The sequence below is a fragment of the Leucopleurus acutus genome (assembly GCF_964270905.1).
Source record: "Leucopleurus acutus genome assembly, chromosome: 1".
NCBI classification, from domain to species: domain Eukaryota; kingdom Metazoa; phylum Chordata; class Mammalia; order Artiodactyla; family Delphinidae; genus Leucopleurus; species Leucopleurus acutus.
In genome coordinates, this window is record NC_139142.1 from 39,876,200 (window position 1) to 40,001,073 (window position 124,874).

General features: G+C 37.9%; 2 protein-coding genes across 2 annotated transcripts; one reads left to right on the forward strand and one right to left on the reverse strand.

Moving 5' to 3' along the window:
* Window positions 1-33,934: 33,934 nt before the first annotated feature.
* SLC38A6 (solute carrier family 38 member 6) lies at window positions 33,935-107,319 on the reverse strand. Its single transcript, XM_082855153.1, is given in 17 exon segments — window positions 33,935-34,852; window positions 34,854-34,928; window positions 35,117-35,211; window positions 35,318-35,462; window positions 36,398-36,522; window positions 41,923-42,023; window positions 42,371-42,450; window positions 44,433-44,486; window positions 44,741-44,806; window positions 52,638-52,696; window positions 53,168-53,250; window positions 66,471-66,549; window positions 77,435-77,474; window positions 80,858-80,910; window positions 104,062-104,135; window positions 105,944-106,074; window positions 107,185-107,319. Coding segments are annotated over 17 exon segments (1,530 nt in total). The 5' UTR covers window positions 107,290-107,319; the 3' UTR covers window positions 33,935-34,687.
* Window positions 107,320-107,421: 102 nt separating this feature from the next.
* Window positions 107,422-121,511, forward strand: TRMT5 (tRNA methyltransferase 5). The gene is made up of 5 exons (XM_082847483.1): window positions 107,422-107,535; window positions 108,751-109,406; window positions 117,213-117,337; window positions 120,307-120,961; window positions 121,333-121,511. Exons 1-5 carry the CDS (start codon window positions 107,531-107,533, stop codon window positions 121,383-121,385), a joined length of 1,494 nt encoding a protein of 497 aa, XP_082703609.1. The 5' UTR covers window positions 107,422-107,530; the 3' UTR covers window positions 121,386-121,511.
* The last annotated feature ends 3,363 nt before the right edge of the window (window positions 121,512-124,874 follow it).

A 124,874-nucleotide genomic window follows, 5' to 3' on the forward strand; every position in this document is an offset into this window, starting at 1 on the left:
TACCAATGGAGCCAGCAAAAGGCCACGGTGCTCACAAAAAAGGGATTTATGCATCCAACTGCTTTAGCTGTCCCTGAGCTCATTCAAGTCCTATTTGCTTTGTGCTAACCTGGCTTCCAGAGCCATCAAACCAACACTTGCTACGTGCACTGGGTGGGGGACATACAGAGCAGCCCAGGTTGGAGCACATGCCTGCAAGGATCCTTTCAATCTACCCGAAAGACACATATGCGTGTAAAGCACCACTAAGAGCACAGGTGTTGCGGGTGAAGGCCAGGTGAAGGCGGGTGAGGGCCCTGGACTTTGGAGAGCAAGAAGCAGCTGCTTGTTTGCTCACTTCCTCAAGCCACCCTCAAGTGACCCCTGTCCTTGCCCATCTGTGATGCAGAGGAGAAAACATTCCGAAGCCAGCACAATGAAACAGATCATACTCTCCCAGCACTCCCCGACCCCCAACCCCTGTCCCAGGGGTCCAGGAAATGCCAAAGGAGCTTTCTTTCCCACCCTAAAAAATTCTTGATAATAATGACCAGAACTATTTATTGAGGACTTGGTATGTGTCTCGTACTGTACAGTGATTCTTTTCAATCTTCACAGTGATTCTGCTACACAAATGGTACCTCCCCATTTTATAGATGCAAAAATAACAGACGATGAGATGTTGAAGTCTCTGCCAAAGGCCCACAGCTGAAGGCAGGATTTAGTACAGGAGAGTCCAACGACAAAGGTTTCCTCCCGTCCTGCCTTGAAATTGCTCAGTGTTTCCATAATCAGTGATTACAACTAATTCAATTTCAAGAATACTAAATTTGGAGTGCGTCTGAAAGGGAGTTGAGCAGCTATAAATAAATACTCATGCCTATTTCTCTTGAGCAATCTCCAGTAAATTATAAGGAGCACAGTTCTACCTGGAATGCATTTTTCATTCAGGACACAAGGCAGCAGTGGGCGGATCTTTCTCCGGGCTTCACAATGCAAGAGGAGTCAGGCTGTCAGCACTGCTTCCTTGAATCCTGCTGTGCAGTGGTAATTTATTCTAGGAACAACACTGCAGTGTGACCAAAAATAGAAAGGCAGGTTTTGCATATTTCCCTTCTCTGATGCTAGCATTTTGACCCTATCCATAGTGGGCTGGGATGGCTGCTGGATGAATCGAACTTTATTGACACCTGATGTGTCCTAAGTTGGCTAGAAATGCCAGGTGCCTCAAAGGTGACAGGTACCTTCAGAGAAGCGCTTACGCCCAAGTCATAGTTTAAGCATGTTAACCTCACTTGATGCAGTCAAAGTTTCTAACCTCAGTAGACATTTAGGACTAATGTGTTCTTCAAGGCTTGGGCCATGGTCAAGCACGGGTTTTGACTCAAGGTTTTTAAACAGTAAGGATGAATGACTAAGGAGATTTGAAATGGCCTTAACCACCAACAGGTCCATTTAGGTCAATTCCTGACCCTGATGGTCTGGGCAGTCGATCCCAAAGACCAAGGCTCAGTTCCTACAATAGTCAGAAGCCGGAGGCAGATAAAGCTGAGCTCTCGAGCGTGGTGAAAGGCAGAGCAAACCATGAGATGCAGTCTGTTCCCACTCAGCCCCTGCAGGTAGCTGACCTCCCATCATTAGGTATTCATCCCTTCTAGTCAACGCAGCACTTCCCAAGTGACCGTCACAGGCTAGCAGCGAAATAAAGCTAGTGCACTTTCCTAAACCAGTTCTATTCCTTGTAAAAGACTGTCCTATAATCTGAATTTCTACCCTTTCCACTATTTGTTGCTGTTAAAATATGCTTTCTTTTAAGAAATATTGGTGATATTCTTGGGTGGGAATTTGTTTTCTTTTTAATGTTCCCACTTAGCAAAATAAAAAGTTAGCACTTTGTTGGGGATTGCCAAAAGTTTTGAAAATTTTAGTGGTCTAGGAACCTCTGCATTAAGACATTATTCTCAGAAAGCTTGTCTTTAGGATGCAGACAGTGCATAGTAAGCCCAGAAGAGGCCCTGAGAATGAGCTTGTGGGTTCCTTTTTCTTGTTCAGTGAACATCAGGCAGAGCTGAGTGGGGAAAAGACTTCAAACTGGGAATGGGGGTCAGGCAAAGGCACATAATGTTTCCTTTATAATTCTGCCAAGGCTCTTCCTAGCTGCCTCTCTACCAAACAAAGAGGGAGAAAAGATGAAAATGAATCCCCCAAGGAAAAAGGAGGAGAAGCGAGCAGATTACAGTCTGGAAGGGAAGTTATATTATGGATGACTTACCATCCTTCATTTATTATGGATGACTTGCCATCCTTCAAAAAAGACGGGCTATTATCGGGGCATCTCTTATCAGTGTTCTCTATCCAAAGTCCTCAGCAAGAGGAAATTGCCTCCAAATGAAGCAAGAATGGGTCTAGTTAGTACTTGTTCCCCCAGCCTGGAAAGCTCTTCCCCCACCTTCTCTCTTTTGAGGCCCCAATTCAACTTCTTCCTGATACCCGTTCCCGCTCCCCCAGGCAGGCCCTATCCTTCCTTTCTCCAGGCTCCCGTGGTACTCTGTTCCTACTTCTAGTACCGCATTTCTCATTAGGTAGTTTTAAACAGACCATTACCTTCCGATTACAAAATCATAAAAGTTATAATGTTCAAACTCACAAGTAACAAGAATAATAGCGAATTTAGGCAAAGCTCACTATGTGCCTGGCCCTCTTCTAAGGAGTTCAGAGATATCAACGCCCTTAATCCTCTCAACAGCCCAATGGCTCAGGAGCCCAAGTGCGGCCCTACTTTCACAGCCAGAACAAAGTCCCATCCATCTTCCTGCCTCTGGCGCCTAACAGTGCTGTTGGTCACAGTCAATGCCTAATAAAAGAACTTTGAGTTTACAAGAAAGACAACAGTTGGATTTGCCTGTTTTAACTGTCGCCTAATCTATGGATACGGGGCCGGTCTAGATGATGTTTGGGAGCTTTTCCCAGCTGTTTAATTATGGGAACCTATAATTTTTTTTTTAATTTATTAATTTAATTTTATTTATTTTTGGCTGTGGTGGGTCTTTGTTGCTGCGCACAGGCTTTCTCTAGTTGTGACAAGCGGGGGCTACTCTTTGTTGCGGTGCGCAGACTTCTCACTGCAGTGGCTTCTCTTGTTGTGGAGCACGGGCTTCAGTAGTTGTGGCTCACGGGCTCAGTAGCTGTGGCTCGTGGGCTCTAGAGCACAGGCTCAGTAGTTGTGGGGCACAGGCTTACTTGCTCCACAGCATGTGGGATCCTCCCGGACCGGGGCAAACCTGTGTCCCCTGCATTGGCAGGTGGATTCCCAACCACTGTGCCACCAGGGAAGCCCCGGAACCTATAATTAATTTGCACACTCTACAGTCATACTGAGTGTAAAAATGTATCAATATACTCATAATTTACCATTTTATTGATCACTACCTGGCAGCTCTGGGTAAGTATGTAATTCTATCACTACCTTGGATGTTCTAAAGTTAGATGGGTGTATACAAAATTAGTTATATGTGTGTGTGTCCCAAAAGGATTAGCAAATTAGTACAGTGTGCCTGTGTCAACACTTCTATTTTTAAACTAAACTATTTACTTACTTAACTAACTTTTGGCTTTACTGACGGTTGTCAGTACAGCAGACTGGTATTTAATGAAGCAGGAAAAATAATAAACCATGTCGATGTTATTCCTCCAAATAACTGCTTTTAAAAAACATCTCTTTGCTGGGAAGGCAAAGTGAAGCTGGAGAAGGTCCAGAGAAATGCAATAATATGGTCAAGAAAATGGAATGGTTCCTATACAGGCCAAAAAAAAAAAAAAGCGCAGGTCTCTTTTTCCTGGAAAGATGAGGGATGAAAGAAAATGTGGTTAAAAAGCTATAAAAATTGTGAAAGGAACAAAGAAGATAAACATAGAGAGTTAGCTCCATATCCCAAAATAACAGAATTACGTTTTCTTTTTACCTTGGAGATCAAGGTAAATTTAGGCATGTAAAAGGAAATATTGTCTATGCATTGGGTAGGAGCATAAAAAGAGTCCTACTTTTTACACAGTGACAACTTGGAGCTGATAAGTGGTTTAGAGGTGTATGAATTAAGGAATCTTAACAAATTATTAATAAAGATGTAGGAGGAGAGAGGGATTTCCTAAGCTGATGAAGCTGACACTACAGCTGATAACCATGCCCTCTACCAGTCATGCCTCAAACCAGATAATATGCTGAGTGGATCATGAATCAATGCCTAAACATTTGTTTGAACTTATATTTCTATATTTCCTATTGTGTTTGTGTATCAGTTAGATGATGAATTTGATTTTTCACTAGCATGGGTAACTGACCAGTTTCATAGCATCACTATTATATAAAAACCATTATCTTCTAATAAAAGGCCTTATTTTCCCGACAAATGATAGTTCTTCCTAACAGAACTACCAGCAGGACACTAATTAACACATAGGCTGTCTGGCTGGTCTCATGAACATTAGCCCAAGTTCTGCCCTCAGCCATAACACATCTGTCTCTCCTTCCAGCGATTCCAAATCGTGGAATTGCCATGTGTTCCAGATACAACAGCCATGTAAATGATCCTTCTGTTTGCAAACTCGCCTTGGCCTTGGGAAGCTGAGTCCTGGCACCCACACCATGGGGGTGCCCACAGGGACATGTTCTAACACACAAGAGGGGATGATGGAAAAGGGTTGGGACCCCTTCCAGGGTTTTGGTTCGGCATGCCATTGCCACTCCTCTGGCTTCTCCTGACAGAGCCTTCACTTAGCAGATAATCACATTTCACCCTTTAGAACATGTGATTTCTATTAACATTGCAGCGTTGCCTTGCAGGGCGGCCAGCTTTCCTGTGGCTGCTGGATGCGTGTGGTGTGTCCACAGAGCAGGGGCAGTGCCAGCCTGTTCGGTTCCAAGTAAAATCTTGGAGATCTTTGCCTTAAATAGTAATTATTTTGGCAAAGGTCCTTTATACCTTGCCCTAAATGTTATCCCTCCAAAAGCAGAAAATGACTTTTGTGGGAAGTCTTTCCCATTTTAAAAAGTTTTAGTAAAGGCACAGCAGCGTCAGAAATGGAATATGTATGTTTTTATAGGCCATTATGAAATGAACTTGCAGTAACTAACAATTATTTCACACACCCATTCGCCTTTTCCAGAGACTTTCCAGGATTCAAGATCCCAAACCAAATACAGCCTTGGGTATTCCCAAACTATTTTTTCCAAGTGCTAAAGAGAAATTCCCATGAAACCTCATTCTTCCAGGATGCAGCACCCTATCCATTCCAAAGAGAAAATACTCTTAAAACTGTTTCTCAATATCAGGGTACCTTATGGATATTAGTCCAAATCCCCTTGGTCATATAAAACATGTCACACAATCATAGTTTTGGTCAGAGAGGAGTGTTACAAAATAAATATTTCCCCATTAGAGCACACTGGGAAATGTTTGCTGACACCTACACTCAAACCCAGCAGGTTCCCTTGGAAGAGTTTGGCAAAGAACAGGCCACTCCTTAATGAGGTGCTAGAGTTGGTTGAAAATTAAATATTAATTTACAAAAAATTTTTGCATCTTAAAAATCAAAACTGAGGTCTGCCTGGGGGTGTCTGTGCCTTCTGCATTCCTCTGGCTTTTGTTCTGTGAAATGTCCTGGCTCAGCCAAGGATCATCAGCCTCTATTTATTTATTTATTTTAATAGATCTTTATTGGAGTATAATTGCTTCACAATACTGTAGTAGTTTCTGTTGTACAACAAAGTGAATCAGCTATACATATATCCCCATATCTCCTCCCTGTTGAGCCTCCCTCCCACCCTCCCTATCCCACCCCTCTAGGTCATCGCAAACCACCCAGCTGATCTCCCTGAAAGTAGAACTACCATATGACCTAGCAATCCCACTACTGGGCATATACCCTGAGAAAACCACAATTCAACAAAAGACATGTACCACAATGTTTATCGCAGCTCTATTTACAATAGCCAGGACATGGAACCAACCTAAATGTCCATCAACAGACGAATGGATAAAGAAGATGTGGCACATATATACAATGGAATATTACTCAGCCATAAAAAGAAATGAAACTGAGTTATTTGTAGTGAGGGGGATGGACCTAGAGTCTGTCATACAGAATGAAGTAAGTCAGAAAGAGAAAAACAAAAACCGTATGATAACATATATATATGGAATCTAAAAAAAAAAAAAAAAAAAGGACTGATGAACCTAGTTGCAGGGCAGGAATAAAGAGACAGACATAGAGAATGGATTTGAGGACATGGGGGTGGGAGGGGGAAGCTGGAGCAAAGTGAGAGTAGCATTGATATATATACCCTACCGAATGTAAAATAGTTGGCTGGTGGGAAGCAGCAGCATAGCATAAACTTTTATTGAACTGCATCATTCTTTCTCTTTCTAAAGCAGTCTGTGGAAAACATCAAGAAGGTGTGGGGGTTTTTTTCCCCAGAATTTTTTTTTCTCTATTTCCCATACTAGAAAATTCTTTCTGAAACTCTTGATGGTTTGTTTCATTTGATTCCAAGAGAGTCATGGTTGTGAGGGCCATGGGAGTACAAAGCAATAGATGTGACAATTACTGGTTCCTCTTGGAGAACTTTTTCCTCCACCACACATTCTAGAGAGTCCTTGCTACCCAGTCATGCCCAGTTGCTCTAAGGAGTCTTGTCTGCCCTTGCTCTGTCTTCCTCTGGCTGCCAGATTGAAGGGTGATGACCACCGAGGTGGCCATGGGTCTTTCACTGCCCCCAGCCACCAGGGGTTTAGTGTCCTCATTTTCAAGTACTCTGGAGCTTTCAATTCCAGATCCAGGAATTTCCCCTCTGACTCCCATGTTCTTAACAGAATCCCTCTCCTTCTTTACACATATTCACACACTCACTCACTCAATTCACACAAAACTTTGTGTAATTATGTGGCCTTAATTTGTAAGTGGAGTGATGGTTACAAATTAGTTATTATACTGGTCCTTCCAAGGCAAAGTACATACAGTTTAATCCCCTAAGGTTCTGGAAATATTTCTCTTACCTCTAACACTGGAATTTCAAGGCACCAGAGCAGATGCGTGGGATTTAGAGGCAGGCTGGCCTTTGAGGATTCTTCTAATCACAATACCTGCTCTGGCTGCTACATTCAGATCTTAGGGATGAGAGTTTCAACATTATCAGGGACCCAAATCAGTCTACGTATTTTAACACCATTTCCATCTGTAAAGAATTGTTTTTTGGGGGAGAGGATGGGAGATGAAGAGCTTGACAATATGATTCTAAAGTGTATTTAAGAGAATAAATACATGAGAATAGCCACGAAAGTTTTTGAAATGAAGAATAAGGAGAGGGTACATGTTTGATTAGATATGAAAACATATGAGTTTAATTCCTACCTAGTAGGTAGTAAGGTGAAAAAAGTGTCTCTCCCATCCTCACAACAACAGAACCATCAATTTTCTTGAATCCATCAGAAAACTAAGGCTATACAGAATCAAACAGCTTGAAATCTGTGGACAGACAGCCCCTCCAAAAAGAGATGAGGCTAAGCAAGGGTTTACTTGTGTCTGAGTATAGGAAGAAGAGGCGTCGGGTGCCATACAAAAGTAAAATAAAATAAAAAGAATTCAGCTAAAAATTGTAACAATTCGTGAAAGGACAAAAGAGGACTACCATGAGAGTACAGCACCCCTGGGAGTTGCAAATACAAGAGGAATTCACACCCACTTGCAGGCTCTTCTCTGGAGACCTCCACCCATTTCTCAAAAAAGGATTGAAATCAGGCAGGAGACAGAAGAAGCCTTCCTCCGTGGTGAAGCCTGGGGAAGGGGAGCAACATTGCTGAGGGAAAGGCACAAAGTTACAACAAGACTCTTCTTCCCCCTAAGCCACTGGGCAGTAAACTCTGTTCACTCAGGGCACAAGTGTAGACCCACTGTAGCTGGGGGAAGGGTAAAAGACAAAAAGAAAAAAAACCTCTCTATCCCTGGGGAATGAGCAGGAAACAGTCCTGGGCCCAGGATCCCATAAGAGGTCTCCTATCAGAGGGAGACAGGCAGGACATCCTCTTTTGCACAAGACAGAAGACAGAGTTCAACTTCTAGAGAGACGAGGGACAGCATTTCTGAGAAGCGTCACTTCTGAAACCCAAATGCACAGTGCCTGCCTAAGCCTGAGACTGTACTAGTAGAAAAGACACTTTGCACTCCCCAGAACCAAGTAACAAGCAACAGCAGTATACCCCACAGGTTGGAAGCAAGAACCTTCTGAGACACAGATACAAAGTACAGGTTGAAATCTACAAGTAAAGAAAGAACACTGAGAAAAACCCTCTGACATGCCAGGCATAACCGTAAGTATAAGGTAATGCTAAAGGAATTTGAATCTGGTAGTATAATGAATATAACCATAGCAACAACAAAACCCAAACCCAACTCAAATTCTGTTATATTCACTCAACTTAGAAGAAGATGAATGCCCATTTCCAGCACAAATACTATTTACCCCAGTCTTCTCTGTTCTGTACATAATGTCTGACATTCAATCAAAAACTAGGAGAAACACAAAAAAGCAAAGAAAAAAAACAACCACTGTTAAGAGACAAAGCAGGGCTCCCCTGGTGGCGCAGTGGTTGAGAGTCCACCTGCCCATGAAGGGGACGCGGGTTCGTGCCCCGGTCCGAGAAGATCCCACATGCTGCGGAGCGGCTGGGCCTGTGAGCCATGGCCGCTGAGCCTGCGCGTCCGGAGCCTGTGCTCCACAATGGGAGAGGCCACAGCAGTGAGAGGCCCGCGTACCACAAAAAAAAAAAAAAAAAAAGAGACAAAGCAATCAAAAGACCCAGACTCAGAGATGATACAGATAGCAGAACTATCAAATAGGGAATTTAAAATAACTATGATTAGTGGATTAAAGACTTAGTGGAAAAGATGGACAATATGTATGAACAGATCAAGAATTTTATCAGAGAAATGAAAACCATAAGAAAGAATCAAATGGAAGGGTTAGAAATAAAAACAATAGTAGCAAAGATGAAGAATGCCTTTGATGAGTTTATCAATAGATTTGACACAGCTGAGGAAAGAATCAGTAAACTTGAAGATAGGTCAATAGAAATAAACTGAAACACAAAGAGAAACAAACAAACAAAAAAAACCACAGAGAATTCAAGAGCTGTGGGACAGTATCACACACTCTAATTGGAATGCTAGAAGGAGAAAAGAGGATGAGACAGAAGAAATATTTGAAGAGATCGCTGTCAAATTTTTCCAAAAATAATGAAATACATCGTGCCACAGACCCAAGAATCTCAGAGAAACCCAGGCAGGATAAATACAAAATAGATGAATAAAAAAGCAGCATACCAAAATACGTTCAGACTGCTGAAATTGAACTATACTTACAAACATCTGAAAAATTCAACAATAAAGAAACAATGTAAAAACAAGACCCACATGATTTCATTGGAAAATTCTATCAAACATTTAAAGAAACATTGCCAATTATACACTATATATTCTAGAAAATAGAAGAGAGGGTAACACATCTTGATTGATTTTATGAGGCCAAGGTTACCCTAATATCAAAATCAGACAAAGATAGTTTAAAAAAACTATCTTTTTTAGATATGCAGAAATCCCTTAAATATTAGAAATATATAAAAAAATAATATGGGTATACACACCAAGTAAATGATAAATGGATAATTAATGTTGCTTATGTTGATATTAAAAAATTGTCAGTTTGGGGGGAAAAGAATATACATCATGAACAATGGGGTTTATCCTGGGAAAGCAAGTTTGGTTCAATTTTTTAAATCAATCAGCGTCTTCCACCATATTAACAGCCTAAAGAAGGAAAACCACATGATCATAGCAATTGATGCAGAAAAAGCATTTGTCACATGTCAACATCCATTCATGACAAAAACTCTCAGTGGAATAGGAGAAGGAAATTCCTCAAATTGATTAAGGACATCTACAAAATACCTACAGCTAACATCACTCCTAATGGTGAAAGAAGAATGTTTTCTCCTGATATTCTCTCACCACTCCTATTCAACATCTTACTGGAAGTCCTGGCCAGTGCAATAAGGCAATAAAAAGAAATAAAGAGCATAGAGTTTGCAAATGAAATGAAGCCAAAACTGCAAAATTTGTGGGCATGGGTTGAGCACTTAAAAGCTGTTAGAGTGTCTCACCACCTAACTCTAAGACTCCTGTGCTGGGATAAGTTGGTCATGGAACAGGTTAGGTCAACATTAGGTCACCCACCTACCCCAAGAAAATTTTCATGCAACAAGGTACACTGTAAGACACCACAAAATCTCCGACCCAGTGGCACATCCCTCTTAGGTATTAATTTGTTTCCATGAGACCCAAGGTTTAGCTAAAGCAATGGGATTCTCGAGTTTCATAGAACTGGGCATGCCCTCTTCCAGCACACCTATTTATTTTATAAAAGTCAAAGAACTGTGGTCCTGGAAGCTGTAGATCTCTACAAAAAATGGCAAAATCTTACAAAGACAACCTAGAATTACAATCACTATCTTGGTATGGTGAATGTTCCAGCCAGGCAAGATCATTCATTTAAGGAGTGCACTTGAGTGAAGGGCCCCCAAATCAAACAAATAGAATGGGATATCTATTTTAACTGGAAATATGCAGAAGCCTCCAAGTCTTCAAGATTCCAAAATAGCTTCATTGAAAGATCATTGCAAAATGTTAATGAAAAATTAAAGGCACAAGAGGTACCTAAAACAAAAGACCATAATACTAATGTGACTCCCCCCAATCCCCTCTATCCTCCTTTACCTGAGGACTCAGTCTACGAATCCTCTATCTGAATTGCCTTTCCACTCTGAAGGGACTACAAGACCATAAACAGAAGTCTGCCACGTTAGTGACCTAACAGCTGCAACAGCTCCAAGGCCAGAAAACTTAAATACCACCTAGGCCTCCCCCATTGCACCCAACATCAAAACACTGGCCCAGAAATCAGTGTCTCATTTGCAATCAACCAGGGCACTGGAAAAAATTATCCTTGAAGGTTTTGTCAAATCCTTTCATCCAACTTGAATGCCCTCATTTCTACCCTGGAAGGAGGGCCCTGCCCTTCCAGGGTTGATGACACTGTGAGGGATTCTCCAATAAACTGCTATCAGTTATTCCCTTAAGCAGCCAATAAGTGTTCTAGAAATTGTATGAAATTCCTAGAAATCTGATATGTCCTGGTGTAATGTTGTTATTGCCTTAACGTGTTGTATGTCACAGAAATAACCAAATTTCCTTGTCAATTCCATTATAATGCACTCTCATCAAATCTTTAACCATGAGAATTAGAGATTTTTTTTTTTTTTATCGTTTACAGACACTTATTGTTTTACTCTGATGCTTTTGCAAAACTGAGATTCAAGAAAAAGATCCTACCAGGTACCCTGATCCCTGACACCACTGCCAAATTACAAGGTGTTGAACCTTGGGTGCATATTTCACAACTGAAGAAGGCTCCACCTGACATCTGGTTGTGTGCAAATGCTGGAGACCTCAAGACCTCAAATTGATTCAGAAGAGAAATAGCTGACCTCAAGGTAGACTGCTTCCTCCCAAGACGTCAGATCTACAATGTTTCTTTCTAGTCCACCTTCCTTCTCTATCTTTTTCCCAATTCTTACTCCATGAAGGTCTTTATGATGCTTTTGTCTACCTTTTCTCTTGCTCTGGCCTGGCAAGGTAATGCATAGGTCAGAACATGTCAAAGGAGGGAGTAATCCAACCTCCAAACGACAGCTGGATTTGCCACGGTGTCAGTGATGCTGTTGTTCTGCCTGTAACAAACTTCTCCCTAATTTCCAATGCCTGTTTTTCTGGAACAAACACAGCCCTCTTTCTATCATGCCAGGCTCTGTAACCATGGGGACCCATTAACCTGCCTCTGGCTTACAACCTAAACCCAGGAATCCTGCATCCAGGCTCTGTAAGAAGAAAGGGACACAAGGCAAGGCTAACCAGAATAAAACCTCCTGGGCATCTGCAGACATTTCAATTTTACTGGTCTCCATGACTGTCACCTTTCCAGCCCCGAGCCACAGCTTCAAATGGGAATTACCAGGAGCAATTTATGAGTCAAAAGTCTCTTCCTTTGGCAGATCCCTACTCCCCTGGCTAGGAGTAATTCCAAATGAAGTTATGATCAGAAACCTCTCCTTAATTCTCAAAGATATTTCAGAATCTGCTGCTAAAGCAAGAGCTGCCCAACAAAAATCTCTAGACTCTCTGGCCAAAGTTGTTCTTAATAATAGGATAGCCCTTGATTATCTCTTAGCTGACCAAGGAAGTGTTTGTGCTGCACTTGAACTGACGCTTCTAGGGAAGTTGTTACTCAACTACATAAGATCACTGAACAAGACTTTGGCTTAAGAAAGTGACTCCTTCAACGGGGTCTTTCTTTGACTTATTTGATTCCAATTGGTTTGGGTCTTGGGGACCATAGCTCCAAAGTGTCCTCCAGACACTGGGAATTATCCTACTTGTAATAATCATAGCAGTCTCCGTGGTGCACTGTAGTCTCTCGGAAGCTTTAAATGCATGTTCACAGCTGCTAACCACCAACCAAATGATCTCCTTAGGTACAGAACATCAGAAAAGGAACAAAGAGAATGACCAACTTAAAGACTGTGAACATGACATCATGACCTGTAAATACCACACAGAGATTCATCAAAACTATAAGAATTCCAGAGTAGTTGCTGGGAGGAGTACTAATGCCTTAAAATTGTCATCATAGCTCTCAGACTAAAAGTCTAATCAATAGAATTGTTAAAAACCAGACAACAGGCCCCAAATGGAGTCACACTAAGCCCCATGTCACCAAGCCGACACTTGATTACATTTTGGCCTCTCCCAGAAATGGAATCTTAAACCAGTCAATCAGAAATCACCTGATCAGCAGGCTACCCTGGCGGCGCAGTGGTTGAGAGTCCGCCTGCCGATGCAGGGGACACGGGTTCGTGCCCCGGTCCAGGAAGATCCCACATGCCACGGAGCGGCTGGGCGCGTGAGCCATGGCCGCCGAGCCTGCGCGGCTGGAGCCTGTGCTCCGCGGCGGGAGACGCCACGGCAGTGAGAGGCCCGCGTTACCACCACCACCCCCCCCCACCCAAAGAAAAGGAATCACCTGATCATCACTAGTCAGGACATCTGCCTGATAGACCCGTGCCATCCTCTAAAGGAAAGTCACCTTCCAGTAGTCAACCAGCTTTCTTGCCTGATACAACTTCCTTGTTCCTGCTCCCTTCTGCCTACAGCTCCTGGGAGCTCCTTTTTATCTACTGGACTGGTTGTTGCCCAATTCATGAATCACTGGATAAAGTCAATAGGACCTTTAAAGTTCACTCGGTTGAATTTTGGATTTTTAACATGTGTACCATAAGGACCTTACAGCAGGATATTGCCAATCTCCTCCCGCCCAACATGTGTACTCTTATTATACATTTTACATTTTGTACACTCATAATACATTGCTGCTATTTTTTTCTCTTGACAATCATGTATCTTTTAGAGCAATTTAAAATTTTACGTGTATTTTACCTGCTTTGATTCAAATTCCAGCGCGTTTCCATCTTGCATCGCATTCCTCCCACCTGAAGAATTTCAACGTTTCTTGTAGAGCCCATCTGCCAGCAATAAAGTCTGAGTTTTCCTTTTCTGAATTCTTACCCCTTCGTTAGGGTGGAGGGGTTTTGTTTTTGTTTTCTTGTTTCCTTCCCCCAGGCTTGCCAGCGCTCTAAGGGAAACAGTGTTTTGCCCTTTCTCCAGCAGATTAGGCTTTTTTGCTCCAGAAGGGAGACAGCGGAGGGGTTCGGTGGGGCTTCGCGCCCCTCTGCAGGGGCTGTTTTTCCCTCCTCCAGACCTGCACTACTGAGGGAGTCTTTCTCAGGACTTTGGCCAGTCTTTTGGGTGAGTGCCCAATGGGCTCCACGGAGAAAAGTCTTGGAGAAGACGCAAACCCCCGCTATACCTGTAGTCCCCGGCGGCTTCATACTCCCTCTCTAGCCCACGCTGATTCTCCACCAATTCTTTATAGACTCCAGGTGAATTCAGTTGGCTGCATCTGCTCCCCGGGTTAGCACGGGCTTGTGTTCCATGCTTCCCCACAGACCCACATCGATCCTTAGATTTCAGGCGAGGTGATCACCCTGGGACCTCAGCTTTCTGATGGATCCCGAAAAAGTAGTAAACTTGCATTTTGTCTGAAGTTTATAAATAACAGTGGGGGTGACACTCCTAGATCTCTGCGTCTTGAGCTTTTTATTCTCTTTTCACCTGGCTAACCCACAGGACCATGTCATACCTCAGTATGTTTTTCTTACCCACAAGAATGCCTTAGTGAAGCCACAGCTGATGAGAATTGAACGGCCATAGTAATACACTAACAAGAAGGTGCTCCTATCACCCTGGAGTCGGCTCTACTTCGTGGTGAGCCAGAGGTCCAACTGAGGAGGAAGCCTGAGTCCTGTCCCACGCTGGGAAAGGCCAGTAGAGGGTCCAGCTTGCAGAGGAGGCAACAAGGATGTGAGAAGCTACCTGGACCCCTTCGCTTTCCAGGCCCCGACTCAGTATCCAGAGCCTGTCCGTCCCCTCACAGTTGCAATCTGGGAGGCTGGGACCAGACCCATTCTAGCAGCATCCCCGTGTGTGATGTCAGGATCTCCCTCTTCGCAGCTGCGGGGGGCAGTGAAGACCGTTTCAGCTTTTGCAGGTGAAGATAACATGGTCGAGAGCCTCATTAACTAGAAATAGCAAGCAGGGCCCTGGAGGCGCTCTGTTCCTGCGCTACACTGTGTACCTTTCTAGGTGTCTGAGCTGCTCTGGCCTCCAGCTGGTTCATTTGACTTCACTCCCCAACAAAAGGCAGGGGCATGGGGCTTCCCTGGTGGCGCAGTGGTTGAGAGTCCGCCTGCCGATGCAGGGGACGTGGGTTCGTGTCCTGGTCCGGGAAGATCCCACGTGCCGCGGAGCGGCTGGGCCTGTGAGCCATGGCTGCTGAGCCTGCGCGTTTGGAGCCTGTGCTCCGCCACGGGAGAGGCCACAACAGTGAGAGGCCCGCGTACCGCAAAAAAAAAAAGAGCAGGGGCAAGATGAAGAGATGCACACATCCACCTGTGTACATATGAGGTTTGTATCCATGTGGAATAAAAGTTGATTTCTTTCTTTGTAATGAAGGGCCAGTAGGGAGCTGCTGAGCAAATAGCAGTGCCTCCCCGTAGACTATGCTCAGGGCCGTCTTAGCAGAAATCATCATTCTCTTGCCTTCAAAGATGGCAATGTTTTGTGCACATTCATCAGTGAAAGTGCTTACAGATATATTACAGAAGGGCACTTTGGTTCTTTGTAGGGTTCTCTCAGTTAGTTCACATTTTCACCCAACACTCATCTTTAAATACCCCCCGAGTGGTAGCTTTTGTCATCTCTTGCTTTACACATAGTATAAATGAAGCTCATAGGGAAGGACTAACCCCAAATCATTTTGCCCCGAAGCAGAGGAAATATCTTGGAGTAGCACTAGAGTACCCAGGTGGGCTCACATGATGGGGGGAGTGGGGGACACCTTTAAGTGGGAGCTGTCTTCAATGGGGTACCTCCTTGCTTTTGACACTAAGTCTTCCTGTTGGAGTCAAGCTTGTATGTCACTCGGAGTCCCAGAAAGAAACAGATGACATGCTCAAAAGGAAAGTTTAGTAAAGGGACTTGTACTATATAATAAGCAAAGTTTAAGGAAATCACCAAGGGATAGTGAAGTACCCTCAGGGCTAGTGTATTAGTTTGCTAGGGCGGCGGTAACAAAAACACCACAGACTGGGTGGCTTAAACAACAGAAATTTATTTGCTCATGGTTCTGGAGGCTAGAAGGCCAAGATCAAGGTGTTGTAGGTTTGATTTCTTCTGAGGCCTCTCTCCTTGGCTTGCAGGCTATCTTCTCACTATGGCCTCACATGGTCTTTCCTCTGTACGTGTGCATGCCTGGTGTCTCTTTGTGTGTCCAAATTTTCTCTTCTTATAAGGACACCAGTCAGATTGTATTAGGGCCCAGTCCAATGGCCCCGTTTTAACTTAATCACCCTTTAAAGAGTCTACCTCCAAATACAGTTACATTCTGAGGTACTGGGGGTTAGGGCTTCAACACATGAATCTGAGGGGACACAAGTTAGCTCATAACAGCTAGTAACAATGGAGGGGTCAGCTATTACCACACTACGACTGAAGAGGCAAGAGGAGGGGGAGGTTACCAGAACCCAGACGTTGGCAAAAATGGCTATGTGGAGAGGGCCCCCTGACAGGAGTTGTGCGTTTGGTAGAGAGGTGCAGCCAACAGTAGCCTAGTAGGGAGGGAGTGGGGGGGAATATAGACCCTGAAATCACTGTTCTCTCCTCTCTGAGCGCCCACTGGTGCCTTTCTCTGGCTGAATCCAACGGGAAGCCAGAGGCAAAGGAACCTATTGACACAGTCCCGTGGGGTCAGCCTCCAAAGCTGAGAGCTGCGTGGGAAGGGGTAGAGGAACAAGTACAAGATACTCAGTATGGCTTGCAAACTGAGCACTAAATCCTGCTCTGAAGCCATGATGGCTTATGACAGGGGCATTCAATTGCCTGATTTTTAAATTAATCTGGGTATGTTCAAGAACCCTGAAGAAAACCACTGTGTCTGTAGGGTCATTCTGAGGAGACATTTCCTAAGAAAACACTCTTCAGAGACATCTTCTCTAGGGTTGAGGTCAGGAGTGTCATCCACATTGCTCAAGTGTCAGCAGAGAAGGGTCAGGTGGGACCTGGGTTTCCACCCTCTCCTCAGAGCCCTTTCCAGTCAGAGTCTAGCTGTGCTCGTGGGTACATGCCATCATGCCTCTAGGCCTTTGTCCACGCTGCCCCCTCTGCCTGGAGTGCCCTCCACTCTCCTTTTCACTGTCTGACCCTTACTCTCCCTTCAAGAGCAGGTCTAAAGGACATTCTCTGAACTTCCTATAAGGTAAGGAGACTCTTACTGGAGACGTAATAAGCAGACCAGTTTTCTGTTGGAGGACAGTAACAAGTGATAGGGGTGATTATACAAAGATCTCAACATTTTAATATGTTTTAGGTAGGAAAGTATCTTAGGTGAGGGTGGAGGAGGGCTGGTATCCCTCCACCCATCTGAGTATATCCCGGGAAGCACTGTGCTAGGAGGTTAGGGGATATGGAAAAGCAGAAGTGATGGTCCCTGCTCGGCAGGCAACAGAGACAACACACACACATGTGAGGCATTAGACAACACTACTGTGCACTCCTCTAGCATTTCCCTGAGGCACAGACTGTCTCTCCCGTGTTAGTGCACTAAGTACTACAGGCAGTGTAACACCACTACATAGAATGTAACCTACTCCAGTGGTTCAGAACCTGGGCTCTGGAATCAGTCTTCCATCCGGACTCTTACCAGCACTGACACGGGACACATTATTTAATCTTGCTGAAGCTATTTCATCATCTGAACAATGGAAATAGCAGTGCCTTCTGCATAAGATTGATGTGAGGGTGAAATGAGCTAGTAGCACAAATTAAGTACTCAGTAATTGTTAGTTGTCTCATTTTATTGACGAAAGTACTTGGGCATTCAGGTGAGAAATCACTGTGGGCTGGGGGGCCAGGAAAGGCTTCACGGGACATGAATTAAGCCTGGGAAGGTGGGCCTGGAATTTATATGGATGGTGAGCAAAAGGATGGGTAATATAACAACCCCAAATACTGGCCAAACAAGAGTAATTCCTACTGCCTCTGGGCTTAGGCCTTGTCTAACTTAGTTTAGCTTCTATTCTTCAATCAAGCCTAGCACCTCAGGCAAACACCCCCTCCCCAGCCCCTGCTCAAAACCTCCATGATTTGCTACATGCCCTGTGGCCCTTTTATTCCATCCCAAGGCTCCAGAGTTGCAGCTCTGCGGACCAGCATGATTAGCCACCACTGTTAGCTTCCCATTCAGCATATAAATCTAGTGCCTGGGATTACCTCATGCCAGAAAACCGAAATCCAAGTCAGATGGTTAAGGCATTAATAGCAGTGAGTGTTGTAAAGACTCAACAGTGTGAACCTTCCCAAAATGAACCATCCTGACCTCCCTTGCGCTGACAATGCGTGTGTGACATCATGTGTAAATGAGCCTTAAATTTGAACCAGGTGCCGAGAGCTGTCTGGCGTCTCCTGGCTGCTGTATTAACCACTAACATGCACTGGGGGATTCTGAGGCAGTAAAATGGAGCGAAACCGATGGCAGTGACCAGCGCCGGGCGCAGCAGCTGCGGCAGTGAACATTCAAATCACGCCCACCCTGTTGAGCCCAGGCCCCCGGGCCCTGTAAGTCTGATTTCCGGAGGGCTGGGAAGCCTGGGGAATTTGGCTGGCTCCACTCAGCGACAAGAGCTCCTCCGTGCAAATCAAACTACTCTGACTTGCTTCCCAGACTTGATTCTGAGCTCTTTTCTGATTTGCATCCATGAGGTGGGACTCTGAAGCTCGGTCTGAAGCGGCAGTTGGTGACAGTCAAAGCCGAGGCATGCAGGGACAAGCAGTAGAAGACATATTTTTGGAGGGCGCAACTGCCAAGGAAGAGAGCCAGCCCCAAATCCCTAAGCGCTATGGTTTCTACCAGGCTGGCATCTGGAGATAAAAATATACCTCTGTCCATCGGGCATCACAAATTCCCTCATCTGGGCCTCTCCCCACAGCAGGTCAGATGACAAACAGGCTCTAGAGAACACTAAATAAAATGTGGAGGGATGGAATTAGGTGTGTATGTGGGGCGGGGTGTCCCTACCATTGTTAGTCATAGGTATGAGAGAACAGGTGGAGGGTAACACGAGTCAGGAAGAAATTAAGCCTAGATAAAAAGGAGGTGGTTTTTTTTTTGATACGCGGGCCTCTCACTGCTGCAGTCTCTCCCGTTGCGGAGCACAGGCTCCGGACACACAGGCTCAGCGGCCACGGCTCACGGGCCCAGCCGCTCCGCGGCACGCGGGACCCTCCCGGACGGGTGCACGAACCCGCGTCCCCTGCATCGGCAGGTGGACTCTCAACCACTGCGCCACCAGGGAAGCCCAAAAAGGAGGGTTTTTTTTTTTTTTTTTTTAATGCTTACGGTTCATGATGCCCAGTCCCAGGTTATCAACAGCATGGCCGTGTTAATAGCCTATATTCTGATCATCACTAGCAGGCCCACAGAGACCGGAGACAGTGAGGATAGGAAGGAGGCACGGGAAAGGATTCTTGGTGGGAAATGTCCTAGAAGCTTTACACATGCTGGTGAAAGGAAGCTGGAGCCAAAGAGAGGTGAAAACCCACAGTCCATGGATTCCATGGGACTTCAGCTCCAAAGAAATCCTTTGTTGTTCAGGGCAAGCTCTTACACCACCAGCGCTCACCAAGGGCATTGCACCTCCTGTGAAGCTGGGTGCGGTGGGGTAGGCAGGGGCGGCAGGTCCTGGGTGGAAGGTGGAAAGGGGCTAGTAGGTGTCGTATCTTTCATAAAGTCTGTTACTGTGTGCTTAGACATAAATATACAAGAATTTGTGTATTTTGTAATTTAAAGAAATTAAATGTAGCACGAAGATGTTGGGAATGGATTTCCTGAATAATGGAGCAAACGGGGTTACAGTCTCAGAAGTCCTTCCAGAGGAGGTGAAGGTTCAGTAGGTTTTTGTTTTTATGTTTCCTTTTTTTAAATAAACCTTTACTGGAGTATAATTGCTTTACAATACCGTGTTAGCTTCTGTTGTACACCAAGGTGAATCAGCCGTTTGCATACACATGTCCCCATATCCCCTCCCTCTTGAGCCTCCCTCCCACCCTCCCTAACGCACCCCTCTAGGTCATCGCAAAGCACCGAGCTGATCCCCCTGTGCTATGCTGCTGCTGCCCACTAGCTATCTATTTCATAGTGTATACATGTTGATGCTACTCTCACTTCACCCCAGCTTCCCCCCTCCCACCCCATGTCCTCAAGTCCATTCTCTATGTCTACATCTTTATTCCTGCCCTGCAACTAGGTTCATCAGTACAATTCCCCGCCCCCTCTCCTTTGAGGAAGAGGAGGAGCTTTGGAGAAGAAAAAGAATACAGCATGAATGTCTTGTGCAAAAATGTGGAGGCAGGAACTCATGGCGAGTCCCTTAAAACGCCAGAGGTCTTAACAGGATCTGAGGGCAGGAAGGATTTCCCCAAACTCCATTCCTCAAGCACCCTGGAGCCAAGACTTTGGAACAAATTAAGCACAGGTTTTTTTTGTTTTTGTTTTTTTTTGCGGGCCTCTCACTGTTGCGGCCTCTCCCGTTGCGGAGCACAGGCTCCGGACGCGCAGGCTCAGCGGCCATGGCTCACGTGCCCAGCCGCTCTGCGGCATGTGGGATCTCCCCGGACCGGGGCACGAACCCGTGTCCCCTGCATCGGCAGGCGGACTCTCAACCACTGTGCCACCGGGGAAGCCCAAGCACAGGTTTTTAGATGACTAGCCCTTAAAGGCTGAAAGTACTTCTTTTCATAAAGCTTTTGGAAGATGATGTTGACAGTCAATGCAGAGGCAATTAATGTTTTTCTATCACCATTTTGGATCATGCCTTGCTCAAAAACGCCTTCATCCAAGACCCTACCTTTTCTTTGATGGAAAGTCCAAAATCGGCCTAGCTTTTGGCATTCTCTACAACCAGGATCCTACCCTTCAGCTTTATTTCTCAAACTGCCATTACATCTTTGCTCCTGGCAAAATTTTAACCTGTCATTTTCAAAATATTTTTACCTTTCATTTTCTTGTATGTTTGTTAGTATTTTCTAGCAGGAATGCCTTCTTCCCATTCTCATTGGTGATCCTGCGATTTTACTCAGCTGTTACTTCCTCCACACAATCTTCCCCACTCACCCAGAGGGCAGTGAGCGCCCATTCCTATGAAGTTGTCCAGCAGAGCTTTTCTTGTTCATATTACTCACCAAGCTATGTCACTCTTTCAACAAGCACCCGCTGATGCTCTAGTGTGCACATGGCAGGCACTATGGCCAAATCCTGTCCTTCAGGATATTATAATCCTGCTAAACTCCAGCAGTGGTTTATCAATTAAAGAACAAATATTATACATACTGAACAATGTCATATAGCTATGCAATAGGCAAAATCTTCCACTCACAAATCAGGTTGCAAATGGAATTCAAGAAATTTCTCTCACCAGAATGAAGTTCTAAATAACTGGAGTATGGCTCTCTGAGTTACTGAAAGCAAGTTTCTTTTTTGTTTTACTATATACAAGTGACAACATTGTGAAATGTTTAAGTAACTGAACCTGGGAGTGATTAGACATCTTTTGGAGGATTTGACTGAATAGAAAAAAATCTGGGAAAACCCTTTTTACATTGACATTAAAATGCATGAATGCAACTTTATTTAGTCTGCTTAGCTAATAAGTTGAGAACTATTCTGGGTGAGTGAAAACAAAGAATCTATTTGAATGCAAATGAATGACAAATCTTTAGACAGAGACATGAGGCGTCCCCAAGTATTTTGCTTCCCTGTGAAATGTAAATATTATCATGGTATAATCATTACTGATTGACTTTCGATATGATATACAAACCTATGAAGTCTTACAGTAGAAATGCTGTTTTTTCCCTAAATCCTGAAATCTTGGCAAAATTTGTAAGCCAGGAATCAGTTATCCAGATATTTTTCCCTTCCAAAGTTTAGGATCAGCAATTTTGGAAGAGAAAGCCAAGTAAGTCATTAATTTATTTTTGTAACCAAGATCGCTTTTTATATATATTTCCTTCCGAATATGAGATAACTGAAGTTGGTGAGCATTAGAGGTGCAGAAATCTCTACTGAATTTTTGAATATAGACTTCGGTTATTTAGACCAGTAGTTTTCAAATGTTGATCCATGAGAAAGTTTTCATGGTCCTTGATGAGAAAAATAAGGAATATATGGCAATCTTTTAACAAATCTAGATCTACTGAATTTAAAGGATTGTATTTTATTATAACATGACGTTCTTTTTTATGTTAAAGGATGGTGATGAATGGCGGCAAGGTTTTTTTAATGTCCTTCACCGATTTGCAAAATAAAAAGTTGGCAAGCTGATGAATGTCCCCAAGTTTATTTTGAAGTTCTAAGGATTCAGAAGAAATCCAGTTTTAGCAACAATGAATTAGAGTGCTGATGGTCCAAGCTATATTTGGATTTTTAAAAATTGTATTTGTAGAGTCATAGAACACAGAAATGGATTTCTGACTGTTTTTCAAGGGATCCAAGATTTCTCAAAGTCTGACTGACGAATATTGGAACACGGAACTTTCCTTTGCCTAGAATTTCCTCCGAAATACTTCGCAACAATGCTTCGGCAACAGACCATGACTCAGAGGACACACAGTGGGCCCAAATGCTGTCTGGCTGGTGTGCAAAACAGACTTAGACTTACATGCAACATTTTAAATGAATCAAAGCAGCCTTCAACACAGTCAGTATTGACTATATATCTACTAGGAGCAGAACCTTTTTGTGGGAAAAACTCCAGCAGTTGTTTATACTTAACTATTAGCATGATAGTTAAGCACACAGGTTTTACAGGAAAATTTAAGTGTATATTCTGGACGTGTGACCTTGGACAAGTCACTTAACTTCATAACCTCGCTAAACTTTAATGTCTAACATATTAAATGGGGGAATATAACTGTACCTACCTCAGATCACATGAGGTAACATGCTTGGCATGGTGCCTGGTCCATACATATAAGGGCTTGCTCATCATTACCATTTTACTTTATGGGACTGACAACCTTCCATTCATTTAACACACCAAACTCTCTCTCAGATTTGAACAGAGAACTGAGTAGGAGAACTAGGGAACTCTAAAAAATGGTCTTCACTCTTTCCCCACAGGAATGCCCTTCCCTAGGGGCCCTACTTCCTTTGATTCCTACTATCACCATCCAGTTAGAAGTGAAGTTAAGGGGTTCTAATTCCAAACACAGAACACCTTAGGTTTATGTAAGGCAAGTGCTGGGAGCCCAGTCTCTGAACCACCAAGCTTGGTTCTAGAGAACCTGGGAGGATGACTCCAGGGGCAAGTGTTAGGAAGTGTAGAGCTGTCACAACCCCTGAGATCCACATCTTTAAAGGTCTGGTCGTTTGTCTTTTAAAAAGAGGCATTTCACTACAAGTACGATGGATGACTAATCAAGAATGAACCTGTAAGTCAATGAAATGACACTTTATTGCCACTGAGATGTCAACTAAAGTTGCCTGCGCTTTGAGAGGCAGGCTAAGTTGGTTCAACCACATTCTCATATGAGGACAGTCTCACAGACCTTCTGATGTCCCCAAGGACTCTGGAAGGAAGCAGTGACTTGTATGTTTTCTGCTCATCTCTGGCTCTGAAGTGTACTTTTTTGGAGGTTTCTGGATCACGTGGCTGGCACATGTGCTACTCCTGTTCTGCCCCGTGTGGCTCCAGAGAAGGGTTAACACACACACTAGCCTGCTCACACAAGGCATGTTTGTGTATCACTGACTTTTATTGGTTTCAGGAGATGGAGGCAGGCAAATTAAAACTGAATATTAGACGTTTATGCTCGGAAAATTCTTCTTAGCCGCTTTTCCTCACAGTCTCTAGACTCCCACCATGGGCTCAACACCCACTGCCCTTTTCCCTCTGCTTCTCAACTCCTAAGTCCACATTCTTTTTATGCAGAGTATGTTAGCTATTACTTTCACTTCTCCTCCTGCCAATCCATTCTCCTAGGGGCTCACTTTTTTCTTTTTTTTTAAATTGAAGTGAAATTCACATAATATAAAACTAACCATTTTAAAGTATGAAATTCACAGGGCTTTAGTACCCTCACATTGTTGTGAAACTGTACAGGGTCTCACCTTTCATCCTCAAATGACCTATCAAGATACTTTCCTAAACAAAGACATTAAAGATATTTCCCTTACTAAGAGAAATTCTGGTGTCAGCTCCCCACTTCCCTTAAACTTTCTTCTTCCATGGATACAAGTCTTTTGGCATTTGAGGAAAAGATGCCAGATGCCATCAAACAGCCTCTTATCCTTTTGGAGAAAGGGATATAATTTGTAAAAAAAAAAAAAAAAAAAAGTTGTGAAACATTTAAAATAGACCTGTTCAGAAATTGTGCCATTTGCAGAGACATGGATGGGCTTAGAGACTGTCATATAGAGTGAAGTAAGTCAGAAAGAGAAAAACAAATACTGCATATTAATGCATATATGTGGAATCTAGAAAAATGATACAGATGAACTTATTTGCAAAGCAGAAATAGAGACACAGACGTAGAGAACAAATGTATGGATACCAAGGGGGGGAGGGGAAGGTGGGAGGAATTGGGAGATTGGGTTTGACATATATACACTACTATGTATAAAATAGGTAACTAATGAGAACCTGCTGTATAGCACAGGGAACTCTACTCTGTGCTCTGTGGTGACCTAAATGGGAAGGAAATCCAAAAAAGAGGGGATATATGTATGTGTATAGCTGATTCACTTTGCTGTACAACAAAAACTGACATAACATTGTAAAACAACTATACTCCAATAAAAATTATTAAAAAATAAAATAAAATAGATTTGTTCATAAAAGGTGATACTTATAAAACTAATTTTCAGCTTTATTTACTACTCAATGGAATATCAGCAACTTACTTGCAAACCATTCAGCAAATATATATATATAATACAAACAAAATGAACAAATGTTAAATTTTAGTGGTTTGTACATGGACATATTATTCCAACTTATACATATGTTTGACATTTTTCATAATAAAAAGTTGGTTGGGTAAAACTCATGGAGTAGAGCTTTTTTGTTTAGATATTTTATAGTATATGGAATAAAACTTTGTTATCTACTAAGTTTTAGGACATGTTTGGTGTCAGCTACAGTCCTTATGCTGAACTATTCAAATTAACCAAAACCTGTTAGCAGATCTAAGGACTGGTTGATCTTTCTGAGACAATGATAACAGAGAATCCTGGAAGAGCAACAGCAATGGACAGCACCTCTCCTAAGAATGTGACCTCTCCTAAGAATGTCCTCTCCTAGGAATAGTACACACGTAAAGTGGACAACTCTCACGTGGCATTCATCAGAGCCATAAGAAAACTTCCTCAACACACAATGAAGTAAGATTTAACAAATATTTGCTGAGCAGCAATAAGTGAACCTATGGTGTTAAATGTTGTATACGTGCTAAAATTTCCAGGACGTGGTTCCTGCCATTGGGTTAATTATGACTGGACCAGAGAAAGAAGGTGTTTAAATGTGAAAAGCTAAATAACACCCCAAATTTAAAGAGCAATTACTACATTGTTGGTGGGAATATAAATTAGTAAAACCTTCGATGGAGGGCAATTTAGTAATATCCATCAAAATTAGAAATGGACACACATACCCTTAGACTCAGAATTCCAGTTAAATGCGTAGAAATTTATCCTACAGACATACTCATATATGTGTTAAATTATGTATGTATAAAGATAATAATTGAAGCATTATATAAAACAGCAAAATTAAAAAAAAATTTTAAATCCTAAATATGCATTGATAGGAAACTGGTTAATTAACTTATGGTACATGCATTAACTTATGGTACTCACTTCTGGGTATTTATCCAAAAGAAATGAAAGAGATATTTGCATTACCATATTCACTACAGCATTAACCACAAGAGCCAACAGGTGGAAACAATTTAAATATCCACTGACAGGTGAATGGATAAAAATCGTGGTACTTACACATGATGGAGTATTATTCAGCCTTTAAAAAGGAAATCTTGCCATATGTTACAACATGGATGAAACTTGAAGATATTATGCTAATTTTAACAAGCCAATCACAAAAGGACAAATATGTTTCCATTGTATGAGGCAGCTGAAGTGGTCAAGCTCATTGAAGCAGAAAGTAAAATGGTGGTTGTTAGGCTGGGAGGGGGGAAAATGGGAGTTTTTGTTCCATGGGCATAGAGTTTTAGTCATGCAAGATACAAAGTTCTAGAGATCTGCTGTATAGCAATGTACATACAATTAACCATAGTACTGTATAATTAAAAGTTTGTTAAGAGGGGAGGTTTCCTATTAGGTTTTTTTTAAAAACTACAATTTAAATAAATAAATGCATATATATATATATATATGTTTATATATCTCTAAGTGAAAAAAAGTCAAGGTGCAGAGAACTGCAGGTAGTATGCCAACATTTGTGTGTGTGCTTGTATGCATGTGTGTATTCTATATAAACGAATGGTTAAATAGGTTTGGAATATATTTGAAAGGATACAAAAACTTATAAGAGTGGTTGCTTTCAGGAAGGAAAACTGGAAGCTGGGCAGAAGTAGGAGGGAAGCAATTTTGTAAGTTTTGAATTTGTACCATGTGCATATTACCTATGAAAACAGAAAATATATTACAAGATACTAATGATCTATACCAAAAGAATCATATAAATAATAAGGGGTGGGTTGGGTGGAGAATGAAGTATTTAAAAGGTGGGATTTGAGCTGGGTCTTGAAGAACGGAAAGGATCTGGACTGACAGAGGAGAGCAATAAGGACATTCTGGGTATATATGTGGAAGTCAGAGTGGGGAGGACAGTGGAGGTAAAAGTGTGGAAGTAGGGTAATGAAAGGCAACTCAAGTGCCAGACAGCGAAACATTCGGTGTATAGTAGAAGGTAAGTAAGAAAAAGATGAAATACAGTTGAGTAGATGCGGGAGGGGAATGTGGAATTAACGTGTTGGGTAGCAGGGAACCACTATAGGCTCTCGAGCAGGGAAATCATATTGCAAAACCAGAATTCCAAGGAGATAAGTAGACAGCAACAGATGAAATGGACTGGAAGACACACATCTGTTAGCAGGCTGATGTGGCATTTCAGTGGTTGCCCATTACAATCATCTGAGAAGCTTTTTTTTTATTTTTAAAATAGATATTAATGCCCAGGTCCATTTAATTGGTTTGGGGTGGAGCCTGGACACTGTCATTTTTTAAAGCTCCCCAAGTGATTCTAAAGAGCTACCTGGGTTGAGAATCACTGCAACAATCCATGCACAAAGAGATGAAGGCTCAGATTCAGGTGCTGGCAGGACGTTGGGGATAGGATGAAAGCAAATCTAGGAGACATTTCAAAGGAAGAACTGATATGGTGACAGACTGGAGATGAGTGAAAAGATATATAGTCTGTTAGATTCCTTTATGTATTCATTCAACACATATTTATTAAGCCAATCCCAAGTGCTAGGTACCATTCTAGGGTCTAAGGGTTTGGTGATGAACAAGACAGATGACTCCCAGTTCTTAAGAAACTTGCAGTCTAGTGGACACAGACAACAAACAAATATGCAGGTCTAACAGGGTAAAGTTAAAGCATGACTGTATGTTGGGGGCAGCTTGTTTATATTAGACTGTCAGGGAAGACCTGTCTGAGCGGGTGATATTTGAGCTGAGCCTTGATGAAGAGGAGCCAGGCTTGCAAAGGTCTTTGAAGAGAATGGTCTAACTAGGGAAAACGCTTAGCACATGGGAACAAGCTTGGCGTGTTCAAGGGACAGACAGGCCTGTGTGCTGGAGAAGAGTGAAAGACAGATACGAGGTGAGGCCAGAGAAATGAGTAGGTACAGATGAAAGAGAACCTCGTAGGCCATGGCACAGAGAGATGGGAAGCCATGGGAGGAAATTAAGCAGGGCAGTGACATGATCTGATTTACATTTTTAAACAACTACTTTGGCTGCACTGTGGAAAGAGATTGCAGGTGGCAGGGATGAAAGCAAAAAAACCAGCTGGGAGGTTAGATTGAAACAGTGGGGCCACTGACAGACATGGGAAAACTGTGGAGGGGGACAGATTTGAACATGTTGAGTTTGAGGTTACTGTGTAGCATCCAAGCAGAAATGTCCAAGAGCAACTAGAAATATGAAGAATAGGTGAGAATTTAGGTTATACCTACTAACTTGGGAGATTCTTCCAGGGGCTCTGAAGAAAAGCAGGTTGGATTACACTACAGGAATAGAACAACTTCACCGAGAGAGATTAATAATGACTCGGAAGAAAGGTTTCTAGTGGTGGGTCGGAGGGCTCTGTAGTTAGTCTTGTGTCACTGAACTTTTTCCTCTGTGAATGGGATGAAGAAATGGCAGGACAATGAAGAATGCCAAAAAGCAGGGAACAATACCTGATGTACTAGAAACAAGATTCAAAAAAGATCTCACCTGCTGGAAGGACGAGCTGAAGCTAACAAGATGATATTTTACAGATATATAGATGGATAACAGGTGTGTGTGTGTGTGTGTGTGTGTGTGTGTGTGTGTGTGTTGTGTGTACATGAATATTTGTATGTACATGTGTCTGTTTGACCTGGAGCTTATGTTGACCACATACTTTATAAGCCTAAAGTGTAATGACGTGAAAAAGCTGATGTAAAATCAGAGTACGTTGATAATATTTATTACAAAACTTCAAAGATTATTTTCTGGGACAGAATACATCAGTAGTGAAAACAAACCACACTAATCAGGATTATTTCTAGAACACTATTTTCTGATCAGGCTGCTGACTAGGTGGCGAAAGCAGAGAAGGGAGAAGGGATACATGGTTTGGACAGTATGTGATCTGAGGAACAATCATGTAATGAAAACTGTAGGTATATTCAATTCAGGGTTTAACAGAGAATTTGAGCTTTTCCCAAACATCATATAATCTAACTTAAAGACACAAAGTATATTTCCTCTGGTTAAGAGAAAACTCAGTCTTCAAACATTGAAGGTCTTCAGAGAATTAAAGTAGCTTGTCCAAAATTAGACAGAAAGCGGTAGAGTTGGGATTTGAACACAAGTAAGTTTGACTCCAATATCTTTAATATACATATGTGTATATGTGTATATATATCTGTGTATATAGAGATACATATAAATGAAATATGTATAATTTTTCCTTTGAGTTAATCAGTTTCACTTATCAAGTCTATCTGAAAAGGTTCAGTCAGAAAAATCCAAGTTGTAGCTAAGCTTTTTTTCAGGCGAGAAGTGTGCCTTATTTACCTTCACACCTTTAGGACCAGCAAGACTGTTTAGCTGTTTGCTCGGTGAATTAGCCAGCCCCCTTGCTGGTGCTGTGTATCAGTGCACTGATCAACACAAGATAAAACACATACACATTCAAACAAGTGGGAAGCATTTCTCTGCATGTCTTTTTTCTTTATAGCATTTCAAATTACAACGCCTTTTAATCCATCTGTCTTTTTTTCCCCTGGCAACTCAATTTCCCTCGCCACCATTTACTTTGTCCCATAGGCAAATAAACCTCTCACTCCTACCTGTCCACCTGGCCATCAGCCAAGATGAGCCTTCCTGCTCCTCGTGCTCATCCTGATTGACAGCCTGGCAAACTAGGACAGTGGATCATGATAGCAAAAATGTACATCAGATTGTTTAGAAGGGGTGAGAAACAAAGAATTCTGATTGCAATGAGGAAACCACGTCCACAATAACTTATCCTTCATCAAAATTATCTTTTCCCATTTTTCCTACTTCATTATGGAAAGACTATATATAGGAGGGTTATGGTAAAAAGATGAATAAAGTATGTGTTTAAATTAGAAAAGCTAATTTCTAATTCTATAGAAGGTTCTGAGAAGTTCTTAGACCAAAAATTACGATACCTAAAATTCAGGCAGAGTAATTTGCAGGAAACAAAGTATGTTTCCAATAGGGTTAATTCTAACACAGCCACAGAGTACTGTCAATATGCCAAGAAGGAAAACAGGTTAAAATTAATGGTTTGAGTCCCTCTGTTTCCAGCATCTATTTCCCATCTCTATTTACCATACTGGCAGTGTCACCAGTGGAGACAGCCCCAATGGAAACACTCTCCACACCCAGCTCCCCACAGATTTTCTAGTAACCTGATCCTGCAAATACACAGGGCAGAGGATGCACAAGACAAAAATCTGTTTACCTTAAAAAGAGATCTTCCACTTTCATTAACATCTCATACAGTGCTCACCATTTTATTTGTGCCAACATAACCTTATTCCTAGGCTCTAAAATGAATCATTTCAGGGTCAAATGGTTATAGCCCTTCCACCAATGGCAGGGAAATTCATATTTCATATACAAATGGTACTGATACAAAGGATACCCTAAGAAAGAAGTGAATCTTTCCCAACTGATCTCTGCTCACTTCACCTACCACCGCTTACCCCCAAAAAATGGGGAAGAGAAAAATTCTTAAAGGTGGATGCTTTATATGTAGGCGAATATAGAACATGAGATTCTGCAAAGATGAAAATGTTTTTAGCAAGGCCAATGATTAGCTCATAACCCATCTAAAGGCATGTGTAAGGTTTACCTGAAAATGGATGGTTTATTTCTGCTTTTCCATTGGTGAATATACCAGGGTACTAAGCTTAAATTTAAAAGGTGCCGGATAAGCTGGGACAAAGTGAGAGAGTGGCATGGACATATATACACTACCAAATGTAAAATAGATAGCTAGTGGGACGCAGCCGCATAGCACAGGGAGATCAGCTCGGTGCTTTGTGACCACCTAGAGGGGTGGGATAGGGAGGGTGGGAGGGAGATGCAAGACGGAGGGGATATGGGGATATATACATACATATAGCTGATTCACTTTGTTATATAGCAGAAACTAACACAACATTGTAAAGCAATTATACTCCAATAAAGATGTTAAAAAAAAAAAGGATAGGTAGATTGAAAAAGCCTAGGTGGTAAAGCAGTTTTAAGAGGCTTAAAAATATCTAATTTATCTTAAAATTTTTTGTAATATCGATTCTAACAGATTCTCTCTTTAAGAAATTATTCCTCATAGAATATAAGTTTTGCACTATAGTCAATAATTTCTGTTCTTACTATAAAACATTCACATATGAGTAGTACAGCTGTACACTTAGTAGGCTTCTCATACATTTTAATATAGCAGCCAATTCAAACTCATTTATTAACATTATTAAAATGATTTTAAATTAAGCATAGGTAACTTTGGTTTAAATAAAGGGCATACATGGTGGTTACATTTTATTTTCAATTATGTAGTAATTCTGGAACTTAGGCACTGTGTCTGTACAATTTGTATTGTCTTATTATAATAGATTTCATCCCACTTGGCATAAAGAGAAAATAGAATTTTCTATAGACTGGAGTAACTCCCTAGAAGCCTGTTTTGGATTCATAGAATATTTGGTTTAGGCAGAAAGAAAATACACACAACATGTTCATTTGAAAATGACTAGTCACACTTGGTATTACTCTAAAGGTAAATATAATCAAGATATAAAGACATTTCTGGGCCCGATTATTTTATTAAAATGTATAATCTTCTGTGATGTGTTTCTTCTGGTTCATACTATTATATAATGATTTTAATTAAAAATAAAAATGTTTTTCTTTTATTAAAAAAAAAAAGTGCCATGGTAGGAAGAAACACTAGAGTACAGAAGCAAACAAAGCCAGAGAGGTTGGGCTGACCTGGTAACTTGCTACCCATCAAACGCCAGTTAGGAATTTCCAGAGAGTAGAGAATCTATGCTACTTTCAAGGCTTCAATTCTAAACCTAAATTGTGCTGAATTTCAGAATCTCCTTCTAGATGGAAAAGAAAAAACAACAACAAAGGTTTCCAGACCTCGGGTGTTTAAAGGGCCTTCACACAGTAAATCAACTTACTGCTGTCTTGTTTTCTCCACAGCCAGACTGAAATAATACAGTGTCAGCAGAGGTGTGAATTACCTCCATTCACCTTAATGGAGTGTTAACTTCAAAGGCTTGTTTTAACCATTTAAATGCTAAGCTCATGAGTAACATTCTGTTAAAAAAAAAGGTACAATTTAAACATTCACCCTCAACATATGAAAGTAATTTATATTCTCAGCACTTCATCTTCTAATTTAGCAAACAAGTCTCCAAGTGTTAGAAAAATATAGATTTTGTGCTTTACTTAGTTTTATTTTAAATAGTTATTACCTAATAAATTATGAACATTAAGCCCACAATAAGAAGGCCTGTATTTCCCAGGAAAAATGCTGAGGAGTACTTGAACAAGGTTTTATTTGAAATCCTGATGAAGGGGGCACTGCTTTTACCAGTCATCTTACTAGCTTCCTCCAAACTCATAGGGAAAGTTATGACTCCAAACAGGCAACTAGATGAGGCAGAATATTAAAGTAAAATAAAAATAAACACCTCTCCAAATAATTTCTTTTGATATTAACTAAGTTTCATGCAGCGTTCAATAGGTTTGCCAAACCTCCCATGATCCCATCCCACAAGCAGGTGACAAATGTATTAATTGATGCCCACCTGTCATCACACTTAACATCTGCCCCAGGAGACATCCTTGCATCTGTTGCAGATTTAGGGCTATTTTGGTATTAGGAGTTAGATTTATTTTAGCAGCTGAACACCTATTTGTATTTGGATCTATAATTTCCCATAGAAATGTGGGAAAGCATTAAAAAGAATGCACATGGGGCCAGTTCTCCTGTGAGCAAAGGCTAGAAAACGATTCTAAACATATTAGTTGTGCAAGATGGAAGATGAAGAAATTCCATGTCCTTGTCTGAAAGCAACTTCATTTTACAGGTCTAGATGAAAGGATGGGGGAAAAAAAGGGGATAAACATCTAATTTATTAAGAGCGCCTATTTTGGTCTGCACCTAATTTATGCAAGGTCATTTAATCCTCTCAACACAACCTTGTATAATTGGTATTAACTCCATTTAATACCCATGTGAAAGTAGAGGTTTAGAGAGGTTAAGTGGTTTGCCTAAATTCACTGAGATTTTCATCTAAGTCTTTCTAACCCCCAAACCTGGACCTTTTCCATTACACTATGCTGATCTCAAGTTGCCAAAGAGGAAACTTAACTCAGTTGTCAATTTTTCAGCCCATTTCCTAAGTGGGAAGCAAGGGGGCACCAGCAAAAGTGTGCATTTCTATACATGCAAATTGGCACTTTGCATGTAATTCTCTACTTTACATGTGTGCAGGGGTAGGATTACATTTTTACTGATACACCCTGGCTTTGGTAGGCTGCTAACAAGGTGCCCTTTACAAGAATACTCCCTGGGGCAGTAGGGGAGGGAGGCACCTAGCTCCTGGTTTCCAACCAGGAATAAGCCACATCAATGCGAAGACTGGAATGATCTATAACCTCCAAACAAAGTATGATATAAATCATCAATATTTGTCTCTGTTCGCCAAGTAGAAAGTCACATGTTTTAGTGACAAATGAGAAAGCTCAGAGAACTTTCAAATCCACAGCCAGTCATCACAGCTCTATCTCATACTGCACGACAGAGGAAAATCACAAAAGTTTCTTAGGATTTGGAGTCAGGGCAAAATACCAAGTGAAATAATCCAACAGTTTTGTTATTGGTGACTGATGTTGACATTAACCTACGAACTAAAATTCAATTTTTGTATATAAACAATATACTGATTTCTTTAAAAACAAAAAATTGTCTCAATATATTTAATAACATTAAAAACTTCTCTGTGAAAGATGTTGTTAAGAGAATGAAAAGGCAACTCACAGACTGGGAGAAAATCTTTGTGAAACACATATCTGATAAAGAACTGGTGTCTAAAATATACAAAGAATGCTTAAAACTCAACAATGTAAAAACAGCCCAATTTTAAAAATCTGAACCTCACCAAAGGAAATATACAGATGGCAAATAAACATGTGAAAAGATGCTCAACATCATATGTCAATAGGGAAATACAAATTAAAACAACAATGAGATACAACTGCACACCCATTAGAATGGTGAAAATCCCAAACACTGACAACACCCAATGTCGGCAAGGATGTGGAACAACAGGAACTCTCACACATTGCTGGCAGGACTGCAAAATGTTACAGCCACTTTGGAAGGCAGTTGGGCAGTTTCTTATAAGACTAAATATTCTACCATACCATGCAGCAATTGCTAAAAAAATAGTCTTTGGTATTAACCCAAATAAGCTGAAAATTTCTGTCCACACAAAAGTCTGCATACAAATGTTTGTAGCAGCTTTATTCACAAATGCCAAAATTTGGAAGCAAACAAGAGGTCATTCAACAGGTGAATGGAAAAACAAACTGTGGTACATCCATACAATGGAATATTGTCAGTGAGTAAAAAAAAAGAGCTATCAAGCTATGAAAAGATACGGAGGAAACTTAAACACACATTGCTAAGTGAAAGAAGCCAGCCCAAAAGGTTAGATACTATATGATTCCACCAAATGACATTTTAGAAAAGGCTCATGGGGAATGCTCATGGTGTTTATGGAGACAGTAAAAAGATCAGTGGTTGCATCAAAAGTGAACCCTACTGTAAACTATGTACTTCAGTTAATAGTAATGTATCAAAGTTGGCTCATCAAGTATAACAAACGTACTTCACTAATGCAAGATGTTAGTAATGTGGGACACTATGGGTGTGCTGGAATGAGGGAATATATGAGAACTCTCTGTACTTTCTGTTCAATTATTGCTGTAAATGTTAAAATTACCCTAAAAAATAAAGTCCGTTAATTAAAAAAAAACCACAAACAAAAGATGCTCAACATATTTAAGAGCATTCAGAGTTTCTTATTTTGATTAAAACTGCTATGTCTACTTTCCCCTACCGACTCCTGTTTTGTTCTGCTTTTCTGTCAGTGTTTGCAAAAATGTTAGGCCATATAAAGAGGATTCATCCAAGGTGCTTCCGGAATAATTCCTTTTTGCATTTGGAGGTAAATCATTCAGCAAAAGACGTGGGAAAAGATTTCTTTCACTTATTAATCCAATTAAAAATAATGAGTGCTAAACTAAAATTACCAACCAAAATACCAAAGATGAGCAAAACAAACGCCTGTGGAAATAAGGAAAAAAGATAAAGAACAATTAGAGCATTATTTTAAACCTTCACGTGCTCCAATAATGTACATTATAGTTCAAAATACATTAACTTTCGTGAGGTAGGTAAAATACTTAATTATAAAATGACAAGTTATTTCTTAAAACAAGATTCTTAAAAGAAACAAACAAAAATCAACCTACCCCAAACTTTTTCCATGAGAGAAAATCCTCTCTGCTCAGTTTAAGATAAAACAGTCCCGGGAACACAAAAATCAAACATGTTGATGTACTGGAACCTTAAAGTGGGGAGGAAAAGAAAATAATATTGCCGGATTCAGATGTGAGACTGGATGACAATTTAATCTATTTTAGAAAATGGAATTATTGAAATAGAAAACTTACCAACTACACCAAGTACATTCCTAATGTCAGGAACATATATCGCAAGTAAAACAATGATAATATTGAGAGCTATAGTGATCAAAGAATGGTGAATCCATGAGAATGGAAAATTGGAGAAAAACATCATCATTAAAGCTTTCCTTGCCTGTATAACAGAAAAAGATTTAAGCAAAGAGGAGGTAACAAAGCCAAACTACTTGCTTAGGGAAACACATGTATGGTACAGTTACCATGATATTCTTGCCCTCTAAACCATTTAGATTCCAAAAATATGGCATAAACTATTACTGTAAGGTATTTATTGCACAAAAACTGAGAAATTGTTTTTCTCAGTTTTCTGCATTCAGACAAATCTTCTACTTCTCTGCATTCAGACAAATCTTCTACTGCTAAGGCGGGCAACAGGCAGTCTTGTCCCACAAGCATTTACCCAGCCCCCGCTGCACTCCTGGTGCTGCGGTCCCCGCAGAGAGGAGGCCCCAGTCTTAAGGAGCTCCCCGTTCAGGGGCTCAAGTCATCCACTAGAAGCATCTGTACCCAAAGCCTATGATTCCATTCTCCCAGAAATTCTCAAGAGTCTTACATATGGCAACTAAATGCCGAGTGATGATCTGCTGTGCCCCTTAAACTATAACTCTAGAGCAAATAAAATCCGTGACTAAGATTAGACTAGAACGTCTATGTGAAAATAAATTTCCAATAAACTAGAAGGAGCTTATTTTTGCTGACTTGACTTTTTCCTCTTCACGCACATTCTTTTGAAAACAGAATACAGAATTAAAGGGGGAAAAAAACCCCAAAAAACTTTAGAAGAACTATAGTCTCTAAATTGGAAACAATGCTGTGGGAGAGCGTAAATCTAAACTAAATCTGAAAAAGCACAAATTAGTTTAGCGGTTCACTGTTATTTTTGTGCTTTCATGGGGCCATAGGCAAGTATGAGGTCTTTGATCAATTACTGGACAAATGAATAAGATATACAAGACTAGATGTGATTCAAACATTCTAGTCTGTAAAGAATTAGTGTTGCCATATTAGGGAGCTGCTACACCAAGCAACAAAACCTTTAAGAGTACTTACAGGGAAGTGGATTAGAGGGACTGTCAAAAGCACAGCAAATAGTATGCATAACTTCACAGTCATGACGACAACATCATGTGGCAAGTATTTACTATAACCTTGTAGTAATTCTGACGCCACACTGTCTGCAAATTTAAAAAACAATAATAAGGATCACATTATAAACTACTAAGATGTTAATAACAGTAACATTATTTTCCTTTGCACAAACGGATCTTAACAGATTTTGGATTCCCGGTACCAAATCCATCTCTGGCCTTTTTCCTATCCTATGAAACACAGAGACATTAAGTAAATATCTTCTGGAAACCTACAGTGTTTTCTTTTAATGAAACTAGAAATTGGCCCAGGCAGAATCTCTAAAATTATGACAATGAATATACATTTAAGAAAATCTCTTTAGAACTTTTCCATAATCTGAAGGTTTTGAACAACACTTTTATAAAGTGCTTTCATGTATACTACTGAATTTGGTCCTTATGATAACAATATAAGATAGGTAGCTAGGCTAAAAATTATTAACTGACTTGCCCAAGATCATACAGTACAAAGGGGCAGAGCTGGCAGAGCTGTACTCCCAAACTGTTTTGATGTCAAAGCCTTTCCTTAATATTGCAATGTTTTCTAGGATCTTATAGTTTCGTGCATGCTACCTGCTTCATCAACATTTCATCTATAGATTCATCTTTCATAAAAGAGAATGCTTCCTTAGCAAGGATAATGGCTTCCTTAGCAAGGGTAATGGCTTCCTTAGCAAGCCAGTGTGCTAGTCAGTGACAGAATCTGAACAAGCTGACCATGCTTTGCTCCCTGGTGTTCTTCTATCCTCACGTCTTCCTCACTCCAAGCCAGAGGAGGGCAATTAAGAGTGAGAGTTCTCAAGAACACTCCATATCACTGCCTTGTAGGGAAAGATGAGTTTGTACTTAAAATAGAATTGTGGGTGTTTTTTTGTTGTTGTTTGTCTTTTTAATTTGAGACCATACAGTTTGGAAAAGTCACTTTAGAGAAAATAAAAAAACAAATCAAATACACCTCTGTTTTCAAATACTTTAAAATTTAAAGGGGAGATAAGATGAAGACACACACATATAATAGAAAGTGTGTAAACACAGACACACTTAAGCGGAAGAAGAAGGTCTAGACAAAAAGCTATGGTGATTCTGAACAGGGAAAGATAACTATGGCTTTGGGATGAACATGAACGAAATCCAAGAAGACTTGAGAAGAGTCATCATGATATAGTGAGCAGCAGGGTAGTAGAGGGGCTTGAATTCTGCGATCAAACAGACTAAGATTCAAATCCTACTCTTACTAGCAACTTAACTTCTCTGAGTTTTTACATTTGTAAAATGTGGACAATAATATATTGACCTACAGAGTTACTGTGAACATGACATGAGTTAATGTATGTGTGCTGACATTCAAAGATGTGGGGAAGAAATTCTCTCTGGTAGCAATACGCAACCGAGAAAATGAGCAGCCCAATAGCACTTCAGAGGCTGAAAGACTGTGTGGTAGAGAAAAGAGAGTAGTGGGTGATAAGGCTGGAAATGCATTTAAGACCAGTAACAGAGCTCTTCTTAGGGTCTGGACTCAATCTGGTAGGCCACAGAGATGCAATGACTTCTGAAGAACAGTGCGTTATGACCTGAACTAAGCAGGAAGACAAATTGGAAGAAAAAGAGGCCCAAAACAGGAATAACAGTTAGAAGGCTACTGTCATAACCACTGAGAGGTAATGAGAATTTGAACTAGATTAGTAATAATGGAAATGGGATAGAAACTAATTGTTGAAAGTATCAAAGACATACTTGATATAACGTGGGACTAATGGACCAAATAAGAGATTAAGAAGAGCCAGGAAAGCTGGATTCTAGTCCCAAATATGTGAGATACTTGTGACTCTTTGGAAAAATACAGCAAACTATTTTATTTCCACTTTATGAATCATAAAAATGAGCTATTAACACTTACTGCTTAAGAACTTTGTAGACTTTTAAAATGGTCTGGTTATTATGCAACATTTGGGTATTGGCCTGGTTTATCAGAGGAACACTTTTTATTCCTCACCTTATAATGCTTTAACATCTGTAATCAGAGCCAATATTATTAATCTAGGTACATACTTATTGGTCCCTTTAATCTGATAAAATTTAGATATTAACTAAGCCTTGAGAGCACTGAATGAAAGGATCCCAAGCAGCTCCAGAAGCCTGAAGAACTAGATTACAAATTCAAAATACCTGTTACATGTCTACTTTCTACTTTCCCAAGACAAAAACCTTTTTCCTGAGCCAGTCAATTCTGTGTTCCTAGCTGAGCCTTATGCAAGGGATAGAGTACAACACATTTCTCTGCATTCAAACAAATCTCTACAAATCTCAGGAAGAACCTGATGGTGATCTCTGCAAGTTATATCTTCTATTGAAGTCAGGAGGCTGCCCTGTTTAATACACACTGTCAAACAGGGGATGAAGTTTATAAAGCTTATCACAGAGTAACAGAAAGATCACTGGATTAATATTCAGGAGACATGCCACTAATTGTGAGACAGGTCACTTCACCTCTTGGACTTAAGCTACTCACCTATAAAATGAGTTGAAGGTGTTAATTTGTGACAAGCCCTTCTGATAAGGTCTCAAGCTCAATCAGCAATTTCTTTCTGTAAGACTGAGAGCTACTGCTATTCCAATAGAAATATACTGTAAAAGACTTTCAACCCAAAAAAGAAACACTGTGAATAGCAAATCAATATCTGAATCTTCTTCTGTCTTTGGAGAAGGAACTTTTATATCATTCTTTCTCTTTCTTTCTTTCTTTCTTTCTTTCTTTCTTTCTTTCTTTCTTTCTTTCTTTCTTTCTTTTTCTTTCTTTCTTTCTTTCTTTCCTTCCTTCTATCTATCTATCTATCTATCTATCTATCTATCTATCTATCTATCTATCACCTACTTACCAGCCTACCATGTGATTTTCTTAGATCTGTATCTCTCCATTACATAAAGCATGGATATTCTAAAGAATCTGCATCAGTGGAAAAGGCAACAGCTTTACTTGATAACCAGGAAAATGCCTGTGTAGGAAACATTTCACGTACATGATGAAAATATTTAGCCTCTGTGTTAAGGCAAAAATAGATAGATAGATAGATAGATAGATAGATATGCCTGGAGCTTAAGTAAGCAAGGTTTTTCCAAAAGTTCACTTTGCGAAAAACTTGGAATGAAGGGAATCTGGATTCTGTGGCATAATTCCTGAGGAGGCAGCACAGTAATAAAGGCATTGACTCTGGAAAGAGTCAGAATTGGATACAAATCCCAACTCATTATTCATTAGTTGCAGGTACTGGCCAAAGTGCCCAACCTATCTGAGCCTATATCTTGAAGAGTCATCATAAGGACTGAGTTAGGCAATATATATAATAAAACACCTGGCACGTACAGAATAAATGTTAGCTCAATAAATGCATTAGCATCCATCCTTCCTCCACATCCCTTTCCATCTAAGTTTTCTTATAATTTAACATAGCTTCTAATATCTCATGGTAATATTTTTGCAACTACTTTTCAGCTGTCCTGGAAATTGGTAGGCCATTTGAGGTTTCTTCCAGATAGCTCTATTGATCCATAGGGAAGAAAAGGAGGTCCATTTTTTGGACTTTTTCTCAATTTTGGAAGATCCCTAAATATAATAGTATTTGTGCCAGGTGATGATTTCAATTTATAAAAATATACAGCTATTCTACTAAGTTTTTGCTGAATCCCAACAAAGACCCTGCTGTAGTATCTCATTGTTATAGAAAAGCATCACTGTGCTCAACTCTGTACGAAGACAAACGCAACAAGCAAAAATAGAGTTTATGCATTTCAAGAATTTTATTTCCTTAACAATGATTAAAAAAGTTTAACCATCTGCTTTAACTTTCCCTGTAGTGTATCCATGCTCATGTTGGAAGTAGGAAGTAACGCTCTTCTGGATGGTGTGTACAGAGCTCTACCACTCTTATTCAACATAGTACAAAAATGCAAGAGCAGATTTAGATTCATCAGTCACCTTTATTAGTGTTGAAATGACATAGAGTTAGCAAGAAAAGGACTATATAGAGCAATTATAATTTTCTCACACACTGAAAAGTCTAAGATAATACACTGATAATAATATACTGAAAAGTTACCATATTTAAATTAAGTTTCATTAATGACAGTAAGAAGAGAAGTACAGTGCTGAAAAAAGAGCACCTGAAATTATGAAAATTGCAATAATAATGGTAACAGTGATGATAATACACCACTAGCAGTAGCTCTCCTTTGTGGAAGATGGCTGTGTGCCAGATACTGTAACAGGCATTTTCCATATAACTTATTTCCTCTTCAATATAACTCTATACAATTATCCCTGTGTTACAGATTAGGAGATGAAGATAGTACAAGGTGAAGTACCCTGGTTCAAGGCCACACAGCTGGTTAGAGCACAGTGGTTTTTTGAATCATATTTGTTGGGTTTCAAAATTCATACTCTTTCCACTGGGCTTAGGAAAGGTAGTTATACAAGTAAATGTCCAAAAACTTGTCAGACCTGAAAAAACTCTGGAAGGTAAGCAAAGCACCATTACAAGCCATCGTGAATGTCTAAAACCTGAAACACATGCACAAGGCCACTGACGGTGAAATTAGAGTCATAACAGCTAAATATCACAAAAGTAACAATAGCCATCTACCTGGAGCGTTGTTATAGGGGCATTCATAAACTGAAAAGTGTATTCAAGGATTTGACAAACTGAGTGCAGTTTGTTATAATGTGTTTGTTTGCAAATTAAACAAGTGCGTTTGCAAATTTAACAAGAGAGCTTACAATTTTTTTTCTTGTTCTAGACTTTTAAGTTTTACTTTTTCTTGAGGTTCTTACCAGAAGAGAAAAAAACTCACCAAGCACATAACTTTTCAAAAGTAAATAAAAGAAAATTTTACTTTTATTTTATGAATTTAAAAGAATCCTTTAAAAATTTAGAGAGAAAGTTCATGGCAAAGCACAGAATACACACTGCAGAACTGTGTGAATTAAATCTAAAGGCAGAGGTCTCTGACATAAGGGTACAACTATAGTCCAGGTAAAACCCTTTCCTTTCTCAACTTGTTCGTTTGCAATTAAGATGACTGATTCTCTCAACCTCCCAAACTGCTGAACTAGAGTCTAACATATTGAATTCTCAATTAAAAAAAATAAAATCATTATTGCACTTTTTTTTTTTCTCGTAGAAAGACTTCAATGTTTCTAAGCCCGAGATTTTACTTGGGTGTTTAAGAAAATTTCCATATGAAGTTATCAATCTTGAATTTGATCCACCTTTTTAAGAGAAGGAAAATCAGTTCTTTAAGGCCCGTAGAGCCACCACAGTGGTGCACTGAATTCTGGCAGCCTGAACAAATTAACTTGCTAATGAAAGGCAGAAACAAAGTCCATATTCAGGTGTGAGATCAACTACAGAACAATTTATTTTGTCATCTATAACGAAATAATATACTTACCATAAAAAGTGAGGTACCCAAAGAGTGCAGATATAAAATAAATGAGAAAACTTAAAGCAATTGCTGTATTGGTTACATTCTGCATCCTTTTCTTAGAAGGTCTAAAAGAAAAAAAATGGTAAAATTAGAATCTGTGATCTGAATTATATCTAAATAGATAAATATCTCCCAAGCTATTCAAAAGGATTCCTTAATCATTCAAGACCTAGTTCTCTAATAACTACACACTACAATTCTTGATTTGAAATTACTGCACAAAGGACTATGCTTCAAAGAAACATTCTCAACTTAGAACTAAGTCTTGGTTGTTTTGTTTTGTTTTAAACTAACACCTACAATCCAGTGGTGGGATGGAAGGATTCATAGAGGAGAATGTTATTCAATCTGAAAGTCCTAGAAGTAAAAAGACATACTAATACATTTTAAATATTCCAGGATTCTGTAGTACCTTTGAAGTTCACAGTATATGGGCAATATTGAGGTGTGGCAGAGAAATGAAAAAGCCATGGTTGGTATGGCATAAGCACTCTGAAAAAAAAATTTTTTAAAGATGAAATTATTAAATGCTACTCTGTTGAAACCACTACTTCATTTGACAATAAAATCAGTTCTCCAAAAAAAAAAAATCAATTTAGTTAAATTTCTTTCATGTTTCATGAATCACCTGTTTATAAAATAAGAGGGTTTTTTTTGGTTTTTGTTTTTAACGAGACACACAGTTATGGTCCCCAGTAAATATTTTACTGGATAGCTGTATTGCCCACACTAGCGAAAATATTTCTTGGCTGCTTCCACACCAGGTTGGTTTTACTACAATCACTGCTGCTTCTATATTGTATCAGTAAGATAAAAATAATTAAGGTAAGATAAATAACATTTAGGTAAGATGAAAAATAATAACATTTTAGAAATGATCTTATTGTAATTCTCAGTCTTTCCTAATGCATGTATTAGGAAACTCAGAAACATCTTATTACCCTAAGCAGCAATAATAGTTAATGCTTTTGAACCTGCTTTCACCAACTCAATTCAAGTACCAACTTAATCTAAGAGAATACTGAATATATTAATCACATCTTAGCATCTGTAACTAGGGTCTCTTTTGATGGGAATGAACATGACTTATTCTAGACCAACAAATTCATAGAGATCCACTGGAATATATGAACAAAAGTTGTTGTTTTTTTAAAATTAGAATAGTTAAGAACCAGAGAAAGTTACAAAGCAAACAAAAGTTACCATCTAAATGAAAACACTGTCTTTACAAAATAGATGGTAATGATTTACTTTCTCTTTTCTACTCTAAAAAAATTTCTCCTTAACTAACTTAAGGCTCTTCAGCAAAAGAAGTTCCAGATGACCGTAGATCTATCTTCAGACACAAGGCCTCTTAAAATATCAGAGGAGAGCTGGCAGGAAGGAAAGCTGTAGCATTTCCCAAGGCTAGATTAAGAGAATGAAATTCAATTCACAAATTCTCTTTCATATACTGCTCAGTTTCCTGGCTTGTCAATTACCCTACCTAAATCTTTAAGGCACGTGGAGGCCTTTACCATGTAAAAGATGTGGTAACCTCCCTTGTGGGGCCAGAGAGACATTTCTCATTTAAAAACTGGGGAATAAGGGAGTTCCCTGGTGGCCTAGTGGTTAGGATTCCAGGCTTTCATTGCTGTGGCCCGGGGTTCAATCCCTGATTGGGGAACTGAGATCCCATAAGCTGCAAGGCACGGCCAAAAACAAAACAAAACAACAATGGAAAAGAACTCTGGGGAATAAAAAGGAAAATTTTGCATGGAGGAGTTATCACACTAAAATGCTACACTCATAGAGTTATACATGAGTAGTGGGGATTCTAGTATCTGGGACCTGCATTTTAGCAGAATCACAAAGTGCACATGAAGAAACCTGCAGCAACAAGGAACATATGGCTCTTTCAGAATGGTAGAGATCATTCAGATCAGTTTCCTGTCTCCTCTGCTGATGCTCAGGGGCTTTTGCAGGCATTTCAAATATCCTAGCTCTCTCAGAGAAGGCAAGGGGGGACTCGGTCCTTCTGCCTCTGCTACAGGCATCATAAATTTCAACTTTGGAATGTCAGCCAGAAGACATATTGGCAGTGCTCAATTGCTGGTCCAATGATGAGGCTGTCTAGCCACAGACCAAGGTTCTACTCACAGGGGAGGAGTTTTTGATATAATTGGCTATTTAGCTTTACAAGTCCAGAGGGCAACAGGAAGTCTGTATGCACAGAGGACCTTATTGGCCAGACCAGACATTCAGTAAATCTGTTCTTTTAGGCAGTGGCCCATTTAAAACAGGCTCCATTTAAAGGCGTGCCAAAAAAAAGGTGGCCGTTTCATATTGGGCCACCTTCTGGTAAGCAACCCTATACTTAGCACTTTCATGAAAATTAGTTAGTTACAGGTAAAAGACCTATGAGACCCTGTTACACAAACCTCTTAAACTTGAAATGTGAAAAAACTAAAAGTATCTGTTAATAACATACACACCTCTTTGGAGAAATGAAAGAGCTTTGGTTTACAAGCATCTGTAGCATTTGAAATCTGTTTAAGAGGATTGAGGGGAAAGAGAGAAACCAACAGTCATTAAAAGTTAGAATACATCAAAAAAAACCAAGATGAATTTATTATTACTGGGCTTTCAAATAAAAATATTTCAAAACAAAGTTCCAAAATGCAATATAGCCATTACTTTTTTATTAATTAGGAAAAAAATCATTATTAGTCATATTTTATTTTTCTTTTTAGCTTAAAATAAAAAGGAAGAAACTGAAAAAAAAACCAAACAAAACAATTACCTGGAAGTATTGCTCTACAGAATTTAATGTCAGAGGACAAGGGATGGACCATGTTTTGATTATTATCTGTAAGAATAAGTAGGATCAGATGATTTCTTACCAAATTCATGACAAGAAATTGATTTTAAATAGGTCAGTATCATTTCAATTAATCTAACACCATACCAAATAATATGCTAACTAATAAAAGATTCTTTGTTCATGTCATTTTCCCTAGATAGAATGGGGCCATCATCTGACACGGGCACCTACGGTGTGGGACAGCATGAGGGGCTGCATAGTTGTTTGGTGGAGATCTCCCCCACTGAAGACTGAGAGCTTTCAAAACTCCAATAGTATCAAGGCATTAAAAGAAAATCCAACTCAGAATGGGAACATGATGTTTTTAGTGACAATAGTACAAGAATATGGCCATCTGTGGACCTGGCATCAGTAGCAGACAGAGAAATATTAATAGCAGTTTTGGAAATGGTCACAGGTAGATGCAAAGGGGGAGGCTCAGGGATTTCTGATGCATAAGCACTGGCCCTCCTTGCTTTTTTCAGACTTACATCACTTTTGGTGAATGTGGATGAAGCTGGCAAAGGATAAGAGCACAAAGCTAAGGAACTAGAGCTGGTAAAAATGATTTTTTTAAAAAATTAAAAGAAATCCAGAGGGCTGCTATTTCCCAGAAACAATCAATGAAAATGTTTCAGGATTTTACTCTTAATCATGGCCATCCTGTTCCTAGACCTACAGTTGAGTTGGTCAACATTACCACTGTTGTAGTTGTTTCAGGACACATAATTACTCTGTAAATACCTGCTCTAGGCTGAAACCCAGCATTCAAAAGGGCAAGGGAGAATAAAGGAAGCATCTGTCCTTTGCAGAAGACCTGTAAGTAAATATTATACTATGCCTATTTGGTATTTATCTAGTTTTAGATTTTAACTAATTCAATCAAAATTTTACATAGTGATAAAACAAACCTAAGGAAAACATATACTTTTAGGATTAAATTAATGAGACAACTAAAAAATTACTCTTATTTAAAACCCTCACCAAGAGAAAAAAAAAAAACTGTAAGGGTAAACTGGGCAAGTTGCTTTGATATTTCTAGGTAAGTTTTCAATACAGAATAAACTAAATGGTCAACTTACCAAAAGGAAAGAAAAAAAAACTCAAAAGCAATAATCTCACCATTTTTTTTTTCTGATATGTTTGCCCAAAAAGGATGAGGATGGGGTGGGGTAGAAGCAAAGTTGTTACTGGTCTCTCTGTTCAGCCCTGCTCCAAATTCAGCATCTCACATTTCCCCCTGACTAACAGTGGAGGCGGCAGCAGCAACAACCATTTACATTGTGTACCAGGTAGTTTGATAAGGTCGGTATGTGAGCTACCTCATTTTGTCAGCTGTTATTACAAGACTTGCAAACCCAAATATTTCAAAACAGTGCTCCAAAATGCAAAAAAATGATTATTTTTTCATTAATCAGAAAATATCATTAGAGACCTGATTTTATATTAACATAAAATTCAGTTACTACAGCTAATTTCTCTGCAGAGACCCATCTCAAGCCCAAGTGACGTCCTATAAAGCAGAAGTACAGAACAGGAATGGAAGATACCTGACAACAAAAGGTAACAGGGAGTCCTTGCTTAAGTTGAAGGCAGAACACAGTAAGAAGATAAACTCAGGGGTTAGAAAGAAAGACAAAGGGAAATAGAAGATTAAGCATTAAAAATACTTGTTCACTTGCACAGGAGGCCCTTCCCTCTTCTCTCTGCTCCAAGTAATTCCCATCTTTCAAGGCTCAGCTCAAGTTTCATTTCCTTCCACATCTTTCTTTATTCTACCTGTTGGTGATCCTTCTCTCCTCTCAGCTCTTATGTAATCCCTATTATGAAGCAAATAAATCAATACTTAACTATGTATTGACTACATTGTTCTCTATTTTTTTTCTGATAAATTTATCTTATTTCCCTGACTAGAATGGCAGATCCTTAAGGGTAGTGTCCTGATTAATCTCCCACAACTCTAATGCCTACCATAGTGCTCAGCAGAAGGAAATCCAAATCTAACCAAAATCGATTCAAATAGTTCTCTATTTTCATTACTGACTTATTAAAATATTACTTCAAATATTAGTATTAGAATACTAACCTGTACTCAAGACAGAACTTTTAGAAAGAACAGAAATTCATTTTTGTTCAAAAATGGACCAAAAAAGGTACCATCATGCTGAGCCACTGCTAAAATAAAATTTATTTTTAAAATTTTAGGTATTTCAGCAGGGCCAAAAATTTATGTCAAAAACTTTTAAGCAACATAAGGATCTGGGACAAAAGATAAGAGTATAGGTTTTGATTTGCACTGTTTGGAGAGTATAATTTAAGAAAATAATAGTTTTCTGGACAGATTTTTTAAAATGTAATATAAATGCTATACAGATTGATTGATACAAACATACTGAAAAAATAATCAGTGAAAAAAGGTGCAATGGAAAAAAAATTGGAATCCATCAAAAAAAATTGGGGTTTATACATGTTTTCCTTAACCACTGTGTATTTTTAAACCTAATACTTAGAAAGTCTAAAATAAATTCAGGCATGCCTCATTTTATTGTGCTTTACTTTATTGCACTTCACAGATACAGTGTTTTTTAATGGATTGAAGGTTTGTGGCAGCCCTGCATTGAGCAAGGTTATGGGCACCATTTTTCCAAGAGCATTTGCTCACTTCGTGTCTCTGTGTCACATTTTGGTAATTCTCAAAATATTTCAAACTTTTTCATTACTAACATATTTGTTATAGTGACTGATGATCTGTGATCCGTGATCTTTGAGGTAACTATTGTAATTATTTTGGGGTGCCATGAACTATGCCCATATAAGAGGGCGAACTTAATTCATAGATACTGTGTGTGCTCTGACTGCTCCACTAACAGGCAGTTCTCGTCTCTCTCCCTCTCCTCAGGCCTCCCTATTCCCTGAGACACAACAATATTGAAATTAGGACAATTTATAACCCTACAATGGCCTCTAATGGTTCAATAGAAAGGAAGAGTTGCAAATCTCTCACTTTAGATCAAAAGCTAGAAATGATTAAGCTCAGTGAGGAAGGCATGTTGAAAATTGAGATAAGCTAAGAGCTAGCCCTCTTGTACCAGACTGTTAGCCAAGTTGTGGATGCAAAGGAAAAGTTCCTGAAGGAATTGGAAAGTGCTACTCCAGTGAACACACAAATGATAAAAAAAGGTGAAAGAGCCTTACTGCTGATATGGAGAAAGTTTTAATGATCTGGATAGAAAATCAAACCAGCCACAACATTCCCTTAAGCCAAAGCCAAATCCAGAGCAAGGCCCTAACTCTCTTCAATTCTATGAAGACTGAGAGAGGTGAGGAAGCTGCAGAAGAAAAGTCTGAAGCTAGCAGATGTTGGTTCATGAGGTTCAAGGAAAGAAGCCGTCTCCATAACACAGAAGTGCAAGGTGAAGCAGCAAGTGCTCATGTAGAAGCCGCAGCAAGTTATCCAGAAGTTCTAGCAACGATCATTAACGAAGGTGACTACACTAAAGAACAGATTTTCAATACAGACCAAACAGCCTTCTACTGGAAGAAGATGCCATTTAGGACTTTCATAGCGAGAGGAGAAGCCAATGCCTGGTTTCAAAGCTTCAAAGGATAGCCTGACTCTCTTGTTAGGGGCTAATGCAGCTGGTGACTTTCAGCTGAATACAATGCTAATTTACCATTCCCCAAATCCTAGGACCCTTAAGAATTATGCTAAATCTACTCTGCCTGTGCTCTATAAATGGAACAACAAAGCCTTGATGACAACACATCTGTTTATTATTTTAAGCCCACTGTTGAGAACTACTGCTCAGAAAAAAAGATTCCTTTCAAAATACTATTGCTTGGGGACTTCCCTGGTGGTCCAGTGGTAAAGAATCCACCTTCCAACGCAGGGGATGCAGGTTTGATCCCTGGTCGGGGAACTAGGTTCCCACATGCCACATGGAACACCTAAGCCCACGCGCCACAACTACTGAGCTTGCGCGCCTCAACTAGAGAGCCCATGTGCTGCAAACTACAGAGCCCACGTGCCCTGGAACCTGCTCATTGACAATGCACCTGGTTACCCTAGAGCTCTGATGGAGATGTGCAACAAGATTCATGTTGTTTTCATGCCTCCTAACACAACATCCATTCTGCAGCCCATGGACTGAGGGGTAATATTGACTTTCAAGTCTTATTCTTTAAGAAACAATTGCATAAGGCTATAGCTGCTGGAGACGGTGATTCCTCTGATGGAGCTGAACAAAATAAACTGAAAACCATCTGGAAAGGATTCATCATTCTAGATGCCATTAAGTGCATATTTGATTCATGGGAAGAGATCAAAATATCAACATTAACAGAAGTTTGGAAGAAGTTGATTCCAACTCTCATGGATGACTTTGAGGAGTTCAAGACTTCAGTGGAGGAAGTCACTACAGATGTGGTGGAAAGAGCAAGAGAACTAGAATTAGAAGTGGAGCCTGAAGATGTAACTGAATTGCTGCAATCTCATGACAAAACTTGAATGGGTCCAGAGTTGCTTTTTATGGATGAGCAAAGAAAGTGGTTTCTTGAGATGGAATCTACTCCTGGTGAAGATGCGGTGAAGATTGTTGAGATGAATACAAAGGATTTACAATATTACATAAACTTAATTGATGAAGCAGTGGCAGGGTTTGAAAAGTTTGACTCCAATTTTGAAGGAAGTTCTACTGTGGGTAAAGTGCTATCAAGCAGCATTGCATGCTGCAGGAAATCATTCATAAAAGGAAGGGCCAATCGATGCAGCAATCTTCACTGTTGTCTTATTTTAAGAAGTTGTCACAGCCTCCCCAACCTTTAGCAACCACGACCCTGATCAGTCAGCAGCCGTCAATATCAAGGTAAGACCTTCCACCAGCAAAAAAGATTACAACTCACTGAAGGCTCAGATGATGATTAGCATTTTTTAGCAATTTTTTTCTTTTACATTATAGGTTATTGCAAGGTATTGAATATAGTTCCCTGTGCCATACAGTAGGTCCTTGTCATTTACCTATTTTATATATAGTATGTATATCTGTTAATCTCAAACTCCTAATTTATCCCTCCCCCTCTTTCCCTTTGGTAATCATAAGTTTGTTTTCTATGTCTGTGAGTCTGTTTCTGTTTTGTAAATAAGTTTATTTGTGTCATTTTTTTTTAGATTTCACATGTAACTGATATCATATGATCTTTGTCTTTCTCTGTCTGACTTACTTCACTTAGTATGTTAATCTCTAGGTCTATCCATGTTGCTGCAAATGGCATTATTTCATTCTTTCTATGTCTGAGTAAGCAATAAAGTATTTTTAAATTAAGGTATGTACATTGTTTTCTTAGACATAATGCTATTGTACACTTAATAGTTTACAGTATAGGATAAACATAACTTTTATATGCACTGGGAAACCAAAAACTTTGTGTCACTCGCTTTTTTACAATACTAGGTTTATTGCAGTGGTCTGGGACCAAACCCGCAATATCTCTGAGGTATGCCTATATGCCAATTAAAAAGAGACTTAAGAAGAAAGTATACAGTGTCTTCACTGTCCCACTGTAGACCAAATTTAAATTGTGCTCCTAGGTAAAATCTGAGCAGACGGTTTGTAAAGCCTAATAAATGCAGAATAAGGGTATTATTTCCATATGACAGCTACAGTAGGAATCTGCATCAAATTAAAGAGTATCTGCCATGACAGAAATGAAAGCTGTGAAAACTACAATAGACATGTTGTATCAATACATTTTACCTGCTTCAAATTATTGGCTATAAAAACTAAATTACTCCTAACTATACAATGCTTGTGTGGTCAATTATCTGTGAGGAAAATATTCAATGTGTGTACACTGATTCTCTTTAATATCCATATGTTAATTTGCAAATATAGGCCACTCTAAACCATGTAGATGCTTCTCAACAATCAAACTGTGATGAAATTATTTGTTGTTTCCCTCTTAATGTGGCACCTAAAAAGTGTGTTTATGGATGTTAAGTAAACTTATTGTGGTAATCATCTCGCAATATATGTAAGTCGTCATTATGCTGCACACCTTAAACTTATGCAGCGCTGTAAGTTTATATCTTTATAATGTCAATTATATCTCAATAAAATAGAAAAAAATCTTAAAAAAAAAAGTGTATGTTCCAGCTTCCCTGGTGGCGCAGTGGTTAAGAATCTGCCTGCCAACTCAGGGGACATGGGCTTGAGTCCTGGTCCGGGAAGATCCCACATGCCGTGGAGCAACTAAGCCCATGTGCCACAACTACTGAGCCTGTGCTCTAGAGCCCGCAAGACACAACTACTGAGCTCATGCGCTACAACTACTGAAGCCCGTACTCCTAGAGCCCGTCCTGTGCTTGGCAACAAGAGAAGCCACCACAACGAAGAGTAGCCCCTGCTCGCCGCAACTAGAGAAAGCCTGCACGCAGCAATGAAGACCCAATGCAGCCAAAAAAATAAAATAAATAAATAAGACCAGTAGGATATTAGAAATGAAAAAAAGAATTATTAGCAATAGATTATTTATTTTAAAAAGTGTATGTTCAATTCACTTACTTGCAAGATACAAGTTGGGCAATTTTTGCGGGGGAGGGCAATGATTTTAATGTTGATAAATTCAACAAATGATTAAATGTAAGCACTGTTAAGTATTTTTAGTTTTAAGAGCATTCATTAAAGTATAAATATTTCTGTACACTGAAACCAGGGTCACTTTCACTTCATTTAAATAATCTAAAGTTGTTTTATCCTTGTATCTCAGCAGACAGTTTAGCCTAAGTTAAATGCATCCTAAATGTTTTGACAGCTTGGAAATCTGGTTCTGTTATATGGTTTAACTAATGATGTGTTGTCTTGCTCTTTTGGATGGCATTTTTCTTTCATTCATTTCTCAATAACAAAGGAGAATTTAAACAAGCTTATGATTTTAAGAGCTTAATCAAGCCATTTAGGTATGTATCTTGGCAAGTTTAAAATGTTTAATCCTACTTAAGGTTTGACAGACTGACTATGGAATAAACTGCTAAGCAAAAAGAAAAAGGATTTTTTTTCCAAAATTTCACACAAAAATACAGTCTTTGGATTGTTAAAATCTGTTTTAGAAGAATTTAAAAGAAATAAGAAATTCAAATTCTCTTTTATCTTTTTTAAAAGAATTCTCTTATCTTTATATTAAATTATTTAATAAATATTAGAATAAAGTTTACCATCTGAGAGATATTTTTCCTACGTTATAACAAAAGTGGGCTAATTTAAAAAAACATTCCACATGTGAAAAAAAAAAATTTCTTTGCAGCAGGCTTTTCATGAGAGCTTAACCACGCTGAATAAACCAGACCAGATAGAATTCAGGCACTCCAATTCTTACTAGATCTCATCAACAGTTAAGCCCCTGAAGCTATGGTTTCGTTAATGGAACAAAGTTTCAAAAATTAAGATGACTAGGACCGAATTGATTTTACGGATTAGAACCAGCCTGATTCTCATGCTTGAGTATCCCCCAAAACATACACACACAATATTGTACAGAAATAAATGGATACATACACCTAGCCAAAGAATTATACTCCATATAAGGTTTTAACAGAATTGGTATGCTCTCCTCTCTAGTTAACCAGAAGAGAAACTGAATTTGAAATGCTACTCTAGCTAAGCCTCTTCAAAATAGATACAATGGAGGAAACAGTTTTGCAGAATAAAAGTGCTTTTAATAACACGTTGAAATAAAATGGGATACCTTCCCAACAAAAAACAGAGTTAAGAGAAAAAAGACATTAACACAATGAGTTCAATTTTAGTGAGGAGATAAGCAATACACTATATTTTAAACTTACCACAAGAGCAAAGAACACCATAAAGAAAAATGATAAACTACTTGTGTAGCCAAGAAAGCCTGTAAAATAACAGTAAAATAAAAAGCAATTTATAAGGAAAGTGATCCTAACGTGCAGCTAAAGCTATACATCTTGGGCATGTTTTTTATTACAGTGCTTGGTATCTGGGGCTTAGGGTTGAGAATAACAACATTCCAACTATCTGTCACAGATCATTTATGTAGCTCTGTACAGCAGAATTGGAACTGGCTTACCACTAATGGTACACTGTAAGGAAAGGCTGCTCTTTAATGTTCCGTTGTAAAGGTTTTATTTTAGTGGGGCAGACAAAATACTACTGCAAACCAAGTAATAGGTTAACTAGGCAGGGCTGAAAGCTGAACAACCTAAAAGTCCAAGTTCAAAATGATTCACAACCACCTTCTGCTAAAAATGTGGTACTATGAAATTTAAAAGCCCCTTAATAGTATTTTCTTTCTTTCTTTTTCTTTTCTTCTAAACAAATAATGTCCTCTTCTATAAAGATTTACCTATTTTAGGAAGAAGTGCAAGAGGGAACACAATGGCAACACAGATGATTATTAGCAGTGTTTCTCCATCAAGATACCAAGACCTATTAGGAAAAAAAGTTCTATTTTAGGCACAGGACTTCAGTGTTTGTGTTTACACACACACACACACACACACACACACACACACACACACACACACTCATACAGTATAACCATTACAACCACCCATTAGGAAAAGCCTACTTCTTTTTGTTAAAATATGTTCTTGTGGGATCCTATTATTCTTGTTAATGAATTCACATTTAAAAATGTATCAAAACAATGAGATGCCATTTTCCAACTACCAAATTAGCAAATATTTTAAAGTAAGATAATAGACAATGTGAGTGAAGAGTGATGAGATGTACACAAAACTAGTAAAAGTATAAACTGTGTAAATTACCTTTCTGGAAAGCAGTTTGGCAATAGATACTGAGAGCCTTAAAATATTTGACACTTAATAAATGACTATTAAAAATAGAAAACAATCATCAATAAGAACATTTTTGTAAAAAGATGTTTACTGAAAACATTTAAAATAATGAAAATTGGAAACAAACATCTAAGACCATGACAATTTTAAAATAAATTATGAGACTATGGGACAATCATAAAAAAACATTTTATAAGTATAATAATATACTGAATATATCATAAATATATTTAGTATGATAACAAGTTTGAGGGAAAATATAGATTCATTAAAAATGGAAAGGAACTGCAATATATTGATAGCCATTATCCCTGGGTGGTAGAATGATGGGTACTTTTTCTTCTTTATAGTTTTCCATATTTTTCAAATTTTCAGGAAAGGGCATGAACTACCAGGAGAAAACATATGACATTTTTCATATAAAGGCAATAGAATAATGAATGAGAAAAGGTAGATTAAAAGTGTGATAGTGTATTTGATTATTTAAAAAAAAATGGATGCACATTTTAAAAAGGTCAGAAAGATATACTTAAAATACCAAAAGTGGATATTTCTATGTAGCAGCATCGAGAAATTTTTATTTTATTTACTGGTTGCATATACATGGTTTTAATTTTTCAATATAAAAATACATGTGTTGAAGTTTTAAAAAATTAGACAATTCCCCCAAGACTTTAATAGTAAAGACTTTGCTTTAGTACATAAAAATTAAACAATTCATGAAAGAAGTACAACTAGTAAATACACATGAAGAAAAACCCAATCTCTGGTGCTAATTAAAGAAATAAATAATAAGGCTATAGAAATTAAATGAGTAAAAATATTAAAAAAATAATATTCAAGGATGTGGAATAATTGGTCCTTCACACATTGCTAGTGATCTTGTCAATTAGCATTATCTTTTGGAAAAACCTTGATAATATGTACAAAGGACAATAAAAATGTGGAAATCTACTCTAAGAGAATAATCTAAAATATAAAGAATTCTATGTGCATGAAGCTGTAACTACAACATTATTATAATATTAGAAAGTTGAGGGACAATCCTATATATCTAACACTAGAAAATGCTTATGTCAAAAACAGCACACTCTTTTTAAAAAAAATTTTATTGGATATATGTACATGTATAACTGATTCATTTTGCTGTACACCTGAAACTAACACATTGTAAATCAACTATAATCCAATAAAATTTTTTTTAAAAAAGCACACCCAATGGAATGTTAAGCAGCTTTTGAAAAAAACATTTAGTAAAATAGAAAATACTAATGATAGAAATACAAAATAAATATTATTAACTATGTTTGAAAAATGCTTTTTGGGAAAAATTCAAAGGAAATAAAATGATAACAGTGATTAGGTAATTGCATAATTTTAATTTGCTTTCTCTTCTAAATTTTCTGCAATGTAGCTGTCATATTTTTACACTGAAACATATGCATATATACACATGCACAATGGTAACAAAGTAAAATTCATGCTAATATGAGAGCTGGGAGCATCAAAGACAATAGGTATTACTTTTTCAAGTCATTTGGTAGATGCTCTCAGAATTTCCAATTGGCTATAATGTATCCTTTCACTACCAGAGAGCCAAAGTCTCCCACTGCCTGTTAAATTAAGAAAATGGACAGAACAAATTCCTAGAAATGTACAATATACCAAGACTGAATCAGGAAGAACTAAAAAATACGAACAGACCAATAATGAGTAAGAACACTGAATCAGTAATCAAAAACCCACCAACAAAGAAAAGCCCAGGACCCATGGTTTTATTGGTGAATTCTACCAAACATTTCAAGAAAAATTAATGCCACTACTTCTCAAACTCTTCCCCAAAATTGGAGTGGAGCAAAAACTCCCAAACTCATTTTATGAGGCCAGCATACCCTACTATCAAAGTCACATAAGGACATTACAAAAAAAACAAAACTACAGACCAATAATCCTGGTGAATATATTATAAAAATTCTCAACAAAATATTAGCAAACTGAATTCAACAGCACATTAAAAGGATCATACACTATGGTCAAGTGAGATTTATCCATGGGATGCAAGGGTGGATCAACATATGAAAATCAATCAACATGATATAGCACATTAATAGAATGAAAGATAAAAATCATATGATCATCTCAATAGCTGCAAAAAAAAGCATGTGACAAAATACAATATCCCTTCATGATAAAAACCTTCAACAAATTTGATATAGAGGGAACAAATCTCAATATAATAAAGGCTATAGGTTGAAGGCTTCTTCTCTAAGATCAGGAACAAGACCGGGGTGCCTACTCTTACCACTCTTATTCAACATAGTTGAATAGTTATTCCACTCTTATTCAACATGGAAGTCCTAGCTAGAGCAATCAGGCAAGAGAAAGAAATAAATGGCATACAAATTGGAAAAGAAGTAAATCTGTCTTTATTTGTGGATATGATCTTATATATAGAAAATCCTGAAGACTGCAACCAAAAAACTGTTAGAGCTAATCAACAAATTATGTAAAGTTGAAGGATACAAAATCAACATACAGAAATCAGTTGTGTTTTTATAAACTAACAAAGAAATATCCAAAAAAGAAATAAAGAAAACAATCCCATTCACAATAGCATGAAAGCAATAAAACTTATGACTATTTAACAAAGGAAGTGAAAGATTAGTACACTGAAAACTATAAGGCTTAAATGAAAGAAACTGAAGACACAGACAAATGGAAAGATATCCAGTCTGTGTTCATGGATCAGAAGAATCAATAGTGTTAAAATGTCCATACTATCCAAAGCTATCTATAGAGTCAATGCAATCGCTATCAAATTCCAATGACATTATTTCCCAAAATAGAACAATCCTAAAATTTGTATGGAACCACAAAAGACTCCAAATAGCCAAAGCAATCCTGAGAAAGAAAACACAGCTGACTTCAAACTATACTACAAAGCTTTAGTAATCAAAACAATATAGTACTGGCATACAAATAGACACACAGACCAACAGAACAGACTAGAGAGCCTAGGAATACCCCCTCCCCACTCCATATACTGTCAACTAATATTCAACAAAGGATCCAAGAATATTCAGTGGGGAAAGAAGTCTTTTCAATAAATTGTACTGGGAAAATTGGATAGCCATATACAGAAAAATGAAATCTATCTTACAGCATTCACAAAAATTAACTTGAAATAGATTAAAGACTTAAATGTAAGACCTGAAACTATAAAACTTATAGAAGAAAACACAAGGAAAAAGCTTCTTGACATTGGTCGTGGCAACAGTTTTTTTTTTAATACGACACCAAAAGCACAAGCAACAAAAGCAAAAGTGAAAGGAACTATATCAAAATAAAAAGCTTCTGTACAGCAAAAGAAACAATCAACAAAATGAAAAGGCAATCTACGGAATAGAAGAAAATATTTCCAAATCATATATCTGATAAGAGACTAATATTCAAAATACATAAAGAACTCACACAGTTCAATAGCAAAAAATCAAACAATCCAATTTTAAAATGGGCAGAGGAAATAGACATTTTTTTTCTCCAAAGAAGATATATGAATGGCCAATAGGTATGTGAAAAGATGATCAACATCTCTAATCATCAGGGAAATACAAATCAAAAGCACAATGAAATATCACCTCACACCTGTTAGTATAGGTATCATCAAAAAGACAAGAGAGGGACTTCCCTGGCAGTCCAGTGGTTAAGTCTTCGCCTTCCAATGCAGGGGGTGCAGATTCGATCCCTGGTCAGGGAGCTAAGATCCCAAATGCCTCACGGCCAAAAAACCAAAATATAAAACAGAAGCAATATTGTAACAAATTCAATAAAGACTTTAAAAACGATCCACATCAAAAAAAAAATCTTAAAAAAAAAAGACAAGAGATAACAAGTATTGACAAGGATATGGAGAAAAGGGAAGACTTGTGCACTGTTGGTGGGAATGTGAATTGGTTCAGTCACTATGGAAGACAGTATGTTGGTTCCTCAAAAAATTAAAAACAGAACTACCATATGATTGGTCCAACAATCCCACTTCTGGGCATACATCTAAAGGAAATTAAAACAGGATATCAAGAAGATATCTGTACTCCCATGTTTATTGCAGCATTATTCACAATAGCCAAGATATGGAAACAACCTAAGTGTCTGTCAATGGATGAATCGATAAAGAAGATGTGGTGCACACACGCACACACGATGGAATATTATTCAGTCATGAGAAAGAAATAAATTTTGCCATTTGTGATAACATCAACAGACCAACGTGAGCATTATGCTAAGTGAGATAAGTCAGACAGAAAAAGACAAATACTGTGTATCACATATTTGTGGAATCTAAAAAAGCTGAACTTGTAGAAACAGAGTAGAATGGTGGTTAGCAGGGGCTGGTGGGTAGGGGGACTGAGGAGATGTTGATCAAATGGTACAGACTTGCAGGTAGAGGATGAATAAGTTCTGGGAATCTAATGCAAAGCAGCAACGTGATTATAGTTAACATAACTATTTTATATACTTGGAAGTTGCTAAGAGACTGGATGTTAAATATTCTCACTACAGAAAAGAAATGATAAGTACATAAGGTAATGGAGGTATTAGCTAACACTACAGTGGCAATCATACCACAGTACATAAGTGTATCAAATCTACATGTTGGACACCTTAAACTTACACAATGTTGTTATATGTAAACATCTCACTTAAAAAAAAGAAAAAAAGTAAAGAAAGAAAAGGTTTTCCTCTACATGGGCTTCAGCCCATGGCTTCTAACACAAACTTTATGATTCACTGTGTCTCTTTTACACCTTGGTGTATGAAGAAGTCCTCTTTAATGTATCTTTAAAAGGTACTATTGGACTTCCCTGGGTGTGCGATTTCGATCCCTGGTCAGGGAACTAAGATTCCGCATGCCATGCAGTGCAGCCAAAATATAAAAAAAGATACACAATAAAAGGTACTGTCGGGTGCTGACAACTTCCTCTTTAACAGAACAAGAGATGGAGCAACAGCAGAAGCAACACCATGAGCACAGCTCACCCTTCTCCACCCTAACTCATGTCTTTAGGAAATGCATGTGCCAGAAACTAAAACCTACACATAAGTATTTCTAGCTAATGGGCCTGCATTTGCACATGCCCCTCAAGTCCTGGTATGCAGGAGGTTCTAAGAGCGTTCAGAGATTACAAATACAACATGACACTCCTCGGCATATTCATCTTCTAATCACTCTTGAATACATACGAAAATGAGAACTTCAAAATAACCCTCACTGAAGAACACCTGGCAACTAAATTTCTGAAGCTGGCAAAAAGCCCAGGGCTCTATGCCTGAAATCTCCTTCCTTCTGGGACCCAAAAGAGACTCAGACAGTTGCAGTGCAAGGGAAAAAAAAGGCCCAGAGGCACACCAAAGTAGATTCCATCTGTTAATTCTGCTGTCCCTGCTGTCACGAAGAGAGAGCTGGGCAAAGGGAGCACGTTAATCCTCAGGACCAAAGACTCTTTTCTCCTGTATAAGAATCTTAGGAACACTTTGAAATTCTGAACTTTATAACATACACTATTATATACTTTATAACTTTATAATTTGAGATCACAATTCACTCATGTCTGTAGAAGCCACATGATTGCCCAGAGCACTGAACTGGGGGCCAGAAGATAACTTCACCTCCTCCCAGCAGTTAACTCAGAATCACAGAATTATTGAATGTTAGAGCTAGAAGGGAACTCAGAGATCATCTGGTTCAACAACTTCATTCTATGTCTGCAAAATCAGCAAAAGGATGATGATGATCTTAGTAACAGAAGCAATGGAAATACTCTCTATTCTTCAAGAGTCACTCTGAATTTATGGTATTTTTTCAGATACTGCCTCATTTTTCTCAAGATTGTGATTTCTTTACACTCTCTTCACAGGATTAAACTTTTAATTCCTAATATTAAAAATAACTATTGCAAAAAATAATTTCTCTATCCCTGGTTTGGCTACTGGTTAATATTAGTCATTTCTTATCTTTATTAAGTTATCTTAATACAAGCAATTATAAATACAATACTTTTCTTTACCATTCATCAAAAATAAAGGCATTGGGTTTCCCTGGTGGCGCAGTGCTTAAGAATCCGCCTGCCAATGCAGGGGACACGGGTTCGATCCCTGGTCCAGGAAGATCCCACATGCCACGGAGCAACTAAGCCCGTGCGCCACAACTACTGAGCCTGCGCTCTACAGCCCATGAGCCACAACTACTGAGTCCACGTGCCACAACTACTGAAGCCCATGCACCTACAGCCTGTGCTCCACAACGAGAAGCCACCACAACGAGAAGCCCGCACACCGCAACGAAGAGTAGTCCCCGCTCGCCACAACTAGAGAAAAGCCGCGTGCAGCAATGAAGAACGCAGCCAAAAATAAAATAAAATAAAATAAAATAAATAAATTTATAAAAAAACAGAAAAACTTTCTCCCCCGATTCCCTCTACCCTATAAAAAATAAAATAAAATAAAATTAAAAAAAATAAAGGCATTGAGCTGCATGAGCTGCTTGTAAATCTTGGAGATTAATCCTTTGTCAGTTGCTTCATTTGAAATATTTTCTCCCATTCTAAGGGTTGTCTTTTGGTCTTGTTTATGGTTTCCTTTGCTGTGCAAAAGCTTTTAAGATTCATTAGGTCCCATTTGTTTATTTTTGTTTTTATTTCCATTTCTCTAGGAGGTGGGTCAAAAGGATCTTGCTGTGATTTATGTCATAGAGTGTTCTGCCTATGTTTTCCTCTAAGAGTTTGATAGTGTCTGGCCTTACATTTCGGTCTTTAATCCATTTTGAGTTTATTTTTGTGTATGGTGTTAGAGAGTGTTCTAATTTCATACTTTTACACATACCTGTCCAGTTTTCCCAGCACCACTTATTAAAGAGGCTCTTTTCTCCACCATATATTCTTGCCTCCTTTATCAAAAATAAGGTGACCATATGTGCATGGGTTTATCTCTGGGCTTTCTATCCTGTTCCATTGATCTATATTTCTGTTTTTGTGCCAGTACCATACTGTCTTGATTACTGTAGCTTTGTAGTATAGTCTGAAGTCAGGGAGCCTGATTCCTCCAGCTCCATTTTTCATTCTCAAGATTGCTTTGGCTATTCGGGGTCTTTTGTGTTTCCATACAAATTGTGAAATTTTTTGTTCTAGTTCTGTGAAAAATGCCAGTGGTAGTTTGATAGGGATTGCATTGAATCTGTAGATTGCTTTGGGTAGTAGAGTCATTTTCACAATGTTGATTCTTCCAATCCAAGAACATGGTATATCTCTCCATCTATTTGTATCATCTTTAATTTCTTTCATCAGTGTCTTATAATTTTCTGCATACAGGTCTTTTGTCTCCTTAGGTAGGTATATTCCTAGATATTTTATTCTTTTTGTTGCAAAAAAACAAACAATCCAATCCAAAAATGGGCAGAAGACCTAAATAGACATTTCTCCAAAGAAGATATGCAGATTGCCAACAAACACATGAAAGAATGCTCAACATCATTAATAATCAGAGAAAGGCAAATCAAAACTACAATGAGATATCATCTCACATCAGTCAGAATGGACATCATCAAAAAATCTAGAAACAATAAATGCTGCAGAGGGTGTGGAGAAAAGGGAACACTCTTGCACTGTTGGTGGGAATGTAAATTGATACAGCCACTATGGAGAACAGGACGGAGGTTCCTTAAAAAACTACAAATAGAACTACCATATGACCCAGCAATCCCACTACTGGGCATATACCCTGAGAAAACCAGAATTCAAAAAGAGTCATGTACCAAAATCTTCATTGCAGCTCTATTTACAATAGCCCAGAGATGGAAACAACCTAAGTGTCCATCATCAGATGAATGGATAAAGAAGATGTGGCACATATATACAATGGAGTATTACTCAGCCATAAAAAGAAACGAAATTGAGATATTTGTAGTGAGGTGGATGGACCTGGAGTCTGTCATACAGAGTGAAGTAAGTCAGAAAGAGAAAAACAAATACTGTATGCTAACACATATATATGGAATCTAAGAAAAAAAAAAGGTCATGAAAAGCCTAAGGGTAAAACGGGAATAAAGACACAGACCTACTAGAGAATGGACTTGAGGATATGGGGAGGGGGATGGGTAAGCTATGACAAAGTGAGAGAGTGGCATGGACATATATACACTACCAAATGTAAAACAGATAGCTAGTGGGAAGCAGCCACATAGCACAGGGAGATCAGCTCAGTGGTTTGTGACGACATAGAGGGGTGGGATAGGGAAGGTGGGAGGGAGGGAGACGCAAGAGGGAAGAGATATGGGAACATATGTATATGTATAACTGATTCACTTTGTTATAAAGCAGTAACTAACACACCACTGTGAAGCAATTATACTCCAATAAAGATGTTAAAAACTAAATAAATAAATAAATAAAGGCAATACAGTAATGCACAGTAAAGTTAGTTTAAATTTCATGTGCATGTCACAGTCAACTGAATTGTGCTTGGCAATGGATATTTTCCAAGGAACAGAAATGATTAAACTTACAAAATAAAACTCCAGCTTGAGAAATACAAGCCAGTACAAAGACATTGCAAAAGCACATTTTATAACTCAAGATTTTAGAAGAATATGCTAACCTGAAATTTTTTCCTAAGTGGGGGAAAAAAGAGTTATCTAACAAAACCCCTATTTTCCTACTGTGATCTATCGTAAATATACACTCTCTTCAAGCCAAAAGAATTAGAGTAAAAAGTTTTATACTTCCTGGAAAACTTGTTTGATCTGTGGATTTAATCCTATGTGATAAAAATGTTCCAAGTATGAAATATAGAGTATAGATCCTTAGCTGTATTGCAAATGCTTTGGCATGCAGATTTTTTCCCGTATTTTAATGAAAACCAGATTTATTTATAAGTTGCTTTAATTTCATTCTCGAATGGAACAAGAGTATCATATGTTCTGAATTAGGATCTTACTCACATCCCATATCAATTATGTAACTCAAATGCAAGACAACTTAATTGTGTCAATCATATTCCGCTGACAAGATCATTAAATGTTAACAGAGAGCTTCCAACTTTTAACAGCCATAGATTTTTTTGAATATAAGTTATTCTATGAAAATATAGATGCCTCATAAAAAATTGGTATAAGTATTATAGCTTCTGACTTCTAATAATAAGTTTTGAAATTAGGATATTATGAAAATAAAGTTTCTTTTTGATAACATCTTTATAAAGGTTTAGTTTTCACAAAGGCACATCAAATCTCACGGATAACACAGAAAATAAGCACAACAGAAAATTCTTAACTGCAATGCATTGTAATTCAAACCCTAAAAGTATATCAATATCAGATTAATCTCACAGAAGAAATATTGCTCTGTAACTCTACCTAGAAATAAACTGCCCAGATAGTTAAATCAATTACCATAACATTTGTGTCTTAATTATTTTACAGCATTAAGGTTTAAAGACTAATGATTTAACTGCATTCTAACCAATTAATATAATTAGTCACTTACTAATGCTTTTCAAAACTTTGAAATCCAAAATAAGTGAATATACGTTACATTTAAAACAAGATGAGGCTGTTAAAAAGATGTGCAATTTTAAAACATCATAACAGAGATGATGCAAACCAGCCACAGTATTTTGAAGTATACAGTTTTAAAAATTCATTTCTGACATGTAAAAATAACATTTTTATCAATTTTCTACTAATATGAATAAAATGCAGTTAATTTTTATTTGTTTCTTTAAACAAATCAGAGGAAAAAACCCAATAAAGTAAATGACAACTGATTTAAAATGAAGCTATGGTAAAAGCATCACTTTTAGAAAAAGAAGACCTAAGTTTTAACAGTTCTGTCACATACTACCTTAATTATTTCTAAAATTTTATATGTATTTTTGTCCTTGTGATATATGACAATAAAAAAGAAAATAAAGAGAAGTCACCAAATTCAGGACCAAGAAAAAGGAGAACACATGTGACAACTAGTAGGATTAACATAGTTTATGCAATACATTCAAATATGACTCTGAACTTACTGGCAGTCAGAGCAAATAGGGAAAAACTACCTTTATATAGTTATTATTACTGGAATTCCTTCTTTTTTTTTTTTGAGGTACAACTGACATACGACATTACGGAGTTGCTTAATTCTCCACATTTACACTATGCTATCAGCTTACAAAAGCATGTATATTTATAATATCTTATTTGGTCATCTCAACAACTTTGTTAAGAAGGCAGTACTGGCACCACCGTTATGCCAGATGAAGAAACCTCAGGCCCAAAATTAAATTATATGGCCAAAAGAAGTTAAATTAATTTCCTGAGGTTACTGAATATGAAATGGAGAGAATTTACTCTTAGTCTAACATTCTTTATTTCACCTCTTATTGCCTTGAGTTCTTAGCCCTAAATTATAAAAGAAATTTACTGCGTAGAATTAAAAATTTTTTTTTATACAGCAGGTTCTTGTTATCTATTTTATACATATTAGTGTATATATGTCAATCCCAATCTCCCAATTTATCCCACCACGACCCTGCTCCCTGCCGCTTTCCCCCTTTGGTGTCCATACGTTTGTTCTTTGCACAGAACTTTTTGAGTAATAGAAGTTGCCCTCAATATTTTTACAGCAGATACAAAGGCAAATTTCACATAAGTATGTCATTTAGCAACTGTTGATCAAAATAAGAGCAAAAAACTTAAAAGTAACTAGATAAAACTATAGATAAAATAAAAAACAAGGTAGCTGTATCTGATGTGATAATGAATGTGGAAACCTATACAAAGGCACAATATATTCCAATGATGAAAAATCATTAAGGGCTTCTACTTACCTTTTTTCAATCACATATTCTTGATGGTTCCTATTCAGATTTAAACTATACCATATTTTCCTTATAAATATGTATTTGCAGTTGTCTAAGTAGAATTCTTTCATGGAAGCCAACTTGTAAAATCTAAAACTCAATTTTGAAAACTTGCCCTGCAGTCCAACAAGTTCAAATATTGGAGCAAAACAACCAAACATTTAAATCTAAAAGTCTGACGGGTTTTAGTGTTGTGGTTTAGAAACTATATATAATAATTTGATGACAATTAAAAGGATTCATTTAGTCTTTTCAAGTTTATTTTTCTAAAAATTTCATGTTATACGTAGTAAAAGGAAAAGTATAATTAATTTGGGTTTTTTCTGCTATAAATAAGAGATGAGTCAATAGTCTTTAGAACCCAGTATTGTTTTTTTAACATCTTTATTGGAGTATAATTGCTTTACAATGTTGTGTTAGTTTCTGCTGTATAACAAAGTGAATCAGGTATACATATACCTATATCCCCATATCCCCTCCCTCTTGGGTCTCCGTCCCACCCTCCCTATCCCACCCCTCTAGGTGGTCACAAAGTACTGAGCTGATCTCCCTGTGCTATGCGGCTGCTTCCCACTAGCTATCTATTTTATGTTTCGTAGTGTATATATGTCCATGCCACTCTCTCACTTCATCCCAGCTTACCCCTCCCCCATGTCCTCAAGTCCATTCTCTACATGTGTCTTTATTCCTGTCCTGCCCCTAGGTTCATTAGAACCATTTTTTTTTTAGACTCCATATATATGTGTTAGCATATGGCATTTGTTTTTCTCTTTCTGACTTACTTCACTCTGTATGACAGACTCCAGGTCCATCCACCTCACTACAAATAACTCAATTTCGTTTCTTTTTATGGCTGAGTAATATTCCATCGTATATATGTGCCACATCTTCTTTATCCATTCATCTGTCGATGGACACTTAGGTTGCTTCCATGTCCTGGCTATTGTAAATAGAGCTGCAATGAACACTGTGGTACATGTCTCTTTTTGAATTATGGTTTTCTCAGGGTATATGCCCAGTAGTGGGATTGCTGGGTCATATGGTAGTTCTATTTTTAGTTTTTTAAGGAACTGTTCCATGCTGTTCTCCGTAGTGGCTGTAACAAGTTACATTCCCACCAACAGTGCAAGAGGGTTCCCTTTTCTCCACACCCTCTCCAGCATTTACTGTTTGTAGATTTTTTGACGATGGCCATTCTGACTGATGTGAGGTGATACCTCATTGTAGTTTTGATTTGCATTTCTCGAATGATTAGCGATGTTGTGCATCCTTTCATGTGTTTGTTGGCAATCTGTATATCTTCTTTAGAAAATAGTCTATTTAGGTCTTCTGCCCATGTTTGGATTGGGTTGTTTGTTTTTTTGATATTGAGCTGCCCAGTATTTTTAAAATAAGAAAGGAGAAGGGCAGTGTAACATGGTTTAGTATTGTTTATAATATTGTTAAAAAACAGGAAATGAAACAAATTTTTTCTAATAATGCTGTCTAACAGGATCTTACACAAGTATGTTGTAACGTTATCACTCTGATTTATCTTTATCACTATGGTTCGCTGAAAAGTGGCAGCAGAATTATCCACTCCCCTCCACTAAGACCTTTACTGTCAGTGCTTTCTGCCTTCCCCCATCCCCCACCCAATCTTTCATATCCAGAAATTTCTCCTTTACTCTTCTCCAAGAGCTAGCTCATACCTGTCCTGTCCTTTCATGCCCCCATGGAATGCAAGAATTACACTGGCACATCAGAGGGTTCACAGTGCAGTGCTCTGCACATAATGGAGCATCACTAGACATCTGCAGAGCGTTTTCTTCTCTATTATTACTCTGCCTCTGCCTAATTTGTAAGTGTCTTGAGGGCAGGGGCTACATTTATTTTACTTCCCACAAGGGCTTAATATGTATTTATTGAATTAATAAATGAATGGATACAATGTGAAATATTTTTTCTTACCCACTATGGTCTCCAGACAAAAATTCTGAAATAGCAGCAGGAAGCTCTGTTTTAATAATTAAAAGATAAGATGACATAGCTGCAAACAGAATAAAAAGAGTCCCTATTAGAATTCTATAATTTTTAACCATTTAAAGAACAATCTATCCAGAAATATGGATGTCCATTTGGGCTACAACAGCATGTGGAAGATTAATCCATACTGCACTATCCTCAAAGATAGAGATATACCAGGAATGGAGATAAAAATGGAGATAAATAACTTTGTAGAGAAGAGTAATTGGCAAGCTCATTAGGTACCTTTGTTTACATTTCAAGTTCAAGGCAAATGATTTAGGTAAAAGAAAGCATCTCGATTATAGGCCACTTATAAATGAAATTTTGCTTGAAGTTTGGCCAAAACTCTTAATGTTATTCCTCTGTCCAAGGCATTAGCAGTTAGTTTAGCAACATTTGATATAGACACAGGAGATAAATAAGTACAGCTAATAATTTTGATTATTTGTTCTTTCTTACTAGAGAGAGACCTCCCCCCAGAAGTCTCACTTCCTCTCTCTCCTTTTCTCTGCCACTGTCCTCCCACACACATTTTGGACACGTTATTATAAAACGATAACAAAGTGCACAGTGAGTTACATTTTAAGTTGTCCTCTAAAACAGATGAGAAAAGATTCAATTGCAACTATTAAGCATATTAAATAGACAAAGCTTATAACTTTTATTCCATTTTATTAACAGGGCTCATCTGTATTATGCAATCAAAACCTGAAGCTAGCATTATTTCTCACATTCTATCAGACAGGATCCAAGAACTTTTATAGCATTTTAATAATGATCTTATTTCTGGTATAGCTATAAAAAAACCCCACATCTTATTAACCTTCCATCATACACTAGGAAATGTTTAATATGGTTACAGAATACAGAACTCATTTATATGTAAATACTTGAGTTTAAACTTAAATGCTTAAGTATATAGAAACCCAGATGATTTAGAGTCAGTTTAACAGAGTAATAATCTCTGTTTCCCCCAGAGATTAAGTATATATTAAAAAAGAGCCAACAAGAATATGTCCATGAAGAATAGAGTGTACTCTGTGTGCATGTTAATTTTATTACTTATTTATATTTCAGGAAACATTTCACTTTCTCCTTGGACCTACAAAAACTAAGAACACAAATGAATGCCAAGGCTGAATGGCAAAAATCTGGGGGAAAACTGATTAAAAGGCTCAAAGAGTTTAAGAAGAAGAATGTATGTTTCTCAATAAACATATTTAAAAGTAGCTGAACTTCACAATTATTACAGTGCTGTGTGACCACTCGATCCTGGGGGGAAAAAAAGCTTATATACTAGTTTGTGTATAAATTTACATGAAGATAGGCAACGCTTACATATACAAACACATACACTCTCTTTTTTTTTTTTGGTAAAACAACATGTACTTATGGCAAAGTAAAATTTAGAACAGTTAAGTAAATAGTCACTTCTCTGCAATGAAAATATACATATTCACATTTTCCAGTTTATGACTATTCCTTTTTTCCCAGCAGAAGTACAGCTGTTGAAATAAAGCCTTTTCATCAGCAGAAGTACAGTACATTTCTCCAAACTCTCTGTTAGTTATGGGACATTACAATTAATCGTATGTGAAAAGGTATTCTAAGTTGTTCATATTCTCATAAGGAAAAATGCTACCAATTTGGTACAGAACAGAAGGAAGGTTTAGATTAACCTTCACCACTAAAGGATTTGGGGGTCTTTGTTTATAACACTTTATCTATTCCAAAGAATCATACACATATGGTGTAATGATGAAAATCATGAACTGAATATTCTGAAACTGGCCTAGAGCTACTTAAATATATCTTGCAAGGAAAAAAAAAAAAGTACTTGAAAACAAGGAATGCAGACTTCCTACACAATGTAATTTATTATCTGCCCATCAGTCTTTCTTGCTTGGATTAATCCAATACCACATGCTTTTCTAAAGTTTCAGACATTCATCTCTTTCAGTAATTTTCTATTATTTCTTTTAGATCTTTAGTTGTAAAAAGCTTCAATGAATATGAGATCATATTTCTTCCTAATATACAATCTGTCATTCTTCCCAGAATTTCTATTAGCCCCTGGCTAATCATTTGATCACTTTTATCCTCTGTTGTAGCCTTAACTCTTTGGTTTTCAAATGGGAGTCCTATTTCATTAGATTCCAGTCTGAAGAATCATGTATATTTCAAGAAATATGAACTCACCAAACATATGTTTCTCTCTCAGAAGAAAAGATCTCAGCATACAAGATATAAATATAATAAAACATGTAAAATACTGCTTCTTAGAGAATGCTGGTGTTTGTTTTAAGAGCTACAAAACCACAGAGCTCATGATGGGGAAAAACTCCACTGATTAAGCAAGTAAAACAAAGAAAGACACTATCCTTTTCACTGTCTAGATTATTTTTTCCTAACCACAAGAAAACTTTCATGCAAGGACTAGCACCTTAACATATTATATGTAGTACAGAGACAAACAAAAATTACTGAATATACATTAAGTTAGGAATACATCTTAGATTTACATAAAAAGAACAGTCAGCTCAATAAAATAAAGGGGAAAAGTTTTAAAGATATAAATTCAATAGGAATGCTCATATATCCATTGTTTTTAACCCAAAGGTTCACTAGCTCCAAAAGCTGCTTGCCAACACCTTTCATCTCATGTCTTCTATTAATAGCATAAGGAAGTGTTTAAGGACTTATCTTAGAGACAGGTCATAAGCAAGAACTTGTAAATGATTTTTGCTGACATCGATACATAGTATAGACTCCTAATACAAGACACACCATGTTGTCCTTTAAATTAATAGCTGTAACAGGGTCATCCACAAGAGCCATGGTTATAGCTAAGTGGTTCTGGCCTTCATACCACCAAAGCCAGAATTAGGGCTAGAAGACATACCTTGGTGACAGGTATTCAACCATTACAAATCATTTAGTTTCACCATATTAACTAAATAGGTATTCTTTTCTCCTTCATTTTAAACATAACAAATAGAACTCATTTAATAGAAACTGCCCTGAGAGGGAAATAAAAAATCTGTCAACTTAATCGAAACACAGAAGTTGAAAGTATTCTTTAAAAGCCATGTGGAGAAGCAACTGTTCTATTAAGAAATGACTAAAATAGGGTAAAATTTGATTAGGCAATAGCAAGTAGTAAGGTATTAATATTGGTTGATCTAATCATAAAGAGAAACACATGAGTTGGGAGCATGGAGGCTGAGGGGAGAGATGTCAAAAACACAAAAGGGAAAAGTGCTCTGGAGAAGAATTATAAGAACAGCGAACATTTGGGGGCTTAGAATGCCTATTCTAAGTGATTTGCAAGTTATTTCCTCATTTAAAGTTAAGTTTAAATTTATTTCCTCATCACGAACCTGTGAGGTAGATATTATTTATTTCACAGGTGAGGAAATGGAGGCACAAAGAGGTAACTTGCCCAAGCTAGTGATGGTGGAAGCAGCCCATCTGGCTTGAGAAATCTGCACTATTAACTGTTATGTTATGAGAAAGTGCAGAGAAGCAAAGTGGCGAAGAAATCCACCACAGGAAAAAGAAATAAGAAAAGTCTATCAAAAGGACCACTCCCCAGCATTGTTCTTTTTTCTTTTCATCACCATTTAAACAACAAATTGCTACCGAATGCTCAGTTTAGCAGTTGGGTTCAAAGAAAATAAAGAATTTCTACAACACAGAACATTAGTTAGAAGCGTTAAAAACACTTATAATGTTCATTTCACTTCTAGACGTGTTTTCATTTCAGTTTGTAGCTGGTTTGGTAAAGTGTTTAGTCAAGATTCCTCAGACAGGCTAAGGAGTTTCATGATAGGACTACTGCATTTACCACTATGATTCTATTGCATCTACAGCTATTACTGGAGTTCGGAAGAGAAAGTGTCCTGTTCTCACATATTTGAGATATTAACACTATACTGAAATTGAAAAAAATTAATACAAAAACCAATTCTTCTTCCCACAAACCCTGCACTCTCATAGGCTACTTTTCCCAGGACTCCCTTAAAAAAAAAAACAAAAAAAAAAAAACGACAAAGCTTCAGTTGGAGTGTTTACAACAATAATTATCCTTTTTGTTAAACACTTAAAAACACGTATGAAGATAAGATTATGTAGATCTATTTTTAAAACAGAATTAGGTTTTCAGCACTTGGAAGAAGTTCAGCAACTTCTTGAAGGATTAGTCAGCCAGCTCTAAACAGATGTACTATGGGAGGAAATAATGTTTGCCTTTCCTTCTAAGAGAGATTCAGTTTTACTTCAAACATGTTTTTAGTCATGGACAGCAACTGGTTTATTCTATTTAATGTGTCTTATTAACCTGGTGTTCCTACTAAATGTCCAAATGCCACTGAAATTATATCTCCATTCAAAATAATACACAACACAATCTCTCTCATTTTTAAAAAAGACTTTAAAAAACTCTGAAAACAAGGTCATTTCCCTAATTTGTGCACAAATGGAAATCAAAAATATATGGAGGAACTTTCCCCCCCATAACCCTTGGAAAATATATATCTTTGTTTTACTATTTATCAAGATCTTAAACTTGAATAAAAACTGACCAGAATATTTACTATTCTGAGAACCCTATAATTAAACTTCAATTAACAATTGTTACTAAGAAATACAATATTTTCAAAACCTCTTTAAAGTGACATGTAACCAGTAAATTTTGTCAAAGGAAGGACTTGTAAGAAATACTCCCCTTCCAAATTTCCTTTATTTCTCCTATTCTAAGACAGTGCTCTCTAGAATTTCTGGACAATACTATTCAGGCCTCAAAAAAGCCGCAGTTTGACTACAGATGAGATGACCAGCAGATGGCGTTGTAACAGCACTCCCAATCCCTGTATCCCAGGAGATGGTACAAACCAGCAATTCTGAAAGACTTCAGTTACCTTACCGCCCCCCCCAAAATACACACACACACACACACATATATTTCAGTAAGAAAGTAAAGCCAAAGGGTTTCTAACTTAATATTAAATCACGATTTTGAAAAATACTGAGAATTTGAAATTTTTATAGCTCTTAACTGAGAATGATCTTATTTATACCTTTCTGTTTATGAGATTTAGAAACTGTGCTACTTGACCACATAAAAGGGCTGCTGAGTTTCTCTTAAAACTTAGATACCCAAACTGAGGCGTTAATCAAGGCTGCTGGAGTAGGTCTGTGGGATCTCTGCCAGGCTGGAAAATCTGGGTCATTCTAGCAATTTCAGGAGGTTTCAGTAAGTCTACTAATGTTTAGGGTTCCCCTTCCAAAATATGTAACAGTGACTCAATCTTTATTCTCCTTTAAAGAACTAAGGAAAGAATATGCTATCCATAGTAGTCCTTCATATTTTAAAAGAGCAAAATAAGAATTTAACGTACTCCCAGGAGCCACTCACCTTGCGTTTTGAGTTGGGCAAGATATGAAACCAGAAATGACATCAATTAACTTCACTTTTATCACGTACTCATCAGAGTTAACATGACTTTCAACATGACTAAAGATGATTTGAGGTTTACTGCTTGATTTCTAGGGATATTTTAGCCAACTGAGTGGTCTATCTCAGGAGTTCAAACACTTGTGAAACTACTTACTTTGGTTTTTAGGAAAAGAATCTCATAATGCAACACAATTAGAGGAACTATGTGGAAACTACCTGTACTTATTTGCTATTACAGTTCTTAATCCTTTAACTTGTAGTCCACTAAATTCAAACTCTCAGCCAGAGTTCTCTTCCCTCTAACAGCATTAAATATTAAAACTCCCAGATGCTTCTTTTCTGACTTTATGTCCAAGCAACAATGACTCTCAGCAAATGCCCCTCCAGTGCCTGAGGCATCGGGCAGCTGGGGCCTCTCTGGCTCTGGCTCTGGCCTATTTTGGGCCCCTAATTCATCAGTGTTGGGAGGCAATCAGGAATTGCTTCTAAGTAGTATTTTACTACGTGGCTCTCCATTTTCTAAAGGTAATGGTTTCCATAACCCTAGAAAAAAAGAGTGCTAAATTTAGTGAGTCACATTTTTTTCTATTATAAAGTTTAGAGATTTTTCAAAGACAGTAGATCTTTCCAATCTATTTGTCAGACCACACTAGTGCCCTGTGACTAATACTTGGTGTGTGATTGTACTGGGGAAAAAAGGTTTTCTGTGAAGTTCTGACAGTCGATTTTTCCCTAAAGAAACCATATGCTCACTTATGCATTTTGTGTGGTCTTCTCTTCCGAGTTGATCTTCCTTTTTTAAAGGAATACCAAACCAGGTCACTGGCTTTTCCTTCTCTCCCTCCTTCTCTTATTCCTTACTTTCTTCCTATAATAAATAAGATTTATTAAACACCTACTAAGTGCTACGTACTTAAGAGCATAAATGAATGAGCAAAATTACTTAGATATATGGAATACAAAGATGCAGGGAATAAACTGAGTCTTACTAAAAGATCCATGTAACAAATATTGATCAAGGACAATTCATGATCATCTTGCTTCTAAAGGCCCCTGTTTCATTTTTCTCATAGATTCATCAGGGGCATAGAATCCCAAGAAAACTGAGAAATGTTTAAATGTTACAAAGAATAAGAGTCAGGAAGCATTAATCTAAGACATGATTATCCAACCTGAAAGCAGATGATATTAAAATACTTTATCTATTTTACATAAATAAGATCTAACTCTCCTCAATATTTTCAACCTTTTAATTTTTATATAATTCTAAACTATAAACCACTCTATGGACTTTCAAGTTTCTTTCTATCATTTATATAGTATATAAAATTGTCTCCTTGAAGCAAAATCTTAGGCTTTTAAACAGAATTTTTTTAATTGTCTCATTCATTCAACAAATATTATTTATTGAGTTCCTCTACCAGAAACTAGGTCAAGTTATGAAAACACATAGTTCCTGTCCCCAATGAGTTTTAAAAATCCTCAACATTTAATCTTTTCATAGCTTTACAAGTATTTACTATATCAGAGCAGAAAGAACAAAGCCTTTAGAAGTAGACAAAGTGAGATTTGAGTCCTGGCTGTATTAAGGGGTAAAGGTAAGCAAGTCATTTACCCCTTCTGAGCACTGATTTCGACCTCTGTAAAACGAGGATAATATCATCTACCCTGAAGAGCTGTTGTAAGTATAATTAAAGTGTCTAGGAGGAGGCTTGACCTAAAGACAATCTATTATATTATTTTTCATTTCTAAACAACCACTGAAAAACTCTAAGCATTTATACTAATAGTGAATATACTATTTTTCAAAAATGCTATCTGAACTATATTATATATGCAGATAGGCATGTAAGAAGTGCAAAAATTGAATCTGATGCTATACACTTCATACCATCTTATAAATATCCAATGTATTTCCAATTAACAAAGGGAAAAGTCAAAATCCATTTTGAAAGAATAACATTAAATAAATCATATGCACAACATATTAAAGATCCTCCCAAATAAGTATGCTGTTTCTTCTCAAGCATACATGGCTTAGTGCTGTTAAGGGCTTCCACGGACCTAGCTTAGATTAATCAAGAAATTACTTCGTAAGCCTGGAGTTCTTAGATTTTAACCTCAGAGGCTCAGTGGCTGTCCTAAAGGGTAGTTCTAAGAACTGAGACTCCCCTTTCTGAAAAAGAACAGCATCCATGAAAGCTTTTAGAGCAATAGTTTCTGACTTGTTAAAGATACCTAAGAAAAGACCAAATCATCTTTTGAACCAAGCATAACCCTCCCACAAAACTTTCCTGTAATAAAAATATTTTAATGCTCTGAAGGAATTAACATGCCTATCAAAGTGCTAAATTAGAAGGTGACTTTTGTGGTAAGAAGGGACCTTAAGCTTCGTGCTTTTCCCATCCTACCCCCAGCAATTTAACAAAGAGGAAACTGAAGCTGAGAGGAATTTTCCCGACACACATGGCTACCTAATGGCAGAGACTGGAGCAGAAAGAATTCAACGTATCTGACTTCCAACCCAGTGTTCTGCTCACAAGAGCAAGCTTCCAATTCTATTATAATAAAGGGATGATTATATGCACATCTTGCTAAGACAAAAGAAAAAAAAGTTCTGAAAATGTTTCAGTTATTATTTAGTGGGCTCTCAATAGATAAACTTTTAACCAATGTGAAGAAAATCATGAGGACATTATTCTAAAAACTGAATAAGCATTACCAGCTTTTCTGAATTTGAGGGACATTAAAAATTTCTGTGATTGCTTCTAAGTCACTTTTTAAAAAAAGTTTCTGAGACAAAGCAAGCAAGCAAATCAACAAACAGTTGGAAGAACTGATGATTTATCTGCCACCAAATTCAGAATTCTTTCTAGAACATTCTGACAACTGACCAACCAGCTCTGTTTGAATGTCTTCAGGGATACAGAGCTTTATCAAAGGAGTGTAGGCCATCTCCATTATCACACAGCTTAGCATTCCAAATGAAACCAGACCAGCTTCACTGTAGAGTTCTACCCATTAGAACCAGTTCTGCCCTCCAGAACAATACTAAATTAGTCTAGTATCTTTCTATATTTCATGTTCAGCTTTTCAAATATTTAAAGCTAGTGATCAGTCTAGAAGTCCCCTTTTCTTCTTGATAAATATAGCTAGAATATTAAAAAGTACTTGGAAATAGCACATATAAATCATATTCAGCTCCATTAAGCTTAAAAAAAAGGTTTATCCAGTTCCAAGTATTGTGCTAGGTTCTGGGACTACAAAGAGAAATAAGACATAATCCTTGCCTTGGAGGAGCTGACAATATAGTGGGGAAGTAAAAGCATATACAGAGATAACTTCAACCTAATAACAGCAAGTGCTAAAATAGAGTCATGTCCAATAACAGTTGCACACCAGATTAGGGAACAAGGAAGAGATCAGGGTGAAGGATACAGAGAATACAACAGCAGGCATTTTGCCAGTCACAAATTTAGATCCAAAGTCCTGGGTTGAAAACTCTACACAAAATAAACAATAGTTAACCCTAATCCAAACAAAATGTGCTTGATGGTTCTTACTAATCATATAGAGAGGAAAATAAGGGATTGAAAATACCAAAACATACTTTCACATTAGCGACATTACAAGTGCACATTTAAGCAATACATATTTGCTAAAATAAAGTATTCCAAAGTAGATCTTAAACTCAATGATATTATATAGATTCATTAGGTAAGAGACTGGTTACTAACTGCTAATGTGAAGAGTGAAGTGTGTGTTAACAAGGAAATTATTTGGTACGACATCCAAGAAAGTATTCTTCTCCTTCAATAATATATTTTTTTTGCCCTGAAAATTCAAAGAATTAAAACATGAATGTTCAGGATTTCCAAAACAATGGCAAATACAATTTATTGTTGGAATGTTAATTTTTTCCTTGACCAAGAAACTCATTAAAGATGGAATTTTGCTGAACAATACTTAAAGTGAAATAGCTCATATCTCGAGTATCAGTTAAACTTTATTAAAGCTGTCATCTTTAAATTATTTTGAACTATCACAGATAAGAAATAAGATTAAAATTTCCTCTGACCATACCTTCTTGAATAAGATCCAAAGTGCATATCAACCTTCTCTGTATTTAACCTTAAAGTAAAAGTATTTATTTAGCACTCCAGTCAATGGTAAAAGAAAATTAAGATATCGTTCAGCATTTGTGACTTCTTTACAACATACACAAACATGATTCCCATAGTATTTTGGATTTAAATGTTTAATACATTTAGTCAATAACTATCAATAATTAAAAGTAATTTTTGTTTCTACATAGTTCTTGATATCAGGATCATATTTTTTTAATTTAATTTAATTTTTTTTGTTACGCAGGCCTCTCACTGTTGTGGCCTCTCCCGTTGCAGAGCACGGGCTCCGGACGTGCAGGCTCAGCGGCCATGGCTCACGGGCCCAGCCGCTCTGCAGTATGTGGGATCTTCCCGGACCGGGGCACGAACCCATGTCCCCTGCATCGGCAGGCGGACTCTCAACCACTGCGCCACCAGGGAAGCCCCTCAGGATCATTTTTTAATGGGAACAAGATGCAAGATAAATGTGAGAATACTTTTCATTTGTCTCAAGTTTGTTTATTCTTTTTTTATAAATTTATTTTATTTATTTATTTTTGGCTGCGTTGGGTCTTCGTTGCTGTGCACGGGCTTTCTCTAGTTGTGGCGAGCGGGGGCTACTCTTTGCTGTAGGATGCAGGCTTCTCATTGCGGTGGCTTCTCTTGTTGCGGAGCACAGGCTCTAGGCGCTCGGGCTTCAGTAGTTGTGGCTCGCGGGCTCTAGGCGCTTGGGCTCAGTAGTTGTGGCGCATGGGCTTAGTTGCTCCGCGGCATGTGGGATCTTCCCAGACCAGGGCTTGAACCCGTGTTCTCTGCATTGGCAGGCGGATTCTTAACCACTGCGCCACCAGGGAAGCCCAAGTTTGTTTATTTTTTAAACCACGTGGTCATTTTCAATTTCTTGGTTACAAAAGAAGATTGCCTTTCCACACCTGACACAGCCATGAAACACCACTCCCTCTAAAGCCGTACATGCCACTGAGGGTGATCAGGACAAAAGTAGAGGAGAAATACTTCAGAATCACCTGGAGAGTTTTTCCAAGCGGTACTTCACCACTATTACAACTACAGAAAGCCCATGCTTTAGAGGTATGTGGCAGACCTAATAACAAGATTGAAATCAAGGATTTAGCTGCAACTGAATTTAGAAACTATTGTCCTACAAGTGCTAAAAAGGATTTAAAAAAAAAAAAAGAGTAATGAGGACAACACAGAGGGCTTCTGAGACACCTATGTCTACAGAGGTTCAGGTTCCCAGCTAGACCTGTAGTAAGGCAAGAAGCCAAAGGAGGAAATAATTTCCATCACATTTATGCATAAGCAGTGCACTTTCAATTGCTTACCTCCAATATTCTGAATTATTATGGTGCCTGCTACCACCATCTAAAAAACAACAAATGTATTCAGAAGATGAAAGGGGAAATAATACAAAAGGATCAGTATTTTATTAAAATCCAATAACTATGACTTAAACACAGATGCAGAAATTGAGTGAAGAGAAACTGAAAAGAATACACTTTGCCAGCCATTTGTAATATATAAAACTAACAATCATCACATAAAAAGCCTTTCTTTAATAGTTCCATGGTTACTATAAAGAACACTTTTGTAAGTTTTCTTGGCAGTCATTTTTAAATAGTTAAAAGTGTTAAAAAGCTAGTAATCAATGGTTATCAAAGTACCAAAAAACTGAAATTGAATCTATCTGCTCTCATTCTCCCTTTTTTACTGGTTTTATCACTTTGCTTTGTTAGGTAGACTGAGATAGTCTCAGGTGTGTTGTGTCAATGCCGTACTGCACAGAAGGGAATAATATAGTCTGCGGAGTGTATCAGCTTGGCATACACCAAGCCTTGAACATCCCTGTCGCAGGGATTAATAAAGTCTAGAGCAGAAAACTCTACAGAGCCCACATATTCTCACATCTGAAAATTGAAGCAAAATGTTTTAAACTCAATAATATGAAGTAGACTGAGTGCAAGACAACAGGAGGTGGTAAAGAGTGTAATATATTGGAGAAGTCCTCCCGTTTCAAAATGGGGCAGCTGCTGCACAGCTCTGGCCAGTTGCTGACATGTGAGAATGTGAATCCAGTGTAGCTCAATCTTCTGCTTTTTCAAGAAAAGTCAGAAATTGAATTCTTTTAAAATGTCATAACTCTTTGTTGGCAATCAGCTAAAAATAAAAAAGATTTGAGCCAAACAAAATATGCCTGAGGACTATGTTCAGCCTGCAGGCTTGCTAACTTGTGATCTTTGATGACATTCCTGGGAAACTCAGGATAACACTTTATCCATTCTTGGTCATCAGATGTACTCAGGAGAAATGATTAAACATTCTGCTTCCACTTGGGCCTTTCAGTCACTTATATCTTGGTGGATCTGTACCTCCAATGTATGTTTCGAGCTGACTAGCTATTACTACATGGACTGGGAAGAGAAGACCCTTCCTCTCCTAGAAATTCCATCAGTGACACAGCATTTGCCTATCCTGGGAATAAACTAAGTTACTGAGACCTAAAAGCCTTGGGGTCTGGAAAGCAGGGATAATGATAGAAACACTTGGCAAGGTGTCTTTGAATGTGGTAACTCCACTCTAACATTTTCCAGAAAAATCTCTACATATCAACCCATTTAAAAATTAGTTCCAAAGTGTCACTCACAGTTATTTGTGAAAAGACTTTTTTGAAAAAATTTTGAAATTTTTGTATACTATTTTTCATATGCAATTGATACCTATTGTCAATCACACATGAAATTTGGATTTTTCTAAGAATATACTGCAAAAAGCAATAATATCAGCTTAGTGATGACTATCTTCCCATTTTTTGTCTGAATTTAAGCATTTTTGATCTAGAAAGTCAGTATATCTTTCTATCAATATATCGATCTATCGATATTTCCAGTGCCTAGCACAGTGCATGGCACATGGTATTTGCTCAATAAATATTTGTTTGACAAGTACATAAATCCATTTATAAACAATTAAAAATTTTCCTTAAAAAGTTCAAAGCATGTCAAAAATATTTAATTTTCAGAACAATGTTACCCTATCATGTGTCATATCCATATTCATATAATATCTGGAAAGAAGGAAATAGGAAAGTTTCAACCCAACTGTGGAAGTTGAGAGAAAATATTAAACAAACAAACAACTCCTCATTTAGAGTATTCTCTGTCTGTGTATCTGCCTACTAAGAACTGTGTGCATACATTAAAATGATAATGCAACTATTGTAGAGTTTTAGGAAAAGGGGACTCTCAATAATCCATGTTCTTCTTGTAGAGTCTGCTGCTATCCAAGGAATGCAGGAAACACCAATGTGAAATAACAGTGATGATGCTTAGGCATGTTTACAGATTATATTAAATTAATTGGAGAGTTTTCTTATATAAATAACATTTTCTTCTTCCTTGATTAAACTGGATACAGTTAATTGATCATGATTATACCAAACATCCTGATCTTCGAGAAACAGAAATTGTTTAGATGATTAACAAAAACCTTTACCCTCAAAAGTAAAGGTTTAGTTCAAGTTTCAGGCTATTAAAATAAGCTCCAGGGTTTCCCTGGTGGCGCAGTGGTTGAGAGTTTGCCTGCCGATGCAGGGGACACAGGTTCGTGCCCTGGTCCGGGAAGATCCCACGTGCCAGGCCCGTGAGCCATGGCCGCTGAGCCTCTGCGTCCGGAGCCTGTGCTCCGCAACGGGAGAGGCCACAGCAGTGAGAGGCCCACGTACCGCAAAAAAAAAAAAAAAAGATAAGCTCCAAACCATGAGGTTACACAGTATGATTTAAATATTCTCTTTGTGCTTTAAAACCAAAGTTAATTTGAATGTAAATACACATTCCCCCCCACCATTACATAGCTATATCTTTTTCCTCCCAGACTCACTTCTAAGAAGTTAGTTCGGCAATCTACAAATACAGCATCGTTTTATATTAAAAACAAAACAAACAAAAAATACAAACAACAGATTTACAAAGAAAAAGTCCTGTTTGGAGCCAACATGTAAATGGGTTTTAGAAGTATGATAGCTCTTCAGAAATAAAAAATTATTAAAGCACTAACAATAATATTTAACTACTGATTACCTGTGGAAGAAGACAGTATTTCCTCTACCCATTAAATTAGTTTAGTATGCCTATCACAGATGAATGCCCAATAAATACTGTTGTTATTTCTCTTATTCTAAGGAGGAAAAGTAGTAGATTTTGAGTCTGGAGTCCTATGTAATACTGGCCTAAGTAATTGTAGACAAATAGGCCCCTTCCCTTCTCTGGGCCTTAATTTCCTAACCTATAAATGAGGGGACATCTAGATCATCTTTTAGCACTGTTCAGCTCTTAAATGATATGATCTTCTAATTATCAGTTTTTTTAAACATGCTATAAGTTTAATTCTATGCTTCTGTCTTGTCCTGTCTTCACGAGAATTTACTCAGATAATATAATCAAAATTAATAAGAAAAACTTAAAGCAGGCCATCGTTACTGATTTAAAATTATACAAGTCATTGTTCTCCTTCATTAGGGTAAAAAACACTAAAAAAATTTAAGTGTTGAATTAAATTTATCAATGCATTTTTAGGAAGGGCACAGAGATTTCTTCTCTTTCTTCCTGCTCCCATCATTCTCTTTCTTCATTTTAGTTTCCTTTTATTCCCTTAATTTCTTTCTCTTATATATACTTGTCTTTTCTAACTGGAAATGGAAGGAAAAATTCCCTTCAGGATTTTGAACACAGCAAGGAGAAAAAAATAATTACCTTTCCAGGTAATCCAAATGCAAAGAGTCCAAGATCTTCATAAGATGTCACAGCTGTTAAGAGAAATTATAACTGTTATTTTTACACAAAACTATTTGTGTGCCAAATCTTACACAGAAGAAAGATATTCCACTACTACCTGATAGCTATTGGATTGTCACACTAAATTTAAAGCAGAAGTAATGACTTTGGGGGAAACCCGAAAACTTATGATCCATGAAGACAGCGTCCTCTTAGAATAAGTAGAGCTTAGCAATTACCAAGGTTGTCTAACAACTACCCAGGCTGCATAAATTCAAATAGAATAATTACTCAAGAACAACCCACTTCTCACTAAACAGTACTTGCAGACTACACTGTCCAAATGTAAGTTTTCATTGGCAACAGTTTCTGAAAACTGCTGTGTAAATAAAACTTGATAAAGTACAAAAGTTGTATCATACTTTCAGAGACATTCACTTTTCCAGGCTACCTAGGATATGATAATGTATTCATGATAGAAACAATACCCTCATCCTGCAATAACGGTATATATTTTCTTTTTCATCATAAAGAGTATGAAATTACATTTTCATTCCACATGTTCAAGAAGTGTGATCACAGAAAAGATGAAAATTAAATGGCTCATAAAAGAACCAAATGTGTCCTTAGATGATAAAGCTTCATGTTATAACTAGTGATGTCACAGGTAAAAATAAGAGAAGTAAAAACATTTATATAATCCTAAATTTGCAAAGTCCTTAAACTTACAGTGCTTACACTGAAAAAAAAAAAGCAGGTTAGCAGACACTAAGGCTTGCTAATAGCAACACACATTTCCTATTGAGTCAAAGATATGTCTCATCATTTCTTAAAGAAAGTTTGTAATATATACTCTCAAGATATACATAGGTTTCTTTACCACTACATTAACAAAAAACTCCCTTATACTTTCATAAACAAAGTCTACCATGTATGAAAAAATAAGCATTTTGAAAACCACACATGGTCTGTACATGTTATAACTATTACAAAGTCAGAAAGAAAACAGTGAAATGCTAAAAAAATAAGTTTTACTTAAAACAAAAATTTTTAACATTTTAAACTTTTTTAAACTTTAATTTATTATCAGAGTAGATAGAAGAATTTCAAAACTTTTTGGATGACACAGCTATTTTTTATTTTACTTTTTTATTTTATTATTTTATTTTTTTGGCCGCATCGTGTGGCACGCGGGATCTTAGCTCTGCGACCAGGGATCGAACCTGTGCCCCTTGCAGTGGGCGTGTGGAGTCTTAACCACTGGACCACCAGGGAAGTCCCAACATGGCTATTTTTTAAAATGTATTTACATACTGCTCAACAGTGGGCAAGGACAATTTAATTTTGAATTTGGAACATATAATTTGATTATAAGTAGGAACCTTTATGCTTTAACAATGAAAGACTTCAATAATAATCTTAGAGAGGTAGACTGTAGATATATTTTAGAACATAAAATTAAAAAGCAGAGTTAAAAAACTAAGAACTGGATTTTTTTTCCTCCTATGTGAAATGCTGAAATTCTTTTTTTCAAATACACATGTTCTAAAGTGAATGTCAACACAAAAATTAATAATTATTTCAACCAATAAATCTTTATTAGTTTGTTTTCATATTCCTAAATATAGTTAAGAGATAATGTTATATAGGGGCACAATTTCTTATATTTAACTTCCAAAGCCTTGGTATATATATTAAACCAGAAAATTCTCTAAATGTTACCTTCTACCTAATTTGACATTAAGAAGGTAATTTTGTTACATATTATGTGTTTGTGAACCAAGTCTCCAAAAGGTCTCTGATCTGTCACTATGAGGCACGAGATTAAAGGAACAACATTGTTCATTTTCAGCATCCCTCTTTCATATTACAGTTGAAAGTGTTAGTTCTTTTAAAAAAACTTTCCTTCCAAGGACTTAAAGCAAGGAGGCTTTTCAGTGTTACATATGGAAATACACCACATAACTTGCTTTTAAAATGATCTATTTTGGGGACTTCCCTGGTGGTCCAGCGGGTAAGACTACACGCTCCCAATGCAGGGGGCCTGGTTTCGATCCCTGGTCAGGGAACTAGATCCCACATGCATGCCGCAACTAAGATCTCACATGCTGCAACTAAAAGATCCCACATGCCGCAACGAAGATCCCCTGTGCTGCAACTAAAACCCAGCACAGCCAAAATAAATAAATAAATTTTTAAAAACTTAAAAAAAAATTAAATGATCTAGTTTGCATTAGATTCTTAGGGAGCAAGTTATCAAGATAATACTCTTTAAAAAGTTTGACTAGGATTTGTTTTATTTTTAAATAGCAGAAAACAAGTATAGATCGTATACTAGTAAACATAAAAAGCAAATAACTTTCCGATAAGCAAAAATAATATTGAAATATTCCAAAAAGAATTGGTATTTCAATTATCTAAATTTAAATAAATTAAACATTTATTCTTAATTTTTAAATTAGAATATAACATTTATTACTCCAGAAAATATAATCAAACTAACAGCTTAATGAAGATAGTTGTAATTGCAACTTCTGACAATAGTGGCATACATTTTAGCAATCTCACATTTGTTCTCTATTATTTTTTGGTGTTATAAAAATATCTTTAAGTACAGCAAAGTCCCAAATTCAGAGTGAACAAAGTTTAGACTTTTAAATGGAGACTTACTACTATGTTCAAATCCTAACTCTACCTTTAAGTCAGCAGGTCTGGCTAGTCATTCAGTTCTGTCACTGTCATCTTACTTCTTTTATGTTGCAAAAATTAGAAGTACTTTTCCAGGTCTGAGACATCATTAGTACGAACAATGGCTTCTGGCTTAACTTCGAGGCTTTGCTTAGATAAAATATGTACACAGTCAGTCAAATGCTTTATCTCCACATATTTACTTTTTAATGGTTTTCTGGATCATCTCGACATACAAACCAAAAGAACACTAGTGAAATACTTTGAAAATTCTGTTCTACCATTTGGACAATTAAGATGCTGGTAACAGTGTAAATTGGAACTGACTTTGGAATGTAATTTGACCAACGAACCTTGAAAATATTTATAATATTTGACCCCTGGGAGCTTGCATCTTAGGAAATAAGACTAACATCAGAGAAATCATTATATGCAAAGATACTCATTGTGTACTATTTAGATTGAAAAAAAAGACTAACTAAATGCTCAATAATGGTAAAGTGGTTAAGTAAATTATGGTAGGTATATCTAGTAGAATAATATGTAGCCATTAAAAACTATGTTTATAATAACATGAAAAATGTCAATATTAAGTGAAAAACATAGGATTTGATTGAATATGATCTATAAAGCAAAACACTTTCCTATGATCAATGTTTTAATATCTTATTTATAATGTAAAAGATGTTTTGAGAGATATCAAAATGAGATGTGAGGATGACCAGTCACATTAATAGCAAATTCTTACAGAAGAGGAATAACATTAATTATGAAAATTATGGATTTAATTCGGCCTTTTACAGGAATTCATACAAGCAGTACTTGGCACAATCCTTAAATAAATAACTGAAAGCAGTCATTAGCAATCTATTTTAGGAAATTATTTTTTGATATTGAAGAAATCAATGCTATGGTTTTGAGGGGATGGAAAGGCTGTAAATCTTAATCAAGTAAATTGGGGAAAAATTTCTTCTTTAATGTACCATCAAGGCACACTTTAGTGCTATTTTGGCTAGACCAAGAGTTTGGCCTCCACAGGAATCGTTTGGAAAGCTGCTTCCCATGAAGTAGTGGAATATTTCCAGCTAGTTACTCCAGTGTTCCGTCTGCTTTGCATTTTTTCCTCAATGAAATAGGACAATTAATAAACTCTGGTTACAGTACAAAGCCCAAGTTTCAGCAGCAGCAATATTATCTTTGGAACTGGATTGAGGGACATGAGTTACTCAAATACAGTTCAACTCTCAGAAAGCAGGCCATTTGGAATGCACCCTTATTTTGAAATTCTTTTCTTTCTCATGTTTTCCTTCATTTTCCTCTTGTCTTTTTTCTCCGTAAGAGTGTCATGCAAGCCATTCATTTATGGAACGTCTACTATGCAATTGTAACACCACTTCTGGTCTTTCTTAATATGTATGTAAATGTCAGTTTACCAACTAAATGTGGAATGATTTTAGAGCACCTGATGTAGCAAAAGAAAATAGAATGCTAGAGTAGAAGGAACATTCTCCTTTCAATTTCACAGAGGTGAGATACTGCAGGCAGAAAAAAAGTTCTAGGATCCCAACATATTGCTTGGCTCTGCAGTGAACAAGATTTACAGTCATTCATATCCTATAAATGCTATTCACTGGTTTTCAACTTTAGACTCAACTTATACATAAAAAATGAATGACTTACATATGATTACAAAACAAAGTAAATATTGTCAACCTTGACAATATGAGGGTACAGCAGAAGGACTATGGGAAATAGAAAGAGAACAGGGGAAAGCAAGGATAGGAGCACTAATACATACAACATAGCAGAGTCAAGACACACCATCTAAAGTCCATGAAGCAAAAATAAAACTTTAAATATATTGTTTATACTGAGCCTGCGCTCTAGAGCCCATGAGCCACAACTACTGAGGCCCGCGTGCCTAGAGCCCGTGCTCCGCAACAAGAGAAGCCACAGCAATGAGAAGTCCACGCACCGCAACGAAGTGTAGCCCCCACTCGCCGCAACTAGAGAAAGCCCGCACGCAGCAACGAAGACCCAACACAGCCAAAAATAAATAAATAGATAAATTTTAATAAATAAATGTATTGTTTACAGTTACAAATAATCAGTGAAAGAATTACTGAATACAAATTAATGAAAATTAGAAGGGGAAGGATTAGTACACCTGAGCTAAATCTTCACCTTTCATAATGAGGTGTCAACAGATAAAATTTAAATCAATAAATAACGGTAGAAGTATATTATTTAGACTTAGGAAGGTAACTCCCCAAAAGAATTCAAAACGAAAACTCTAAATGTTGCTAACCCTGTGAAATGGAAATGGAACTAGATGTGGGGAAGAATGAGCGGGGAAGTGCTTCAAGTCCTCCTGCGCCAGTGCACACACACATACGCATGTACATACACGTGTGTGTGACTGTTATTACCTTGATAAAATTAAAAGAGATTAATTTAAAAATATGTTTAACCCTGCAGAGACTCACACCCATCCTTCCCTGCAGCCCAATAACAAAAAGTTCAGTTCTGCTACAGGAAACATTCTGCCATCAAGGCAAACGATACGAAGGGATAATCACTACAAGAGCAGGGTACACACACAATCTAGCCTAGGGTTTCTCATCCTGCCACTACTGACATTTTTGGCCTGGATAACTGTTTGCAGTGGGGGGCTGTCCCCCCATGCACTGTAGGATGTTTAGCAGCATCCCTGGCCTCTACTCACTAGATGCTAGTAGCACCTCACCCTGCCCTACAATTCTCAGCCATGACAACTAGAAATGTCTTTAGACACTGCCAAATGCCCCTGGGGGAGAAGAATCAAGGCAAGATGAGAACTACTTACTAGCAGAAAGGATGAGACAAGAACACCATTCAATGAAGATGGAGTCACATAAACAGCCCACTTAATTGTGAGAATATTGCACTATGCTCACTAATCACAAGAAAAAGATACAAAATTACAAATAGTTTGGACAGCTATCACTCCAAACAATAAACAAATTGAGATGGGAAATAGGAATAGGAAATAGGAATCTACTGTCTTTCAATCAGTTTCAATCTCGTTCGCTCTCACAGTGACAGCATCTCACAGTGCTGAAGGGGATTCCTTGCGACCTTAGCAATCCATATCCTTCACACAGAGCCCAGACCAAAGCTGGGGAAAAATAAAAGGCTCTCAACTTTATTGAGAAATGGTGTATTGGTGTCCAACATGTCATGTAAATGTTGTACACTCTATTTTATAGACCATACAAGAAATTTTCAAAGGTACTTTTGACTATATGTAATTTTTGCCTTGTGTGTTAATTTTGGAACTTTTAAAATAGTCCCTCTGTAGCTCTAAGCCATTCATAACCCACATATCCAGCTTTTATTAAGTATCCTCTGTATGTCAAGCACAGTTTGGTAGATGCTGAGAAAACAATGGTTAATGCTTTCAATATACACTAAATTTTCCAGGAATACAATTACCATGTAAATGGATGTTTGGTTTTGCTTGGAAATTTGCCAAAAACTGTTTGCCATTTAGGAAAATCACATCACTAACAGCATTTATTTTGTTTTTGTTTCTCCTTTACTTTGCTACATGGCATTACATTATGTATAAATACTGTATTAGTTTCCTATGGCTGCTGTAACAAAGTATGACAAATTTGGTGACTTAAAACAACAGAAATTCAGGGACCTCCCTGGTGGCACAGTGGTTAAGAATCTGCCTGCTAATGCAGGGGACACGGGTTTGAGCCCTGGTCCAGGAAGATCCCACATGCCGTGGAGCAACTAAGCCCATGCGCCACAAATACTGAGCCTGTGCTCTAGAGCCCGCGAGCCACAACTACTGAGCCCTCGTGCTACAACTACTGAAGCCCACATGCCTAGAGCCCATGCTCTGCAACAAGAGAAGCCACCGCAATGAGAAGCCCACGCACTGCAATGAAGAGTAGCCCCCACTTGCTGCAACTAGAGAAATCCCTTGCACAGCAACGAAGACCCGACGCAGCCAAAAATAAATAAATAAGTAAATTTATTTTAAAAAACCAAAAAACAGAAGTTTAGTTTCTCACAGTTCTGGAGGTCAGAAGGCCAAAATCAGTCTCACTGGGTCAGTATCAAGGTATTAGCAAGGCCACAATCCCTCTAGAGGCGCTAGAGAAAATCTGTTCCTTGCCTCTTCCAACTTCCGGTGACAGCTGGCATGACTTGATTTGTGGCCAAATCACTCCTATCTCTGCCTTTGTGGTCATATTACCTTCTCCTCTTCTGTCTGTGCTCTCCCTCTGTGATACACGTGACTGCACTGAGTCCACCAGAATAATCTCCCTTGCGAAGTCCTTTTTTGCCATAAATGATAACGTTCACAGGGATTAGAATTTGGATATGTTTTAGGGGGCCGTTATTTAGCCCACCACAGGTGGGTTATAATACCTATAGGAATTTCATTTTAGATAGTAAAATGAGCATTTAGATTTTTTTTTTTTTTAATAAGAGGAGGGTGCTGTGATGGATAGTATTTCAAATCACTGCTCTGAAGGGTTTCAGTAAAAAAAAAACAAACATTGGGGAGAACAAGGGGCCATTTTACTCCTTATTTATTTCCTCATCATTGCTAACAATTAAAATCCTCATAAAAGAATTGTCACCTTACTTTAGGAAGAGGAAGATAGGGGACTATGTTCTCTCTCTCAGTGAGTTCTAGGAAGGACCAGAATTCTCTTTGGAAGCAACAATTGGTGAATCCCAGTATCCACCTTGACCCTTTTTGAACCACTTCAGTGGCTTCTCACTGCCTCAGCAAAAACTCCAAGTTCCTTAGGATCTGACACTTGTCTATCTCCTCAATTTCACTTTCTTCTTTGTACCTTATGCATAAATAATAGTAAACTATTTTTGGTACCTGAGTAAAATGTTCAGTATGTACCTTTGTATATGCTGGAATATATTCTCTCTTGCCTTGTCTGCTACTCAAATTGCTTTTTAGCTCATTCCTCCAGGAATATTTACTGAACCTCACACTCCCCACCTCCACCCAGACAAGGCAAAACATTCCCTCCTCTGAGCTATCACTAAACCTTGCACATATTTAAATTACCACACTGGACTTCCCTGGTGGCGCAGTGGTTGGGAGTCCGCCTGCCAATGCAGGGGACACGGGTTTGAGCCCTGGTCCGGGAGGATCCCACATGCCGCAGAGCAACTGAGCCTGTGCACCACGGCTGCTGATCCTGCGCTCTAGAGCCCATAAGCCACACTCCTGAAGCCTGTGTGCCACACTACTGAAGCCTGCAAGCCTGGGGCCCGTGCTCCACAGCAGGAGAGGCCACGGCAGTGAGAGGCCTGTACACTGTAGCGAAGAGTGGCCCCCACTCGCCGCAACTGGAGAGAGCCCACGCGCAGCAGGTTAGACCCAACGTAGGCAAAAATTTTAAAAAAAAGAAAAAAAAAGACTTAAATTACCACACTACATTATGAATTATTTACTTATGTGTTTGTCTCCCCTTCTACATTATGAGCTTTTTTAAGGGAAGGAAGTGAGTATTATTTACCTCTGTAATCCTAATAGATAATGAGTATAGAATGAATGAATGAACCTCTATCCTGGGCTTCAGTTCTAAGACCTGTCCATCTAGTTTTACTTCAAAGTCCACATATCCAAAACTGAACTTATTTTTATTTTGAACTAACATCTGCTGTGCTCTTATGTCCATTAATGACACTATCATTAATCCAGTGGCCTACACCAGAAATCTGGGAGATATCCTCAGACACCTCCTTCTCCACATTCAGTCTAACTTCCTTACGTTCCTTAACCTGTTTTTTTCTTTTATTCTCCTGTTAATACCTTGTTTCAATCTCCCACTATTGGATTCTTAGACTTTTTTAATAGCCAGGCTTGACTACTAACCTACCCAGGTACTGTTAGTGCAAATTAGAGCTAGACAGACAAATGAGAAAGGCACTCCCTTCAAGAAGAGAAAGAAAAGAGTTTCCATCCTAAACACAAGCATGAACACATCCTGAAGGCAAGCATGGCCTGGAGAGCTGACTGTGCCTTTGTGAAAAGAACTACTCTAATCTGGAGGTGGCTCTTAGATCTGCTACTTGGTTGTTGTCCTGGGAATTCCCTCTACTTCTCCCCTGTGCTAGATTCCCTATTTTTTTGGTACTCTTTAACTTTGGTAAATGGCATCCTGAATTGCTCATTAAGTAAGAGTGCACAGGAGATAATTTTTTGAGTCCTTACATGCATGAAAATGTCATTATTCTTCCTGCACACTTAAAATGATAGCTTGGCTGGGTATAGAATTCTATACTGAAATCATTTCCCCCCAAAATTCTGAAGGTATTGCTTTATAGTCTTATTTGAAGTACTTCCTGGGAAGTCTTTTGCCATTATAGTTTTTGATTCTTTGTATAAGAATTCTGGTTTGTTTCTCCTCTCTGAAGCTTTTAGTATAGCTTCTTTATAACTGTATTTCTGATTTTTCACAATTATGCACTTTTTTAAAAATTAATTTTTATTGGAGTATAGTTGCTTTACAATGTTGTGCTGGTTTCTACTGTACAGCAAAATGAATCAGCTATACATATACATATATCCCCTCTTTTTTGGATTTCCTTCCCATTTAAGTCACCACAGTACATTAAGTAGAGTTCCCTGTGCTATACAGTGTGTTCTCATTAGTTGTCTACTTTATACATAGTATCAATAGTGTATCTGTGTCAATTCCAATCTTCCAATTCCTCCCACCCGCCCCCTTGGTATCCATACATTTGTTATCTACGTTTGTGCCTCTATTTCTGCTTTGCAAATAAGATCATCTATACCATTTTACAAGGATGCACTTGATACAACTTCTTTTACAATCATTATATTGCTTACCAGGAAAAATTCTTTCAATCTGGAAACTAATTTCTTTCAGTTACAAAAACTTTGCTTGTATTTTTTTTTTTTTATAATTTTCTACCATCTAATTTTTTCTGTTCTCTTTTTGTGGAATTCCTATTATTTGCACGTTGAACCTCCTGGACTGATCCTCTCATTTTCTTATATTTTCTCTCCCATTTTCAAGCTCCTTGTCTTTTCCCCCCACAGGAAATGTCCTTAACTCTTTCAGCCCAGCTACTAAATTAATTTTAAATTTCCTTTTTTACATCTAGGACTCTTGTATTCTCTGACTATTCACTTGTAATAATTTCTTTTTCTTGGTTCAACAATGAAATATCTTCTTTTAGTTCTCTGAAGCTATTAAATATAGTATTTTTTTAATGTTTTCATCTGTTCTCTGCATTATCTCTGTTTCCTCTTTTCCTCTGAGTTTGTTTCTTTCCTTTTTTTTTTTAAAGACTTAATTTTTAGAGCAGTTTTAGGTTCACAGCAAAATTGAGCAGAAAGTACAGACAGTTCCCACATTCCCTCTAAGCCCACATACGCATAGCCTCGCCCCCATCAACATCCCCCACCAGAGTGGTACGTCTGTCACATCAATGAATCTACGCTGATGCATCGTTATCACCATAAGTCCATGTTTAGAGTTCACCCTTGGTGTTGTACACTCTATGGGTTTTGACCAGTATAGTATCATACAGAATAGTTTCACTGCCTTAAAAATCGTCTGTGCTCCACCTCTTCATTCCTCCTTCCTCCCTAAACCCTGGCAACTACTGATTTCTCACTGTCTCCATAGTTTTGTCTTTCCAAGAATGTCACATCGTTGGAATCATACAGAATGTAGTGTTTTTAGATTGGCTTCTTTCTCTTAGCAATATGCATTTATAAGGTTCCTCCATGTCTTTTCATGGCTTGATAGCTCATTTCTCTTTAGTGCTGAATTATATTCTATTATCTGGATGGACCACAGTTTATCCATTCATCTACTGAAGGGCACCTTAGTTGCTTCTAAGTTCTGGCAATTACGAATAAAGCTGCTATAAATATCCATATGCAGGTTTTTGTGTCGACATAAATTTTCAATTCATTTAGGTAAACACCAAGTAGTACAAATGTTGGATCGAGGGGTAGACTCTATACCTTTTCACCATGGTCTTCACAATTGTTACTTTCAAAATTACAGAACAGATACTTTCTCACATTTGGAACTTGCGTTTGGAGTAAGAGAAAAAGAGTCCAAAATAACTCTAATATCTTTGGCCTGAGCAACTAGAAGGAAGATTTATTATTTAATTAGATGAGAAAAGACTGGAAGATGTAGATTGGCAGTGCAAAAATGGAGAGTTTGGTAAATTTGAGATTAATATATTAGATATCCAAGTGGAAGTATCATGGAGGAAGTTGGATATGAGACTGAAATTCAGGGGAAGAGATGCAGGCTAGGGGTATAAATTTTAGGGCCGTAAGGAGCCCAAAAGTGTAAAAGAAAAGAGATCAGAGGAATACTGCTGGGGTATTCCAATGTTTAGAAGATGGGGCGATGAAAAGGATTCAGCAGAAGAAAAGAGAAGGCGTATTCTGTGAAACAGGAAGAAAAGCAGGAGAGTCTGAACAGTGTTTTACAGAGGAAGGTGTGATCAACTGTGTCAAATGCTGCTGACTAGTCAACTAAGATGAAGACAGAACTGACCAATGGATTTAGCAATGTGTTAGTTGCTGGTATCATAATTTCTGTGGAATAATGGGGAAAGCCTGAATGAAGAGTGTTCAAGAGAGAATAGGAGGAAGGGGAAATTTCTGGTATAGACAACTATTTTGAGGAGTTTCACCATGAAGGCACAGGGCATACTGAACGAATGTGGAGTCATTTTTAAAATGGAAGAAATTATAGAATATTTGTAAACTGATAAGAAGAAAACAGAAAGGAACAAAGATGATGAAAAAGAAGAGAGGGAAGAACGTGGCTGGAGTAACGTAGGTGACAGCAGATGGGGTCATAGCATAAGTGGAGGGATTGGCCTCAGATAGGAACACAAAGAGTTCATCCAAAGTAACAGAATATATAGCACAGATGAAGATGGGTAGGTAGAAGTGGTAGCAAGAGCTTATAAAGTTCTTTTATGATTGCTTCTAATTTCTCAGGGAAATAGAAAGTGAGAATATCAGCTAAGAATGAAATCGAGGAGAATGTGTTGAAGGTTTGAGAGAAAGAAGAAAAAGTCATCTCCTAGATAGCAGAGTAAGCAAGTGAATGAACTAAAGAAGTTAATATAGGTTAGGTGACAGCATCACAGATCCACTAGACATTGAATTATAGCGATATTAATCTGCATGGTTGTGTCTTCTTCAGGAATATTCAACCGCACAGGTGCCTGTGTGAAGTAGGCAGAGTTACATTTAATCATGGTTGGAGTTTTGCCAGGGGAGTAGCATGATGAAAGGGACGAGCAAGGGAGTGATTCTAATAATATACCAGGAAACTTCAACTGGATAAAGAGGGGAAATATGGACAAGAGAGTGAAGGAGAGTGCGAAGGTGGTAGATCAATGAACTCAAGTCCTGGCGGAGGTGAAGAACTGCCAGAGTTGGAGTACTTGAGGGAATTAGTTAAAAAAAATTAAAAAGATGGTGGTTTTGGGAGGGTGAGATTCTTGAAAATGAGATTTTGGAGGGGATGCAATTTTGGTAATGACAAGATCAATGGTATGACCATGGAAATAAGTAGCTGAGGCAGGCCAGGAGTATGATCATTAGAAGAGAAGAGGTTAAGGAAATGAAAGATTTAGAAGAATTATCTACATGGATATTGAAATCATCCAGAATTATGACAGGGCTAAAACTGAAGAAACTGAAAGGAAAGCAGAAGCTAATATATGCATAAAATGACAAAGTGGCTGAGGAGTCTATAGATGTTAACCATAAAGGGGGAAGTAGGTAGCATAGAGTTATGAGATTCAAAGCTGGGGGTTTAGGGAGAGGTAGGTGGTTGACAAGTGGAAATGAGGTGTGACTAGGACACCTATCCCATCTTTAGACAGTATGAGGGACATGGAAGAGAAAAGAGTGGCCACTTGAGAGGACTAAAGGGAAAGCAGTGTCCTCAGAGAAGTCTTAGGTTTTCTCAGAGTAAGAAAGTTAAGGAAATGTTCAGAAAAGAGTTGAGGACACAGGGTTTTACTGATGACTGACCATACATTCTAGAGGGCACACTGGAAGGGTTTCAGGAGTTGGGGAGAAGGGGGAGATGAAGTCAGAAAATAGATGACAAACAACAAGGTCCTACTGTATAGCATAGGGAGCTAGATTCAATACCCTGTGATAAACCATAATGGAAAAGAATATATAGATGTATAACTGAATCACTTAGCTATACAGCAGAAGTTAACACAACATTGTAAATCAACTATACTTCAATAAAATTTAAAAGAAAAGAAAAGAAAATGGATGACAGAACCATATGGAGTGAGTCTGGGAAATGAAGGATAACATAGGATTCTTGAAGTGACTGACATACATTGAGATAAGTGGTATAATGTCATTAATCCAAGTGATCTCAAGGCAAATAATGACAACAATGCAATGAGTGGTGGGGATCAAGGACTAGGAAGTAGGGACCTGACCAGATGCAGGCTGAGTTCTAAGACTCTGATTCCCTTCTGCTGACACTGATGTGGAGGCCAGAGGAGGGGAGCTCCTCATTTATTCTCAGAGCACAAAAATTTCCTCAAAGAATCACAACAAGCCAACTGTTTCTGAGACAGCGATATGTACAAGACTTTGCAATCCTTATGGGTTCTGGCCCAATAAGAACTCATAACAATAAAAGCTAGCATTTACCAAGGACCCTACATTTTATATACATTATTATATTTCATTATCACAACAATCCCAAGAGAAAAGTATTATCACTACCACTTTAGAGTTGTCAAACGAAGGCTAGAGAGATTAAGGTACCTTACATGCTGCCTCAGCTCCCAAGAAAAGTCCAGATAGATCCCAAATCCTACATAAAATCGAAAACAGCAGAATTTTGTGTGAAGAAATCCTTTACTTTCATAAAGATAAAAAATTCTCTTGCACTCCAGGCAAATAAATGAAGAAGTTAATCTGTAAAGACTTATGATAGCCCTTTCTCCAACCAATGAATTCAATCTGAGCATAATACTCCTTTATGACAGTCCGATAAACTGGGGAGAAAATTTAGCTACACATTATTCTCTAGAATGAATATATATATATATATATATTTTTAATATAAAAAATTTGTTAAAGTCTACCTCCACAGAGAATTTTACAATCACTGAAGGAAATTCAATCAACAGAAGGCAGGTGCATCAGTGTATATGAAGAACCATGAAGAAGTTAGCTCATGGACCAAATAAGCTACAAAAATCAAAGAAAAAAGAAAGAGAAACAGAGCTTCTCACTTATATGTCCAAAGTTACAGAAAAGAACAACAGAGAGTATCAGAATTTCAAAGTTACATACAGATAAACTGAAGGAAAGCAAAAAAATTAGAATTATTTGGAAATCTTCATAAATTGAATATTACTTCCAAATAATTTAAATTAATAAAGCAAAACACTTTAGTTAATGAAGACATAATTGCCATATAGTTGACTAATGTATTAATCTTTTAGTAGAATCCATGATAAAATAACATATGAAGATGTTAAATGATCACAATTAAGTAAAAATAATTTTTTTACACAAAGAAGCAAAATTTCAAAACATGTCATTAAAATTCCAGTCAAGTTTCAGCAGGATTTACAAATATACTCATTTAATGATCTTATTCCTGAATTTGGGATGTTGTTATGAACAATTTGTTACTCTGAGATTAATATCATTGCATTGTTTCCTAGTATTTTTATCTGTCCACACTTTCACCCAAGCCCCTTTAAAGCAGAGGAATATATTTGTGGGTTGGATGGCCAAAAGCATTGGCACAAGTTACAGCTATGAACTATGGATGCTAAATCAGTTTTGCATAAGAATCCCCTGGAGGACGTTTAAAAATATATTCCTGAGTCCCACCTCAGATTCTTGGAATTAGAATCCCTGAGGCTTAGAAACCTCTGTTTACAGAACAATCTGCAGGTGTGTCTGATGCATAGACAGATTAAACAGACTAGAGCTGTGGATTTAGAACTATGCTCTGAAGACAAAATACTCAAGAAATACCTGTGAGCTTCCCTCACCTGTTTCAGCCAGAATAATCCTATTTTTATCTATTTTATGTATCTATTCTGCTTCTTAAAATCTGAAAACAAAGATCATATACGGCAAAGTGAACCCACCCACATAAGAATTAAACCCATGATTCTGGAGTCAAAACTGACCTAATCCAAAAATAGACAAGACTAGGGACTTCCCTGGTGGTCCAGTAGCTAGGACTCCACACTCCCAGTGCAGGGGGCCTGGGTTCGATCCCTGCTCAGGGAACTAGATCTCACATGCCACAGCTAAAAATCCTGCATGCCACAACTAAAAGTTCCCACATGCTGCAACTAAAAGATCCCACATGCCACAACAAAGATTGAAGATCCCGCGTGCCGCAACTAAGACCTGGCAAATAAATAAATAAATATTAAAAAAAAAAAGAGATGAGATTAGACAGATAAAAAGACCAGGACTGCAGAGAGGGAAGATGGCGGAAGAATAAGACGCGGAGATCACCTTCCTCCTCACAGATACATCTGAAATACATCTACACGTGGAACAACTCCTACAGAACACCCACTGAACGCTGGCAGAAGACCTCAGACCTCCCAAAAGGCAAGAAACTCCCCACGTACCTGGGTAGGGCAAAAGAAAAAAGAAAAAACAGAGACAAAAGAATAGGGATGGGACCTGCACCAGTGGGAGGAAGCTGTGAAGAAGGAAAGGTTTCCACACACTAGAAGCCCCTTCGCGGGCGGAGACTGAGGGTGGCGGAGCGGGGAGCTTCCGAGCCGCAGAGGAGAGCACAGAAACAGGGGTGCGGAGGGCAAAGCAGAGAGATCCCGCACAGAGGATCGGTGCCGACCGGCACTCACCAGCCCAAGAGGCTTGTCTGCTCACCCGCCGGGACGGGCATGGGCTGGGAGCTGAGGCTCGGGCTTCGGTGCTTAGATCCCAGGGAGAGGACTGGGGTTAGCAGCATGAACACAGCCTGCAGGGGGTTAGTGCACCACAGCTAGACGGGAGGGAGTCCGGGAAAAAGTCTGGAGCTGCCAAAGAGGCAAGAGACTTTTTCTTCCCTCTTTTGTTTCCTGGTGCACGAGGAGAGGGGATTAAGAGCACTGCTTAAAGGAGCTCCAGAGATGGGGGCGAGCCGCTAAGGCTGCTGCTGCCGCCACCAGGAAGCCTGTGTGCAAGCACAGGTCACTATCCACACATCCCCTCCCGGGAGACTGTGCAGCCCGCCACTGCTAGGGTCCCGGGATCCAGGGACAACTTCCCCAGGAGAACGCACAGCGTGCATAAGGCTTGTGCAACGTCACGCAGGCCTCTGCCACTGCAGGCTCGCCTCGCACTCCGTGCCCCTCCCTCCCCCTGGCCTGAGTGAGCCAGAGCCCCAGAAGCAGCTGCTCCTTTAACCCTGTCCTGTCTGAGCAAAGAACAGACACCCTCAGGCGACCTACAAGAAGAGGCGGGTCCAAATCCAAAGCTGAACTCAGAGAGCTGTGCCAACAAAGAAGAGAAAGGGAAATCTCTCCCAGCAGCCTCAGGAGTGGCGGATTAAATCTCCACAATCAACTTGATGTACCCTTCATCTGTGGAATACCTGCATAGACAACGAATCATCCCAAATTCAGGAGGTGGACTTTGAGAGCAAGATATATTATTTTTTCCCCTTTTCCTCTCTTTGTGAGTGTGTATGTGTATGCTTCTGTGTGAGATTTTGTCTGTATAGCTTTGCTTTCACCATTTGTCCTAGGGTTCTGTCCGTCCGTTTTTGTTTTGTTTTTTCTTTAACTTAAAAAAATTTTATTTCTTAATATTTTTTATTTTAATAACTTTATTTTATTTTATCTTTATTTTATTTTATTTTATCCTCTTTCTTTCTTTCTACTTTTTCTCCCTTTTATTCTGAGCTGTGTGGATGAAAGGCTCTTGGTGCTACAGCCAGGAGTCAGTGCTGTGCCTCTCACGTGGGAGAGCCAACTTCAGGACACTGATCCACAAGACACCTCCCAGCTCCATGTAATATCAAATGGCGAAAATCTCCCAGAGATCTCCATCTCACCACCAAGACCCAGATTCACTCAATGACCAGCAAGCTACAGTACTGGACACCCTATGCCAAACAACTAGCAAGACAGGAACACAACCCCACCCATTAGCAAAGAGGCTGCCTAAAATCATAATAAGGCCACAGACACCCCAAAACACACGACCCGACATGGACCTGCCCACCAGAAAGACAAGATCCAGCCTCATCCACCAGAACACAGGCAATAGTCCCCTCCACCAGGAAGCCTACACAACCCACTGAACAAACTTTAGCCACTGGGGACAGACACCAAAAACAATGGGAACTACAAACCTGCAGCCTGCAAAAAGCAGACTGCAAACACAGTAAGATAAGCAAAATGAGAAGACAGAAAAACACGCAGCAGATGAAGGAGCAAGATAAAAACCCACCAGACCTAACAAATGAAGAGGAAATAGGCAGTCTACCTGAAAAAGAATTCAGAATAATGATAGTAAAGATGATCCAAAACCTTGGAAATAGAATACAGAAAATGCAAAAAACATTTAACAACGACCTAGAAGAACTAAAGAGAAAACAAGCAACGATGAACAACACAATAAATGAAATTAAAAATACTCTAGAAGGGATCAATAGCAGAATAACTGAGGCAGAAGAATGGATAAGTGACCTGGAAGATAAAATAGTGGAAATAACTACTGCAGAGCAGAATAAAGACAAAAGAATGAAAAGAACTGAGGACAGTCTCAGAGACCTCTGGGACAACATTAAATGCACCAACATTGGACTTATAGGGGTCCCAGAAGAAGAAGAGACAAGGAAAGGGACTGAGAAAATATTTGAAGAGATTATAGTTGAAAACTTCCCTAATATGGGAAAAGAAATAGTTAATCAAGTCCAGGAAGCCAGAGAGTCCCATACAGGATAAATCCAAGGAGAATCACGAAAGACACATATTAATCAAACTATCAAAAATTAAATACAAAGAAAACATATTAAAAGCAGCAAGAGAAAAACAACAAATAACATACAAGGAAATCCCCATAAGGTTAACAGCTGATCTTTCAGCAGAAACTCTGCAAGCCAGAAGGGAGTGGAAGGACATATTTAAAGTGATGAAGGAGAAAAACCTACAACCAAGATTACTCTACCCAGCAAGGATCTCATTCAGATTTGATGGAGAAATGAAAACCTTTACAGACAAGCAAAAGCTGAGAGAGTTCAGCACCACCAAACCAGCTTTACAACAAATGCTAAAGGAACTTCTCTAGGCAAGAAACACAAGAGACGGAAAAGACCTACAATAACAAACCCAAAACAATTAAGAAAATGGGAATAGGAACGTACATATCAATAATAACCTTAAATGTAAATGCATTAAATGCTCCCACCAAAAGACACAGACTGGCTGAATGGATACAAAAACAAGACCCATATATATGCTGTCTACAAGTGACCCACTTCAGACCTAGGGACACATAGAGATTTTCTTTTGACTTCCATTTGCATGGAGTATCTTTTTCCATCCTGGAAAAAGATACTCCATGCAAATGGAGTATCCATGCAAATGGAAAAAGATACTCCATGCAAATGGAAATCAAAAGAAAGCTGGAGTAACAATTCTCATCTCAGACAAAATAGACTTTAAAATAAAGACTATTACAAGAGACAAAGAAGGACAGTACATAATGATCAAGGGATTGATCCAAGAAGAAGATATAACAATTGTAAATATTTATGCACCCAACATAGGAGCACCTCAATACATAAGGCAAATACTAACAGCCATAAAAGGGGAAATCAACAGTAACACATTCATAGTAGGGGACTTTAACACCCCACTTTCGCCAATGGACAGATCATCCAAACTGAAAATAAATAAGGAAACACAAGCTTTAAATGATACATTAAACAAGATGGACTTAATTGATATTTATAGGACATTCCATGCAAAAACAACAGAATACACATTTTTCTCAAGTGCTCATGGAACATTCTCCAGGATAGATCATATCTTGGGTCACAAATCAAGCCTTGGTAAATTTAAGAAAATTGAAATTGTATCAAGTATCTTTTCCGACCACAACGCTATGAAACTAGATATCAATTACAGGAAAAGATCTGTAAAAAATACAAACACATGGAGGCTAAACAATACACTACTTAATAACGAAGTGATCACTGAAGAAATCAAAGAGGAAATCAAAAAATACCTAGAAACAAATGACAATGGAGACACGACGACCCAAAACCTATGGGATGCAGCAAAAGCAGTTCTAAGAGGGAAGTTTATAGCAATACGATCCTACCTTAAGAAACAGGAAACATCTCGAATAAACAACCTAACCTTGCACCTAAAGCAATTAGAGAAAAAAGAACAAAAAAACCCCAAAGTTAGCAGAAGGAAAGAAATCATAAAGATCAGATCAGAAATAAATGAAAAAGAAATGAAGGAAACGATAGCGAAGATCAATAAAACTAAAAGCTGATTCTTTGAGAAGATAAAAAAAAATGATAAACCATTAGCCAGACTCATCAAGAAAAAAAGGGAGAAGACTCAAATCAATAGAATTAGAAATGAAAAAGGAGAAGTAACAACTGACACTGCAGAAATACAAAAGATCATGAGAGATTACTACAAGCAACTCTATGCCAATAAAATGGACAACCTGGAACAAATGGACAAATTCTTAGAAATGCACAACCTGCCAAGACTTATTCAGGAAGAAATAGAAAATATGAACAGACCAATCACAAGCACTGAAATAGAAACTGTGATTATAAATCTTCCAACAAACAAAAGCCCAGGACCAGATGGCTTCACAGGTGAATTCTATCAAACATTTAGAGAAAAGCTAACACCTATCCTTCTCAAACTCTTTCAAAATATAGCAGAGAGAGGAACACTCCGAAACTCATTCTATGAGGCCACCATCACCCTGATACCAAAACCAGACAAAGATGTCACCAAGAAAGGAAACTACAGGCCAATATCACTGATGAACATAGATGCAAAAATCCTCAACACAACACTAGGAAACAGAATCCAAAAGCACATTAAAAGGATCATACACCATGATCAAGTGGGGTTTATTCCAGGAATGCAAGGATTCTTCAATATATGCAAATCAATCAACGTGATGCACCATATTAACAAACTGAAGGAGAAAAACCACATGATCATCTCAATAGATGCAGAGAAAGCTTTCGACAAAATTCAACACCCATTTATGATAAAAACCCTGCAGAAAGTAGGTATAGAGAGATCTTTTCTCAACATAATAAAGGCCATATATGACAAACCCACAGCCAACATAGTCCTCAATGGTGAAAAACTGAAACCAATTCCACTAAGATCAGGAACAAGACAAGGTTGCCCACTCTCACCACTCTTATTCAACATAGTTTTGGAAGTTGTAGCCACAGCAATCAGAGAAGAAAAGGAAATAAAAGGAATCCAAATCGGAAAAGAAGAAGTAAAGCTGTCACTGTTTGCAGATGACATGATACTATACATAGAGAATCCTAAAGATGCTACCAGAAAACTACTAGAGCTCATCAATGATTTTGGTAAAGTAGCAGGATACAAAATTAATGCACAGAAATCTCTGGCATTCCTATACACTAATGATGAAAAATCGTAAGTGAAATTAAGAAAACACTCCCATTTACCATTACAACAAAAAGAATAAAATATCTAGGAATAAACCTACCTAAGGAGACAAAAGACCGGTGCACAGAAAATTATGACAGTGATGAAAGAAATTAAAGATGATACAAATAGATGGAGAGATATACCATGTTCTTGGATTGGAAGAAGCAACATTGTGAAAATGACTCTACTACCCAAAGCAATCTACGGATTCAATGCAATCCCTATCAAACTACCACTGGCATTTTTCACAGAACTAGAACAAAAAATTTCACAATTTGTATGGAAACACAAAAGACCCCGAATAGCCAAAGCAATCTTGAGAAAGAAAAACGGAGCTGGAGGAATCAGGCTCCCTGACTTCAGACTACACTACAAAGCTACAGTAATCAAGACAGTATAGTACTGGCACAAAAACAGAAATATACATCAATGGAAGAGTATAGAAAGCCCAGAGATAAACCTGTGCACATATGGTCACCTTATCTTTGATAAAGGAGGCAGGAATATACAGTGGAGAAAGGACAGCCTCTTTAATAAGTGGTGCTGGGAAAACTGGACAGGTACATGTAAAAGGGTGAGATTAGAACACTCCGTAACACCATACACCAAAATAAGCTCAAAATGGATTAAAGACCTAAATGTAATGCCAGAAACTATCAAACTCTTAGAGGAAAACATAGGCAGAACACTCTATGACATAAATCACAGCAAGATCCTTTTTGACCCACCTCCTAGAGAAATGGAAATAAAAACAAAAATAAACAAATGCGACCTAAAGAAACTTAAACTTAAAAGCTTTTGCACAGCAAAGGAAATCATAAACAAGACCAAAAGACAACCCTCAGAATGGGAGAAAATATTTGCAAATGAAGCAACTTACAAAGGATTAATCTCCAAAATTTACAAGCAGCTCATGCAGCTCAGTAACAAAAAAATAAACAACCCAATCCAAAAATGGGCAGAAGACCTAAACAGACATTTCTCCAAAGAAGATATACAGATTGCCAACAAACACATGAAAGAATGGTCAACATCATTAATCATTAGAGAAATGCAAATCAAAACTACAATGAGATATCATCTCACACCTGTCAGAATGGCCATCATCAAAAAATCTAGAAACAATAAACGCTGGAGAGTGTGTGGAGAAAAGGGAACACTCTTGCACTGCTGTTGGGAATGTGAATTGGTACAGCCACTATGGAGAACAGTATGGAGGTTCCTTAAAAAACTACAAGTAGAACTACCATATGATCCAGCAATCTCACTACTGGGCATATACCCTGAGAAAACTATCATTCAAAAAGTGTCATGTACCAAAATGTTCATTGCAGCTCTATTTACAATAGCCAGGAGATGGAAGCAACCTAAGTGTCCATCATTGGATGAATGGATAAAGAAGATGTGGCACATATATACAATGGAATATTACTCAGCCATAAAAAGAAACGAAATTGAGTTATTTGTAGTGAGGTGGATGGACCTATAGTCTGTCATATGGAGTGAAGTAAGTCAGAAAGAGAAAGACAAATACCATATGCTAACACATATATATGGAATCTAGGAAAGAAAAAAATGTCATGAAGAACCTAGGGGTAAGATGGGAATAAAGATACAGACCTACTAGAGAATGGACTTGAGGATATGGGGAAGGGGAAGGGTAAGCTGTGACAAAGTGAGAGAGTGGCATGGACATATATACACTACCAAAGGTAAAATAGATAACTAGTGGGAAGCAGCTGCATAGCACAGGGAGATCAGCTTGGTGCTTTGTGACCACCTAGAGGGGTGGGATAGGGAGGGTGGGATGGAGGGAGACACAAGAGGGAAGAGATATGGGAACATATTTATATGTATAACTGATTCACTTTGTTATAAAGCAGAAACTAACACACCATTGTAAAGCAATTATACTCCAATACAGATGTTAAAAAAAGAAAAAAAAAAAAGACCATGACTGATGGACATAGAGTATTCGTTAATGCCAAAAGAAAAACCTTATGAAAGCAGTTCCGTAATTCATACACTTTTATTTATTGCAACTTAAAATAACTTATTCAATAAATGACTGAACTGCATAATAAAGTTTGAAATGGAAAAAACTCATACACATATAAGGGGGGCAGAGATGGCAGTAGTAGATCTGGGAAGGTGTTCTCGAGATGATCACCCTACGAGAAAGATGACCAGCATGAACACCTGTCTACTGCCCCATAACACAAGGTCTGGATCCTTTAAACACCTTTCAGGTGCTTCCCCTAATCTAACCCAGAAAACTATGTCACATGTTGTAGAGAAAGGCAGGGAAGAATGCTGGTTTCCTCCTCCCATTCTGTCCTTGGATATTCCCCTGTAGGATTGGGTCTACATATCCTGACCTTTTGAAATTTTCCATTTCAACCATCCTACCTAATAATAATGTATGTCCGCTGGAAATTTGAGATTTGAGACAGCCAATCCAATGTACATAGATATAATCACAATGGGCTACTTCATCAAATGAACCAGCATAGCGCTTCCCTGGTGGCACAGTGGTTGAGAGTCCGCCTGCCGATGCAGGGGACACGGGTTCATGCCCCGGTCCGCAAAGATCCCAAATGCCATGGAGCGGCTAGGCCCGTGAGCCATGGCCGCTGAGCCTGCGCGTCCGGAGCCTGTGCTCCGCAACGGGAGAGGCCACAACAGTGAGAGGGCCGCGTACCGCAAAAAAAAAAAAAAAAAAAAAAGAATCAGCATAACATTTTACTCACCTGTCTGAATACACAAACTAAGCAGGAGATGAACTGAGTAAGAAGCCAGGAGAGCGACTATCAGCAGCAAGAAACTAAAATATAAAACAGCACATGGTCAAATCCCCCCAAATTTCTTTTTTATGGTATCTCATTAAAAAATCAATTTTTTTTTCACATTGAAATGCTCACAGGGACTGTCTTTAAGTAGTTGGATTATGGTCATTAAAGAAAGTAAGAAGATACTTTCTATATTTACCAAATTTTATTTAAACGAATATGTACTGCTTTTAAAACAAAACTCAGAAAAAAACCAAAGTTTATTTAAAACGACAGAAGAATTTCCTTCTTTAGCGCTCTTGTCTGCTGACTGCTGGTTTAGCCATTCAGTTATCTTGTAATACATCCCTTTTATAACTATTTTTCCTATTGTTAAGTCTAGAGAGAAGTTTCAGTTGTGAAATCTCATTGTCTTCTGTTTTCTTTCCTCTATCCCTCCCCTTCCAAAAATGTGTACCTCCCTGTAATTTTGAATTAACACTGCATTTCCTAGCATCTATTAAACACACACTCACCAAACCAAACCAAAAAAATACAGTTAACACACTTCTAATGACACAATTTGAAAAATGTGCAATGTAATAATTGGAGTCCTCTAGCCAAAAGTATGAAAAGAAACAGCATGAATAATCCCCTACTTATTCTCAGGAAGGTACTGGCAGGACAAACTTCTAGAGAGCTGTCCCCAGTGGAGTGCTCCCGAAGTTGAAGAAATTCTATCTTTGTAGTCCACTTAATACTTGTTTATCAGTAGCAAAACTGAGAGATGAAAGTACACTTGTCAACTGATGTCAGAGACCTCACAAAGTAACAGTTTGGCATCACCAAATGGAAACTGTGATATGATTCAGCAAGCACCCATTCAGTGGTATACATCTGCGTTTAAGACGCTGGAGTATAAAATGTGATTTTTCAAAGGGAACTAAGAAATAAGTCCCATGATTATGTCTTGCCTAAGATGTCATACATAGCTTTGAAGTTTTAAAACTATGGAAGTCCATGAATACATCCCATAATAAAAGCAAGTTGGTTTGTTAAGCAAGTTGGTTTGCTAATCAAGAATTTCAAAATAAAGGCAAAAATGAACCTAAATGAGACTGTGTATTTTATTTTTATTATTTTTTGAGACTATGTATTTTAAATTTCCTAGAAAAATAGGTCTGCTTCTACTGACAAAACAAACTTGTTCATTCATTCTATTAAGCATGGTGCTAGATGCTAAGGATAAGGTCTAGTCCTAAAGGATTTCAGGGTTTAGTGGGGAAACTCACTTGCAAACAAATCATTATATTATAACAAAAGAATAAATATACAAAGTACTATGGAAGCACAGAAAAGACAGGAATGTCTTCTATCTTGGGCAAACTGGCATATGAGCTGAGTCTCAAAAGATGAGAAGGAATGAGCACAGAATACATGTCTAGCCTCAGAAAGTGAAACAAGACTACTTAAGTAGGAAGAGAGAAGGAGATGGAGAGAAATGAAAGAATCATGTGCTTTATTTACACTCACAAAATCGCTCTTTATAAGTAATCTGCATGGCTGATAAACTTTGATTTACTTTGGCCAACTTGACACAACAAACAAGCCACTTTTTAAGGTTATAAACAAGTGTGGATCAAGTTTCCATTTTTTAAAATTAGCCACACTTTGGATGAAAAATACAAATTATGTAGCATCCCTCCAAGCTACAGGCTAGCAACAATACAAGAGCAAGAGGAAAATGCTAAACCCCCAGAAATAACTAGAAATTGTATAATACCAGCTTCTGCTGCCTACCTCTTTGCTTCTCAGTGTACTATAAAAATGAAAAAAAAATAAGTAAAATAAGAAAAAAACTCACCTAAATCCAAGGATACCAGTATGAGCCATAACATAAGCTAAGCCAAGGATACCACTTCCTATGATGGCATTCATCAAATTAAACACCGAGAAACCAAATGAAACACCTGGGGATCCCTGTCTGTGAAGTTCCTGTAAGCACACAAATTTAATAAAGTGTTTGAATGGTGAAGTTCAAATTTCCTTCAGAAATGACTGACACGTTATGGAGAAAGTCTCTTACAAACCACAGGCATCATGTAACATACTAGCTGCTCAACCAGCACTGGTTTCCTTTCCTTCCCTTCTCACCGCTCACTAGTTCAGCTCCAGGAACCTAGTTTCCTGGGAAAATCATTGCCACCTGCACAGAGACCCGGTAGGCTTCAGGAAGAGCCATGACTAACCAACCTTGTGACTGCAAAAGATGAAGATAGGGTAAGACGGGGTGGGGACAGAGAGCAGGCAGATGGCCTCAAGCTCACGTGATTACTGAATCCCTGAGTCAGCTTGGAGCTGCTGCAGACAACTGTTGCTCCCCAATTAGTAGGACTGCAAAACTAATCTCTATTTATACACTCAATGAATTAAGTCTGCCCAACTGGAAGGATGGTCAGGAATGCCATGCAATGACGGTATAATAAATAGAAGCAATTCACATTGCTCTGGCGAGGATACACCCCAGAAAACATTAAAATAGCATTCGGGAACAAAGTCCTAGAAACTGTTATTGCCCTGGGACTTGAGTTAAAGAGCCGAAGTGCCCACTGCACAGGCTTTAGGGCCAGGGAAGTGCTCCATACTTATTACCAGGCCACCTCCGCTCCTTCACGGTTAAGGATCTTTGTATTAAGATGTTTACAGGTCCCCAATGACTAAGCCGAGAAAAGAAAAATCTTGTGACTCTTGCAAAAAGCTCACAAGACTAGTGGAGGAAACGAGAAGCCGACAAAGATACTAACAAACAGCAGTGAGTTACATAACCGCGGGGCTGCTCCTCTGTGGGGTCCCCAGCCTCCACCCGCTGCTGCACCTCTTCCACCTGAGCCTGCACCTTTACTTCAGCTTCTCTTTCCAGGACACCTTAGGCTCCTATCACATTCATGAACTCCGCCAGATCTCCTCGGAATCTCGGCTGCTGCCTTTGGGCCCCAAGCCCTCCCCTCCACTTATCCCCTCTCCCCTTGCCATCCCCTTTCTTTTCCGGGTTTTATTTGGTAGGCACTTCAGAGAAGTGCCGGGAAGCGTGTGGAGCGAACTTACGTTGCTAAGCAACGGGCTCAACTCTTCCGCCTCCGCCTCTTCGGGCTGCCTGGCAGAGACAAACCAGCCGGGCTCAGCGTCCACGATCCCCCAGGGCGCCTCCATGCTGCTCACTGGCCGACTACCCAGTCCATCTACAAGCTACTACCCCAGCCCTCCCGTCGGGTAGTCGCGCCAAAGGCGGAGCTATGTCCCAGCCCTTCCGGGTTCCCGTACCTCACCAGGGCCGGGAAGAAAGGAGGAATCGACGTGATCTGATGACGCTCGCCCCTCGGCGGCGAACATTGATGGTGTCATCGAGGGCCCGCCCACCCGCCGGCGACCCATTTCCGAGCTGCACCAGAGCATGAGGTGAGGGTCTGGTCTTGGAGCCAGCTGCTGGGCGACGCAGAGAAATGAGATGGTGACGTTGGTGAGATGACGGCCGCGGTGCCCTTGATAGTTCGAAGAAGCTGAGGGTATGGTGGCGGTACGGGTCCGCTCGGGGCTGCTCTCCGCCTTGCGCTCTCTGGGCGCGGAAACGTCACGAGGTCACCCACCATCTGGTGTGGAGCCTAGGTCTGAGTACGGCGGAGTGAGGAGTGTTTCATCTTTTCAAGAGCTTTCCGATAGAGCCTTTAGCCACATTTTACATGCGGAAAGACGAGACTCACAATAAGTAATTTACCCAAGATCACACATCTGGTTAACTTCTAGACCCAGTTTGAACCCTGACTGTGAACTTTGACAGTTGCTTTACAGGGTTCCCGGGCAGGGCCCTTTCTTCTGACAATTACTTCTTCGGTATTCCAGAAGGCAAAATTAATAACTGATACTGCTACTGGGATGTGCATATAACACTTAGCAAAGTTCTCGTCCTCAAAATACTGAACTGCTACTGGGATGTGCATATAACACTTAGCAAAGTTCTCGTCCTCAAAATACTGAAACCTCTAGTTACAGGCAGGACTTGTGGCAGTAAAACATCGAAGACATTGAGATAGATTAAGAGCGCAGGCGCTGGATTTTAATCCTCGCTCAGCCACTTACCAGCAACGAGACTTCGGGTCAATTTACCTACTTCTGAGCTTTAGTTTACTCGTATACAAGATGAGAATGTGATACCACACACCTCCCAAGATTGACAATGTGCATAAAGCCTTTAGTACAACATCTGACCCATTAAGCATCCATAAGAATATCCTTTTAAAAATTGACATTGGTAAAATCGTAAATATAGTGACCATTTCGTTTAGAGATGATCCTTTAACTTAAACTTCAGCCTTCTAATTCCAAACATATTCTGTAGAAAATTGTGGGTGGGGAGGTTTATTGACTATAGGGAGGGTGATGGATCACTAAGCCCTAGTCCTGGCAGCAGGTGGATTGAAGGTTCAAATCTTCCAGTCATCCTGTCCTAGAAAAGATAGTATGCTTCTCACATACCACTAAAAGTTTTAATTATCAGCATTTAGCAGGCTATTTAAAACAGTAGTGAATTTAAATTTTTATCCTCAAGACCTATTGTGAACATGTTAAGTTAGTTTGTAACTTTATGGTATTTCTTTTAATTAATACTTTTTTTAGGATCTTATGGAGGCCATTTGGATTCTCAAGAAGACTTCTCAAAGTGGAAAGCTGTAGAATAACTGAAGCAGAATCATTGAGTCCACTAGCTTGGGCATCACTGATACAGAAGCTTAGCAGAACACCTGGTATTTTCTTGTTGGCTCAAAGAAAAATATTCTCAACCATGCCTGAAATAGAAACAAATCAGAGAGACTCTGAATTGTTTTCACCCCCCTCTGATGTTCGAGGAATGACAGAACTTGATAGAACAGCTTTTAAAAAGACAATCACCATCCCGGTGCTTAAAGTGAGGAAAGAAATAGTCAATAAATTGATGCGATCCCTTAAAAGGGCAGCACTGCAGCGCCCAGGCATAAAACGTGTGATTGAAGATCCAGAAGATGAGGAAAGTAGACTAATTATGTTGGATCCCTATAAAATGTTTACTGATGATTCCTTTGAGACGGGAGAACTCAGTATTTTAAAGCAGCTGAATGTCAGTCCACAGATATCTAAATATAACTTGGAACTAACTTATGAAAACTTTAAGTCAGAAGAAATCTTGAAAGCTGTGCTTCCTGAAGGTCAAGATGTGACTTCAGGGTTTAGCAGAGTTGGACATATTGCCCACCTGAACCTTCGAGATCATCAACTGCCTTACAAGCATTTAATTGGTAGGTGTGTCTTAGTAATATTCACATATTAGAAAGCAATTAGCAAGTTCTAATTTTTGTTAAAAAAAATTTTTTTTAATGCCGAATTACAGAATCAGGACATTTTATCATTTTAATTTTAAGCTGGATCTTAAGCTACATATTCTTTCTTTTGAGGGCCATTTTGGAATACTCTTCCCAGAGTCATAGCAATCTCTAAATATCAATTCAAGCTTTTGTGTACACAATACGTAAGCATAAACTTGAATCACTTGCTTTTGTAGAACTCTTTGGCAGTTATTATTTTGGTATACAGGACTTGTTAGTCCTTCAGGACTATGTTGAATGCTAGGTTTCATGAGTGTTTCATAGTCAGAAGGGCAAGACACTGTTTAGTCATGCTTTCATTGATTCAGTTAACTGAGCCTCTTCTGTATGTCCGGCACCATACTTTTTTAGTTTTCCTAGCCTTTTAGAAACACTGCTGTGTATGTCTTACCTCTGTAGCTCAAAGTTGAAGCGTGGGTCTTTTAAGCTTTGGGATAAGAAAGAACTAGAAGACTAATCAAAATCGCACTTGTTCTTATATAAATATTTAATGTCCATGCATTCTCCAGATTAATTTTTTTTAATGTAGAGTAATTGTCAGAACTTCTGAGAATGATTTTCAGCTTTAAAATGTAGTGCTCAGTGTTTTGCATGGGTAGGATTTCAGAGCTATGCTATTATGCATTTCCTTTGTTTTTATTGATGAAAGGAGCTGATAATGCATAGTGATAACATAATAAATACTTAAGCAGATCCTTATAATTATGACCAGGTGCAAATGTCAAGTATAGGCTTTCCTATGAGTCATTGCCTATCCTAACTCAACATTCCTTTTAGCACTCTTATTTTGTAAACTCTCTTTCATAAAGGGGCACTCATAGATTAAAAATGAAATATTTTCATACAGTGGTAATTCTAAAGCTATTACTATAGACCTTCAGAATATTTTTTTTATTTCATTCATTTCAAACTAACTTCTGTACCTTAAAAATTGAGTTCTGATACCTGAAGCAGAACAAGATAAGAACAACTATTGACAAGAGTTTATTGACATTATCATATTCAAAATCAGGTATTTAACTACCAGAGAGAAATTGGACAAATTCTGGTTGTATTTAAGCATATTTGTATTATGGAGTACTTTATACTAACTTACAGATCAAGTTATCTTTCCTTATACAATGAGATAGTGAACAGATTCTTTTTTTTTAATTTAATTTTATTTTTTTAATAGCAGGTTCTTAGTCATCTATTTTATACACATCAGTGTATACATGTCAATCCCAATCTCCCAATTGATACCACCACCACCACCACCCCCTGCCACTTTCCCCCCTTGGTGTCCATACGTTTGTTCTCTACATCTGTGTCTCACTTTCTGCCCTGCAAAACGGTTCATCTGTACCATTTTTCTAGGTTCCACATATATGCATTAATATACGATATTTGTTTTTCTCTTTCTGACTTACTTCACTATGTATGACAGTCTCTAGGTCCATCGACGTCTCTACAAATGACCCAATTTCGTTCCTTTTTATGACTGAGTAATATTCCATTGTATATATGTATCACACCGTCTTTATCCATTTGTCTGTCGATGGGCATATAGGTTGCTTCCATGACCTGGCTACTGTAAATAGTGCTGCAATGAACATTGGGGTGCATGTGTCTTTTTGAATTGTGGTTTTCTCTGGGTATATGCCCAGTAGTGGGATTGCTGGGTCATATGGTAATTCTATTTTCAGTTTTATAAGGAACCTCCATACTGTTCTCCATTGTGGCTGTATCAATTTACATTCCCACCAACAGTGCAAGAGGGTTCCCTTTTCTCCACACCCTCTCCAGCATTTGTTGTTTGTAGATTTTCTGATGATGCCCATTCTAACTGGTGTGAGGTGATACCTCATTGTACTTTTGATTTGCATTTCTCTAATAATTAGTGATGTTGAGCAGCTATTCATGTGCTTCTTGGCCATCTGTATGTCTTTGGAGAAATGTCTATTTAGGTCTTCTGCCCATTTTTGGATTGGGTTGTTTGTTTTTTTAATATTGAGCTGCATGAGCTGTTTATATATTTTGGAGATTAATCCTTTGTCCGTTGATTCGTTTGCAAATATTTTCTCCCATTCTGAGGGTTGTCTTTTCGTCTCGTTTATGGTTTCCTTTGCTGTGCAAAAGCTTTTAAATTTCATTAGGTCCCATTTGTTTATTTCTGTTTTTATTTCCACTACTCTAAGAGATGAATCAAAAAAGATCTTGCTGTGATTTATGTCAAAGAGTGTTCTTCCTATGTTTTCCTCTAAGAGTTTTATAGTGTCCGGTCTTACATTTAGGTCTCTAATCTATTTTGAGTTTATTTTTGTGTATGGTGTTAGGGAGTGTTCTAATTTCAATCTTCTACATGTAGCTGCCCAGTTTTCCCAGCACCACTTATTGAAGAGACTGTCTTTTCTCCATTGTATATCCTTGCCTCCCTTGTCATAGATTAGTCGACCATCGGTGCACGGGTTTATCTCTGGGCTTTCTATCTTGTTCCATTGATCTATATTTCTGTTTTTGTGCCAGTACCATATTGTCTTGATTACTGTAGCTTTGTAGTATAGTCTGAAGTCAGGGAGTCTGATTCCTCCAGCTCCTCTTTTTTCCCTCAAGACTGCTTTGGCTATTTGGGGTCTTTTCTGTCTCCATACAAATTTTAAGATTTTTTGTTCTAGTTCTGTAAAAAATGCCATTGGTAATTTGATAGGGATTGCATTGAACCTGTAGATTGCTTTGGGTAATATAGTCATTTTCACAATATTGATTCTTCCAATCCAAGAACATGGTATATCTCTCCATCTGTTGGTATCATCTTTAATTTCTTTCAGCAGTGTCTTATAGTTTTCTACATACAGGTCTTTTGTCTCCCTAAGTAGGTTTATTCCCAAGTATTTTATTATTTTTGTTGCAGTGGTAAATGGGAGTGTTTCCTTAATTTCTCTTTCAGATTTTTCATCATTAGTATATAGGAATGCCAGAGATTTCTGTGCATTAATTTTGTATCCTGCAACTTTACCAAATTCATTGATTAGCTCTAGTAGTTTTCTGGTGGCATCTTTAGGATTCTCTGTGTATAGTATCATGTCATCTGCAAACAGTGACAGTTTTACTTCTTCTTTTCCAATTTGTATTCCTTTCATTTCTTTTTCTCCTCTGATTGCTGTGGCTAGGACTTCCAAAACTATGTTGAATAATAGTGGTGAGAGTGGACATCCTTGTCTTGTTCCTGATCTCAGAGGAAATGCTTTCAGTTTTTCACCATTGAGAATGATGTTTGCTGTGGGTTTGTCATATATGGCCTTTATTATGTTGAGGTAGGTTCCCTATATGCCCACTTTCTGAAGAGTTTATCATAAATGCGTGTTGAATTTTGTCAAAAGCTTTTCCTGCATCTATTGAGATGATCATATGGTTTTTATTCTTCAATTTGTTAATGTAGTGTATCACACTGATTGATTTGCGTATATTGAAGAATCCTTGCATCCCTGGGATAAATCCCACTTGATTGTGGTGTATGATCCTTTTAATGTGTTGTTGGATTCTGTTTGCTCGTATTTTGTTGAGGATTTTTGCATCTATATTCATCAGTGATGTTGGTCTGTAATTTTCTTTTTTTGTAGTATCTTTGTCTGGTTTTATTATCAGGGTGATGGTGACCTCATAGAATGAGTTTGGGAGTGTTCCTTCCTCTGTAATTTTTTGGAAGAGTTTGAGAAGGATGGGTGTTAGCTGTTCTCTAAATGTTTGATAGAATTCACCTGTGAAGCCATCTGGTCCTGGACTTTTGTTTGTTGGAAGATTTTTAATCACAGTTTCAATTTCATTACTTGTGATTGGTCTGTTCATATTTTCTATTTCTTCCTGGTTCAGTCTTGGAAGGTTATACCTTTCTAAGAATTTGTCCATTTCTTTGAGGTTGTCCATTTTATTGGCTAGAGTTGCTTGTAGTAGTCTCTTAGGATGCTTTGTATTTCTGCAGTGTCTGTTGGAACTTCTCCTTTTTCATTTCTAATTTTACTGATTTGAGTCCTCTCCGTCTTTTTCTTGATGAGTCTGGCTAATGGTTTATCAATTTTGTTTATCTTCTCAAAGGATCAGCTTTTAGTTTTATTCATCTTTGCTATTGTTTTCTTTGTTTCTATTTCATTTATTTCTGCTCTGATCTTTATGATTTCTTTCCTTCTGCTAACTTTGGGTTTTGTTTGGTCTTCTTTCTCTAGTTCCTTTAGGTGTAAGGTTAGATTGTTTATTTGAGATTTTTCTAATTTCTTGAGGTAGGCTTGTATAGCTATAAAGTTCCCTCTTAGAACTGCTTTTGCTGCATCCCATAGGTTTTGGATCATCGTGTTTTCATTGTCATTTGTCTCTAGTTATTTTTTGATTTCCTCTTTGATTTCTTCAGTGATCTCTTGGTTATTTAGTAACGTATTGTTTAGCCTCCATGTGTTTGTGTTTTTTACGTTTTTTCCCTGTAATTCATTTCTAATCTCATAGCGTTGTGGTCAGAAAAGATACTTGATATGATTTAAATTTTCTTAAATTTACTAAGGCTTCATTTGTGAACCAAGATGTGATCTATCCTGGAGAATGTTCTGTGCGCACTTGAGAAGAAAGTGTAATGTGCTGTTTTTGGATGGAATGTCCTATAAATATCGATTAAATCTATGTGGTCTATTGTGTCATTAAAGCTTATGTTTCCTTATTAATTTTCTGTTTGGAAGATCTGTCCATTGGTGTAAGTGAGGTGTTAAAGTCTCCCACTATTATTGTGTTACTGTCAATTTCCTCTTTTATAACTGTTAGCAGTTGCCTTATGTATTGAGGTGCTCCTATGTTGGGTGCATATATATTTATAATTATTATATTTTCTTCTTGGATTGATCCCTTGATCATTATGTAGTGTCCTTCCTTGTGTCTTGTAACATTCTTTATTTTAAAGTCTATTATATCTGATATGAGTATTGCTACTCCAGCTTTCTTTTAATTTCCATTTGCATGGAATATCTTTTTCCATCCTCTCACTTTCAGTCTGTATGTTTCCCTAGGTCTGAAGTGGGTCTCTTTTAGATAGCATATATATGAGCCTTGTTTTTGTATCCATTTAGCAAGCCTGTGTCTTTTGTTTGGAGCATTTAATCCATTCAGCTTTAAGGTAATTATCGATATGTATGTTCCTATGACCATTTTCTTAATTGTTTTGGGTTTTTGCAGGTCCTTTTCTTCTCTTGTTTCCCACTTAGAGAAGTTCCTTTAGCATTTGTTGTAGAGCTGGTGTGGTGGTGCTGAATTCTCTTAGCTTTTGCTTGTCTGTAAAGCTTTTGATTTCTCCATCGAATCTGAATGAGATCCTTGCCGGGTTGAGTAATCTTGGTTGTAGGTTCTTCCCTTTCATCACTTTAAGTATATCATGCCACTCCCTTCTGGCTTGTAGAGTTTCTGCTGAGAAATCAGCTAACATTATGGGAGTTCCCTTGTATGTTATTTGTCATTTTTCCTTTGCTGCTTTCAGTTATTTTTCTGTCTTTAATTTTTGCCCATTTGATTACTATGTGTCTCGGTGTGTTTCTCCTTGAGTTTATCCTGTATGGGACTCTCTGCACTTCCTGGACTTGGGTGGCTATTTCCTTTCCCATGTTAGGGAAGTTTTCAACTATAATCTCTTCAGATATTTTCTCGGGTCCTTTCTCTCTCTCTTCTCCTTCTGGGACCCCTATAATGCGAATGTTGGTGCGTTTAATGTTGTCCCAGAGGTCTCTTAGGCTGTCTTCATTTCTTTTCATTCTTTTTTCTTTATTCTGTTCCTCAGCAGTGAATTCCACCATTCTGTCTTCCAGGTCACTTATCCATTCTTCTGCCTCAGTTATTCTGCTTTGATTCATTCTAGTGTAGTTTTCATTTCAGTTATTGTATTGTTCATCTCTGTTTGTTTGTTCTTTAATTCATCTAGGTCTTTGTTAAACATGTCTTGCTTCTTCTCAATCTTTGCCTCCATTCTTTTTCCGAGGTCCTGGATCATCTTCACTATCATTATTCTGAATTCTTTTTCTGGAAGGTTGCCTATCTCCACTTCATTTGGTTGTTTTTCTGGGGTCTTATCTTGTTCCTTCATCTGGTACATAGCCCTCTGCCTTTTCATCTTGTCTGTCTTTCTGTGAATGTGGTTTTTGTTCCACAGGCTGCAGGATTGTAGTTCTTCTTGCTTCTGTTGTCTGTCCTCTGGTGGATGAGGCTATCTAAGAGGCTTGTGCAAGTTTCCTGATGGGCGGGACTTGTCGTGGGTAGAGCTGGCTGTTGCTCTGGTGGGCAGAGCTCAGTAAAACTTTAATCCACTTGACTGCTGATGGGTGGGGCTGGTTTCCCTCCCTGTTGGTTGTGTGGCCTGAGGTGACCCAACACTGGAGCCTACCCGGGCTCTTTGGTGGGGCTAATGGCATACTTTGGGAGGGCTCATGCCAAGGAGTACTTCCGAGAACTTCTGCTGCCAGTGTCCTTGTCCCCACTATGAGCTACAGCCCTCCCCCCTGCCTCTGCAGGAGACCCTCCAACACTAGCTGGTAGGTCTGGTTCAGTCTCCTATGGGGTCACTGCTCCTTCCCCTGGGTCCCGATGCACACACTACTTTGTGTGTGCCCTCCAAGAGTGGAGTCTCTCTTTCCCCCAGTCCTGTCGAAGTCCTGCAATGAAATCCCACTAGCCTTCAAAGTCTGATTCTCTAGGAATTCCTCCTCCTGTTGCCAGACCCCCAGGTGCGGAAGCCTGCCGTGGGGCTCAGAACCTTCACTCCAGTGGTTGGACTTCTGTGGTATAAGTGTTCTCTAGTTTGTGAGTCACCCACCCAGGAGTTATGGGATTTGATTTTATTGTGATTGCACCCCTGCTACCATCTCGTTGTGGCTTCTCCTTTGTCTTTGGATGTGGGGTATCATTTTTGGTGAGTTCTAGTGTCTTTCTGTCGATGATTGTTCAGCAGTTATTTGTGATTCCGGTGTTCTCACAAGAGGGAGTGAGAGCACGTCCTTCTATTCTGCCATCTTGAACCAATCAGTGTATAGATTCTTATAAATTTTTAAAGTGCTGACAAAAATGTAGACTTTGATTATAGGGCATCAGTATACCATTGCTGGTGTACTTTACCCTTGTAGCTTTTTCTGCTCTGGCAAATATTTGACATAAAGAACAATTTAAGTAAATGGACATTTTATTTAGATAAAACTCTAAAGAATCTATGTTTCTTTTATTTGAAAACATTATTTTGCTGGTATGTGTTTCCAAAGTGGAAGTATCTGTTTCAAATACACAATCAAGCAAACATTTGGTTTGAGGCCAATGAGGACAGGCTGGTGTTTTCTGGGACCATTTGTTCCCAAAGTCCTTACATCTCTTCCTTCTGTTTTTTAACCAGTTCCCTATGGTCTACCTGTTTGCTTACTGCTGTATTGATACATTTGAGAAGACTAAGTAAAAGACATGGAAAAATATTAGGTAGAACAAAACTCCTCAAAAATTTTTTTTTATAAATGTACCCACACATTTTTTGTGTGTGTTTGCATTGGGGGCTGTCAGACATTAACTTTAGTAATCTGTTGAATTTTTAGAATTGCATGCCTCTTTACACATACTAGATGCAGGTTTTGTCTATAAACCAAAAGAAAATATCGTTCACATCAATTTCATACTTGCAGTTTTAGCTTTTATTTTGCAACCAAATGGCAATATTTATTATGAATTCTCTGCTTTTAGGCCAAGTTATGATTGACAAAAATCCAGGAATCACCTCAGTGGTAAATAAAATTAATAACATTGATAATACCTACCGAAATTTCCAAATGGAAGTGCTATCTGGAGAGGAGAATATGATGACCAAGGTATGGAGTATTTTACTGTCTCCTAATATAGTGTATATCAAGATTAATGTTTGAAATCAGAATAGATAACAAAGATTAAGAATATATAATAAATACCCAGTAATGATGAATATGTGAGAATGTGAGCATTTACATATACTATTGATGGGAGTGCAAATTTGATACAGTCAGGAAGAGTATATGGTAATATATTGCAGTTTTGAATAGATACATCCTTTGACCTAGCATTCCATTTATAGGAAGTTATCTCAAGGATATAATTGGACAAAACTGTAATGATGTACGTACTAGGTTCTGCATCATTTTTTTTTTTTTCCTTTTTTGGTTGCGCCACGTGGCATGTGGGATCTTAGTTCCCCGACCAGGGATCAAACCCCCACCCCCTGTAGTGGAAGCATGGAGTGTTAACCACTGGACCGCCAGGGAAGTCCCTGCATCATTTTTATAATAGTAAATAAAACAAACAAAGAAATGGAAACAACCTAAATGTCATCAGTAGATAATTGATTACATTTTGGTATAACAATACAATGGAATACTCCATCATTAAAGATTATTTATATTTAGCTCCATACTTAAAATAAATTGTCCACTGACACGTTAAGTGACAAAAAATAAGTTGTAGAATAGTATATATAACATAGTTACATTTTAACTATGATAATTTTAAGTATGTAAATATGCATATACACCAGAACATTAACAGTGAGCATATTTTTATTTGGTATAGTTACTGGTGACCTTTGTTATCGTCTGTATACTTTTCTACTGAGCACATATTTCTTTTATAAGAAAAACAAAACAAATCTATTTCAAAGAAAAAATAATTTAAAATATGTAGGAACAGATTCCTGGTATAAACCACTTTCTTATTTTCCACCCCCCAAATCCTCTGGAGTGTTGGATATAATAAACCTTTTTTAGCCCCTTAGATAATTACATGTTAACATTATGTGAAATTTTGTACCCAAGCTAAGAAATAGGTTAAACTCTCTCCATAATTTTAATAACAAAAGCCATTCTTAAAGTGTTAGTCATATCTTTCAAACAGGACTTTATAAAACTCAGGAGAGAACTTATGCAAAATAATTTTAAGATTCTGGGCCAATATTTCTCCAGAATTTAATAGTGTCAGGATATTAAAATACCATTTACTACACACTTATTTTAGGTCCTGAGCTAAATGCTTTAAATATAACAAATCCTAAGAGACCCACAAGATAATGGTTGTTGTTATTCATATTCTCTTTATGCAGATGAAATAACTAGGAATGACTGAGTGTTTGGAGCAAGCCTTCTGACTCGAGTCCATGCATGGTCTTTCCTTGTATACCAAACCTCCACTGCCTACTACTTGTGTATAATGTATGAGGTCTGTTATGGCAAGCAAGATTTGAATATGAATCCTTTGGTAATAACAGTGCTTACCTCAGCCGACATGAAGACCTACTAAACTTTAGGCATACCCTGATTTAACATTGTGCATGTTCTTTTCTTGGTACTGACCCTTAGGGTAACAGATAGTATCATTCTTCTCAGAAAGAACATCTAAAAGTTCTGAGAAACTTCTGTAATTTTATAAATGCCTTGTGATTGATTTCCTAAGTCAACTAAAGCTTGTTCTTAAGGACATACTTTATACCTAATATTTATACTGTCAAATAAATGTAAAAACTCAGTATAATTTCTTTGCTCCAAACAGAATCACATTTAAGTTTAACTTTAGGAGCTCATGCAACATTTAAGTAGTATGTGTGTATATTGTGAGGTAAAAAGATTCCTAAAGTGAATCTGCTGAAAGTCATGCTTAACTAAGGGAGTGAGATATCAAAGACAGCATGATAAAACCAGAGGGATACTTAGAATCTAATTTTTTAAGCTAGAACTGTGATTCACACTGAAGAGCTTAAAAGGGGAGTAGAAAGGAGATTTCGGAAAAAGCATCCCAAGACATATTTAAGCGTTCCAAGTTATATACCTAGAAAGACTTTTAGTTGGCAGAATCATAAAGAAACATTTCCAATACTGGAACCTTAATAATATGGCCAGAGCATCTGATGTGGTCAGGAAGAAAAAAATATGTACAAATTTGGAATTAAGGTCCATGAAGAGAGAATACAGAAGATATCTCTATCATATTTATAGAACTTAAGAACTTTCTGGCCTTTGATTCTTCATCTATTAAAATAAGGGGCTTAAGATGATGGGTGAGGTCACATTCTACAACTGTAATTTTAGTTTTGTTTTCTATTTTCTATCATGTTTATGATAATCCCCAAAGAAATGCTGCAAAGTCTTAATTTTGTTCAAGACTTTGCTTCACTGTATGTATTTAGTTTATCCATGAAAACTCAGATTTGGGAAAGGAGAAAGGGGAATAATTTGTTCTATACACTGGCTCTATTTATAGACATGAAACCTGCAAAGTCCAAGTAACTGTCTGAAAACACAGCAAAATACCTCCAAATTCAATGACACATGACACATCTATCATGACTCCCCCTGACAAACTGAAAACTAAGGAGGGAAGCTTGCTTGCTGTGTGGAAGTGCTGTCTGCAACTTAGCTACCCACCATGAAGATATGTGTAGTGTGTTGTTGCAAAGTATAGGTTTTTTTTTTCTATCAGGTGACAGGAGAGAGTATAATTAAGCCAGTCAATTGGCCTATCTGAAAAATTCCTAGTGTGATTGGAGAACCACTTTATAGCCCTTTAGGATGAGATGGAGAACCACTTGGCTTTGAAGAGAGAACTTTTCTCATGAAAACTTCTAATGCAAGATATTAAATGGCCTCAAGTATAGCGTAAACACCAGAATTCTAATTAAAATGCCTTTAAATGCACTGCTTTTTTTGCTCTTAATAATACTAAATTTAAATGTGTGTATGTCTGTGAGTGCATCCATCCAATATCAGTGACTAGAACTTAAGACTAAGCAGTTTAACCAAAAGCATAATACCTTTTTCAGGTTCGAGAGAACAACTACACTTATGAATTTGATTTTTCAAAAGTCTATTGGAATCCTCGTCTCTCCACAGAACACAGCCGTATCACAGAACTTCTCAAACCTGGGGATGTCCTATTTGATGTTTTTGCTGGGGTTGGGCCCTTTGCCATTCCAGCAGCAAAGAAAAACTGCACTGTATTTGCTAATGATCTCAATCCTGAATCCCATAAATGGTTACTACACAATTGTAAATTAAATAAAGTGGACCAAAAGGTGAAAGTCTTTAACTTGGATGGGAAAGACTTCCTCCAAGGACCAGTCAGAGAAGAATTAATGCAGCAGCTGGGACCACTGTCAAAAGAAAGAAAACACTCTGTGCACATTGTCATGAACTTGCCAGCAAAGGCTATTGAGTTTCTCAGTGCTTTCAAATCACTCTTAGATGGACAGCCATGCGGCAGTGAGCTTTTTCCCACTGTGCACTGTTACAGCTTTTCCAAAGATGCTAATCCTGCTAAGGATGTTCAGCAACGAGCTGGAACTGTGTTAGGCATCTCCTTGGAGGCATGCAGTTCAGTTCACCTAGTAAGAAATGTGGCCCCTAACAAGGAAATGTTATGCATCACTTTTCGGATTCCTGCTGCTATACTTTACAAGAACCAGACCCTAAATGGAGGTGAGCAATTTCTGGGAAATTAAATGTAAGCTGTAATACTTTTCATATAACTTTCTGGGGCTACATATATATTTTATATTATTTTTTAAACTTGGAAATAGGTTAAACTCATTCTAGTTAGATTTCAGTTCAAGACCCTTTGCCATTCAATTGTGACTACTTTCTCACAATTTTACAAATTTTAGTATGATTTACTGTTCAGTCTAGTAGAAGTCTACTTCACTAAAATAATAAATCCGCAGGAATGTTACTATTTCATGTGTAAGTTAATTAGATTAAAAATCTTTAAAATGCCTGTATTATTTGCTTTTTAAAAGTATTTTCAAATGTTAAGTATCTTACCTAATATAGGTTTTCTGGATTTGTTACAGACAATCATGAAGATCCACCTATTAAACGCCAGAGGACAGATAAAGACTTTTAGGAAGAAGAAACACAAATTGCTTCAATCACTGAATTGGAAATATTTTCTCCAGCTCCCCACTAGACCTTTATGTAGTGAAATATCATTTGTATGATTTCTATATTTTAGCATTCAGTTACTTTAGTATTGAACCCTTATAGTTTGCCCTAGCTGTCTTATAAATTGGGGATTATCAAATTAAAATTTAAATAAGTCTACTAAATACATTTTTATGTTATAATTATAATTTTATCATCAAATATATCTAATATTTTATTAGATAAATATATTTAAATATTGTCTTTCTCTTGGGAAAATAGTTTTTGAAGGTAGGATAATTGCGTGCTAACTAGGAAAGAACTAATCATTTACAGTTATCCTTAGTTGAAGAGTGTAGCTAAGTTTTATATAAGTACTCCTACACTATTACTATAAAAGTACTAACAAATGAGATTATTTAGATCAGAGATAGGCAGACTATGTCCAGCAGGCCAAATCTGGTCCACCACCTGTTGTTGTATGGCAAGTGACCCGAGAATGGTTCTTACATTTTTAAATGGTTGAAAAAGAATCAAAAGAATAATATTTTGTGACATGAAAATTATATGAAATTTGAATTTCAGTGTCCATAAATAAAGTTTTATTAGAACACACCATACTCATTTGTTTACATACTGGCTATGGCTGCCCTCATGGTATAACAGCAGAGTTGAGTAGTTGCAACACAGATGGGATATGATTCTCATCACTTCATACTGCTGCTCAGCACACTACAAATCACAGTGACACAGTTACAACTCAACAACATTTTGAGTGCCATGTGTATTGCCAAGCTATAACATTTTATTTTACTATTATCAGTATGTATCCCTCATTCCAAAATAAGAAAAGTGGCCATTCATGCTGTGCTTTTAAGGCACAGTAGAGTGTGAATGTTTTTGACATTGAATTAGATGACAAAGCATCCATACCTGAGCTAAAGTACAATATACTTTGACATTTCTCAAAGAAGTACTCATCACAGTATTTCCAACTCACAGGCAAGCAACTGTCAGAAAAATTAGGTATTTAAACTGGAAATTCATGGCAGAATTTCTTCACAAAATGAAAGTGAGGCTACAACCAAAGTAAGTCTCCAAGTGACTCTTTTGTTAAGCCAAGCAAGGAAGACCATTTACTGTCAGTGAGTTAATTGTGTTTGAAAGCAGCAGTCTAAGAAATGTGTCTGGAGAAAGCAAACTTGTCTAGGACTGTTGGCCTTTTGGCAAGGACAGTTGCTCAGGGTTGAGAACATTGGGAGCACCGTCAGCAGTCAAAAAGGTAGTGAGTCCAAGTAGTTCTTTACTCTTGATGAGTTGATAGACATTACTAATACTGCTCAGTTCTTGTTTATTTGAGGCGTGAATTCTGACTTTGAAGTTACTGAAGAATTAGCCTCTATGAATACTCTGCACGCAACAACTACTGGTGAATACTTTCAAAGAAACTGAGAAAACTAATTCTGTAAAAACCTGAAGCAGAATCTGATGTGTTATAACTGATGATGGTTAAAAAGAAAAGTGTGAGGCAGAAAAAGCTCTAGTTGGAAAAATTTACAAAGCTTATGAAAATGCACCATGTTTAAAACCTATAGTTATTCACTGTATTATTCACCAGCAAGTACATTGCAACAAATATTTGAATCTGTCATGTGTTAGTGAACCAGTAATGTCAATGATAAACTTCATTTGCTTTCATGGACTTTAACCATCCTCAGAGTCCTTGAATTTTGTCAGAAATTGAAGCTGAATTCCTTCAGCTTAACCTAAGTTTTATTTGCTTAGCAATTGTAAGGTATGACTGCAATTTTTGGGGGTCATGGACAAGACTGAAATTTTTCTTAAGAAGAATCAACCTTAAACACTTCTAAAATACTGAGTGTCTTTGGAAATTAGTTTTTGCTAAAGACTTGATAATATTTCTCAAAGATATCAACCTACAGTTACAAGGCAAACATAACTTTAATGTGAAACATACTGCAGTAGTCTGAAATGACTACAACTGTACATTTCTCATGCTATCAAAAATTAAAACAAGAAACAAGATTTTCATTCTCATAAATTAGCAATGGATATATTTTCTGAGTTCAGCATTCTTGGAACCTTGGTGCAAATGCAAAGGAAATTTCCATATTTCAAAATCCATTTAACTACAATTGAACTTCCATCTGATCTTCAATTGGAAGTGATTAATGTGTTATTGTAATGACATGCTAAAAGGCAAATACCAAGGGATTAAGAATCTCATAGTTTTACAAATGCCTTCCAAGTGATGTATATGTTCAGTTAAAATCACATGTTCTAGAATTTGGCAGTATCTGTCTGAAAAGACTTTTTTAAAGATGAAATGTGTAAAATCTCATTACATATAACCATCAACATGTGATCAATTAAAATTCATTTTGATGATAGGAACACTTAGAACCCCAATCAAAGGAAATGTAATTCTCCAAAAAGCCCTACAAAAAATGTACTCAATTGTATTTTGAAATCTGTTAATTTAAAAAACTGTGCCAATTTCTTGTATCTCTTGTATCTACATAATGGCCTCAGTTTTGTCTCTTGGCCCACAAAGCCTAAAATAGTTACTCTCTGGTCCTACAGAAAAAGTTTGAGGACCCCTAATCTAAGTCATTAATTACAAACTCAAATGCCTTCAGAAGCTAGGTAATATAAATAGATGATGGCAATAAATGGTAAGAAGTATAGGGAAGTAATGACTTGGAGCTTTTATTCCTTATCGAAAGACACTTAAAATGGTTTTGGAGTTCAACCCAACCTATCCTATGCAAAACCTTGAGGGCTAATTCAGCCAGGGATTGCTAGTTTGGGACTTCTAATTTTCTTCCTCTCCCTCCCCTCCAAGTGTATGTAGGGCAAGGGTCAGCAAACTTTCTGTAAAGGGCCATTTAATATTTTAGGCTTTCTAAGCTATAAGGTCTCTGCTGCCTCTCAACTGCCATAGCAGTCCAAAAGCAGCCATAGACAATACATAAACACATATTCCAAAAAAAAAAAAAAACTATGAACACTGAAATTTTAATTTCATATGCTTTTCACATGTTAAAAAGTATATTATTCTTTTGGCTTTTTCCAACCTTAAAAGTATACAGACACCAACCTTAACTCATGGAGCATACAAAAAAAGGAAGCCCCTGGATTTCGCCAGAGGTCTACAGTTTGCCTTCTCCCAATCCAGGTGAAGATAATTAATTTGCAAGTAGGCGTAAGAACTTTTTTCCTAGTACTATATTGATACATCCATGTGCTAGGCTATAAATATTAAGTGTGGGTGCAAATGATGTTCTTATCCATATGTAAAGTGGTAAGATCCATTTAGTCACCCCTTAATTAGAAAAAATATGCAGTATATAATTGTAAAGAAAACAGAATTCCTGGGGCTTCCCTGGTGGCGCAGTGGTTGAGAGTCCGCCTGCCGATGCAGGGGACACGGGTTCGTGCCCGGTCCGGG

Bases quoted from the DNA above. Each gene is read 5' to 3' on its own strand.
- TRMT5 (XM_082847483.1), top strand. The intron at 109,407-117,212 runs GTAGGTGTGTCT...CTCTGCTTTTAG, and splicing joins GCCTTACAAGCATTTAATTG to GCCAAGTTATGATTGACAAA. The intron at 120,962-121,332 runs GTGAGCAATTTC...GATTTGTTACAG, and splicing joins GAACCAGACCCTAAATGGAG to ACAATCATGAAGATCCACCT.